Genomic DNA, 121,896 nt, shown 5'->3' with positions numbered 1-121,896 from the left:
ACGTTACCCTTCTGCAGGCCAGACTGACTAATGGACACCCAAGAGTGGAGATATCTGAGGTGACAGAAATCACACTGCAGTGCCCAGCTCTCCACTGGCACAGTGAGCCTGTGCTTGCCTCCTGCCTGGCCCAAAGCAGATCTGCCCAAGCCACTTCTCCTCCCCATGGAACAGTCTTGGCTCCAAGCAGGAGGAATAGGCTCTAGCAGATGCTGGGTCCAGCTGCTAAGATGCCAGGAAGTTCCCAGAGCTTGGCACCTCAGGATGGTTGGTCAAGGCATGAGCACTTAGGAGGAGGGACAGAGCTCCCTTGGCATGGGGGCTGGAAGCTGCCACATGAATCACTGCCAGCTCTGGGTAAATGTTGGTCTCACTTTCACAGCCCCCTCCCTGGGCTGGGCTCCACAGCAAGCAGCCATAGGCACAGACTGTGCAGGCAGGGTGGCTGAGGAAGGAGGGCACAGAGGCATCCACAGGGTCACACAGCAGGAACACTTTAATGACCTGTCCAGCGCTTGCAAGACTCTGCTGGCACAGACTCCTGTCCTGCACCTAGAGACCAGCCTGAAGATCCTCCTGTAGCTGGACAGCCCACCAGGACCCCAGCAGAGAGGGGGAGCAGTGTGGCATTGCTCCAGCAACCCTGCCAGCTCCTGAAGGGACGGTGCCCACTGAGCTGCATCAGCAGGAGGCTCCCAGGTGAGTGGCAGTGGTGGTGTTCTGGCAGGGGGCTGCACTCAGCCCTGGGGAGCTGCCTGGTGATGCAGCTGAGGTGTCCTAGAGGGCAGAGCCAGTTTTTGTATCCTGCAGTGTTTCTCTTCCCTTCAGCAGCTCCAGGGCTGCTTTCTCCATCTCATCCACTTCCAGCTGGCTGCTGGCTGCCATCTCCTCCCTGGTCACCGTGACGAAGGATGGGTCATGGGCCAGGACCGCCAGGCCCCCGGAGATCAGAGCCTGCAGCAGGGAGGAAGGGGGTCAGAGCCCAGGCTCTGCCCAGCCTGCAGAGTTGTCCCTGGCTGCAGGCAGCCCACCCCTGTCCCTGCAGCTCCCTGCACAGCACACACCTGCTGCTCACACTCATAGCTAAGCTTTGTCCTCCAGCCTCACAGCTTGACATGCACGTGGCATCTCTGCCAGCCCCTTTCACTCCCTGGCAGCCCTGCCTTTCCCTCTGCCAGGCTGTGCCCCTTCCTTACCTCCTGAATGAGGAAGGTGATGGCTGGGGTGGAAGATGTGCTCAGGTTGACGCTTTTGCCTTGCTGGTGCCCTGAGCTGGATGCTGTTCCCATCACAGTGCCATCCACTCCAGGCAGCTGGGCAAGAGGAGCAAAGGCTTGGGCAATGCTCATGGAAGATCTCTCCCATGTCACTGTGGGGGCTGCAGGTACTCTCCCCAGGCTTCCCATCTTGCTGCAGCTCCTGGGTCCAGGGCATCACCCACAACAGGACAAGCAGGACCACATGGGCAGAGAGCTGGGAACCAGCCCTTATCTCCTGCCCTGGCACTTGCCAGGTAATGAAGCACTGTGGCAAGCAAAGGGCAGCCAAGGGAGCCCTCTTGTCTGCCCTGTCTCTAGAGACAGCCAGGAAGCCAGAGAGGTGCTGCTTGAAGCTGTCCCATGCCTGCTGCAACAGAGCCAGGGCTAGGTTCTGAGCTGATCAGACAGGAGAGCTCCAGCAAAGCTATGTGCTGGGGAGCCTTGGAGGTTGCCTCCTCCTCAGCAGGGCTGTGACAGCCTTGCCCAAGAGGGAGGGATGTTCACCCCTGTCCCCTGCACTGCTGCCTGTGGACACACACTATCCCATTTACCTGCTGGGATGGAAGCTGTGGCCCTGGTGTTGGGTGCCCCCTGGGCCCTTGCCTCCTGCCCGGCCATGGCGGCAGCCTGTCCATGGACAGAGGGTCACTGTGCTCTGGGAGAGGGAGAGGTGGGGACATCAGATGGGCACAAGAGCAAAGACACCACTGCCACCCAGAGCTGGAAATGGGTTGGTTAGGCTGAGGGAAGCAGCTGCCCACTGTTCCCATACTGGCTTCTCACTCATGGCTGGGAATTGCCTGCTCATGGAAATGAACAGGATCTGGTGGCTCTGCAGCCCAGGGTTGGCCAATCCTCCCCCAGCCCAAGGCACTAGCTCTGTACTCTATCACTCTGGAGGGTAGGAAAATGGAAAGAGGGTCTCCTGGAGCTCCCCAGACAGGTCCTGCTGTGCTCAGGGCTCTCAGCTGAGCTCCAAGTTGTTACGGTCTGTGTCTCCTTCTCCTGCCTGCCCCAATATCAGTCCTTTGCCCCTACCTTACTCTGTAGGCTGGTCCAGATCTCCCGGAAGAGGAATGATACTGAGACTCACCCTGTGGTGGATGCCTGCATGCTACTGGCACTGTCTTCCTCAGCACCTCATCTTCACATTGTATCCTGGCAAGGGCAGACAAGCTGGGTCAGCCCAAGCAGGGACCACACACCAAGGCCAGCTCCACCCAGGGGTACAGCCCTCCTCACCTCTACCCTGGGGAAGCAGCTGAAGGGGGGATGAAGACCTGGAGGGGTACCTGGGATGGATGAACAGGGTGGAGACCTCAAGAAGTAGGATTAAGTAGATCCTCTTCCATTGCTAACCCTTGTCCCTTGCACCTGGTACTAGACAGCTGCTGCTGGCCCCTACCTGGGCCTTGAAACTCAGAGATTGGCAGGGAAAGGTCATCCCTGCAATCCCTGGAGCCCTGCTGTCCACCTTGATCCTCACAGCACCCAGCTGAAGGAGTGATGGGAAGGATAAGAAGGGGGGCAGGGGAGCCACAAATGCAGCTGTGTGAAGCCACAGAGTAGCCCTAGATCTGTCCTGCATGTTCTGGGGACATCTCTGTGTCTCGGTTTCAGTGAGGGGTGTCTGTCCCCTGGCCTGGGCCCTGGCTTACACCCCAGGAGCTGAATTTCTGCAGGAAGCTCCTGTGTGCATGGAGCCATTTCCACAGGCAGCGCTCAACCCTGCCCCAGGTCTGCAGGGACCTCACTGCTGCAGCTCAGCCTCCAGACCTGACCCATCCATGAAGAGTCCCTGGGCAAGAGCAAGGTGCAGCCAGTCGCCAGCACAGCCCTGCTGGGAGTTGCTAAGCATAGCCCAGCTCTGCCTTGCCAGCCCACATAGGGCTCCCCAGCCCTTACCCCTCCAGCCAGCCTCTGCTGTTGGCATTGTTGACGTTGGTGTTGCCTTCCTGGGGGAAGTCGTCAAGGAAGACAGGAGAGTCGAAGTCCTCACTGCCCACCTCTGTGAACTGCAGGGGTCTCTGGCTGGCCACTTGGGGCTGCAAGGGGCTGCCAGGCTCCAGGAAGCTGTCCACCTGGCCAAACAAGCCACCTGTCCTCTGCAACCAAGAGGGAGAACATCAGGGGAGGCCTGGGGCTCTGGGCTGCCCTGGGACTGTTCCCATGGGAACAGGGGGGCTCTCTGCTCAGGCCTGGCAGACTGCATGGCTTCAAAGCCCCACTCTCCAGATGCACTGCGGGGTGATGGTCATGCAGCAGCACTGGGATGGGAGTCAGCCCTGTGACCTCTGTGGGACTGCCTGAGCCAGTGGCACTTCTGGACACAGCAGAAGGTGCAGCCCTGCAGCACCACAGCTGCCCAGGGCATCTCAAAGGTTCCCAGGGAGTGGGACATGAATCTGCTCCTGCTCTGGTGATGAGCTGCCTTGCCTTAGCCTGGCAGAAGGTGTGATTGGAGCTCTCACTAAGCACACCCCTGCCAGGCAGCCCAGGCTCACTCCAGTGGGATGCCCTCAGGGAGAAGACAGAAATGCTGATCCAGCCTTTTGCTTTGCACTGTCCTCCATGCTCAAGCTCACCTCTGTGAACTGCCCTCCAGCTGCTGGCAGTCATGCTGCCCCACCACCACCACATCAAACTGTGGGGACTACAACCTCCTGGGTGCACTCACCCTGTATATCCCTTCCTCCATGGCTGCTTCTACCATTGCTCTTTCCAGCTCCTCCTCAGCAGTCAGGTCCCCAGAAATGGCTCGATGGATCTCAGGAGCAGCTTCTTCTTCAATGCTCCTCAGCCCAGCCTGGTGAAGAGAAGAAAGCATGTCTGGATTAGCCTGGCCCCACCACCCCTGGCTCTGGGAAGGGGAACCTGCTGAAGCATGCTGATGTGGTGAGCCCTGGTGATCTGCTGAGCCATAATGCTATGCAGGGCTCCTACCAGGCCACGGCTCCCCCTGCAGCTCTCTGCCACTATGCTGACAGCTTCTGGCTGCTGCTGCACCAAGGCTATGCTAAGGGCAGCCTGAGGAAGGGTCAGGCTGATGATGCTCAAGGAGTAGCTGTGCCTTTGTCTCAGATCTGGGCACATCCAGTCTGGGGCCTGGCTCTTTCCCTTGTCCTGCACCGTTGGTGCCTGGTCTGTTGTCTCTACAAGTGATTTCCTCCCTGCAAGGTCAGGAGAGGCTGGGGACATCCCCACTGCTCTGGCCAGGTACACAAATTCTCTCCCATCCCACTCTGATAGCATCCTTCAGAGCTGCTGTGCAGGCTTCTACTGCTCAAGATCAGCCCCACCAACCCCTCTCCACCTGATGCTGCCCTAGGCAGTGAGAGATGATGCATACAGGGACACAAAATTGTCCACAGCACTGTTGAGGAAAGGACAAAGGCCCTTGGAATGGAGAAGAGTTGGTGGATAAGGGCCTGGATGAGCAGCATTTGGCCCAGACATTGTGTGTGGTGTGGGTTTGCAGGCCTTAAAACTGCTTAGTGAGGCACCAGCCCTCTGCATGCAAAGGCAGTGAGGCAGAGAGCAAAAAATCTCTTTTGTTTTCAGTCATGTGCACCCTGGGGGGCACCTTCAGCAGCAGAGTGCTCATGGCCAGTTCAGCACTGGTCCACTTGGGGTGGACCCACTTCAAGAGCTGAGGCACAGAGCTCCTTACCTGTCCCTGCAACTCAGGCTCTCACTTTGCTGAGCTGGGGAACGCGTCTTTCCTGACCTGCAGAGCTCCTTACCACATGCTGCCTAGCCCTGGGAAGGGTGACCCTTCCAACACCACCCACATGCTACCAACCTGGATTTCCACAGGGTTCTTCTTGGGCCTGTACCCATAATACTCCTCCTGGCGCTTCATGAACTTCCTGAAGTGCTCTTGGATGAGGAAAGTTGCATAGAATTTCCCCACTGTCACCTCATCATCTAGAGGGGAGGAAACAACACAACCACACCACCTATCACAACAGCCTGAGCTGCCAGAGCAGCTGAGCCCCTGAGCAGGCATCACTGCACCTCCGGGAGGCAGCCCCAGGAGACAGACCTCCAATGGGTGGGATGACCTGGTCCAACAGCTTCATACTGGTTCGCTTCCAGATTTTTTTGATAACAGCTCTGAGCTCCTCATTGGCCTGCTCAAAGTTACCTGTGAGAAAGGGGAGCAGGACAGAAGGGCTCAGTCCCACAGAAACAGGAACACAAGTGAAGGTGAACCCTGTAAAGACCTGGCCAGGCTCCTCCAGGGTGTCACAGCTCCTCTGCAGCCTCCCCACACACCATAAGTGAGGCTTTGATTTTAGAAAGGACAAGCACAGAGTGAAGCAGACCTAGCAAAGGGGTGGAGTGTCTGTGTCTCCATCTCCACTGGTGATCAACACCAGATTTCAGCCTCCCCTTTGGTGTTCTCACAATTTCCCTTTCCTGCACACCTGCAGTCCCTCTGTCCCCATGCACTCTCTGACGTCTCCTGTGCCCCACCCCAGATGGAGGGAAGGTATCCCTGGCATGCTGCTGGAAAACACAGTGCCAGAGGCCCAGCAGTGCCCAGCCTCACCTCTAGCTCCAGCACAGCCACAGAGCTACTTGTGTGATGCTGCCAGGCCATGGGCATGGAAACCAGCTGGTGTGGCACCTTCCCAAAGCAAGGCTTTGCAAACCTTGCTGCTGGCAAGGAAGTGGATGAAAGCAGCTCCTCCCCAGTAGAGCTAAATTTAAAGAGCATCCATCCTGCTCCATTCCAGGCTGAGATCATAAATCCACAAACCAGAGCGGGCAGTGCCAGGGTGGGGGAGCTCAGGCTGCACACAACAGTGTGGGAAGGCAAGCTGGAGGCTGTGCACTGGGGCAGGGATGGGAACTGGGTCAGAGCCACTCCTGAGCTGTTCAGGGTGAAGTTACACAGCTGGAGTGGTTCACTGTCCAGGGCTGCAGCACTTAGCTGTGCCACTCACAATGCCCTCCAGGCTTGCCTGAGCAGCCGCACGCCCAGGGTTGCTGCTCTGGTGAGGGAATTAGCAGCATGCAGCCAAGGGTTGCACCAGAGGGTTTAGCCCCACAGGCAAGTGAGCTGAGGTCCCCAGACAGAGCAGGGGATGGCTGATGAGCAGCACCCTGCAGCACCAGGCAGGCAGGAGCAGCACTCACCTTCTGTCTTGATCTTGAGGGCTGTCCGGACCAGCGCAAAGAGGGTGGCGTTGAAGGTGACAGTGCCATCGCTGTTCAGGGGCATGTTCATGCACACCAGGCGCTGCACACCACACCAGAGCCTGTCAGTTCAGCTGGCACAGCAGGCTGGCAGCTCTCCACAAACACACAGCCTGGCCTGGCCACGCAGATCCTCTGCTCAGAGCACTGAGATGCCTGCTGAGGAGCCCTCTCAGCTCTACCTGCTCTGCATAGCCCCATGGGGCTCTGCACCCCTGCTTGGCAGCACATGGCCCAGGAGCAGTGGCATCACTCATCCCAATGTGCCAGCTGGACCAGACCAAGCTGCTGAGAGAGCCAGGTCAGATGTGTGGAAATAACATCTGGGGCACCATGGGAGAAAATCACAGAATCAGAGTGGTTTAGGTTGGAAAAGACCTTGAAAGTGATCGAGTCCAACCATAAACCTGCCAAGTCCACCACTCCACCATGCCCCTCAGCACCATGTCTTTTAAATTCCTCCTCCACCACTGTGTTGGGCAGCCTGTTCCAACAACCCTTTCATGGGAGATGTTTTTCTTAAGGTCCAGCCTAAGCCTTCTCCAGCACTACTTGAGGATGTTTTCTCTCACCCTTAATGTCACTTGTTACTTGGGAAAGGAGACTGAGCCCCACTCTGCTCCACCCTCTGTGTCGTGTTGCACCCCCAAAAAGTGACCCAGGCTGCTGTGACTGATCTGGGGATCAAACCCTCTGCCCAAGACACATGAGGGTTCACACAGCACCTGAGTCCCTGCCCATGTGGTTTGCCTGTGACCTTGCACAGGCTTTGTGCAGAATGAACTGAGCAGAGAGGCTGCACTCCTGCCTCCAGGGATGCTGCCTGCAGCTCCCACAGTGCCAGCAGCCCTTGGGAACAAACTGCCACAGCCCAGCTGGCATGGCAGCTACTGCAGCCCAGCATTGCCTTCCTGCACCAGACGCAGGGCATCCCAGCCTGGCCTGGGAATCCCTCTGCACTGAGGGCTCTGGGTTGGGCAGAGACCAGCCCACTGGTGCCATCCCCTCCATGTGGGGGTAGGCACAGACAAGTCCTTATCTCCAGGAGCCTGAGGCACATCAGCTCTATGCAGGTGAAGGTCTCCTCTCCCTGTACCCAGAATGCTCCTCTCTGTTAAATACCAGAGGTTTATAAACCTTGATTCTTGAAAGCTGGCTGGATTGTCACCCTCAGTGTCCCAGGGGAGGATGCAGAGACAACTTGAGGAGGTTACCCCTGTGCCCATCCCGTGCCACCCCTTTGGCTCCTACCTTACAAGCTACACGGTGTGGGCAGAACTTCCCAAAGCCCAGGGGGGGCTGAATGCGTCTCAGCAGGGTCACCACATCCAAGTGCTTGATTCTGCCCCTGCAAAGCCAACAAACTGCATCACCAAGGTGTCAGAAGATATGAGGGACAGTTGTTTGGGCAGGGTGGGCTCATCCTTGTGACCTGCCCTGTGTTCCTGTGGTGGACAAGGCCCTGCACTCTTGGGAACAGCAGCTGTTCCCTGTGGCACTGGACAGGGGTGAGCAGTGGCATGGGATAAGGACTGGCAGCATCACCAGGGCTGGCAGCATCACGAGGGCTGGATGAAGAGGGGCCTGGACACCTCATGTTCCCGAACAGCCTGATGGCTTGGATCAGACCTGGGATATGCTGGCAAATCCATATCTACCTTGATCTAACTTTTAGACAGTGCCACAGCTCACACTGCCATGTGTCTCCAGGGCAGCACCCCCAGGCTCCAAATGGACAATCCCCTCTGTACTACTCACACCCTCTCACTCACTTGGCCTCAGGGTCATACTCAGCCCAGATCCGTTTGAACTCATCGAGATGATGGGGCCCAAGGATGGACCAGTCCCGTGTCAGGTAGTCAAAGTTGTCCATGATGACAGCCACAAAGAGGTTAATGATCTGAGGGTGTGAAGAATGCAAGTTAGGACAGGGCCAAGTCCTGAGCAGGTCCCCAGGAAGAGGGACAGCAACAGCCCTTACAGCTGGCAGCACAGGGCAGGCCAGAGCAGCCCACAGCCACAGGACAATGCAGGCAGGCACGTTGGGCAGCAGGGGCTTGGGGTCCCCAGCAGGCAGGGGATGTTGCAGGTCACCCAATGCAGGGATGGGTCGCCCACCCAGAGATCATGTGAGAGGCTACAGCAGCCAGAGGTGTCTCTTCCCTTTCCCCCTTGCAAGAGCCAATGCAGCCACAGCTGGCAGCACCTGGCAGCTGTGGGAAGCTAATGGAGTACCCCAGGCCGCAAGGAGTGCAGTGCCAGCTTTACAGCATGGCTGGGTGGATGGGCTGGGGGCCAACGCTGTTGTGGGCTCAGCCCCATGAGATGCAAGGGGGACTCAGCACCAGGGGCTGCCCAGAGCCAGGACAGAGGTGCCCAGGGCAGCCTTACCAGGAAGGCACAGAGCATGTAGAAGCTGATGAAGTAGAAGTAGGCGAAGCCGGTGCCGCAGGTGTACTCCTCGCCCTCGGCGAAGTCGGACTCGGGGTCGCAGAGTTTGCCATAGCTGCAGCCCAGCAGGATCTCCTGCCAGTCCTCACCGGTGGCACACCTGGGGAGACAGGATGCTGCTGGCTCCTGCCTGTCCTGGCTATGAGCTGGGCACGCAGGAGGGCTGTGGGCAGCCCAGTGCACAGGGAAATGGGGAAGGAGTGGTCAAGGACTTGCAGTGCTGTTGTGGGGAATCTGCTATTGAAAGCTCCAAAGTGAAGTGCTTGGAGTCAAGAAAAGCCTTGGACTGAGCTCCTGCTGCCCCTTGAGTTTCCTCACATTTCACAAATTAAAATCTAGTCTGAGAAGGAAGCATTCAGAACAGAACCCCCACAGTGCCCTTCCCTCCTGCAGCCCAGCCACAGCAGGCATACAGCTCCCACTCCCCAGCAGCTTTCACTGCTGCAGGAGATCCTTCTCTAGGGCAAGAAAGATCAGCTGCAGAAATGCTGGCACCCCCCACCCCAGGCTGTGGGCTCCCACATTAACTGAGCCCAACTCCTTTCTGGAGCTGCTTGCCAAGGCAAGACTGACCTGAAGAGCAGCAGCACAGCCTGTGGGAAGGTTTGGAAGTTGTTGTTGCGGTTGATCTCAGTCCCATCCACCATGGCGATCTTCCCAAACATCTGCAAAACACAGTCAGGTCCCCAGCACCCTTCTGCAGGCACCAATCACTCTCTAGAGGAGCCCTGTCCCTGAGCCCCTCTTCTTGTTTACTTGGCTGTGGGTGTCCCCAGAAGAGACTGGGACTGGCATGTGGCTGCTCTGGAGTTCTTGAGCTGCACCTCACCTGGGCCAGGGACCCAAGGTCTGGTGGCTGTGTCTAGATTGTGCCCTTGACTCTCAAAGTGCTTTTTGCTGTGATGCCCCTGGCTGCCCTAGCTGCAGCCTGGGGATGGGAGGGGGCTGCTGGGGCTGTAAGCATCCTCGGAGACCTGGATAACACAGTCCCATCATGTGCGGAGACCCAGGGAGCACCTGGCACTGGACTCAGTCCTTCTCTGTCCTATCTCCCCAGGTGCTATCAGGCTCAGGGCAGCTGTTCAAGACCAAGTTCCACCCCTGTGCCTCTCACCTGCATCCCAATCACAGCGTAGATGAAAAAAAGCATCACAATCAGCAGGGCTACGTAGGGCAATGCCTGTTGAAGAAGGACCATGGCTCGTGTGAGACCCAGCCTAACATCAAGGCAAGTCAGGGACAGCAAGTTGGGTCTGGAGCTCCTGCCTGTGGCCAGCATTCAGCCTCCATGTGGGGAGGGCACCACTTACTCTCTGCCTGCTCCTCTGACCAGCCTCCCACCAGCCCCACTCCCCAGTTCTCATGCATGGCAGGCTTATGCCAGCCCTCAAAGCACAGCTGGGTTTCTGCAACTGGGACAAAGGCTGAGCACAACCCGGGGATGCTGAAGGAACTGCCTAGGCACAGGGGCTGTGTGCTGAGATGCTGCAGCATGCCCTTGAGCTTGGTGCTGGCAGCAGGACTGATGACCTGGGCAGGCTCTGTCTGTTCAGCTCAGCTCTGACACCTAGTGCCAGCCAGGGAGACTCCCTCGTCTCCCCACCCATACAGGCAGTGCCCTCCGGCAGAGCACAGCCCCATGGCCAGGCTGAGGCCAGCACTGGAGCTTTCCTCCCCTGCCTGGTGGAGGCTGCCTGCTCACCCAGACAGCCGCAGGGGCAGAGCTCTCTACCAGGCCAGGCCATGTGTTTGTCTGGGAGGGGAGCCCTGCTCCTCACCTACCTGGAAGGACTTGATGAAGGTCCACAGGAGGGTCCTGACCCCTTCCCCCCGGCTCAGCAGCTTCACCAGCCGCATCACACGGAAGAGGCGGAAGAAGGTGATGGAGACTCTGGAGTTGTCATCTGAGTCCTGCAGGCAGAGCACGCTTGGAGGGCAGCTGGTGCTGGTGCTGCCAGGCTGGCAAAGGCTGTTCAGGTTTGGGGAGGTGGCAGGGGTGGGGGCAAGGGTGATGACATTCTTCCCTTCCAGCTGCCAGTCATGGTCCCCACATCCCTTGTGATGACATTTTCCCTCCAGACCTCCCAAGGAGTTCTTCTCCCCAGCCACAGCATCTCACACATGTGCCCCCATGCTGCTCAGGGTGTGAGAGGAATCCCATCACTATGGGGCTGGGACACTGCAGGGGGAGGCATGCTGGAATGCAGGCTGGGGCAGCTGTGCTCTCCACCATACACGGGATGGGGCCATTCGAGGACAGGGGCAGGTCTGCCCAGGCTCCCCTCAGCAGGTACCATGTGGGATGCTCCCACCTCACAGCCCATTTGCCAGGTGCCAGGTAAGGAAGGGTTAAAGAGGCTCTTTAAGCACTGGTAGGTTGGTTTGAGAACATCCTAGCAGGGCTTTCACAACCAAAGAAGGGACAGAAGGCAGGATGACCTCGGGGCAGTGGTGCCCAGTGCCACCCTGACCTGCAGTGATGTCTAGACTCTTGAGGTGGCTGCAAGCCCCCCTGGGAAGGGTGAACAGCCATGTCCCACAGCTGGGAAACTTCTGGCTTCTGGGCAGAATGAGCAGGCAGGAGGGGAGCCAGCAGGCACAACTCATGGGTTCAAGTAGACAGATTTTGTCTGGGACATTGGCAGTTGGAGACTAAACTACTTGCTCCCTTGGTTGCTCCAGCATGGCACAGCCTTAGCCCCAGCCTGTGCCACAGGGAACCATGACCTCCTGGCCTCTGCCAGGCACTGTTCATGCTGATCCCATCACTGCTTGGGATGCCTTTCCCACTGTGCCCTTGGCCTCCCAGAGCTCTGCTGCTGCCACTGGCTCCCCCTCACTCCCATCAGTCAGCTGACCTGCTCCCAGCTATCTCAGGGCAGTAAACCCAGCTCTGCACACCCCTCCCAGCAGCTCCATCTCCCCATTCCTGACCTCCCAGGGCTGCACTGGCCAACACCATCTCCTCTCCCCACTTCTTTCCCTTGCCTTTAACTCCTCTAGTGCCTAGAATTTGCCCAGCAAGCATGGTGGTCAGGAACATCTCAGCAACTCCAGGGCACCATGTCCCACCCCTGGGACCTGGGCAATGCCTAGCAAAGGCCAGCTTGCCCTGGACCCCAGATGCTTCCCATTTTCAGGGCTTCTATGTGGCACTACCACCCCACTGCACCCCCACATGTCACTGTCACGAGCACAGAGCTTAGCCTGCTCAGCTCCCTCAGCAGCCATAGGACACAACCAGATCCCTGGGGGAAGCCACAGTTGCCCCTCTCACCAGCTAAGAGTGTCAGGCTGCTCTCGTGGATTCAAATCCCTTCAGGCCTTAAACAGAAGGCTGATGGTCAGAGAACCAAGGCCATGTCCTGCCCTTAACAGCCAGGGACACCTCTGATAGAGGCTCCATTCAGGTCAGCTATGGTGGGGTGGGATGGTGGAGGGCCAGGCCCAGTACATCTCAGGGTGGGAAGGGGTGTCTGTGGGAGGGGGTGTGCCACCCCAAGTCCCTCTCAGCTACACCCCAGAGGGAGCTGCTAGGTCTGGTGTGTCTTACTAACATGCAGGGCACATGCAGGTGCTGGCACAGCCAGGGTGAGCAGAGAGGGCACACAGCAAGCACATGCAGCTGATATTTACAAGGCCATCACAGCCCCCGCCGAGGCAGTACAGTCCACCACGGGATGCAAGAACTGTCTGTCGAGAGAACAGCAGAGTCAGAGCAGCAGGATGGAGAGGCAGGGAGCGACGAGTGGTCGCAGAAGGCAACACAGACACAGAAGAAAGAGTAAGATGGAAATGGGGGACAAGAGGAAGAGCACAAGGGAAGGACAGGGGGAGATCCATTATCACCTGGGCCCATGGAGAAGGCAAGGTGAGTTTTGAGGTGCAGGGACTTACCCACTTCTATGCCACACTGCCTGGCACCCACTGTGACAGCCACACCTGGGGCAGGGCTGCAGGGGGCAGGAAATCTGGGCCAAACATCAGGACTGTTTAGTTTTGCTTCCTCCCATGGACAAGACCAGGGAGGCAGGACCAGGGCTGTGGCAGGGATCTTGAGGCAGTGACCAGCTCAGGCCAGTCCATGGCTCTTCCACAGCAAGCCAGGCTGCTTCCAGCTCAGCTGCTTGGACACCAAGACAAAAATGGGGCAGGTTTGCTAAGAGTGAGCACTGAGACTGGTAGAGCCCTGTGCCAGTAGGGGACAAACCACTACCCAGCACCATTCACCCACTGACCGAGGGGCAGCAAGGGCTGTTCTGCAGGCACGCTGGCACACACAGGGCACACACAGAGAGCCCACTCACACACACCCTGCCAGTTGAAGACACTCTCCTTGCAGGGAGCCTAGGATGCTCTGGGGCAGAGAGACTTCTTCCCAGTGCAGATACCAACACCTGGCCCTCAGTGGGGTTAGCCCAGCGCCAGCAGTGCCTGCGCAGACCCAGGCTCGTTGCCGGGGGCCTGGGCAGCAATCACAGGAGGCTCTGGGCAGGCTGGGAAGCTTGAGGCCTCATGAAGGGACTCAGATTCCACGGCAGGCAGTGGCAGCAGCAACACAGAAGCGTGGACACTGCCAGCTCCCTGCACTTCAGAGTCTGGGATAGCACTGCCCGAGGGGACGCCACCCCTACTTCCCTCTGGGGAATGCAGTGACTGGGCAGCTAGGATGGTAGTGGCTAGCAGAGGGCTCTTGACAGCACAACTCTTCCCATCACTTCACCTTGACAGCTGCACAGAGAGACATGAGGGAGGGGAAAAGAGACAGAGTGGAAAGAGAGAGGAGGGAAGGACAGACCTTTGCAAACCCTCAGGACCAGCTTGGCTGCTGTGGAGGTGCTGCCCTGCAGCCCTGCACCGTGGTGCTGCCTTGTTTTGTGAAGACCACCCTCCAGAAAGCACTGCAGCCCCGAGGGTCTGCCTGAGCTGCCAAGAGGATCTGTGATGGTGCAGTGGTTGCAAACAGCTTCTGAGGACCAGAGGCAGCAGACCCACCTTGCACTGACCTCTCAGCAGGAAGACTTACCAGAAGGGGAGATGAGGTTGTGCCCCTGCCCCCTAATGCTAATCCCTTAGCACATCACCAGATGGCTGGGAAAAGCTTGGCAGTGCTGGAAGAAAGAGGTGGGTTGGATGGAGAGGAAAGCACATGGAGGAAGGGTGGGACAAGCCACAAGGGCATGTTCTCAGGAAGGGACATGGATGGTCACTGGGGCATGAGATCTGCCAGAGCAGGGCTGCCTGGAAGGGAGATGCCTGAGGAGCTTGGGGCAGTGGGAGGGGAGATCAGCACCCAGATCTCGGAGAGAGGCCCAGGGGGTCTCAGGCCATATAGGACCATTCTTGAAATCCTGCCTGGCCTCCTGCATGGCCTTGACACTGCCAGTGGTGTTGCAGCACACAGAGCACAGAACCTAGGTCAGTGTTTGCCAGCTAAGCCCGGGGCACTGGAGTCCTCCAGGTGCCTGTGCTCTGTGGCCCTGGCACCCCTACAGACCCATAGCCAAGCACAGTGGTACTTTGGCACCGGTGTCAGCTGACCTGGTCTCTCATGCCACAGGGACTGAAAACCTCTGTGCAGTGCAGGGCCTCCAGCACTATTTGAATGTCCTTTCTGACTGATAATGGGCAAGGAAGCAGCACACTGGCAAATGATACCCTACAGGCAATGGAAAACCAGATCACAGGTGAAGAGAGCTTGGGGGGCCAAGGATGGTTTCGTGGAGGATCTGGTGACAGATGAAAGCTGCATGGAACTGGTAGGAAATCTGGCAGCTTGTCAAGGCTGAGAAGCCTGGAAGCTAGAGGATGGCAGCATCGATGAGCAGGGATGGACAGGTGCTGTCCCAGAGGAGGAAGGGAGCTGGGTTTGCTTAGCCCAGCTCTGTGAGGCCTGGACCAGATGCCAGAGAAGAAAGTGACCACCATTAAGGCCCCCTGAATATCCTCTCCTCTGTGGCACAGAGAATGGCTGAAGGTCACTCTGTGCAGGGCAGGCAGTGGCAGAAGACCTGCCAGACACAGTCCTGCAGTGCACCAGAGCTGGCAAGCCCTGCTCCTGAGAGGAGAGAGTGTGCAAAGTCACTGAGGGTTAATCTCTAACCCACCTGACTGCAGCAGCTCCTAGAGTCATCACCAGAACTGCCACATGCAGCACACACCCCCTGTGCAGGCATTTTCAGTGCTGGACACTGGTGTCCATGTCCCAGTGCCATGAGGGACAGTGGCACACATTGAAAATGCTCCCCCAGAGTGCTGAGCACATAGACACTGCCTGCAGCCCCCAGCCCTGGGGAGCTCCTGCAGCAGGCTGCAGGGTGTGCAGCTGCACAGCCCCACTCACTGTGTCTATGCCCAAGGGGACACATGCAAAGCTTTGAGACTGGATGTGTCTGATCTTCCCTTGGCAAGGGACAGCAGTGTCCTTGGGTACAGGGAGCTGTGGCAACTCTTCTTCCCACTGCCACTGTTCTGAGGCTGACACGAGGGTGACTGCATATGGGATACAGGCAGGGTAAGTGGGGCAGGGGCTGGCATGCATGGTGCTGCTCCTGGTGCAGTCCTGGGCTGCTCTGCAGGGATCCCAGTGCCCATGGACTCAGGGGACGAGGGGGGAAGGAGCAGGGGGGACACGTTGGCCAGCTCGGACTGACCCCCTGTGTTTGCACAGTGCTTTAGGGGCCACAGAGCCACAGATGTGATCCCCACACACTTATGGTGGCTCTCAGAACCAAGCAGAGTAGGGAGAGAGGAGAGGAGAGGACACCAGCACTCTGCAGAGCTGGCCATGCCTGCCTCGGCCCAGGGCAGGTCTCCAGCACAGCCTGGGGTGGTGGCAGCAGTGCTGCTCTGAGGGGACACCCTCGGGACCCACCCCCCACACTTACATCGATCTCACTGAGGATGACATCAATGATGCTGCCAATCACTATGAGGAAGTCAAAGACATTCCAGGGGTCCCCGAAGTAGCCCTGCCAGGGACGAAACAGGGAAGAGGAGTGACCATCCAAGGGTTAGGCCAAGGAGGAAACAGGTGCTGGAGCACAGAGGAAGAAGTGCCAGAAACATCATCACAGGCAGAGCCAGAAGGGATAGTTGTCAGACTCTGGACCCTGCAGTCAATTGCTTGGTCCTTACAGTCGTGTGAAATGAGGAGGGTGGATCATGGTGGCTTAGAGCTGTGACCCTGTCAGTGACAGATGACCCTGGAGATGGGAACAATGTGCAGTTGGATGAGGTTGGATTTGCCTAGCAAACAGCAGCCCTTCCAGGAAGTCACAGGTCCTGCACGTGGAGACCCCAAGGGATTCAGAAGAAGTTCTCTGGAGTTGCAGACTTGGGACTGCTTCTCCTCAAGAGATGCCCAGTGAAGTAAATGGATCCCCCTGGCCTGGCCTGAGGCCCTCTCCCTGCTCTCTGGACCATGCTCTCCTCTCACCTTCACTTTAAAGGCCATGAGCTTGAGGATCATCTCCAGGGTGAAAAGAACAGTGAAGGCCACGTTGAGAATGTCTGAGATGTGGTTCATCTCTTCAGACTGGTTGTAATGCTGGAGAGAAGTCAGAAGGAGCCACATTAACCCAGAGCAGGTCCAGGCTCTGCTGTGAGCTCAGAGCTGTGTGGCTGGATGCAGGTCTCCCTGCTGCAGACCCATGGCTCAGCAGGGCTCAGCAAGAAAGCAAATTTATGCCCTGCAGCATCTTCCCTGGGCTCCCCACATCCAACCAGCCCCATTTTGTTCCCACCCCCGGGGTGCTACCACACATCACAAACTTTGCTGTGTAGCCAAGTCCTCCTCCCCAAGAAGCTCTCTTGGAGGTGGCAGGGCTGGGCTGGCCCACCCACTGATGTACACACCCCTCCTCCACCCACGGTGGGTACCTTGGCCCTTACCTGCATGCCCAGGCAGATGGTGTTGAGCAGGATCAGGAAGAACATGAGGTACTCGAAGTAGGAGGAGGTGACCACGTACCAGATGTGGTACTGGTAGGGGTTCTTGGGGATGTAGCGGCGCAGGGGCCGAGCCTTCAGCGCATACTGCACACACTGCCGCTGCGGAGGGCAGGGCAGCTGAGAGCCCACAGCAGGGCACAGGGCACTGCTGGGGCACAGGCACTGCCGGGGCACAGGCATTGCCAGGGGCACAGGCACTGCCAGCACCCCTGGCAACACTGTGTGTCCCCAGAGACACAAGTTGGATCCTTCCTTCTCTCCCACAATGGGACCAAGCTCCCAAAGCCACCGCTTCCCCCTTCAACCAAGATCCTCAGTCCCCAGCCTGCCTGGCTCTCAGGGCACTTTCCCAGGGTTTCTCAGGACTGGCCAAGAGCAGCCCACATGAACCAAAGGTCACAGGGACGCTGACTTTCCTCTTTGCCCCTGGGGGTGCTGAGCAGGCCCTTCTCTCCCCAGCCTGTTGGGTTCAGGTGCCCTTGCCACCTCTGCAGGCTTGCCCAGCACATGAGCACCAGCAGACATCCCTGTCTAGGCGTCCTTGGTCTCACTTCCACTGCTCTCAGGCTTGCTAGCCCCAGGTAGAATGCCAGAGTGGCAACACCACAGAAGGGCTGGCAGTGGAAGGTGCCTCTGGAGATGGTTTAGTCAAAGGTGCTGGTTCAAAGCAGTGTGTTGTCCTGCTGGGTTTTGAATAACCCCCAAAGATGGAGCCTTCACACCCTCTGAGCAATCTGGTCCAGTGTCTGACCACCCACCCCACAAAAAGGAAGCTTTGTTCACATGGAATTTATTGGTTTCTTCAGCTTGTGCCCACTGCCTTGTGTGCTGTCACTGGGCACAACTGAAGAGAGCCTGGCTCCACCCTGGGTGTTCACACACACAGGTAAGATCCCCATGAGCCTTTTCTTAATGCCAGACTTGTCCCTCAGCATCTCCTCACATGACATGCTCCAGCCCCTCAGCCATTTCAGCAGCCCCTTGCTGGACTGGCACCAGTAAATCCATGCTGCTTTTGTACTAGGAGCCCAGAACTGGACACAACCCTCTGCTCCAGCCCAGGCTGGGAACTCTACCTGCACCAGAAAGCCACTCTCTGGTTCTGGTCCACTCTGCCCTTTGGAAACTTGTGCTGTGCCAGGCATGGCTCCAGCTAACCCTGCCCCAGCAGTGCACAGATGTGGGGCAGGTTCAACTCATCTGCACCAGCAGTGCCACCACTAAGGGCTGACCCAAAGCAGCCAGCCCCAGCCATGCCAGATCTAGGGCTGGTCCACCTTGCCCTGTCCCAGCAGCCCCATTACCTGGTTCTTGTCCAGCTCACAGTTCTTGTACTCGCTCTCCCCCTGCTCCTGGAAGGTGACAATGACAAAGCCCACAAAGATATTCATCATGAAGAAGGCAATGAGGATGATGTAGATGATGAAGAACATTGCAATCTCCACCCGGTAGTTGTATATGGGGCCTGCATCTTCAGCATTGGTGTCAATGGCCATGTAGAGCAGCCTGCAGGAGAGGAGAGCAAGGCAACAGAGATCCTAATTAGGTGGGAAACAGCAGCTCTGGAGATAACCCAGATCCAATAGGGCTGCCAGATGACCTTGTCAGCTCCACAGCCACTGCCAGGGCAGCTAGTCGGCCTCCTCAGCCTGGGCATCTCTTCCTTCTGCCCCATGGCACACCAACCTGCTCCCAGCACAGACCTGTCCCTTTCCAGGCCACACACACAGCCAGACTCACTCTGGCCAGCCCTCGAAGGTGGAGACAGTGAAAAGTGACATCATGGCTGAGAAGACATTGTCAAAGTGGAAGTTGCTGTGGTACCAGAGACGCTCCTGGAGCTCTATCTGTGTAGGGTCCCCATCCACGTAGTTGATGAAGTAACCCCTGCAGGAGGGAGGCAAAGCTCAGCAGGCAGGGTGCCCTTCAAGCCCTCCTGCTGTGCTGCTGGCCTAGGGCTCTTTGGTGTCTGACAGGGGAGGACAGCCCTGTGTTGTTCCTGATTTGCCCCACACTGAGGGAGAGCCTCAGCTCTGCTTTGGATGCGGCAACTCCATGCAGGAACACAAAGTGGCCCCTGCCATACACAGCCCTGGGGCTGAGCTGGGGCTGAGCTGCAGAGAGCTCTTACCTGCACTCCTTCTCTGTCATCTTGGATGGGTCTGTGCACCTGTAGAACTTGCCCTGCATTTGACAGAGAGCAGAGGCTGTGGTTTTGCTGTGGCTTCAGAAGCCTTTGGGAGTTTTGACTTTTTCCCAACTCAGTCAGGCCCTATTCTGCCTCCCTGATGACTCTGGCCCCTGCCTCATACAGTTGCTGCCTTCCTCACTTTGCATGGAAATGCAACAGCTCACAGGGGGTTTCAGAAGCCATGGCAGACCCTGGTGGGGACAAACCAATGTTGGCTAGTAATGGGAACAAATCTTCCAGGGCCCTGATCTGAGGCCTTCCCAGCTCATCCCATCTGGAGCCAGCTATTTGAAACACAGAGAAGAGAGCAATAACCACAGCATAAGCTACAAGTGCAGCTATGCTGACAGCCCTGCTCAGCCTGCAGGCTGCCCTGGAAGATGTCCCTATGCTGGAATTTCAGCAAAGCTCAGCTCAGCCAGAGCAGCTCTGCCTTGGAGCAGCCAAGGCCCAGGGAGGGGGTGTTGTCAAAAATGGAATGTTGCATTCAAAGCACAAAGGGAGTCAGGAGCTCCTGGCCACTTGGAAAGAGGAAACTGAGGCACTAAGTGGTGCAAGGCAAAGGCAGCTGGTCCCTTTGCACAGAGCAGTGTCCTGCATGTCCCCTGCTCTCCTCCCCTCTGCTGGTCTCAGCATCAAGGGAGACCATCCCCAAGGGCTACGACTGGAAGAGCCTGCCCAGAACATCTGCACTGCCCACCCTCCTGCCCACCCCAGACACTTCTCACCTTGAAGAGCTGGACCCCAATGCAGGCAAACATGAACTGCAACAAGGTTGTGACGACCACGATGTTCCCGATGGTCTTGATGGCCACAAACACACACTGGACCACATGCTGCAGGGGCCAAGGACACAATGAGCAGGCCTGGGGCAAGCCCCTGCTGCCTGTCCCACAGCCTCTCCCTGAAGGGATGGGCCCCAGGAGGAACCAGAGCCTGATGAGAGCAGTGGGATTGGGCAGACCCCTTCCACAGACATGGAGCAGGAATTGGGTTCTTGGCCTCCCAGATCTCACAGGGCAGATGCCTGCCACATAACCTTCCATGAGGTCCACGGCACAAGGACCCCCACCCCCCTTTTTACCTTCAGCCCCTTTGCCCTGTTAATGGCTCGTAGAGGCCTCAGCACCCTCAGGACCCGGAGGATCTTCACGACTGAGATGGTGCTGGACCTGAGGAGGAAGGCAGAGCTGAGATGAGCCAGTTCTGACCAGACCAGCCTGGCACATCCACACCAAGCAGCCATGGAGGCCAAACTGGGACCAGAGGAGGTGAGGAGCAAGGGATGTCAGAGACATGCAGATGTCACTAAGCTATTACCCCACCTAAGGCTGAGGGAAACTGGCATCTGGGAATCTTCAAATTGAATTCCTATCCAGATCTTCACCTTTGGCACTCAGGGAGTGCCTTCCTTCCTCCCAGCTGTCCATGCCCTGTCCCCCTAAGCATGACTTTGTGGGCACTAACACACAGACTAAGGCCCAGCCCTTGGGCTGGCTGCTCCTTGTCCACCCAGCAGAGAGCTGCAGCAGCCCAGCTGCCCTGCCAGGCAGACCAGCCTTGTGCCCACCCCGCACAGTGCAGGTTCTTACTCAGTGCCCATGGAAGTGAGCGAGACAGCGACCACCAGCAAGTCCAAGATGTTGAAGGAGTTCCTGCAGAAGGAGCCTTTATGCAGGAAAGCTCCATAGGCTGTCATCTGGGGAGCAGAAGCAGTTAGCAGAGAGCCCAGGCAGGGTTCAGGTCCCTCCACAGCCCTGGGGTGGACAAGGCACAAAGGGCTTCTCATAGCTCCATGGCTTGTGACCCTATCCCTGCTCAGACTTCTCCCTCTGCAGCCAGGCATAAGCTGACTTCAGCTGCAGGTCCTCTGTGCTGCACTGTCTGGAGACAAAACGCTTCCCAGACATCCCACAAATTAGAGAGGAGAGCCAGGGGGCTTGGAGAGGCATCAACGTGCAGCAGCTGCTTGAGGTCCTGCTTTATTCCACAGCTCTCCACTGCTCTCTCAAAGCTTTTCTCAGGGGAACAATCAGAGCGAAAGCCCTGGGGCCATGTCCCATCTGCCCTGTGCCACAGCACTGCCCACCTGGCTGCCTGACCACAGTGGAGGGCACAGGTGGCCTCTGGGGCAGGTCACACCCCCCCCAGACTCACAGACCCTGGGGACATGAGGAGCCAGCAGCTCCTCCTTGCTGGGACCTTGAGCTTGTGCCCAACAAGCACAAGTGCCCATGGCCAGAACAGTCCAGCCCTGTGTGCTGGGCATGGGCATGGCCAGGACCATGGAGCAGGACTCACCTTCAGGACAATCTCAACGGTGAAGACAGAGGTGAAACCAATGTCAAAGTATCTGAGAATCTGCGAACAGAAGCAGCAGAACTGGATGAGACTGGGAAATGCCTCAGTGTGTCAGACATCCTGGCACGGTGGGTTTGCCCTCCCCCTGTGGACTGGGAAGCTCACAGCTCAGCAGAGCCTGCAGACATAGCACCAGGAAGACTCTTCAGTTGCCTTCAGCCTTGCTGATTTTCCCCAGTACACGATCCAGCCGGCAGCCTGGCACCAAGCTCTCAGCTTTCAAGTGAGTGAGGCTTGACTTGATTCACCTGAAGGCATCTGACCTCCAAAAGCACTGAGTGCCCTGGAGAGCTGCCCCATGTGAGACCCCCCAGTTCCTGCCAGACTGCATAGTTGTCTCTATCCCAGATAAGCCACCACAGCCTCTCACACATCCTGTCAGGTCATGCACTGAGATATGGAGCAACAGAAACCTGTGCCAGCTGCACCCTGAGTGGTCTCTGCTGCCAGTACTTATTGCCCTCCCAGAGGCAGGGATGAAATCACAGCTACTTGCCCAGGCAGGACACCTGGCAGGGAGCTCTCTTGCTGGGGATGTCCAGGAGGTCTCCCCCAGCCACCCCAGCCCTGCACAGCTGCACAGGCACCTGGTTGCGGAAGGACTCGGCCCGGATGGGATCCTCAGCTGCCAGCGAGATGCTGCTGAGCAGGATGAAGAGCAGGATGAAGTTGGTGAACCAGGTGGCATTGATGATTCTGTGGCACAGCATCCGAAACCTGCCAGGGACAGAAACAGTGCAAGGTGCTGTGAGGGGTTGGAGGGACATCAGCCTGGCAGCCTGGAAGAAGGTTAAACCTTGAGAGCAAGAAGGCCCTAAGCATGAAGGGATGCCTCTGCCAGCCCTTCCAGAGAGGCAGCTGTGCCCAGTGAGCTGCCTGCCTTCATAGTTGTTATGCATAAGCAGGACCTCACTGGGAAGGGCTGGTGCCAAAGAGTCCTAGGCTCCCACAAGGTAGGGAAAGGGGTCAGTGCCTACTTGTTGGTTGGGCTGAAGATGAAGAAAGAGCTGGCTTCAGGCATGGGCACAGCCTTCTCTTTCAGCTGCAGCTCTGCCAGGGGCCGTGGCCGAGGACTCAGGGGGATTTCAGGCTCATCCTCCTCATCATCACCTGCACGGTAGCAATACGAAGGGAAAAGAAGAGTCACCCAGAGAGGGAGAGGGGACATGACCTGATGAACAATCCTCTGATCCTGTGACTCTGATCTGGCATCTGTGCAAGCAGGTCCTCAGTACCCCGAGGCTGGTACTCCTTACACAGCTCTGGCTCTGGCACTATCCCTCAGCAGTGCCTCCTTAGCTCGTCTGCTGCCCTGCCAGGGCCAAGTTTTTACCTGGGAAGTCTGCAGAAGGGTAGGGGTCTTTGATCTCATTGACATTGGACTCAAATTCATCCACTTTCAACTGAAACAAAAGAGAGAGAGGTAGACATGCAGATGCCTGTGCCAATACTGCTGCCAGTCATGCCATGATGGCCAGACCCTGCCAGCTTGCAAGCCACATGGGGCACAGAGTGTTTCTGTCTTCGGCCTGTATGGCACCAAGAACGTGCAGTCCTGGCCCAGGGTGGAGCAGGGTGATGGAAACACCTCAGGAGTGCTGCAGTCCAGGCAAAGAGCAGTAACAGGAGGATGAGACAGGGGAGTGTGTGCTGAGCAAGAGCCTGGGGCCATGCACCTTACACCATGGGTGGAATAAGGCAGGGGGTGACTCTGGGGTGAGTTCCCATAGGGCACCTCTGCCAAGTGAATAGAGAAGTAGCTGCTGGTCAGATGCCTTTAAGAGGCAGCTCAGCACACAGTCAGCAGAACTGAACAGAAGGTTTTGCACAGAGTGGGTGCTGGTGGACATAGAGGAGGGCTGGGGTGGTGCTGACCTGCTCTGCTCCCCTCCCCACTGGCATCCAGCCCATCTCAGCCACTGACAAGTGGCTGCAGCCAAGAAAATGAACCAGAAGCAATGGATCCCCAGCAAAGGGCCTGTTCACCAGGCAACCTGTCCTGCCTGTGCTCAGGGAGCCCCCAGCTGCAGAGGATGCTAAGCTGAGCAGCACCTCTAGCCCAGAAGAGCCCAGACCCAGGCTGGCTCCAAACCTTTGCCCGTCCTGGCTGGTGGAAGGAAAAGGCTGGTCCCAGGATGGCAGGGGTTGGAGGGGACCTTTAGAGATCACCTGGTCCAACACACCTGCTAATGTAGGTTCACCTAGATCAGGTCACACAGAAATGGGTCCAGGTAGGTTTTGAAAGCCTCCAGAAGAGACTCCACAACCTGTCTGGGCAGCCTGCTCCAGGGCTCTGGCATCCTCACAAGAAAAAGTTTCTCTTCACATTCAAATGACACCTCCTGTGTTCTCCAAACAGCCCCAAGTCTCTCAGCCTCTTCTCATAAGAGAGATGCTCAAGTCCCCTCAACATCCTTGTGACCCTTGGTTAGACTCTCTCCAGTAGTTCCCTGTCTCTATGAGCTGGGGAGCCCAGAACTGGACACAATACTCCAGGTATGGCCTTGCTAGGACAGAGTAGAGGGAAAGAACCTGCCTTGACCTGCTGGCCACACTCTTCTTAATGCACCCCAGAATACTGTTGGTCTTCTTAGCCATGAGGTCACTACTAGCTCACCATGAGCTCCCGCAGGCCCAGCCCCACCAGCACTGACCTTGGCTGTTGTGGGAATCCCTTCTCCCTTCACTTTCTGCTCGAGCTTCTTTGCCAGCATCTGCTTCTCATCCTCAGACTTCTCTGGGTAACCTCTGAGCAGAGAGGAGGGGAGAGCAGAGAGGAGTGGAGAGCAGGAGCTGAGCTCTGGGCAGGAGCATGGGCAATGCCATTCTGTGCCCTCACACCAAAGCTCCTGATCTGGCTGCTCCGGTGCCAGGCAGTGCAGCACTCACCTGGACATCTTCCGGCGCTTGCGTTCCTCTGCTTTGGCCTTTTGGGCCAGGGTCAGGCTCTCAGCCTCCGCCAGGTTATCGACTGCAATGGCCAGGAAGACGTTGAGAAGGATATCTGGGGGGCAGAACTAAGGACATGACTATTTCCTGTGTGGAGGACGTGGCCAGAGCTGTCCATGGTGTCCCGGCTGCCCTGAGAAACTTTCCTGGAACTGAGCTCTTTAGAGAACTCTGGGTGGGGATCTCTAACCCTGCTCCCATTCTTGTGGGTGCTGAGCTCTGAGCTGGCTGCTCCCTCTGTTCCTTGACTGGGTCTGTCCAGTTCAGTCTTGTTCCTGCACTGACCCATGGCTGAACCTGTGTCAGTCACCCAAACCTGCCCTGGAGCTGTCTGCTCCAGACCCCAGACCCCTGAAGCCTGTGGTTTGTTCCCCTGCTGTTCAGAAATGAAACACTTAAGAAAGCCTCTCCCACATCAGAGTCCTGTGTAGCTGAAGCTGTGGGGATGGGTATAGGGAGCCTGGGCTTGGCTTCCAAGGCAGAGGATACAGTTCCCACAAACAAAGAGGATGATGAAGTAGATGCAGACCAGCATGCCAGGGAAGGAAGGGCCCCCATAGGCCATGATCCCATCATACATGATTGCATTCCAGTCTTCTCCAGTCAGAATCTGGGAGCAGAGCAGAAAGAGGGATTCAAGAGCCCTCACAGCAGAGCACAGCAGAACCCCACAGTTCAATCCTGCCCTCCTGGTTCCAGCCCCCAACCCTCACAGCCCCTTCAGCCCCACAGCCAAACTTCAGCCATGTCCTTGCACTTCTGCCCCATGCTTCCAATCGCATTTCTCTGCTTCTGCCTCCAAGTCACATCACATCCCACGAACCCACACCTCTCTGAGCCCCAGCTTTTGCCAGGAGACCCACAGCTCAGGCAAGACTCTTAGCACCCTGTCCTCCAGCCCTCTTGCCACTTCCCTCAGCCTCATACCTGGAAGACACTGATAAGGGCCTGAGGGAAGTTGTCGAATGTGCTGCGCCGCACCTCCATGTCCTCAAAGTCAAACTTGCCCCCAAAGAGCTGCATGCCCAGTAGTGCAAAGACAATGATGAAGAGGAAGAGGAGGAGGAGCAGAGAGGCAATGGAACGAACAGAGTTGAGCAGGGAGGCCACCAGGTTGCTTAGTGATGTCCAGTACCTAGGCAGAGGAGACACAGGAGCATGTGGGCAGGACCAGATGGCATAGGGAAGAGGCCATCCAGCCCAGGGAATGTGGTAGCAGCCCAGCAAGGGGGGCTCTGAACCAGCACCACGCACAGGCTGGGCACTGGAACTGCTCCAGCCAGGCCCCAGGAGGTGGAAACGAAGCTCCAGGCATGGTGTGACATGGTCCAGACATGGGGCACCAGCAGGCAAGATGGGGAAGAGGGATGGACACATATTGGGTTGGTGCCGGAAAGAGAAGCCAGGAGCCCTGGCACTCCCATTTATATCACCCCAGAACCCAGAGCAAGAGAGAGACCCCAGGAGACTTGCAGCAAGACCTGCTCTGTCCTCCCCACCACTCCTAGACCCGACTTCATCTTGTACATCCATCCAGGAGCTGCCAGCTCTGCTCACGCTGCATCCCTCCCCAGGGACAAGGCCTGGGGACCACGAACCCCTGGCACCCCCAGGCCTCCATCCCTAACCTGGTGATCTTGAAGATGCGGAGGAGCCGGATGCAGCGCAGCACGGAGATGCCCAGGGGTGACAAGGTGCCAAGCTCCACCAGGATGACCTCCAGGATCCCTGAGCACACCACAAAGCAGTCGAAGCGATTGAAGAGGGACAGGAAGTACTGGCGCAGGCCCAGGGCATACATCTTCAGCAGCATCTCAGCCACAAAGAGTGCCAGCAGCACCCGGTTGGCATTGTCTGTGACAGGACACCCAACACAACACAGCAAGAACCTCTTGATCCCAGCAGGGCACAGCAGGAGGGCAGCGCTGCCCACCTCCCTCCTCTGCACACCAAGCCCTGAGCTGCAGCTACAGCAAATGCTGCTTTCCAGGGAGCATGCAGGAGAGAAAGAGGAGGAGAAGGGCAATGTGCAGCTTTGTGCTTGTGAGAGACCAGTGGTGCTGTGCACGGGAATCCATGCAGGGTGTGCCCTGAACAGGGCTGTGTGTGCAGGTGTGTGTGTGTGCAAGCATGTCTGAGCTGTGTGCATGTATGGTTGAGCTCCATGCATGCATGCAGAACTGTGTGCAAGCATGTCAGAGCTGTGTGCATGCATGTCTGAGCTGTGTGCATGTATGGTTGAGCTCTGTGAATGCATGCAGAGCTGTGTGCATGCATGTCTGAGCTGTGTACATGCCTGCAGAACTGTGTGCATGCCTGCAGAGCTGTGTGCATGCCTGCAGAGCTGGAGAGCTGCACTTGACGAGACTGTGTGTGCCTGCAATGTGTGCTTTGCTCTGCATGCACAGGTGTTAAGTGCAAACATTCCATGTGTGCCACCATGCAAACCTGCACCTCCAGGGACACACACGCTGTGCCCCTACAGCTGCATGCCCCATGCATGTTTCATGTGCAGGGGGGTGTGCAGGCTGTTTGTGTGCACCAGCAGGTCCCCACGTGTCTGGTAGCCACTGTGACAGTGTGGCTGTGCACAGCAGGGTGTCCCCCAGGATCTTTGCTCACCTTGAATCACTGTCAGCCATTCTGGCTGGAAGTGGTGCTCAGAGGCGATGGAGAGGGTGTTGAGCGCCACCATCAGGATCACAAGCCAATAGAAGAACTTCGACTTCACCACATCCCTGCACTTCCTACGGAACATTCGGTTCCAGCGCCTCCACTGCCGGCTGTGGAGATGGCCAAAGGGTCAGCAAGGCCAGCTCCTGCCCAGCTCCTGCCCAGCCCAAAGCCATCCCTGCTGTCTTCTCCAGGGGCCTTCCCTGAAAAGGGCTGAGGAAAAATGCCCCTGGCATTTGTTGCCTTTACTCAGACCTTGCAGGTCATCCACACAAACATCTCCTGGCTCCTTTTCAGGCCACAGTCAGCTCTGGCTGGCTGCTACAGGCACAGCTGCTAAATCGCAAGACATGCTGCATGGGCTCAGGAGACTGCCTGGAGCCTGGTCCCAAAGGGAGGAGGCTGTTCAGCCTGAAACAGTTTTTTCCCAGTCCCAGAGCAGAATCCTCTGCTTGCTGCCCACAGTGTTTGCATCTCCTGAGCACCCAGCATGTGGCTCTTCCTCCCAAACTGGTGGCCAAGAAGAAAGCCTGGCCCAGGCAGGACAGAAAGGAGAGACTGTGACAGACCACCTGCAGAGATGGTCCCACCAGTGCATACTTACAAGTAGAGAATCCACTTGTTCATGCCCTCGATTTCATACAAACTCTCTGTCTCTGACCCTCCTTCATCCAACGGCATCATACCTAAGGAGGGAATGACATCCCTGGCTTTCCATGGAGCCCTTGGGAAGAACATGTGGGAGGGAAACTCTCCCAGGAGCACACCAGGAAGAGCTTCCCCATCAGAACTGAAATCAAGAAATGTCATCCCAGAGATACAGCCATGAGAGTTTGGGCAGGAGGCACCAGGACCACCTACCCTGCAGCAAGGGCGGTGCAAAGAGGCAGCCTTCAGAGGCAGCAGGGTGTGCACAGTTTGACTGGGACCAGTTCTGAGCTAAGCAAACATTGACCAGAAGGTTTGTGAGAGCACTGGTCACAAGTGTGGCATCTTTCCCACTGTTTCCCAAGGTGTTTTGTTCTCATGCACCAACCAGCCTGAGGCCTCTGAGGTTATTTCAGTTGGCAAGGTGGCACAGGAGATGCAGCAGCTCAGTGGCAGAGCTCCCCAGGCTTGCTGAGTCTCTTGCCAGGTGACTCTGTATTTACCTCCTGCCCTGAGTCTCTTCTAACGCCTTAAAGCATTAGTCAGTGTTAGGAACCCAGCTCTTGTGCCATGGGTCCTTGGCCAAGCAGAGCTGGTACCTTCACCCCTGGCCCGATCACTGTCCATGACTTCAGCATGAGTGATCCAATCCATGTAGCCCTTCAGATCCTCCTCCAGCTGCTGCTTCTCCCTCAGCTTCTGAAACGTGCCTCGGGACTTGGCCTTCTCACGCTCTTTGGTGAACTCCCTGGGACAAGACAAGTAGCAGAGACAGACTCAAGAGGTCAGGTAGCACAGCCCTGTGGAAAGTCTGGAATACCCTACTGCCTGGAGCTGCCACTGGCATGCTCTAGTGACTTTCTTCCTAGCCCTGTTACATGATTCAAGCCCATGGGGCATCATCCCCTAACACCTGATGGCAGGCAGAATTTCTTCCCACCTCCCACTGGCCACTGCTTGGGAGCTCCTTGCTGCAGGATGTTGTGTTGGACAGGACAATGAATGCTACTTGGAAGCTGTTCTCCAGCCCTGCTAAGGATTAGAGCAAGTGGGGTCTCACCTATCTGGGTGGCAGAAAGCTGCCCCATGCTCTCCATGTGGGGAAGGTGAGCTCATCACATGACAAGTGACCAGGCCACAGAGAAAAGCCACAGGGAGCCTCACTCTTCTGCTTTTTCAGTTCCTGGTTTTGCTCTCCTGGTATCTAGCAGGACTGCAGATCTGCTGCCCAGCCAGCCTGGTGTTGCTTGTGTTAGTAACAGGTCTCAGACATGGTAACAGTAATCAGGCACAAGAAGGCTCAGGACTTGCCAGGCCTTGGCTGGCTCTTCCTGGTCTCAAGCACATTTTAGCTATATTTGCAAAAACACTTCAGGAATTTCTGCTGTGCCTGCAGCTTCCTCGAGGATGACTCTTGTCAGCTTCAGGCAAGGCTCAGGTGCCTGTGAGCTGTCTTGGGGTCCTGAGCTTTTTTAAGTGGGGGCAAGCTGGAGCATAGAAGGTTCTGTGCGAACATAAGGAAAAAGTTTGTCACTGTGAGGGTGACAGAGCCTGGAGCAGGCTGCCCAGAGAGGTTGTGGAGTCTCCTCTGGAGACATTCCAAACCCACCTGGATGTATCACCTGCCCTGGTGACTCTGCTTTGGCAGGGGGTTGGACTGAGTGATCTCCTTAACCTTCACAGCCCTTAACCTTCTGTGACTGTGAGTCTATTAATGCCCAATTCATTATAACCCTGTGCACTTGTGTGGCTCTTGCCATAGCAGAGGACTAACAAACCCAAGTACAACTAACCCTGTGAACTAACAGAGATGATGAGCCTGGTCCACTGGCACACACAGGATTGAAACACATGAGAAAGACCCCCAGCCTACACAGAACCGAGAAGAAAAGCTGCCTAAACCCCCACCCTCCACCCCTCACTCCAATACACACTTCCCAGCAGCAAAACTGGGATGCTGCCTTCTTTCCACAGCAATGTGTTGCTGTTGAGCATTGCACCAGACATGTTTTGTGCACAGCAGCTTGAACTGCACTTGGCAATTAGCACTAAGTGAGCCATTGGGCACAGAGGTGTCACCATCATTGTAAGTTCTTTACCAGGAGGGTAGTGGAATACTGGAACAGGTTACCCAGAGAGGTGGTTGAGGCCCCATCCCTGGAGATATTCAAGGTGGACAGGGCTCTGGGCAACATGATCTAGTTTAGGATGTCCCTGCTGACTACAGGGGGGTTGGACTGGATGAGCTTTGGGGGGTCCCTTCCAGCCCACACCATTCTGTGATTCTGTAACCAGGCTGAGGGTAGCTCCTTGGTGGGTTTGGATGAAAGCACCGAAGCATTAATTAGACTAAAAGCTCCTCCTCCATTGGTATCAGAGGTGCTTCCCTTGGGCTGGCCATGAGGAGACTGTGTGCCCACAAGAGCAGGGCAGCACTGTGAGTACCAGTGGCAATGAGTGTCTTGACTCACAGCCATGAGGCAGGGACTACTGCCTTGGGCTACCTGCTCAGCTCCTCTTGCTGTGGGTGCTGGCAGACCACACTACAACCACCTCCATGGAGCTCCATGGCCGTGTTTGCTGCCAGCTGCCTGCACTGCAGGGGAAGCATCGCTGTGTTTGGTGTTGAGCTAAAACTTCTGGCAGTCATGGACACTGACAACAAAAGTAACCCAAGGCTCTGGGTTTCTAAGCACCCAAAAAGCAGGGAGAGGAATGGAAGAGGAAAAGGAACAGAACCTTTTACAGGCTTTCTCCTTGCATGGTTAAACCCAGCCAGTGTCAACACTGCTCACTCACTGACCTGCTGGTAAAGAGAAAGGCCAGGGTGGCACCTACCCACTGAGCACCCCCAGCACCAGGTTGAGAACGAAGAAGGAGCCAAGCAAGATAAGGCTGACAAAGTAGATCCAGGGCCATTCATTCCCAATGGCATCATTTACCTGGCAAGAAGAGAGGCAGGTGAAGCATTCTGAACAGTCTGCTGTCTGTCCCTGTCCCTGAAACAGCCTCTGGGAGCTTTGTGCCCTCTAAAGCGAATACTTGGGATGGTAGCAGATTAGCCTAACTCTGAGCCCTGCCTCCTGATGACTCTGTATCTGGTTTTATTGGAGGTAAAGTCAGAGCCAAACATCTGGGGAGCAAATTTAAACATCAGCCTCAAGCCTAAGGATCAGCAAGACAGCCTCCCAGTGACTGCAGCACATGGGGTCTGCTGGAGAGGCATCCACCAGCCAGGCACTGCTGTGTCTGGCCTGTACCCTGGCACAAAGGTGGGAGCTGGAGCATCCTCCTGTCTGTCTGGAGAGCAAACACAGCTCGGGCAGTGCCTGCAGAGATGTGGGAGAGATGCCTCATGCACTCTGGGATGTGCATCACATCAGGAAGCTTGGTCAGGTCAGGATGTTGTTCACTGGTGGAGATACCTAACCCTGCTGTGAGTCCTGTGTCCTGGAGGAACCCCCCTGCTCTGAGCAGGACCAGCCATCCCCTCTGTCAAGCTGGGAACCAAGCCCAAGCTGCTGAAGCCTACCCAGTAGAGGACTTCCGTCCAGCCCTCCATGGTGATGCACTGGTAGACAGTCAGCATGGCAAAGCCAAAGTTGTCAAAGTGAGTGATGCCATTGTTGGGTCCTGGCCAGCCGCTTCGGCACTCAGTGCCGTTGATGGTGCAGTGTCGCCCGTGGCCAGAGCTGGTGCATGGGGCTGGCTTCTCTGATGCCACTGTGGCAATCACATCTGAGGGGGAAAGCCGTGGTGTGAGCCCAAGGCCAAGCACAGAAGGTTCCAGCACCTGTCAGTCTCCTGCAGAAGCTTTCAAGAGGGTCCCCTCTCTTCACTCCATATACCATCGCCAAGCATCATTCACTCCTGCCATACTCTCAGGCCTGCCAGGGGCAAGAGCAGACTTTCTGCTACTCACAGAACCTCTGCAGACCCCACAGCAGCCACACAGAGACATCTCTGCCACATCATCCCCCTGGCACAGCCCCACCTGTCCTGAGGTAGTAGCAGGTCTTGTGCATCTTGCCCTTGAAGAGCTCTTGCCCAACAATGGCGTAGATGATAATCATGAAGAGGACCAACAGGGCGATGTGGAGCAGGGGTACCATGGCCTTGATGATGGAGTTCAGGACAACCTGAAGGCCTGCACCAAAGAGAAGGGAGGTCAACCACTTTCTAAACAGCTTTGGGTGCACCTTGCATTCCTGCCAGCCCCTCTGAGAAGCAGCCTCTGAAATGCCTCATGCCAGAGAGAGAGGGGCACAGGGAGGCTGGAACTGAAATCACTGAAGGAAATCCTTTCTCTACCTGCCAGGCAAACACTAAGCAGAGCCAGGCACCAGGCAGTGCTGAAGGCTGCTTCCCATTCTGTTGTTCTCTTCCTGGCTGTATTCACATGACCTGAGAAACTAGAGGCAGACCCTGGCCCCTTTCACCACCCAAAGGTGCTGACACTGAGCCACAGAGGGAGCTCTGTGTGTGCTGACAACTGCAAGCTGAAAGGATGAGCAAGAACCTGTGGCTCCTCCACACCCACCTTGTGTCTGGGCTTGACCCAGCAGCAAGAAACCTGCCCCACGGCTCCCCACCCAGCTGGACCCAGGGCCCAGTGCCCCCCTCAGCCCCTCACACACTCGGCACTCCAGACACCAGGCGCAGAGGTCTCAGCACACGGAATGCTCGCAGAGCCTTCACATCAAAACCGCCTTTGCCCCCTGGCGTCCCACTCTGCTTGGCATTGACCTGCTCCAGAGTCATGGTGACAAGCCTGAAAGAGTTGGGACACACAGCAAGGAAGGAGGAGGAGAAGGAGGAGGAGGAGGAGGAGAAGGAGGAGGAGGAAGAGGAGGAGGAGAAGGAGGAGGAGGAAGAGGAGGAGGAGAAGGAGGAAGGAGGAGGAGGAAGAGGAGGAGAAGGAGGAGGAGGAGGAGGAGGAAGAGGAGGAAGAGGAGGAGAAGGAGGAGAAGGAGGAAGAGGAGGAGGAGGAGGAGGAGGAAGAGGAGGAGGAGGAAGAGGAGGAGGAGGAGGAGAAGGAGGAGGAGAAGGAGAAGGAGAAGGAGGAGAAGGAGAAGGAGAAGGAGAAGGAGAAGGAGAAGGAGAAGGAGAAGGAGAAGGAGAAGGAGAAGGAGAAGGAGAAGGAGGAGGAGGAGAAGGAGGAGAAGAAGGAAGCAAAGGGCATGAGGATGGAGACCACAAAATCTGTGCTAAGAGTTTAGAGCTCTGCAGACAGGAAAGCAAGGGACAGGACTCTGCTGGGCACCCCCCTGCTGAATTCCACCTTCACCGCTGAGCAACCCAGGGCTCTCCCGTCCCCTGAGCCCAGTGCAATCTCTATGTACCAGACCCCAGAGTATCCTGTGCCATTCCCATTCTCCAGGGCAAGGAGACCAGAGAGGTGTTAAGGAATCAGAAACAGGAGTCAGAGAGGATCCCAGGGGATGTTAGGGCATATAAAAGGAGGCCCAGACAAGGCCATGAACTGAGTCTATGAGAGCTGCCCCCAGACCCCACCGCAGTCACCAGAAAAACTGATGTAGCTGTTGGGTTATGGCCCAGGCCTGGCAGAAGCTGAGCAGCAGCAGCTTTGCCCCTCTGTATTACCCTAGGGACACGATGGAGAAGTCCAGCACATTCCAGCCGTTCCGCAGGTAGGCATCTGTGTGGAACAGGAACCCATAGGCGATGATCTTCAGCATGGCCTCGATGGCAAAGAAGATGAGGAAGGCATACTCAATCTTCTCCTGGGGTGGAAAGGACACTCTGTCAGAGCAGGCTGCCAGCTCCCTTGTCACCACCGTGTGTGGATGCTCCCTGTGGATCAGCCCTGTTGACAGCGTCTGTGATCTCCCATGCACACCATTAACACTGTGCCTACCCTGAGCACCACATGCCACTCTCTGATCTGCAGTATGACCCCCTGCATCCCTCCAGTGGCACACTGGCAGGACCATGTCCCTAGCTCTTACAAACTATGCCAGCAAAGCCACCTGTGGCAGTTCAGGCTGGGTGCCTCCTGTCACTGCCACATAAGCCACACCTCCGGTGTCCTGAATGCCCACCCAATAGGGTGGACACAGGAATCAGCCTATTCCTACCCATCAATCCTGCCCCCTATCCATCCATCTGCAAAGTCCTTCTCTTCCTCTTTCTTCCTCTTTCTTCCCTCTCTGCTCCCACAGGAGATGCTCTCTCTTATCGGGTAACAGTGGGGGAGTATCTCGAGGCCTCTTAGGCCTGTCTAGGCCTAATGCCAGGAGGAGAATGGAGGGGGGCAGTCTCAGACCTGGCCAGCCTGAGACTTGCCTAGCAGTGGGGGGGGGGGGGGAAGAAAGAGCCCTGGGGGTTTGGGTAGACCCTCAGGTGGGAGAAGGGAAGAATTGGAAAGCCTTTGGGTGTTATGTAAGGGACTCTATGCTTTGGGATGTTCTTGGCACTATGCTTGTCGTGTTTTGTAGTTTCACCAATTGCTTTTCCATTTAAACTTTCCATCACTCTCCAATCCATTTGTGTAAGTGTCATTCTTTTGTCCCTCTCAGGGCAAGAGAGGATCTGTTTGGCCTCAAACCAGCACACCACCACTTCCCAACCCAAAGGTGCCAGGCCCATGGCACTGCACATCTCTCATGTCCTCCCTGCTGCCTCTCCATTCCATTCTCCCATAGCCTTCCTCCCACAGGCAGCACTGACAACTTCTCCTCATCCCCTGCACCTGAAGACTTGCTGCATCTCTCCTGGGGATACCACATAGTCACCATGGGAAAAGCTAACTGCATTGTGGCATCCCAGCGCATCCCTTCTGCCCTGGGATCCCAGGGAAGTAAAGCCTTTGGCTCAAGTCCTGCCTAATGCCAGATGTCTGGCAGAGTGAGCTGCTAGGAACTGGCTTGGGGGCTCTGCTAGACAGAGGCATTGCACTCCCTCCCAGGCAGGATCTGGCACCCCACTGCAGGGCTCGGCACAGCCCTGTGGGCACAGGGCCCACACCAGCTCATCTTTGCCCAGAGCACAGCCAAGAGCTGCTTGTGCCCACCTGGCTGTGCCTGTCACTGCAATCAGTGTCCTTACTGTGGATGGCCCCTTCCAGACTGGGCTTAGTCTCCCTGCAGCAGACAGATGGATAGGGCTATTTATACTTCTGGTTTTCCATGGCCCCTCTCCTCCATCTGCTCCCCATGAAGGGCAAGGAGCATCCCTGCAGGGGCTCTGCAGGGAACTGCAGGAAGGCAGAAATGGAGCTGGAAGTGTATGAGCACTGGGCAGGCTGCAGTGCTGTGAGCACAGCTTCCTCCCAGGGCCCCTCTGGCTTGCCAGGTGGAAATTGCTGCCCGTTTAGGAAACCAGAGCCAGGGTTCAGACAGCTTTGCTTTGTCAGTTACCACATCCAAAGGCAGTGGCTGTGCCAAGTACCCCCATATGTCACTCATACCAGTGCCAGTTTCTTGTTGGATCTGAGGGCAGGAATGGTAGGAACAGAGGCCTAAGCACTGCAGTCAGTGGTGTTAGCAGGGCTCTGTCCTCACAGCTTCAGCTGAGGCAACTCAATGCCATTTGCCTCCTCCCTTTAGCAGTGACAGATCCCTCCTGCTCTGCTTCCCAAAGCCTGTCCTTGCAATCTCTGACAAGTGAATCCAAGTGTTGTGAGGCTCAGATCAGGTACAGAGGGACTGCAGAGCCACACCAGAAGGCAGAGGTCTGCAGGGGTATCTCCTGTGCAGCAAATGCAGGAGCATGGTGGAGCTTACTGCAAGCCCCAGCAACCCTGCAGCTGCCAAGACCCAGGCTGTTAAGTGCCAGGATCCAGCCTGGAGCTCCAGCATCACAAAAGTTAATTCCTTTCCCACTTCACCCTGAAGGACAGAATCAGGCTCCAAGGTTTCTGACAGGCAGGAATCTCCCTCTGAAACCCCCTTGCCCAGGAACAAAAACTGCCTTGCCATGCCTGGAAATCCCTTTGAGAAGCCCAAATCAGATAAATGGTGCCTGGGCCAGCTCCAGTGCCCACCCTGTACAGCCAGTGAGCAGCAAGGATCAAAGTTAGGCCAAGGGACAGCCAGCAGCAGCCCCCTGTGACCTGGCTCCATTCCCTGCATCCTGGAGTTGTGAATTTCCTTGCAGTCCCAGCTGACTGCTGAGCTGGCCACAGGATCAGCCTGATCTGCCCTGCCAATGTTGCACCCCTAGGACAAAACAAAGCCTTGGCACAGCCAGCATGAAGGTTCTGTGCAGTGATCCATCAGTGTGACCAGGACCATGCTCCCCCTATCTGTCCTGCAGCTCTGGGTGCAGCAGCTACCCATCCCATGAGGCTGCAAAATGTGGGGGAGTTCTGATGTTACCAGAGCAGGAGCCCTGACTGTGGGACACTTCCCAGGGACCTTTGTCAGTGAGCCTTTTGGTGGAGCAAGTCATGGCAAAGTCTCTCTGGGCTCTCCAAGTGGTGTAGCTGCATAACACAGACTAGCAATATCCTGAGCCAGGGAAAACTGCCTGGCACATACAGACAGCAGCAGAAGGAGGCCCAAGGACATCCTGACCTGGCAGCTTCACAGCAGGGCAGGCACTGGGTGTCCTGCATGAGGTACAGACCCCACCTCATGTGCCCAAGGGGAGCCAAGCAGACATCAGTCAGGCACTCCCCCAGCTCTGGTGCTGCCCATGAGTGGAGATGCTGCACTCAGAATGCCAGCAGCCACTTTGTGTCTGTGCCATGAGGGAGCTATGCAGACCCTACAAGCAAGGCACATACTGGCCATGGGCACAGCTCCAACCCCACTGACTTTACTGAAGCCCTGGTCACTCCCTAACACCTGAGGACCCTCTCTGTTGCATCACCCCTCATCAGCCCCAGAATTCACAGCTGGCTACTCATGGTGGAAGGCTGCTCAGGGAAGGGTGGCAGAGCTGCCTGGCAGAGCTGGGAGTGGGTGTCTGAAGAGGCCAAGCTTCCAAAGGCCACTACAATAGGCTGCAGGTCCCTGTCAGCCCCTGGGCTGCCACATACCTGTGCACCACCAACACAATGACCCGGCCCCAGCCTGTTCAGCAGATCCCAGGCCCTGCAGCTCTCCAGACTGAGTCCCCACTCCATGTTCCTGGTGTCTCTTCCCAGGGCACAGGGGGAGCAAGGGCTTGGCTAAAGCCTCCCACCTGGCCAATGTGAGGCAGGCACAGCTAGTGAGGATCAGAGTGACCAGAACACAGCCAGAGCTACTCCTGCTTCCCAGCAGAAAGAACCTGCTGTGGCAGGACTCACAACACTCACCCTCCTCCCCAGATTCCTCCAAACTATTCCCAGCCTCCTGTCCCCCTCCATGCTCTTTTCCTTCTTCTGCACCATCAGCTACTGCACCTCCCCTAGAGACTCTCAGTCCCAGTCAGGCCCTGCTCCCTCTGACTGCTCCAGCAACAGCCACCTCCTGGTCTGCATCTCCAGAGCAGCTGCAGTGAGAGGAGCAAAGAGGCTTTGTGAGCAGAGATGATTTGATCTAAGCTACAGGAACCTACAGAAAAGCATCATCCTCAAAGATCTGGGGGAGAGATGCCAGGGCACCCTTGCGTTATCTGTCATAGAACCAGAGAATGGCTTGGGCTGGAACAACCCAAATGGCTTGGGCTTCAACATTATCCAGCTCCACCCCCCTGCCATGGGCAGGGACACCTCCCACTAGCCCAGGTTGCTCAAGGCCTCATCCAGCCTGGGCTTAAACATTTCCAAGGAGGAGGCATCCAGAACTTCTCCCCTGCAGCTCCAGCATCTTCACGTCTCACAGCACCCTTTGCTCTAGGCTGAGGGGTGCCCCTTTGCCATGCCTGTGGCAGTTGTCATGGGTCAGAGGAGGTTTTTGCCTGGCAGGTATCTCTGGAGATCATCTAGGCCACTGCTCACTGTTCAGAAAGTTGTCCATGTAGGTTCTGAATGTCTCCAAGGGCTCCACAGCTCAGGCTTGGCTGAGTGCTATCACCTAAGCCAGCAAAACCATGGACAGGAGAATGGTTTGGACACAGTGTGGACAAGGGCTCTGCTAGCGCCTGTCAGAACCAGGCTGTGGAGAGCACAGCTGAAGGAAGAGAATTCCAGAGGAACTGCAGCTAATTCTTCACAGAATGGTCTGGGTTGGAAGGGATCCCCAAAGCTCATCCAGTCCAACCCCCCTGCAGTCAGCAGGGACATCCTCCACTGGATCAGGTTGCCCAGAGCCCTGTCCAGCCTCACCTTGAATACCTCCAGGTCCCAACCACCAAGGCTTCTCCAGGGCAGCAAGGTGTCTTCAGGGGAAGCCTTGCTCTGCAGCTGGGGCCCATGGGACATCCTGCCTGATGGAGCAAGCTTCGCAAGCTGCTTTTTTCCTAGTGCTATATACCCCAAGCTGCTGGGTGAAAGGGTAACAACTTTCTGCAGTCCCCTGCCCTGAGCCTGCACATGAAGGGCTGCAGGCATGTGGTCTGTTCTCACAACTGTTAGAGGACTCCAGGAGACCAAGGGTGACCCCAGGCCCTAGGAAAGCCACATCTTATCAGGACTTTCTTGCAGTGAGTGACCCATGCCAGCCTCCAGGGACAGACATCTGACAGCAGGTGGTCACTCTTCAAAACCAGCACTGGACCAGCACTGCTCAAGGACTGCTGGACACAGGGAGCTGCTCTCAGCAATCCTCGAGGTGCCCTGGACTATAGGGAACAGGCCTGGGGTGGCAGAGTTACACAGGACCCCCAAGCAAGTTGCTCCTCCAGAGCAGATGAAGTCCTGGGGACACCTGAAACAGTACTGAATGCCCACAGTCGTGTCACTAAAATGTGCCTGGAGCTGTGCTCAGGCTCAAAAACCCTGGGACCAACCAAGCATTGACCACCTCCATGAAGACTTCTGAGCTTTGGCCACCGCACTGGAAGCCTCCAAGCATTGAGCACCTTGCTTCATCAAGAGGTGACTCTGGTCCATGGCATCTCCATGAATGTTGTCTCCAAAATGTTGTCTCCACTTGGTGGTCTCTAGACAGAAATGCCCCAGATGGTGGCACCTCCAGATGATGACTCCAGATGTAAACATCTCCAGTTACCGGTGTCTGGAAAATGACTCTGGGACCTCCAGAGCTTGGCACCGCCAGAGCTTGATGTCTCCAGACGTTTGCACCTCAAGATGTTGGTCCCCTGACCCCTGTGGCTGAGACACAACCCAATGCAGCCTCAAGTAGTTGCAGTTTTGGTAGAATATTCCTTGCTATTAACCACCCCCATGCATAAAGAGGTTATGTGGGGCACCAGCAAAGTGCCTGCACACAGGCCATGACCTGTGTTATGCAGAGTGTCCTCTGTGCAGCCTGAGCTCCATCTCTGTCCCCCCTCCCCAGGCCCCCTGCTATGCTTACAGAGTACATGGGACTCAGCCCAGCTGCCTCAGGGTGCTCTGAGAGGGTGGCCTTGGGATGCTCTGAGAGGGTGGCCTCCCTGTGAGCAGTCACTTTGGGTCCCATTAGTGGGCAAAAACAGGCACTTGAGCGTGTGCAGCTTGCAAACACCAAGGTACAGCAGGAGACCAACTGCCCCAGGAGACAAATCATGCTCTGAATTTGCCTTTATTTCTCTGTTGCCCATTCCCAGAGCCCAGGCACAGCTCAGCTGCAGCCATCTCCACTGCCTTGGGTAACTGCCTTGCCAAACACATGCTGCACCTCCTTGCTCCTGGGGAAAACCAAGCAGTGCCAGCTCCCTGCCAGAGCTGCAGACTCAAGGCAAAGTGAAGATGAATGCTACTAGTTTCTGACTGAAGTGAAAAGCCAAAACCATGTCTTGGGAGTCAAAGAAAATATTTTGATTTCATAAGAATTAGACAAAACAGACACACCAAGCACGAGCAGGGAAATATTCTGGATCAAAAGAAATCTAATCACAAAAGAACAATGAGGTCTGCTGAGCTGTAGTTCTTCCAGGAGAAAGTGAAACACAATCACAGGAGATTCATGGGATATTAAACAGCATTTTTTTCACCCCCTAAAATGGATTCTGGTTAACAGAGCTTTCAGGAGACCAACTCCAGACCTGGCGTAAGCCCTGTGTGCAGACCTGCCCTGGGTGGTCCTGGCAAAGCAGAGTCACAAGCATAGCTATTCTCCAGGCCTTCCAGCTGGAAGCAGAGGTCACACAGGGGATTGTCCCTTCCCAAGATTCCCCTTGCTTCAGAGCAGAGTGGCCTTCAGTGTTGAGTGAGAGCTGCCCGGGATGCAGGAGGCTTCTCAGAAGGAATTTGGGCAGGACAGGCTCCTGCACACCCATTATCAGGGAGCTCCGAGGGAAGCAGGCTTTGACCCTGCTTCCACAAACACTGTGGGGCAATGTCCATACAGCTGTGACTGGGGTCACCCTCACACCTTCTGTCTTTTCAACAAGTCCAAGGTCTTTAGGTAAGCTCAGTCCTCTGCAGAAAGAGCTGGGCAATGAAGTGAGGCCATTTCAAAGGTGACAGGGAGAGATTAAACACATGGCAGCATCTCTGCTGCAGGAAGAAATGAGCCCACCAAGCCTTTGCTGCTCCTAGCTGTGGGCCCCATGGAACCCCCATCAGAGGAGGATGATAGAGGTGTGCCAAGAACAGAATCTGGGGCTGCCAGGCTGCTGACAGAGGGCTGCAAGGCAACAGGCTGAAAATTGTCTCAGCAAGACACAGGAGAAGTGATCTAACACAGCACACAAGAACAGGGGACACTTCATTTCCACCTGCCTGCCTCCCACCCATGGCAAAGGCTGCTGAGCCTTCTTGGGCAGCATCAGCCCCTGCCCAGGAGCACTGTGAGCTGGGCTGCTGCCCCCATTCACACTGTGCCCACCTCCTGCTCTCTGCCCACCCTGCCCCAGCTTTGCTTTGCCACTCAGCTGAGCACCTGCACTTCTCACACCCTCCTGTGCCCCTTCAGCCAGGGAAGACACCAAAGGCAATGTCTTGATCTGAGCTCTGCCCTGAGCTCAGAGGGGTTTGGGGAGCTGGTCTGGCTGCTCTGGGGAGCTGGAGCACCCCAGGAAATAACTCTATGGGTTTAACTCCTCTCTTCTATGGACTTATCTTGGTTTTATTTTTAGAACACATAACATACTGCCAGCAGGAACTCATTTCCTTCTTTTTCCAAGGAAAAAGCAAACAGAACCTCGACTGCCCCTAAAAGCCTGTTTGAGAGGGAAAGGGACAAAAGTAGCTCAAGGAACTAAAAATGGCACAAGAAAGACCTTACTTTGTGTTTTACATCTCAGATTCTTTGACTACTTTCATATTTTGCCCTGCAGAGGCTCTAAGGAACAGGAGGCAAAAACTAGAGAAGAGTTTTTTTCAAGTCATGAGCTGCCAGCAATATCTGCACACAACAGCCCCCACTCCAGCACAGAGGAGCCCTGAATCAGCAGAGCAGAACATTTCATTCAGGGCATTGTTAGAGGCTTTGGTTCAGGCTCAATGGGAATTAATACAGAGTAAACCATGCTGGGCATGTGAAGAGGGGAAAGCAAGGACAAGCTAAAACCAGTGCAAACTACTGGTTTGGATCGTCAAAACATCTTATTGCAGGCAAAATGACTGGGAGAAAAAGCAAAACAAAACAAAGAACTGGTTAGGATGGAGCAACCTCTCCGCTTCACCAAGATAGTTCGTTTTTTTTTTTTTTCCTTTTAAATAAAAAGAACCAACATGAAAATCCAGTTTTGAAATGAAAGGTCAGGAAATGTGACTCCAAAACCAATGAACTAAAACCTCTTTCCTTTTGGAAGTGTGATTAAAAAAATCAGAGGATTTATTCTCTTTTTTGGTCTCTTTTCCCCTGCACCTCAGTTGCCAATCTGCTGCCTTTGATCGCCACCTAAAGGTGGTTCCAGGCCGCCTTGCAAACCTTTTTTGCAGAGGTTTCTGCCCCACTCGGCCTCCTGCATTTGCAGCGTTTGCCATCCGACAGCTCCAAGTCTGATCTCTACAGCCCAGTCACGACAGGATGCTACTGGTCAAACATCTCTAAAGTAACATCAATTATAACAAGCCTGCCTCAGGGGTGCTGGCACCCATTTATAGCTGCTGATAGTGCTCACTGCTCTTCAGCATCGACATAACTGCAGGTAGAGGCAATCTGAAATGCTGACTGATTGGAATTCACTCCTGTAGCTGGAGCACCTCTGCCATGAGGCCAGGCTGAGGGAGCTGGGGGTGTGCAGCCTGGAGAAGAGAGGACTCCAAGGGTCCTCAGAGCTGCCTGCCAGTACCTGAAGGCATCTTGCAGGAAGGCTGCAGAGGGACTTCCTGAAGTGTCTAGAGACAGACCAAGGGGGAATGGTTGGAAGCTGAGGCAGAGCAGACTGGAGCTGAGGAAGAAGTTCTCCAGTGTGAGGGTGGTGAGACTCTGACACAGGCTGCCCAGGGAGGCTGTGGATGCTTCCTCCCTAGGGGTGTTCAAGGCCAGGCTGGATGAGGCCTTGAGCAGCTGAGCCTAGCTGAGAGGTGTCCCTGTCAACACTGGGATGGGAGGGGGGTGTGTGTGCAGTAGATGATCTCTGAGGTCCCTTCCAACCTGAGCCACACTCTGATTCTGTGATTCCATGACAGGGCAGCAGGAGATGCTCCCACCACAAGCATCACCATCTTGCACCCATGCCACACTGAACAGCCAGATCCACAGAGCCCTGGAGGTGGGCAGCTGGCTGCCAGCAAACAGCAGGCAGGGCTGGGGCTTACCAGGCTGGAGTTGGCAACATTGGTGTCATCCTCAGGCATTGGCAGGTAGATGGCCAGTGCAACACAGTTGGCAAAGATGGTCAGGAGGATGATGATCTCAAAGGGTCTGAGAGGAAGTGTTAAGGAGTGGAGATAGGAATGAAACAGCAGTTACAGCCTTGCCCTGTCCTGCCTGGGTATGTGGGGAAAAACCACTTTGGCTCTCGGGAAACCCTACCAGAGAGAGCAGTCAAAATCCTCTGCACACCCTCAGCTGCTGTCCCTTTCTTGGTTCCCCACAGAGGGAGGGAATAGGTCAGGAGGAGACACAGGGCCTGGACACTCAGCACCTGGCTCCTGGAAAAGAGCAGCTTTGGCAGAGGACATATGGGGAGAGGGCACCATTCAAAAAGCTGCAGTGGAAGAGGAACAAGGGGATGGGAGAGCTGTGAGTTTCCTCATCATGATCCCTCAGAAAATTGCCCCCAGGGGTCAGCACAATGCAGGCACTTAAAGCATCACCCTCCAGAGTGCGCTGGCAGTGGCTCTGCCTCCTCATGTCCTCAGCATCCCCACTCTGCTCACTAACCATGGCAAGAAGGCATCCAGGGACAAGGCAGCGCAGCCAAGGTCTCCTCTAACAGAACATTCAGCTGCTGATCTCCCCAGCCCCAGTGCAGACAGTGCTCCTGTGACTGTCCCCAGGACTGCCATGGGCTGGGAGCCACCAGTAACCCTTCTGCTGCCTCTTCCAGGGCTGTCCCAGGCAATGGGGCAGAGCCCAGGGGTCAGAGGCATCCCTGCCTGCTTCAAGGTGAGATGAGCAGCATCCCCCCCCCCCACACCCCCCCGAGCCATCTGGCAACTGGAGCTGGGATCAGCTTGCTGCTAGCAAGCTTGAGTCTGCCACCAGTATGAGGTAGAAATGCAGTGGGCCAGAGTGAGCCAAAAAAACCCCAGCATTTAGTGTCCCCCAGCAGTGTCCCTGCCTCTTGCCACTGCACCAGAGCCTCAACATCTCATCTCCTCATCCTGAAGTCTCACTTCTTTCTTTCCAGCATCCTTTTGCCACACAGCATCCAAGGGTCCCAACCTGTGCCTTGCGGTGACACCCCCACTATCCAGCCACCTGGAAGAGACCCTGGCCCCCTTCTGTGGCCCAGCCTTGTGCTCTGACAGCAGAAGCTAAGCAGCAGAGACATGCCCAAGGAACAGGAGTGAGTGGTGCCATGTTGAAGTCAGATACCAGATATCCCTACAGAAAATGTCACAGCTAATCTCCCCTTGGCAGCTTGGTTTGCCCTGAAGACCATAAGAGCCCTTGGGAACTGGAACGACCCTGCCAAGCCTGATCTCAGAACGAGGACTGCCAGGTGCCCCTGGGTATAAATACAGCCAGGCACAAGAGAGATGCTGCAGAAACCTGATGCCATGGATCACTTGTCCTGCACAGGTCAGAGCCACCTGCACCTGCAGCCTTCCTGGTGCACATCCACCTTCCCCCTTCACACTCCCCTTTCAAGGCAGCAGTGTGGGAAAGCCCACACTGTGCTGTGCATGCCCTGGGCAGGAGAAGGAATGCGTTTGAGTGTGTTGGAAGACGTAAATCCTATTTCTAGCTCTTCCCCTGCCACCAGGCTCTATGCGCAAGTTTCTTCCATGCCCAGAGCCTATTACAGACACAGCTCCCTTCCATGTGCATGCCAGAGAATTCCCCAATTTCTGCTTTGCTCCCCCTCCTCAAAGGACAGAGCCTGTTTGCAGGGACAGAAGGTTCAAAATCCATATCCAGCACAGCACCACCAGAGGTGTGAGCATGCCCTGAGTGCCTACAAATGGGCACCCTGGGCTTTGAACTCGATGGCATCTCCAGCAGTGCAGGGGCATGGCTGTGCTAGCCCTGTGGCACTAAGTGTACAGCAGCACAGCCAGCCTAAGGCAGCCAAGCCACCTCTAAGAAAAGCAAAGTCTGGGCAGGGCTGGGGTGATCCAAGACCAGAAAAGTGCAGATAGGTTCAGTGACTGAAATGAGAAATGTTGGGAGCAGAAAAAATGGATTTGCTGGAAACATCCCTAAATTCCATCCCTTTTGTTTGAGCCCAAATGTTTTGCTGAAGCCCATGTGAAATGTTTCATCTCCTGTTCCTTTCCCTTCCATAAAGCAGAAGTGAACAAAGCCTAGAACAGCTCCTGGCTGGGTGGCAGAAGCAGGATGTGTTGCTATTTCTGAGCTGTAAGGCCCCAGTGAAAAGAAGACAAATAAAAGAGCAATCTCCCAACACTGATCCCTATATTGAGTCAGAGGCAGAAGAGAATCTGTCCCTTTGAACAGCAGCACAAGTCTTCACTTGTGTCAGCAGCCCTGGGGAGGGGTGGGAAGGAGAAGCTGAGAGGACAACCGTGTCAACAAGGTTTCAGGGGATACTGACCAGATTCAGGGAATACTAACCAGACTCAGGGGATACTAACCAGCCTCCATTACCAGGGCAGGGGGCAGCTGAGGGATCAGGCAAGTGGTGACACACACAGAGCCATCCCAAGCAGCTCACCATGCCCTTGCTACCCACCCCCAAACCTCTCTCCTGGTGCAGCCTGTTGTTCCCAGCTCCATCCTCAGCTCCCACTCCTGCCCTTCCTCCTCTGCCTGGCCCCCAGCCCACCCCAGACTGTTCCTCACCCAACAGTCTGTCCTGGTTTTCCCCAAGTCCCTTGAAATCCAGCCTCCTCGCTGCCTGTCCCACACCACCCTACCCAAGGTCCTCACAAGCGTGTCCCTGTTTCAGTTTGACCAGCCACTGTCTTTGCCATGCATCCTACCAGGGCTCCCTGAGCTTGGGGTGTGCTGACAGTTCTCCTTCCTGCCACCCAGGGGTCCTGCTCCCCAGCCCCCCTGCTCACAGGCACTCACAGGGCTGCTCCTGCACCCCTGCAGACAGAAGGATACTTCCACTCCACGATGCTGATGCAAGCCTTGCGCAGCGGGTTCTGAAGGGTTAAACAGAACAGAGCCCTGGCTGGCCGGGGGGCTGCTGGTGGCACCGGCTTCTTGGACTTCTCCTTCTGTTGCCTCCTCCTCATGTCATCCTGGGTAGAAGCAGGCTCCATGATGTTTCCCTCCTAGTAGTTTCTCCTTCTACAGCCCCCTGTGTCCCCGTCAGCTGGAGCTCCTCCGGCTCTCCCTGTGCATGGAGCCTGGCTGCTCAGCACACCAGAGCGAGGAGTGGGGGCTGGAGCCTATACTAACACACAGCATGAAGTTAAATTTAGATCCTGGCCTGGCTCCTGGATGCTGTCACAGCTCCTGAGGCAGCAAAAGGGCCCCTGCAGCTGTTGCTTCTTTCCAGACACATTGAGAGGCAGGCGAGTGCCTCACATGCCAGTGGGGGTGGAAGAGGCTGCCCAGCAAGGGGCACACTGCTCCCAGCTCAGCTCTTTCCCTGGCTACAGAGGGCTCCTTGGCCCAGACTGGAAAGCCAGGCTGACTGAGGCCATGAATGCAGCCCCACCCACTGAATCACAACATCCAGGGCAAGATGGAGAACCCAGCCCTGACCTGCTCCCAAAGCAGTTTACCACCCAGACTGATCAGTGTCCTGTGCAGGATTTAGTCTTCATCTGGTGAAAACTGCTCAGCTGAGCCCTGGATGCTGTGATCCTGGAGCTGCAGGCCTCTGGGACTGCATCCAGCTCACTGACAGGGACTTTGACACCAACCTTAGAGCTCCTGGGAATCTTGTCAAGTCCAAAAAGTGCTCTGGCATGCTCTTCTGGAGGAGCAGAGGAAACCCAGGCTGGTGCCAGGCAATATCCTGCTCAGCTTCACCTCCCCAGTCCTGCTTGCAGGGTATGGAAAATGCCTGGGGGTGCAGGAACCAAACAAGCCTAGTGAGAAAGCCCAGTGGATGAATGGGATGAGCAGTTCCACTAGCTCCTGAGCTGGAAGGCAGGCAGGGAGAGAGGCATCTCCCCACAACAGGGGAAACTCAGGCATGAGAAGGGGCTGCTCCTGGGTTTTCCTGCGCTGAGTCAGCAAAATAACTGCAGCAATCACATTAGTTACAGCTGTGATCCACAGTAAATGGCATCCCTGTCCTACAGCGATGTTGGATGTTACAGTCTAATGCCAACCAACCAGCTGTGCACCATGCATCCCAGGGAGCTGCTCTACACACTGCACCACACTGCCTTATTCCAAGCTTGCTCTCCTCTGCTTTGCAGGGCTTTCCCATGGAGGGAAAGGACTTTGCAACTGTGCAGCAGGCTGCATGAAGGCCAGGAGGGCCACAGTACTGAAGGGACCAATCACTCCCTGCCCATGGCACAGAGAAGGATGTGGGAGCAACTCCTGCAGATGCTCCAGCCAGCACTGACTCACTCTGGGGGCCCTCAATGGGGAGGAGGTTAATTTAGTAACCTGCCCTTCCTACCGCACTCTGCTGCATTTCATGCAAGCCAGAGTCAAACCCAGCCCAGTTTCCATGTCAGGCAGGTTCAAGTATGTTCCCTTTTCTCATTCAGTCCTCATTTTCCCTCTGTTTAACCCTGGTGGAAGCCAGGAGCCATACTTCTGCTGCTGCCTGCACAGGAGAGCCTGTGGCGGGAAAAGCCAGGACCTGGGGCCCATCTCGTGGGAAATCCAAGGAGAAACATCTGCACTGTGCCAAGCTGGAGAAGTCCCAGAGGCTCAGGGCAGCGTGAGTGAGCTGGGGCTGTGCAGCCTGCTACAGGCAGGGGCCTGTAGAAAGGATGCTCAAAGCCTTTCTGACTCCGTGTCCAGCTGCTGGCCACTGCTCACCACCTTGCTGTGCTCTGTTTTACACATGGCTTGCTGGCAGCCACCAACCTGGCACACTGCAGTGCTCTGCGTGTTCCTCCCTGGCAGAGAGACTCCTTCCTCAAGAGACTTCTTCAGATCCATCCTCATCTTCTTACACTTCCTGAACCTCCCATGTCATCTACTCCATTGTTGCTCTCAGGAGCGGCCCCAAACACAGTGACCCCATGGTGGAGTCCTGCTACACCAGGTGGGCTTCTGCTGCTGTGAACAGCAGGGATGGAAATGCCTCCAGCACTGTCCAGCAGTACCCACACCAACGAACGCCCTCACACCTCCTGGCACCCACATGTGCGTGTTCATGCAGCTCCCGGATGCCTCCCAGCCCAGGCACCTCCCTGCTTCGCAGCGCAGCTCCCGCAGGACCTATTGGGGTTGCTGAGCTGAATGGCTCCAGGCCCACCACTGTGTCTGTGTCCCGAACACGCCAGCCGAAGACTGCGACGGCCCACGGGAACCTCCAGCAGGACCGAGTCCCTGCAGCCGCTCCTCCCGTGTCCGGACTAGGGTGAGGCACCCTGGAAACCTCCTGGCCTAGGCTCTTCCTTCAGCGGCCCTGCGGAGCCGAGCCCAGCCGAGCCGAGGATGAACTGAACCATGTCGGAGCAGAGCCGAACCGAGCTGAACTGAGCCGAGCCGGAGCAGGACCGAACGGAGCAGAACCGAATCGAGCAGAGCCAAGCACGAGCTGAGCCGCAGCTGAGCCAGGCAGCAGCGGGAAGGAGAACCTATCCACAGCTCGGCTCCGCTTCTCGCCCAGCTTCCCGCCCGGTTCCCGCCCCGCTTCCGGCATCGCGGCCTCGCTGGGCACTGCTGCGGCCGTGGGCGGACCCATCCCCGGAGAGCTCCCTGCCCACGCCGGCCGCGGGAGCGGCTCCGAGCCCCGAGCGAGGTGAGGTCAGCGCCGCCGCACGGCCGGAGGGCGCGGCAGTTCGTGCGGGTAGCCGAGGCCCGGGCACACGCAGGGCTGTGTGAGTGGGGTCTCTGCCAGCCTGCAGCAGAGATGTGGTGTTGAGGCGCCAAACCGGGTAGGATCCAGGGGCAGCCGCACTGCCTGTGGGTCCCTTGTTTGCTTGTGTGTGCCTGTAGGGTTTCCACTCAAGACTAACGGCTCCTTGATTCTTCTCAGTCGGGAGAGGAACAGTGATGCTGCTGTGTTTTTGAGTGCTGGGTGTCTCTCAGGCTGTGTGGCCACTCCTGTGCGCACACAGACGTGCTGGCGTCCTGCCTGTGTGTACCGCTGCTCAGCCTCCAGCCCTGCTTGGCTCTGGGGTCACTGAGCTGCGTCAGGATTCAGCAGGGCTGCATCCTGTCCTGTTTCTTCCACAGCCTCTGATCTTTTCTTGTTTAGCATGGCCCTTGGACATGGTCTTAATTCATAGGCAGGCAAAGCCGGCTTTTTAGCAGGACTGAAGCCACAAGCTAGGACTCCAATTGGAAGATTCATTCAAATCTCCAAATAGCTGGGAAGTGCCTGCACTGAAGATGATGACAGCTGAGGCTTTGGCCCAAGTTGTTTTCTTTTCAAAACCTTTATGGATGCTGTCTGGAAAATAGCTCTGCCCTGAGCTGCTGAACAACAGATTGAAGTCGTCTTGTCCTATTGCAGAGTGCGGCAGGTTTCCCCAGGGCACAGAAGCCAATAACGGCTGTTCGGGGGCTCACAGGCGGTACTCTGGATCACCCTGCCGCTGGAGGCTGTCAGGGCTATGGAGCACTGCAGTCTACGGGTGGCAGCTCCTTTCCTGGCTTGGGTTTCTCCCAGCTCAGATCGCTCCCAGGTCTCCATGGACCAGGCTGGCCGAGGACAGCGGTGACTCTGCTTTCAAGCGAGTGGGTCTCGAACAGTTTCTGCACTCAGTGCTACAGGATCACAGCGGTCATGCTTAGAGCTGCTGAAAAGGGGTTTGGGCAAGTTCTCTTGCAGCTCAGGCGAGGTCCTGGTTCTCTCGGGTGCTTGGCTTCCCCAGTCTCAGCCTCCCAGGTCTCTGTCCCTTCTGCACGGCTAGGCAGCTTCTTTCTACCGGCGGGATTGGTACGACGTGCTGGGCTGGCCGGGGTTCATGGTCAGCTTTCAGCAGACTTCTCGCCTACTGCACAAAGGGCTCTTTGCTGATTATGGTAAACTGAGGCACGGCTTGGTTCTGGATTGCAGGCAGGCATGAGGATTTTCTCGGGTAGCAAACAAGTTTGATGAGGCTTTTTTCCAGACAGCAAGCAAGGGGCAAGAACCCCTTGAGTATTTGTCCTTCATTCAAGGCTTGCATTTGGCCAATGGCAAAACTTGGTAAACACAGCCATTAACCTATAGCAGAGCATATAGGCAGAATTTGCCCATATATGGAAGAAGCATAAGCACAAACATGAGCACAACACAAGCATCTGAGGAGCTGGACGTGTGAACCTTGTTTACCCCAACAAGGCAGAGAGGGGAGTAAGCCTAGGCAAGTAGTCTGTTTACCCAGACTAGGTGACACCTGGCCTTTTGTTTTCAGCTCTGGGCTGACATACCCACTCTGGAAAAGAGGGGAAAGAAGAGGGGGTTTGAGCAAAACATGTAGGGACATGTTTTAGACCTATATTGGGCATAATTCTGGGCATATGCACCCTTCCATGGAGCTGCTTAGATCCATGAGGCTCTGCTGTGAGGGGGCACTGACATGCAGCCTGGACTTGTCACCTCTTGGATCGTGAAAGCTTCCCTGCTTGCTGGTGAGGATGACCTCATTTTGATCCTGGATCATCATCCCAGGAAGCAACCTGTCAGAATGGACACTTCTCTCTTCTGCCAGGCTGCCTCTTGCCAGATGCCAAGGACAGAAAAGATGCTGAGGTATTGTGAGAAACCACCCAGAGCAGAACAAGAGCTGAGTTCTGCCATTAGTAGGCAAAGTCCCTTTGCTGGTGTGTCGGTGTGAGCTGAAATTTCCCCCCCCCCCCCCCAACAATAACCAGGCTAGCCCAGTCTGGAAGCAAATGAAGGCTGTATTTACAAGCGGAGTCTAAAATCTACGATGAAATGCAATGAATATGTACAAATATACAAAATTCACAACACTTACAAATATATACAAGCAACAGAAAAGCACAACCGATCTCCCTTTGCTTCCCCCCCAAGGGGACCCTCCCAAAGGGGCCTCTCTCTCTCCCAGGAGCTTCCCCCCAGACCCCCCTGGACAGAGAAGCAGAGTTAGTTAAGCAGAAAGTTGTTAACTTAGCTGCCAAGGTCAGTATGTGTTGTCTTCCGCCAGAAGAGAAGAAGAAACAGCAGCCAGACAGCCCAGCAACTGCCCCCACTGCAGAACACAGAATGTGCCGAGTGCCTACTTTGTTTTGGGTAATTGTTCTTAAACATTTCTCTCTATCCAATGGAAGTGTTTAGAACAATCGTTATTTTGCTTTCTTACACCCAATAGTGACTTATTTATATTCTTTCACTTTCTCTGTTCTGAACTTTGCAAGGAAAAATTAAAAAGACAGTTTCAAACCATCACAGCTGGCTGCACAGCTGAGTGCTGGGGAGCTGGCTGAGCTCACAGCTCAACGCCCACCAAGCTGCTCTCTGCTCTCCTCAGCAGGACTGGGGGAGAAAATGGGATGGAAATGGGTCAAGATGAAACTAGGGAGGTTGTTTTTTTTTTTCTGGAGATGTTTAAAAGACATCTGGATGAGGAGCTCAGGGCCATGGTCTAGCAGCTGTGTGCAGGGAGATGTCAGTTTGTGGTTAAGGCCTTTTCCAACCAGATTTGATGGCTTGGCTCCAACTAATTTATTCCCAGTTAAGGTAGGTTTGGGCAGTGAGAAACAAAGATGAATTCAAACCCTTTTCTAACCTGCCCTGTTTCTCCAGGCTCAACTTCCCTCTGTAAGATCTCAGAGGCACCACCAACTTTGCAGGTTGGTGCAGAGACTCCATAAATCCCCTGATGTGTCCTGTGGTTGGTCTATTCCAGATACCAGCAGGCTCCAGCACAGGGCATCTCCTGGTTTCTTCTCACAGAGATCCCCACTGCTACCAAACCTTGATGTTTATACCCAACTCATGCTCCAGTAGGAATTGCATCTCTGATAGCTTCACCAAGGGCAGGTCCTGCTTGAGCAATCTGGTGGCTTTCTGTGATGGACTGACTCCCTCAGTGGACTAGGGAAGAGCTGTGGATGTTGTCTGTCTGGATATCTATGAAGCCTTTGATTTAGTGCCCCGCAACATCCTTCTCTCCAGACTGGAGAGAGATGGATTTGATGGGTGAGCTGTTGGGATGTTCTGATGGAGATGGGTGACAGTGACCCTCAGGGGTATGTGCTGGGACCAGTGCTGTTCAGTGTCCTCACCAATGACACAGAGTGGGATCGAGTCCCCTTCCACAAGTGAGCAGGTGGCACCCAGCTAAGTGGTGCAGGTGACACACCTGAGCCATGGGATCCGTTCAGAGGGCCCTGGACAGGCTGGAGAAGTGGGAGCACATGAACCTCATCTTTCACTCCATCAAGACCCTGGCAGTTTTCCAGATCTAAAATCATCCAGGAATCCAGGATGTGGGAGCTGCCTGTCCCTCCACAGGGTACCGCTCCGTGTGAGATGAAGTGAAGCTGCCAAAGCAATTCTGGGGTCAGATTTTCTTTTTTTAGCTCCACATGAAGATGGAGTGTCTGTGGAAGTTTGCCCTGCAGCTCTACCTTTTACCTTGCTGTCCAAACTCAGCCCAGCCAATGAAAACTTCCCCTACCACCCTCTGCCTCCTTCCCTGGAAGATTCAGATTGTGGCATTGAAGATGGAGATCATGGAGAAAACCTCTGAAAGATGCCTCTTTGCACTTGTTAAAGTTTCACAGTGGCAAGTAAGTGGATAAAGAGCCCCAAATCTGCCCAGACAAGTCCTGATCCATCAATGCCATGTTGAGTTCCCAACCCAGGGCTGTGGAACCACCTTCAGTGGTCACTGAACCTGCTAAAGTAGCTAAAAGATCTTCTCTGGACATAAGTGTGGTGACACTGTCACTGCTGGAGATGGTGGAGATGCTGACATGTCTGGAGCACAGGGATGGATTTCTCTTGCAGATTGCCTATGTCTGAAGAGTGCAATGTTCTCACCTGCACCAGAGCTGCCTTTTCTGAGGGCATGGAGGAATCTCCAGGGGTTCAAAATAGGAAGGAAAGGGCATCACAGGCTTGATGCAGGCTCAGGAGGAGAGCAAAAGGATTTTAGGAGCTGCTTCTATCTTGGCTTTACTTAAAGACACCAAAAGCCCACCTCATAAATCCTATCTATGGAATAACAAACAGAAAGGAACAAAGCAGCCCAAATTTCTGGTGTGATTCGGGCACAGTTAGTCACAAATGGTCATGCAGAAGGACCTGAACAAGCTGGAGAAGTAGAAATGTGTGAATCTTCTGGGGGTTAACAAGGCCAAGTGCAAAGCCCTGTAGCTGGGTCAGAGCAATTCCAGTATCAGTCCAGGCTGGGGGATGAAGAGCTGGAGAACAGCACTGCTCAAACCTCTCCTGAGCTCTGGAGTCCTCAGCACAGCACAGACAGGCACCTGTTTGAGCAGGGCCAGAGGAGGCCACCGCAATGCTGGCAGGGCTGGAAGCTCTCTGCTGTAAGGTCAGGCTGAGAGAGTTGGGATTGCTCAGTCTGAAGAAGGCTCCAGGGAGACCTTCTGGTGGCCTTCCAGTACTTCAGGGGGCCAGGAAGAAATATGGAGGCAGAATTTTAGCAGGGCCTGTTGTGACAGCACAAGGGGTGAAACTAAAAGAGGGAGATTCAGACTGCAGAGAAGGGAGAAGTTCTTGAAGACTCTTGAGGGGAAGAAATTGTTCCTCATGGCAATTGTTCCTTTATGTCAGTCAGTCTGACCTCCATGCCTGGCAAGGCCACAGAGCAGATCCTCCTGAAGGCCTTGCTGAGGCCTACGGAAAATGAAGCAGAGGTGATTGGTGGTAACCAGCAGGGCTTCAGCAAGGGGAAACCCTGCCTGGTGAACTTGGTGCCCTTTTATGATGGAGTTACAGCATCAGTGGGTAGGGAAGGGCAACTGATGGCATTGGAACAGGTTTCCCATGGAGACTGTGGATGTTCCCTCCCTGGAGGTGTTCAATGCCAGGTTGGATGAGCATCCTGGATTAGAATCTAAAATCAAAGTGGTGCCCCCAGAGTGCCTGGGGCTACGCAATGGCTGCCAAGGGGTCTCAAGGATGGACACCAACAATCAGTGCTGGCACCTTCCCTGGTGGAGCAGGAGCTGGACATGTTCAGTTTTGACCCTGAGCTCATTCCCCTGACTCCCACAGCCTCTCCCAGGGCAGGAGGATGCAGAGGACATTGGGGGGCCCTGGCTGCTCACAGCCCTGTCACTCCCCATGTCCCCATTTTCACCCATTTTTACTCCATCTCCCCCATGTCTCTCTCATGTTCCCTGTTTGTCCCCACACTCCTCTATGTCCCCCCCATCCTTCCTATGTCCCTTTGTGTCACCCTAACCCTGTAGCATTGCTACAGTGCCCTACTCCAGCACCCCTAGGTCTGAGGTGACTCCAGGGGTTCCCCTGTCCAGTGAACGAGGAAACTGTCACTCACCTGATGACAACACCCATGGGACTTCCCCCCACCCCTGAGACTTCCCAGCACCCATTGGACCCCCTGCCCAGCACCCACTGAACCCCCCCCAAGCACCCACAACCTCTTTTCTAATGGGTGCTGGGGATCCCATGGGTGAGGGGTGTCCCATGGCAGGGTAACTGGGTGCTGGCTGCTGCTGTCTCAGCATGCACAGAGGGAGAGGCAACCTCTGACCCTGCCCCAGAGCCTCCAGCAGGGAAATGGGGGAGGAGAGCCCATAGCACCCCTGTCAGACCTGGGAGGGCACCAGTAACACCAGTAACCACCAGAGAAGAACAGATGCCACAAACCCATTACTCCCAATGCTCTCCAGTCACTCCAGTAACACCCAGTAAACCCCTGTCATGCCACTGTGGGCTAGTCAAAACTGGGAGCACTCCAGTAAGACCAGTAACCGCCAACGACAACCAGGGATACCAGGAAACTGTGACCCATGGTGTTTTCCAGTCATTCCAGTAACACCCAGTGCCCCTCCAGTCATCCCACAACAGCCCAGCCAGAACTGGGAACACACCAGTAACACCAGTAACTACCACCAACCACCAGTGACAGCCAGGGATACCCGTAATCTCCAGTGACCCCCAGTCACACCTAGTGCCTGCCCCAGTCACCCCACAGCAGCCCAGTTGAAACTGGGAGCACATCAGTAACCAACCAGTAACTGCCAGTGACACCCTGAAGCAGCTCTGGCTGTGGTGACCAGGGGGAAGGTTTCTTTCTGTCCCCTGCTCTCCTTCCTGACCTCTGCAGCTGCCCTGCAGGGCTTAGCTGGGCCCCTCCACAGCACTCCCAGTCTCTGCAGCTGTGTACAACTTTCTGCAGCAGCCATTGGGGGTTTTGCTGGGGCCTTTCCAGTACTGCTGGGGCTTGTTTCTGTCACTGAAACTTTTGCTCAGGCTCAACTCTTTGCCTTCTTTCCCCTCCAATTAGAAGACAAAAAAATGCCTGCTTCCTGGCCTGAAGCCCATTGTTGGTGCCAAGCTGTTAGTGGGTGGGCAGGCAATGATTTGGGGGCTGAGCTGAGGGTCCACATCATGAGCCTTTGCATTTGGACAGACAACAAGGTGTCTCTGCTGGGGACAAAGATCTGGTGAGTAACCTGGTTACGATGTCCTAGGGCATGGCTTTCAAGTAAGGAAGCATTGGTGCTCTTCTCCTGACTCACTGCAGACTTTCAGGCTTCCTCATGATCTCAGAAAAGAAGTCCCTGGCCAAGGAAACACCTGCACATGCCTTGCACCAACCAGTCTCTGAGCAGGATCCATCAGGGCTGCCTTTCCTCTTGACCAAGGAACATGGACAGGGCAGGCCCATCCAGGGGGAAGGAATCCAAGACCCCCACCTAACCCTAACCCTAACCCTAACCCTAACCCTAACCCTAACCCTAACCCTAACCCTAACCCTAACCCTAACCCTAACCCCCACCTTCCCCTGCAATAGTGGCAGAGCTGCTTTGAAACTAAGCTAGTGGGATTCAGACCAGAGAGAAGGGAGAAGTTCTTCACCATGAGGGTGGTGAGACCCTGGCCCAGGATGCCCAGAGAGGTGGTAGAAGCCCCGTCCCTGGAACCATTCTGTGTGAGGTTGGTTAGGGCTCTGAGCACCCTGCTCCAGTTGCAATGTCCCTGCTGGCTGCAGGGTGGGGCTGGATGGCCTTGCAAATTTCCTTCCCACTCAAACCTTTCCATGATTCTATGATTGGACGTGTTCCAGGCCAGGTTAGATGAGGCTTGGAGCAATCTGGACTAGTGGAAGATGTCCTTGCCCATGGCTGGGGGGATGTGAGGGTGGAACTAGATGCTCTTTAAAGTCCCTTCCAACCCATTCTACGACTCTGTGAAAGATCTATGGGCTGTGGACCACTGGGTCAAACGGACTTGAAACAAGAAGTCCAATGTGTGCCAGGTAAGGGTTGGCATTGGTGCTGTCTCCGGTTTGAGGACCATGCAAAGGTTTATGGAGCTCAATCAGCATGGGAGGACATAAACTGGCCACCGGCCATGGATGAAGGAGCCAGTGGCAGCCCCATCACAGAGGACAACGAGTCAGTGGTTTCTATGTCACAGTGGGCAGCATTGTCAGTGGTGGCTGTGTCACCACGAAGCCACAGTGGGTGTGGGTGTAGAAGGGGCTGATGCTCTTTTGAGGAGCATCCAGTGGAGGGATGAGCTCCTGCATGGCTGTTGCCACAATGGAGCAATCCACTGTTGTGAGACAGACCGAGATAGACTTCTGGGATGGGATGGAGCCCATCTTCATGATGCCCAACATCACCACTGAAGGTACAGACACCCATGTCAACTGCAAGAGCGTTGTGGTGACCAAGGGTTGTTGCAGTGCATGGGCAATACAGCCCTGTGGCCATCTCAGGGGTGTCTCCATTTGGGGATGGGGAAGGTGGTGACAGTTTGCATCTGCCACACACCATGGCTTAGTGGGTGCTGGAAGGTTGGGAGCCAGCAGACATGGAGTGTGACCTGGCTTTGCTCTGCTCTCCAGAGCGAATAGTCATCTGGGAGGCGGTGGCCAGCTGTGTTCAACAGCAGCTCCTGCTGCACAAGGTAGTTCAACCCCTGCATCCTCCTCCTGCACCCAGAGGGGTGGGAAGTTCCCATAGCTGTGGGGAATGGCCTGCAGTTCCTCTTCCCCTTCTCAGAAAGTAGAAACCCCACCCCAGAATTCTCCACCAAGGGACAAACAGGGCTGGAGGTAGGGTGGTACCACCTGTGGTAGGTGGGGCTGTACCACAGGGCTAAATTCCAGTTGCTGTCAACCCCCTGGGTGCCCTTGGGCTGCTCCTGCCCTCATGCCCTGGCTGCTCAAAGCACCATCTCTGGTCAGGGCCACTTCCAGCTTTCCTCTCCAGGCCAGTCCTCACCCTTCAACCCTTCCCTTCTCTTCTGCTTCAGGGGGTCCGAATTCCTACCCTTGGCTCCTTCGAGGCTGTCCCCAGACGGATCCTGGTGGGAGGCAAGGTTGTGACTCTCCAGAGGCCCACGTTCCACCTGGCCAGGAACCTTGTGTGTGCCCACAACCTGATGGACAACAAGGCCCTGCTGCCTGGTAAGGTGGCAGCATGAAGCCTGCCTGGCTACACTGCCACTGTGACCCTTCCCTGGGCCTGAGATGCTTCTCTACAGCAGCTTGCCCAAAATGGAACAGGTTCAAACCTGTGGGGTTTTTCTGGGCACTGGCTGAGTGTCTCCATCCCTCTTGTGTGGTTTTCCAGGCAACAAGGAACTGGAACCCCTCAAATACTCCAAGGTGGCTGCAACTGCCTCGGTGTCCCGGCAGAAAGTGGAGGGTTGCATCGAAGGCACCATGTCCCTCCTCTCTCACTGCCTGGGCAAGGGGGAGAACGTTGCCCTCATCCTGAGAGATGTTGGGGTGCTGGTCATTGAAGGCACTAAAGTGCAGATGAAGTTCTACTTTGACTTCTTGGGCAGGATTAGTGGGAAGGAGAACTTGGAGAAAGCTTTTTTCAAGGTGAGTGTTTTGTGTTGTCTATGGCTCAGACAGTCCCATGCTGGTTGCCTGTTGTTTTTCTTCCCCATTTGGGTGCCATTGGATGACAAAGGAAGTCACGAACCCCATTGCCATATAGCAATGAGATTCTGGAAATGCAGAGAGTAGAGAATCTCAGAATTCCTCCCAGAAGTCCTTTACTGCTGTATTATAGAATCCCCAGCATTGCAGAATCTCAGAGTCCCACTTACAGCAGAAGTCCCAGAAGCCCTTAACAGAGGAAGCAGATAACAGAATTCCTGAGGTATCCCTCGCAGCATTCCCACACCGAAACCCTGACCAGAACTGGCTAACAGATGCAGAAGTCCCTAACAGCCCTAACCCCCTAGTCTCCCTTATAGCTCAGAGTGGCTGTTTTTATACTCTTTGTTATCAATCCCTTAACCAGTAAATTACAACCACAGATGTAAGCTAAAATCTTTTCCCAATGAGAGGTGCCAGCATGTCAAGGGGGTGACTTCTGCAGCATGTTCCAATCCAAGGGTGCCAACGCGAGGATGTTGTTCTTGGCACTCATGGAATGTTACTGTTTTGCTCTACGAAGCATGCTAAGGAACTGGTCAGCTAAGGAATCCTGAACTCTGCACAGTGCACAGCAGCTGCCTTCAGAACAGTGGCTGCAACAGTGGCCCAACCACTGCTTGTGTGTGGCCCCTCAGGACATGGCCAGGCGAGAGCCAGTCCTGCCAACTCTCACTGCTGAGAGAGCTCCTTTGAGGACAAATGCTATCTGTCATCTTTGTGCTCCACTGCAGGTCCCACAGCTGCTAGACATGGTGGTGTCCCCAGGGGTGCCTCTGGCCACACTGAGTTCCTCTGGCCGTGTCATCATTTTTCCTGAGTAAGTAACTCTGCAGATGCCTCCTCCAGTTGCTTAGCTCTGGTGCTATCCTGCCATGGGGACACCAGGCAGCAACATGTCCCTGGCCCATAGTCAATCTGATAGGAAAGATGGTGATGCCTTCTTCTCATGGTGGTCAGGACTTCTTTGCTGGATAACTCCATTTCACAGGATGGTGCTTGGGGATGGGGAAACATGATTGGGATATGGGAAAAACATGGTGGGACTTGGGGAAAACTTGGTGGGACATGGGAAAAACAAGGGCCTTTAAGGCAAGACCAAAATCTGCCTGTGTGCAGGTAGTCATGCCAAGGTCTTGAGGTGCTCTGGCTCATGTCAGTGTCTTCACCTTTCTTCCAGGTTTGAAATGGAGTTTGTGCCCGAGGCCCTTCTCAAGACCTGGAGACAAGTCCCTGGTGAGGCCAAGCTGAAAAGAGAGGGTTTATTTCATGCCTTTTGTCCTAACAACTCGTTAGCAGGGCCCTGGGGTGGGATGAGCCCAAGGGTAGGGAAGCTCTGTCCTCCTACCTGAAGAAATGACCCCTTAAGAGTCCCTGTCACCTCCCCGGAACCACCCAGCTCCTTGTTCCCAAACCTGGATCTGATGATGGAGTTGGAAAACCACAATGGCAATGAGCACCTGGAGCAAAAACCAATGTCAGGAGAGAGTGAGAGGAGCAGACCTTCACTGAAGGAGCCTGAGCACCCCTGCCTGTCGCTGAGACCAGTAGAATCTCTGATGACTTCTTCTCTTCCTGGCTCCAGGGAGATGTTCTGTTTCTTTCCTGGCTGATCCAAGCTCAGCTGATGATGAAAATCCCCTGTTACAGACATTCACAGGGCCAAAGAAGAGGAAAAGTTCTTGTGTCAGGTGAGATGGAGGCTTAGGGCTTGTGTCTGCACAGGGCCATTTTGCCCAGGCTGTTACGGGGCTGGACCTTCTCCAGCACTTCAGGCGAGCCCCAGCCTTGGCTGGGGACACAGGGACAGCCCATCTGTCAGACTAGGGTCCCAGGTCAAGGGGTTTCGTTGGCCACATGAAGAAGTCTGTGGCTCACAGGGGCAGGATGCAGCCCTAAACCCATTGTGCCCTCAGGTAGACCTCTCCTGGTGTGTCCTTTCAGGCAGTGGTTGGTTACCCCAGAAGATTCCTCTGCCATGAAGCATGCTGAGACTGGCCAACTTGATGACAAATCTGTGGCTGAAAGCCAAGCACAGGTAAAATTTCAGAGCCAAAGAGGAGGAGAAGGAAAGAGAGGAGGAGAAGAAGGAAAGAGAGGGGGAGAAGAAGGAAAGAGTGTGGGAGAAGAAGGAAAGAGAGGGGGAGAAGAAGGAAAGAGAGGGGGAGAAGAAGGAAAGAGAGGAGGAGAAGAAGGAAAGAGGGGAGGAGAAGAAGGAAAGAGGGGAAGGGAAGAAGGAAAGAGGGGAAGGGAAGAAGGAAGGAGAGGAGGAGAAGAAGGAAGGAGAGGAGGAGAGGGAGCAAGGAGAAGAGGAGAGGGAGCAAGGAGAAGAGGAGAAGGAGCAAGGAGAAGAGAAGGAGCAAAGAGAGTAGGACAAGGCAGAAGAAGAGAAGAAGGAAGGATAGGAGGAGAAGAAGGAAGGAGAAGAGGAGAGGGAGCAAGGAAAAGAGAAGAGGGAGCAAGGAAAAGAGGAGAGGGAGCAAGGAAAAGAGGAGAGGGAGCAAGGAAAAGAGGAGAAGGAGCAAGGAGAGTAGGACAAGGCAGAAGAAGAGGAGAAGAAGGAAGAAGAGGAGGAGAAGCAGTAGCAGAAGAAGGAGAAACACTAATGGAGAAGGTCTTGGCTGAAATGGCTGCAATGCAGATGGTGGAAGCCAAGCCTTCCCATGCTCAGGAGGCCTTGATGGCCTTTGTGACACCAGTGGTAGCTGTATTATCAGCAGCAAGCTCTGAGGCCAGCCTGCTCCACAAGCCCACTGACAAGCAGCTCAGGTGGCCACCACCAAGACCCAGCTGGCAAAGTCTGTAACTCACCAGCCTGAGTGACAGATATGAAGCTCTGAGGGCAGCCTGCTCCAGGAGCCCCTCGATGGACACCTCTGGTTTGATCCAACCAAACACCCTGGTGGCACCCTGTGTGAGGACCTTTCAAAACCAGCAAGAAGCAGGACTCAGTAAGCTACAGACCACTCAACCTCACCTCCACTCTGGGCTCCCCAGTTCCAGACAGACAGGTCCCTTCCAACCCCCACAGGATGCTGGCATCCTGTGATCAGTGCTGTCTTGGTCAGAGAGGCCCAAGATGGAGCCTCCCATCAGGGAAAAGAATAAACCCACAGAGGAGATGTTGCAGAAGAGCTCAGCACATCCAGTTTGTGATTCTTAGGGCCAAAAGCCTCCTTTTTATGGCTCCATCTTGTTCTGAGGAGCCAAATACTGCTCTGTAGGATCTAAACTCTCTTTACGTGGAGCAAAGGCCTGGGTTGGTTCCAAAGTCTTATCCAGAAGACCCAGAACCTTCTTCTAGAGTAGAACTTCTCATTTTATTGTCCAAATTCTTGTTTCTAATTTCCAATTTTGAGGGTCCAAAGGGTCCCTTGGAAACATTTTGGAACCTTGAGGCCCATTTCTGGGCACCTGCGGGCTATTTTGGGGTGCTGCAGGCCATTTTGGCATCCTGGGTGACCATTTTGCAGTTCCAGGGGTAGGTTTTGGGGTCTTGGAGGGGCTATTTTTCCATCCTGCTGGCCATTTTGTAGTCCTGGTGAGGCATTTTTGGGTTCTGAGAGGCTATTTTGGGGTCTTGAGGAGCATTTTTGGGCCATGGGTCTTGTGGAGCATTCTGAGGCCCCAGAAGAGATATTTTAGGGGCCTAGGAGGCACTTTGGGGCCCCCTGGGGTATGTTGGGCCCCTCCAAATTTTGGAGGATACCCTCAGTCCCCCGTCCTCCTCAATTTCACCCCATCCCATTTCCACCCCTTTCCACCCCATTGCTTCCCCTTGGCTTTTTTGCTCCTCTTTGATTCAGCAATCCCCTAGGGATTTGGGGCCCCCTCCCCAGTTTTGGGGTGTGCTGGTTTGGGGCCAGACAGATCGTCTCTTGCCCCCGAAAGGGACAAAAGAATGAGACTCACACAAACGGATTGGAGAGTGATGGAAAGTTTAAATGGAAAAGCAATTGGTGAAGCTACAGAGAACTACAAGCTACAAAGCATAGTGACAAAGAGTATCCCAAAGCGTACAGAACCCCTCACAGAATTCCCAAAGGCTTCCCAATCCTTCCCTTCTTCCCACCTGAGGGTAAACCCAAACCCCCCAGGGCTCTTTCTTCCCCCTTCCGCTGCTAGGCAAGTCTCAGGCTGGCCAGGTCTGAGACTGCCCCCCCCTCCATTCTCCTCCTGGCATTAGGCCTAGACAGGCCTAAGAGGCCTTGAGGATACTCCCCCGGCATTACCCGATAAGAGAGGACATCTCCCAGGGGAGCAGAGAGGGAAGAAAGAGGAAGAGAATGACTTTGCAGATGGCCTTATAGGGTGCAGGATTTATGGGTAGAAATACGTCGTTTCCTGTGTCCACCCCTGTGGGTGGGCACCCAGGACACCAGAGGTGTATCTCATGCGGCAGTGGCAGGGGGCACCCAGCCTAAACTGCCACATGGGGACCTCATGAGATTTTGGGACAGGGATGGGGCTAAAGCTGAGGAGCCCTGGCCAACCTGGAGCCACCTCCTCCTTATCAGGCTCCCTTCCAGATGCTCTGTTTTGGGATATCACCCTCCTGTGGCAGGGGGTCCTGCTCACCCCCAGCCATGATGTGTCACACCTGCCAGGGGCCAAGGCCTCATGTCAGAGCTCTGGAGGCAGCAGCCATTTCTCTTCAGCAGGGGGTACAGCACAACTGGGGGGCTCAGGGGGGAGCCTCAGGAGGGAGCCTGCTGTTTGCTTAACTGAGGTGTTCTGTAAACATGCCTGGTTTTTCATTGAACAGGATCACAGAACTGTTTGGGTTGCCAAAGCCCTCTAAGATCACCCATTCCAGCCATCAACCCAACACCACCATGGCCACCAAAACATGGCCCCAAGTGCCATGGCCACACCTTTCTGGAACACCTCCAGGCATGGGGAGTCCACCACCTCCCTGGGCAGCCTATTCCAATCCCTGACCACTCTTGCAGCAAAGAAATTCCTCATCTCCAACCTAACCCTCCCCTGACACAATTTCAGGCCATTTCCTCTCCTATCATCTGAGACTGGGGAACAGAGCCCAACCCCCACCTCACTCCAACCTCCTCTCAGAGAACTGTAGAGAGCAAAGAGGTCTCCCCTTAGCCTCCTCTTCTCCAGGCTGAACACCCCCAGATCCCTCAGCCAGTCCTGACTGGCTGTTCTCCAGACCCTACCCCAGCTGTGGCGCACTTTTCTGTCAGCAGGCAAATTTCTGGTTTTCCATGAACAGATTTATTTGTGGTTTGCAGAGCCAGGGTCTCCTCTGACTTTGCTTTGGGTGTTTGCCAGGCTGTGCTTTCCACTTGCTCTGGTTCCCAGTGCTGGTGGCACTGGCATAGTCACACTGGGGGTTGTGTGACAGGTAAGATCCTTGCATCTGCCTGTGTCAGCCCAGGGCTCTTGCTGCAGCAAAGCCTGGCAATGACAGAGGCTCACAAAGTGAAAAGCTGAACCAAAGCAGAGCACAAAAGCCAAGGAGAAGCAAGGGGTGGAAATGGGGTGGGGGGTGAAATCGAGGAGGAAGGGGGACTGAGGGTATCCTCCAAAATTTGGAGGGGCCCAACATACCCCAGGGGACCCCAGAGTGCCTCCTAGGTCCCTAAAATATCTCTCCTGGGGACTCAGAATGCTCCACAAGACCCAAAAGTAGGCTCCCATGGCCCCAAGACCTCAAGACCCCAAAATAGCCCCTCAGGACCTGAAATGACCACCAGGATAGAAAAATAGCTCCCTGAGACCCCAAACCACTTAGTAAAGTGACAGGCACAATAGACTGGGAAATGCCCTGACTGCAGGGGATGGAGCTCGAGTTCATAAATCCAGGGTCACATCCAGCAGATTCGGGGATGCCAATCTCTGCAGCAACTCCAGGATGGAATCACAGCCAGTGTCCAACCCTGCATGAGCTGAGCACTGCTTACCAAGCTGTCCTTGCCAGACAAGAGTTTGACCCCAGCCTCTTGCCCACCAACCTTCAGCTCTTCCTGAGCATTGATCAAATCCCCTCTGGGGCTGCTCTTCTCCAGGCTCAACAGCCCCAGGGCTCTCAGCCTTTGCTCGTCACAGAGATGCTCCAGGTCTCTCAGCACCTTCAAAGCCTCCCCTGGACTCTCTCCATCAGTTTCCTGTCCCTTTTGACCTGGGGAACCTAAAGCTGGAACCAGGACGAGAGTCTCCCTTGAACTGCTGCTGGCCACCCTCTCATGCTCCCAAGAAGCATCTTTGGTTCCCAAGCCTCATTTCAGGGCCCACAGCCTCCCGCTGAAGGTCCCAGCCTGGCCATTGTACCCCAGCCCTGCCCTCACGCCCAGCTGCGTGCTCCAAGGCTTAATGCTAGGGCTCGGCCCAGCAGTGTCCAGCCCTGCTGGGAGTCACAGGGCCCAGGCAGCTGATCGCAGTTGGGAGGTAGGGCAAGGTAGATTGACGCGTACCCAGCCAGACCAGGAACTGTGGCCTCCCTAAGCACAGCAGAGGAGGAGGAGAGTTTCCTTTAAACTGCTGCTGGCTGCCCTCTCTTCAGAGAGTCTGACTGCTGCTTCACTCAACCTTCTGAACCAGGGAGGACCAGCAAGGAGAAAGGCATCAGCAGCACCCAGATGTTTCCTCCTGCAGCAGCAGGACAGCTCACCTCACAATTCCAACAGCCACCCTCCCTCACCACTCCAGCCTCAGCAGCCAGTTGTGTGAGATGTGCAGGATGATTGGGAAGTCCTTCAACCCCCACTTTTTGTTAGCCAGTGACCCAGCAGCCAATCAGACAGCCTCAGCCATGGCAGAGTGATAGCACCAAGAGCCAATCAGAGGCCAGTGCCCAGGCAAGGGGCAGGCCCTGCAGCACAGCAGGAGGGAGTCCCTGGGCTTGGCCAGGAGGCCCCCCCTAGCTCCCTGAGGGGGGCTTTGGGGAACGAGGGGAGTGGGGAGGGTCTGTGCCCCCTACCCCAGCCTGGGCTGTCACCCTGCAGAGCCAGGGCTGCCCCGGGCAGGGGGCAGGAAGTGGAGATGGGGATAGGAGGATCAGGGACAGGCTGGGCTGGAGAGGATAGGGCTGGGGGACAGGCGGGCAAGAGGCTGGACATGGGGCTGGACGGGGCACAGGTGGGGAATGGGCTGGAGACAGGGACTGGGATGAAAGGAGGGGAACGTGATGGATGTGAGGGAAGGGGAGCCCCAGTGCTGCCAATGAGGGCTGAAATCATGGCCCAGTACTGCCAGTGGTGGCTGGAAACATGACCCAGTGCCGCCAATGAGGGCTGAAAGCATGGCCTAGTGCTGCCAGGAAGCATGGCCCAGTGCTGCCAGTGCTGCCTGAAAGCATGACCCAGTGCTGCCAGTGCTGGTTGGAAACATGACCCAGTGCTGCCAGTGCTGGTTGGAAACATGACCCAGTGCTGCCAACGAGGGCTGAAAGCATGGCCCAGTGCTGCCAGGAAGCATGGCCCAGTGCTGCCAGTGCTGGCTGAAAGCATGACTCAATGCTCCCAGTACTGGCTGGAAACGTTGCCCAGTGCTGCCAGTGCTGGCTGGAAACATGACCCAATGCTCCCAGTACTGGCTGGAAACATGGCCCAGTGCTGCCAGTGCTGGCTGGAGACATGACCCAGTGCTCCCAGTACTGGCTGGAAACATGGCCCAGTGCTGCCAGTGCTGGCTGGAAACATGGCCCAGTGCTGCCAGTGCTGGAGACATGTGGAAACATGTCCACTGAGGGATTCTTGGGCAGATCCTTTGATCCCCAGAGCACAGAGATGGGAGCAAACCCCTGGTAGAGGCTGGAGCTTTTCTTTGTTCACAGGGACCCTGCTACCATCTCTGATGCTGCTCTGTGGTGGTTTGTAACTGTCTTTTTAATTTTTCCTTGCAAAGTTCAGAACAGAGAAAGTGAAAGAATGTAAATAAGTCACTATTGGGTGTAAGAAAGCAAAATAACGATTGTTCTAAACACTTCCATTGGATAGAGAGAAATGTTTAAGAACTATTACCCAAAACAAAGTAGGCACTCTGCACATTCTGCGTTCGGCAGTGGGGGCAGTTGCTGGGCTGTCTGGCTGCTGTTTCTTCTTCTCTTCTGGCTGAAGATAACACACTGACCTTGGCAGCTAAGTTAACAACTTTCTGCTTAACTAACTCTGCTTCTCTGTCCAGGGGGGTCTGGGGGGGAAGCTCCTGGGAGAGGGAGGCCCCTTTGGGAGGGTCCCCTTGGGGGGGAAGCAAAGGGAGATCGGTTGTGCTTTTTCTGTTGATTGTATATATTTGTGAATGTTGTGAATTTTGTATATTTGTACATATTCATTGCATTTCATTGTAGATTTTAGACTCTGCTTGTAAATACAGCTTTTCATTTGCTTCCAGACTGGGATAGCCTGGTTATTGTTGGTGGGGGGGGAATTTCAGCTCACACCAACACACTTTTTATTTTTGGCGCTCCAACTCGGGGCTCGATTGCTTGTGATTTATTTCTGCTCAGATTAGGAAGCAAAATGAAGCTGTTTTGGATTTTGAGTAATTTTATTTCCTCTGTTATCAGTGTGATTGTCTACAGATGGGCTGTTTCCTGCATGATAGACAAGATTGTGAGATATGTGGCATATAAATCGTTTCTTTGCGTTAAGAACAAGTTACTGAATGTTGGTGAATTCTGTTGTGGTCTTATTGGGCTAAGAAGCTATGGTAACTCAACTATGGATCTGCTAGCAGACACATTTGAGTTTGTTACTCCTCTTATAACTACAGAGGGTCTTTGTAACCAGTGGTACCCTAGATATCTTGTACTAGCCTTAATTTTAATTTTGTTGCTTCTTGGAATAATCATATGGCTACTGATAGCACTGTATCAAGAAAGACATAAGGCTACTTGCTCTTCCAACTCTGCTGTGAATGTGAAAACCAAGCCAGTAAATTTGGTGGCCACTGTAACCAGAAAGCGTAAAGGAGATGCAGATGCTGCAGGAGATGGTGCAGATGGAGATGAGGGTCCTTCTACTCAGGGTCCCTCTGTTAAGAAAGATCCTTCTGATGAGGAAGAGAGGGTTAGCCTTAAAACTCTGGTAGACCTCTTGAGACCCCACATGGATGATGGAGATGTAGGTCAGGATGTAGACCCTAGTAGATTAGCAGCTGCTGGTAGTGCCTCTGAACTCAAAGAAATTCAACGGAGGATTAAAATAGGATTATGGGGACAGCAACCTCAGAATGATGATGATGATGAGGATGATGAGGATGACATACAGTCAGCTAATGCACCCAGACAGGAAATTAGACATGTGAGGAAGGATTATATCAGAGGAGATAATGAGCCAGTCCTGTCTTGGCTAGCCAGGTGTTTTGATATGGGAGCCCCAGCATTGGTGGTAGGCGACAAGTCGGCCTCTCAGTTGGGGATGCTCTCAAAGGATACAGGCATAGACAGGCACCTAGGCAAGTGCATTGGTAAAGTTTCTCTGTGGGCACGCCTCCTACTGGCAGTCTCGCTGAGGTACCCCAGCAGAGATGATTTACCATGGAACCCTAAGCCTTGGACCACAATAGCTGAGGGAATCAAGCGTCTGAGAGAGTTTGCTGTGAGAGAAGTAATGTATGGAGATCATAAGACTCTGAATCCTGATGAAATTCCTGTTGGAACAGGCCTTGCCAAAAAGCTCATTAAGCTTGCTCCTCCTAATTATGCTACTATTCTGGCAAGCAGGATTGTGGCAAGAAATTATGGTGGAGTGCCTCCCACTGTTGGCCATTTCACTGACCAAATGAGGCAGTTGGAGGATAGTCTTGCACGTACTTCTTTGGTTTCAGCCATTGAAACTCTGTCTGGAAAGATGGAGAATTGCATGAAAGAGCTGAAGGAGGAACTTAAAACCTCCATATCCAACTTGATGAAGGGGGATGATTCTAATTCCTCTTCCTCCAGATGGATACAAGTTTCAGCTGTTAGGAACAGACGTGCTCCAAGAAGGCCATTCCAGAATAGGTCAAACCAAAACAGACAGCAGAGGCAATCACATGGCAGTATCTGGATAACTCTGCGTGATCAGTTTGGTGAGAACATGAACAGATGGGATGGTCAACCAACTTCTGATCTTTTCAAGAGGTTACGGGAGCTGCAGAGAGGCAGATCCCGAGGTAGCAATACCAGGAGGGTAGCTGTTGCTTCCTCAGTTTCCCAGAACAACTCTGATAGCTCCAACAGTGATCCTAATTCTGGTGCTGGACATTGTGCTAGCTGTACATGTGGAGGTAATCCCCACCATTAGGGGTGCCCTGCCTTCTGCCAGGGGGAGGTAAGGGATAATGGAGATAACAGAATCTATTGGGATGTGTACATCCAGTGGCCTGGCACTTCAAAATTTCAGAAGTACAGGGCCTTGGTTGACACAGGAGCTCAGTGCACCATAATACCATCAAATTATCAAGGGGGAGAATCTATAACTATTCAGGGAGTCACTGGTGGATCTCAAGAGTTGTTTAAGATAGAGGTTGATATAAGTTTAACTGGGAAGCAGTGGAAGAAACATACTATTGTAACAAGTCCTAATGCACCTTGTATTTTGGGAATTGACTTTCTGAGAGAAGGGTGTTTTAAAGACCCTAAGGGTTACAAATGGGCTTTTGGAATAGCAACTGTAGAAACTGATGGAGGAAAATTGAAGTTGTCCATTAGACCTGAGCTTTCAGATGAATCTGCAGTTGTGGGACAACATGAGATAGAGGATGTAAAGCTGCCGGTTGCTTCTCAAACTGTGCATCACAGACAATACAGAACCAACCGTGACTCTTTGGTGCCCATCCAAAACTTGATTCATCAGTTGGAGAGTCAGAAGGTCATCAGCAAAACTCATTCACCTTTCAACAGTCCAATCTGGCCTGTGAGAAAGCAGAATGGAGAGTGGCGTCTGACAGTTGATTTCCGTGCCTTGAATGAAGTAACTCCACCCATGAGTGCAGCTGTACCAGACATGATGGAACTCCAATATGAGCTGGAATCCAAGCAGGCCAAATGGTATGCTACCATAGACATTGCTAATGCTTTCTTCTCTATTCCCATAGCAGAGGAATGCAGGCCTCAGTTTGCTTTCACCTGGAGAGGCATTCAGTATACATTCAATCGTTTGCCCCAGGGGTGGATTCACAGTTCAACCATCTGCCATGCAGTGATCCATGATGCTTTGGAGAAAGGTGGAGCTCCAGAACACATTCAGTTCATCGATGACATCATTGTCTGGGGTGAGACTGCTGAAGAAGTCTTCGAGAAAGGTAACAAAATCATTGACATTCTCTTGCAAGCTGGTTTCGCTATCAAGCGAGACAAGGTGAAAGGACCTGCCAGAGAAATCCAGTTTCTGGGAGTGCGGTGGCAAGACGGTCGCCATCACATCCCAATGGATGTGATAAACAGAGTCTCCACCATGGCAAATCCCATCCACAAGAAAGAAACTCTGCCATGGGTCTGGGACCTGTCCGAACTGGTCCAGACATTAAGAACATTCTGTACACGGCCGCGAGTGACAATGGTCCAACCTGGTGCTTATGGCAAAGAGCTCCAGGGGAGACACGAGGACGTCCTCTTGGTTTCTGGGGTCGTGGCTACAGAGGCTCAGAGGCAAACTACACTCCAACAGAGAAAGAGATTTTAGCTGCTTATGAAGGAGTGAAAGCTGCTTCTGAAGTGATTGGAACTGAGTCACAACTTCTTCTAGCTCCTAGATTGCCAGTTCTGAATTGGATGTTCAAAGGCAAAGGTTCTTCACCACATCATGCAACAGATGCTACCTGGTCTAAGTGGATGGCTCTGATAACACAGAGAGCTCGAATGGGAAATCTCAAAAGACCTGGTTTGGTGGAGGTGATCGCAAACTGGCCAGAAGGCACAAGCTGTGCTAAACCTCCAGAGGAGAGAGTAACTCGTGCTGAGGAAGCTCCTCCTTACAGTGATCTGTCTGATGATGAAAAGAGATATGCTTTGTTCACAGACGGTTCCTGTCGTCTTGTTGGGAACAAGCGGAGATGGAAATCTGCAGTGTGGAGCCCAACGCGCAGAGTTGCAGAAGCGAGAGATGGAGAAGGAGAATCCAGTCAATTCACAGAGGTAAAAGCTGTCCAGCTAGCTCTTAACATAGCTGAACGTGAGAGATGGCCAAAGCTTTATCTCTACACCGACTCGTGGATGGTAGCCAATGCCTTGTGGGGTTGGCTGAAAAACTGGAAAAAGAATGGCTGGCAGAGGAAAGGAAAGCCAATCTGGGCTGCAGATCTGTGGCAAGACATTGCTGCTCGCATTGAGAGAATCCCAGTGAAAGTGAGACACATCGATGCTCACATTCCTAAGAGCAAAGCTACAGAGGAACAACAACACAACCATCAGGCAGATCTAGCTGCAAGAGTTTCCCAGGTGGACACAAACTCTGATCCTGATCCTGATCTTGACTGGAAACACTGAGGTGAGCTGTTCTTAGCCCGGTGGGCCCATGACTCGTCAGGACATCAAGGCAGAGATGCAACCTACCGATGGGCTCGTGACAGATCCATTGACATTTCCATGGATGCTATCACACAAGTCATCCATGACTGTGACATTTGTGCTGCTATTAAGCAGGCAAAGCGGATCAAGCCCTTGTGGTACGGTGACCGATGGTCCAAGTACAAGTATGGTGAAGCCTGGCAGATTGACTACATCACTCTACCTCGTTCTCCATCTGGTAAGCAGTATGTGCTGACTATGGTAGAGGCGAGCACTGGATGGCTGGAAACTTATCCAGTTCCTCATGCAACTGCACGTAACACCATTCTTGGCCTGGAGAGACAAATCCTGTGGAGACACGGAACTCCAGAGAGGATTGAGTCAGACAACGGAACTCATTTCAAGAACAATCTTGTAAAAAACTGGGCCAAAGAGCACGGCATCGAGTGTATATTCCACATTCCCTACTATGCACCAGCTGCAGGGAAGATCGAACGCTACAATGGTTTGCTGAAAACCACTCTCAAAGCCATGGGGGGTGGATCTTTGAAAAACTGGGAGAAACATTTAGCACAAGCAACCTGGTTGGTGAATAGTAGAGGTTCAGTGAATCGAGCTGGACCTGCCCAATCAGATTTGTTGCGAAAGGAAGAAGGTGATAGAGTTCCTGTTATCAGAGAAAAGAATCTGTTAGGCAAAACTGTTTGGGTATTTTCTCCTTCAGGAGAGGCCAAACCTGTCCGAGGGGTGGTTTCTGCTGAAGGTCCTGGTCACACCTATTGGGTGATGCAAGAAAATGGTGAATTTCAGTGCATTCCACAAAGAAATCTAACTTTGGCTGAGAGAGGTTAAATTCAGAGTGTTGCGCAGATACAGCATCGCGCCCAAGAGGAGAGTTCATGAGATCTACGGTGCACGAACCCTGAGAGCCCTGAGTCACCTGAGAGTCCCTGTTCCTTTCTTCGTTCCATCTGCAAGGAAACAAGCTGTTTGCTGTTTTTCCTGTGATTTGACTCTTTTGAATCATCTACATCTGAGATAGCCGGAATGGACTATGGTCTTTATTCACCTGTTGTTGTAGATATTATTTTAGATTAGATAAATGATAGTAGCAGCCAATGGAATTGTTTAGAAGGGGTGGACTGTGGTGGTTTGTAACTGTCTTTTTAATTTTTCCTTGCAAAGTTCAGAACAGAGAAAGTGAAAGAATGTAAATAAGTCACTATTGGGTGTAAGAAAGCAAAATAACGATTGTTCTAAACACTTCCATTGGATAGAGAGAAATGTTTAAGAACTATTACCCAAAACAAAGTAGGCATTCGGCACATTCTGCGTTCGGCAGTGGGGGCAGTTGCTGGGCTGTCTGGCTGCTGTTTCTTCTTCTCTTCTGGCTGAAGATAACACACTGACCTTGGCAGCTAAGTTAACAACTTTCTGCTTAACTAACTCTGCTTCTCTGTCCAGGGGGGTCTGGGGGGGAAGCTCCTGGGAGAGGGAGGCCTCTTTGTGAGGGTCCCCTTGGGGGGGAAGCAAAGGGAGATCGGTTGTGCTTTTTCTGTTGATTGTATATATTTGTGAATGTTGTGAATTTTGTATATTTGTACATATTCATTGCATTTCATTGTAGATTTTAGACTCTGCTTGTAAATACAGCTTTTCATTTGCTTCCAGACTGGGCTAGCCTGGTTATTGTTGGTGGGGGGGGAATTTCAGCTCACACCGACACATGCTCTCCAACCCCTGCTGTACCTGGCAGCAGGATCTGCATTCTTCTGGCCCTGGCCCAGCTGTGGGTGCTGAGCAGCAAGAAGGAGGTGACAAGCAAGGAAGAAGAGGAGGATGGGGATGGCAGCAGTGAGGGCAGCAGCTGCCTCATCCTCGCCTGGCCCAGCAGCCCACCAGCTCCTGCATTGCCAGTTTTGAGTCAGTGATGGGGCAATGTCCCTTGGGTGGTTGGGAGGTCCCCTCTGGGGCCCTGAAGCTGTGATCCATAGTGGCAAGGGGAAGGAAGGTGCCTCAGTTCCGCCCCGCCCCGGGCATGGCCTCTGGGGTCCAAGCAGGCAGCAGCTGGCAGGGCAGGATGGGGCCGTGTCCCCATTCTGCAGCCCCAGGTGCCCTTTTTGTCCCCAGCAGGGAGGGCCAAAGGCAGCTGCTCTGGCAGGACACAGGGGGACAGGGCTTGGGCAGTGCCTCTGTCCTGCCTCACAGGCCTTGATTCTGCATCCCCTGTGTCCTTCACCACGGGGCAGGGCCATGCACATGCCCACCTCTGCCCACAGGCTGGGGGACAGGGGCCTGACACTGGCTCTCCTCTCTCTCTGAAGCTCCCCATGGCTGCAAGAGCTGTGGGTGGTCAACCTGCTGGGGTAAGGCTGGGGAATGCTCCAGGAGCAGCCCAGCAGGGAATACAGCTCCTAGATGGGCAGAGGTGTCCCCAAGCTGTGGGCAGCTCTTGGGCAGAGCCACCTGCCAAGAGAGAAGAGGCAGCTCGGAGCTCACCCAGCTCTCTCCCTGCCCCTTCCTACTGCTCAGGACACCAGAAGGAGCCACACGGCTGGGCTGTGTCCCATCACTCAAAGCCCTGCGGAAGAAGCTGAGCCGCAGCCATTCAGTGGGTGTCCCTGATCTGGGCTTTGTGCCCCAGCACTGCAACAGAGGCAGTGCTGCTCACCTGCTTGCACTGCTTCTCTCCTGCCCAGTGGAGGACATTCAACAGCAGAAGCCTGAAGAGGCTGCTGGAGGGCCAGGCCAAGGCGACAATGGTGCCTTCACCTGCCTCTGGCTGTCCCAGGGATGCGCAGCAAGGGGGGTGAGCTTGTACAGGAGGGGGAGAGGGAAGGAGGGAGGCTGCTGCTATAAAGGGTTGGGCATCTACCAGGAACCAGGAGCACCTCCTTGCTGGCAGTGCTGGCAAACACAGGGCAAAGAGCCAGGAGGGCAGAGAGTGCCAGCTCTGCCATGCTCAGGCCACTGGTGCCAGGCGACCACTCACTGGTGGCCCTTTCTGATGGAGGGCTGCTCTCTAAGCACAGCCTGGTTCTTGCAGGCTGATCCCAACAAGGAGCTTCGATGCACCATCAGGTGATGAAGGGGGACATCAGCACTCAACAGGTGAGTTTGGGAACGAAAGGCCACCTCCTACACCCAGATGAGCTGTGCTCACCTGTCCCTTGAGTGTCTCTGTGCCCCAAGGGCAGATGTCACCTGCAGGAGGAAGGACACCCACTGGACAGCACCTCGTAGACCTGGTTCTGCGGGGACATGGAGGCTCTGCTGCTGCTGCCCATAGTTTGGAGGAGGCAAGGGCAAGAGCTGGGCCAGGCTGTCCCTGTGGCACGCTGGTTCTTAGCAGCCTGCAAGACAGAGCTGTGGTGCCAGCTCTGGTTCCCTGCCTGTCTGCTGCCCTGCTCAGCACCATACCGCGGGCAGGGCAGGGCAGGCCAGACTCTGGCAGCCCTTGCCTGGTGCTCTCCACTGCTGGGCTCTCACTCTCTCTGCCTTGGCAGCAGGAGGCAGCAGCAGGAGCAGGTGAAGGCTGCCCTACCCCGTTGCTCTGCGGCACAGCCCAGCCACTGCTCAGGTGCCAGAGCATGGAGCTCCAGCTACAGCAGGGCACTCTTTGGGCAGCCCCTGGCAGCCCTCTGCAGGGAGGAGGACACAGTGTCCCAGACCATGGAGGTAGGCCATCCTGGACAGGAGGTCCCCAGCCTTCCCTCCGGATGGTTCACAGGGGCTGTGGGGACAAAGGACTTGGGCTGTTCACCCCCAGCAAGGAGCCAGGTCTGGGGCAGTGCTGTGACCACTGCTGTTAGAAGGCATCTCCTCAGGACTGCAACTGCACTGCTGCCTCTCCTGCAGGAGCTGCTGGACATCTTTGGACAGAGGAGATCTTCTGCAGAACAGGCAGCATGATGGAGCTGTGGGAAGCCCTGGATGGAGGCATGGATTTTGACCTGGGAAGGCAGCCTGGGCTGTCCTCTGGAACAGGAGCACTGCTGGGCTGCAGCTGGAGAGCTCCTGGCTGGCCTGCAGGCACCGGAGGCTGACCTGCAGCCCTTGGAATTGCAGTATTTCCTTCAGAACATCCTGAGAAGCTCCTGGTCACGAGCTCTATGAGGACTGGCTGGCAGCCATGGAGAGGAGTAGCCATCAGGAGAAGATCTGGGAGCTGGAAGATCTGGGAGCTGGAAGCGTGACTGTGGCCAGCAGCCTTCTGACCAGCCCTGGTGGGGCTGTGCCTTGCCTGCTTTCAGAAGCTGTTTCTGGCACCCTGTTGGTGCTGGGCTGGGGGTGGACTTTAGCGACAGGGTTGTCATGGTAGGGCCATGACATGGCCCAGTACAAACTCAGACAGGCCTTAAGATGTCTAGACAGGGTCCCTTTCTCTCCCCTCCTTCCTGCAGGAAAACAGGACAACGTGGGAAAAGCAACAAAGGGGACAGGACTCCTGCCTGTCTGGTAAACAAGATGTTTATCTAGGGTGAGAGCATGTAAGCTGACCACTGCTCCCCCGTATACAAGGTCTTGCTTCTGCCTTTTATGGCTGTAGCCTGGCAGAACGCCTTGCATTGGGCAGCTACACGTTAGCTTTAGTGCCCCATTGGACCAATCGATCTGTGGCATTTTGTATATATAAAAGTGACTTGGTAGTCAGCCTTGCCTTGCCTTGCTTCAAGCCTTGCTTCAAGCCTACACTGGACCTGTCTCATAGAAGCTGCCTCGAGTTGCCTTGCCCTGCCTTGAATGCCTGGTCCAGAACCTGGGATTTAGCCACGAGCCATACACAACAAGCTGGAGAAGCCATGAGCCTAGAAGCCGGATCTGCCTAGCCTGCTTCCCCTTGCCACCAGATTTGTGCCGTACCTCAGTTTACCCAGGAACCTGTCATGAAGAGCATCATTAACTGCCCGCCGTCCGCTGCAGCCAGATCAGCCTGGGACCATGCGGTAAACCTTTCTTGCCAGCAAGATGCTGGCACAGTATGAGAGAACCCAAAGCTAACACAGCAGCTAACAGTGGGTAAACCAGCTGTGAGTAATTAATTCATTGCCCTTTGGGTTTAAAGGTTCTTAATTGAGCCTCCTCCCACTGTAATCGAGCGCTATCTGCTCTTGGGGACCTTCTCTTTCCAAGTTGTTGCCTCCTAATTTGCATAGAATAGTTTGTATTTGACCTGAGACTGCGTAATTCCGATTGTAAATATATCTCCCGACCATACGACAATCCTTTTAACAAGTTTGGGCATATTTCATTAATAAAGAGTTTTTATTAATACTTTCCACTAGGCATCAGGGCTGAGCTCAGAGGCTTTGGGTGTGAAACCAAAGCAGAGAATCAGACAGAGGGTTTGAGGCTGGGAGCTCTTCTGGTCCAAGCCCTCTGCTCAAGCAGGCTCACCTTAGAACAGGTTGCCCAGCATGATGTCCCCTTGGGTTTTGAGTATCTGCAAGGACAGAGACTCCACAACCTCTCTGGACAACTTGTACGAGCATCTGTCCCTCCAACAGGGTAAAAGTTTTCCCAACTGCAGGTGGAATATCCTGGGCTTTAGTCTGTGCCTCTGAATTCTAATCCTCTCAGGGTGCACTCTGGAGAAGAGCCTGGCTCCCTCAGCTTCATCCCCTGCCATGGACAATGTACCTCCCACACAAACATCTCCCCAGTCTTCCCCTCTCCCAGCTGAAGAGTTCCAGATCTCTCAGCCTATTGCCACACAACAAGGGAAGGAAATTTCCACAGGTTCTCTTTTGAACACTCCTGGGAGATCTCCATCTCTAGTAAGAAATCTGAGCCATGAGTTTTCCCCCAGGTATGGTGGTGACTAGGGATGGAGGATGATGGTTATTAATTATGAATTATGAAATATGAATTATGGACATGATATTTTATTAATTATTAAAAATATGAAAAATTATTAATCACCTTATATATATTGTGTCTGATGCACGGTTGTAGAAATGTAGCCCATAACTGGTTTAGTATATACAATTTTACCCAATTATAGTATTTACAGATTCGATTTCTAATTAAGGGAACAAAAGGTGCAGTTCTGCTGCTTGTCCACTAGATGGAGACTCGACAAGACGCTTGGCGGCTGTTAACCATGTACAGAGATATTTATGCTATCATGAGGCAAGTCAAGCTAGAAATATCACGCGGCTAAGCGCAGGTGCTTTGAATAGAATGTTACTGCATGTTGCACACATGTAAAGATACATAATCCAATAATCTGTGCTGGTTTGAGGCCAGACAGATCCTCTCTTGCCCTGAGAGGGACAAAAGAATGACACTCACACAAACGGATTGGAGAGTGATGGAAAGTTTAAATGGAAAAGCAATTGGTGAAGCTACAAAAGACTACAAAGCATAGTGGCAAAGAACATCCCGAAGCGTACAGAGCCACTCACATAATACCCAAAGCTTCCCAATCCTTTCCTTCTCCCACCTGAGGATATGCCCCAAAACTCCCAGGGCTCATTCTTCCCCCCTCTTCCCACTGCTAGGCAAGTCTCAGGCTGGCCAGGTCTGAGACCACCCCCCCACCTTCTCCTCTGGGCATTAGGCCTAGACAGGCCTAAGAGGCCTGGAGATACTCCCCCACCGTTACCCGATAAGAGAGCATCTCTTACGGGAGCAGAGAGGGAAGAAAGAGGAAGAGAATGCCTCTGCAGATGGATTTATAGGGTGTAGGATTTATGGGTAGAAATATGCTGTTTCCTGTGTCCACCTGATTGGGTGCACACTCAGGACACCAGGGGTGTAATTTATGTGGCAGCAACAGGAGGCACCCAGCCTAAACTGCCACATATTTCACCCCTTATTTCATACCCATAATTTCTGCACCCGAAACATATCATCAAATCAGAAACAATCCTTAGATGACATGTCTGGCAAAGTCCAAGTCTTCATCTGGGCATCCTTCCAAATGGTCTCTCCCTCAGGCTCAGGTAACAGTTCATTCCAGTTCTTCTCCCTCATCCTGTGGAACCTCCCAGTGACGCAGAGTTCCTTCTTCTGCACGGTGAACTCTTCATGGATCCGATGGGCATCCTGGCCACCTGGAAACAACCTCATAACTTCTCAATCAAACATCTATCTCCATCCACTCAAGCTGCATGTTTCCACCCCTCGGGGCAATCGAGTCAGAACAATCAGTCTCATTGACTCGACTCCTTCCACCCCCTGCAGGCAACAGCATGCTGAGACTTTCAAAAGCTGCACGGACCTTTCCCAAGCCCAGTGCTGACCGCTTCCAGCCGTGGCCCAGGCTACACGAATGCACACCACGCGCAGGCACGCTGCTCCCCCTGAGCGATAAGCGTACCGAGGCATGGAGGCATCTGGCTACACAGCCCTCCCCCGGGAGAGGGAGTGGTTGTACTGCAACCCGCCAAGAAAGGCAGAGCCAGGTGCTAGGCACCATTTTCAGAACGTGTCCGAAAATCAGGGGAGAGATAACAGGGGCCATTGCCCGATATACGGAACGACAGAGCCACTGTCGCCTCTGCAGCCGCGGTACAGATCAAAACCGCCGACACCCCTATGGGCCACAAAAGCGGCTTTTCCAGCCAAAGCCATACTTGCTCCCTGGGCCTCAGAAGCAGCTTTGGAACTGAGTCCACCGCTGGCCTTCTTGGATTACAGGAGCCACCGCTCACCTCCCCGCTGCGGCTAGCCCCCACTGCCGAGGGACAAGCCAACCCTGGTCTGCTTCCGACTGTCCCTCCCCCTTCCTCGGCTCTGCGCTGCTCTGCTCGCCACTGGCGCCGTGCGGAACAAAAGGGAAAGGGACAGGCACCGCATTCTTAGGCTTTCCCCAGTGCCTGTAGCTACAGAGTCGCCACTGCCGCCTTGGAACAACAGGCGGGATTCTACGCCACGGCTACGCACCAGGGTGTCCCCTTGGAACCCATAAAATGCCCACATAGTTATGCCAGCATAAAGCCTTGAGCCCAGCCACCCAAAACCAACAACGCTCAGATACCCATTTTAACTTTTCCATCTCTGCACTTCTCCAATCCAATTTGCAGAGCTCCTGCAGTAACCATTCTCTGCTACCAATAATCTGTGCTGGTTTGAGGCCAGACAGATCCTCTCTTGCCCCGAGAGGGACAAAAGAATGACACTCACACAAATGGATTGGAGAGTGATGGAAAGTTTAAATGGAAAAGCAATTGGTGAAGCTACAGAAAACTACAAAGCATAGTGGCAAAGAACATCCCAAAGCATAGAGAGTCCCTCACATAATCCCAAAAGCTTCCCAATCCTTCCCTTCTCCCACTTGAGGATATACCCCAAAACCCCCAGGGCTCTTTCTTCCCCTTTCCCGCTGCTAGGCAAGTCTCACGCTGGCCAGGTCTGAGACTCCCCCCCCCCCCCCCCATTCTCCTCCTGGCATTAGGCCTAGACAGGCCTAAGAGACCTGGAGATACTCCCCCACCGTTACCCGATAAGAGAGCATCTCCTACGGGAGCAGAGAGGGAAGAAAGAGGAAGACAATGACTTTGCAGATGGATTTATAGGGTGCAGGATTATGGGTAGAAATATGCTGTTTCCTGTGTCCACCCTGTTGGGTGGACACTCAGGACACCAGAGGTGTGACCTATGTGGCAGTAACAGGAGGCACCCAGCCTAAAGTGCCACATTTTGTTTGTAGCATGGCAAGTTGCTGGGTGATGCTGGCTACTCGCTGCTGTCAGCTGTCTGCCAGCTGCCAGTCTGGCTGGGGCTCGTCTGATCTGGGTGGTGACTTTCTTTCTCCTCCCACCTAAGCAGGTTGGGGCAAGGCTTTCTTTCTCCTCACGTGGCCACGGAGGGGCAAGGCTTTACGCCGATAGGCGGTTTCCCTTAGCAGGGTTGGAGCAGCTCCCTGAATGGAGGGTCAGCCCGGCAGGGCCAGTCTGGAGGAGCGGTTCTACGTGTGGCGGGGCCGGGTTCTTTTGGGTGTCGGCCCTTGTGATCGAGGTGGGGTTGACTGTCTCCAATCTCAGAGATGGGTTTCAGGGAAGGGATGTGGTGAAGCGGTGCTTCCCCCTTGGCTCGGCTCAAAGCGAGCTGACAATGCCGAATCTCAGCGACTGCTCCCATTTAAGGTGACACTGCAGTCTGACTTGATCTCAAAGGAGAGGATATCTTTTGCTCTCTCTTTCTCTCAGGAAATCCCATATGCTTTACCCTGATGGCACAGGGCTGTGGAGCGGCGACAGTATGCGGCTCCTTTTCTCTCTCTCCTGCAAACGGCAAGGGTCATGCAGAATGAATTGCTGCTTATGGTTGCAGCAGATCTGGACTGCCAGGCTTCAGCTAGTCCCTCCCCGTCTGGGCTAGAGCTTACCCTCAGGGCTGTTTTCCTCAGTCCTCTCGACTGGGCTTACGACACCGGCTTCCTGTAGCTCAGGCGAAGGGTTCTCCTGATTGCTGATTCCTCGAGCAGCTCGGTGAGCTGGCTTCTTTCTGTGTTGCAGAGGCTTCTAGTACGCTTGCATATGGAGTGAGAAGACTTAGGGGTTATGAGCTTCCATAGCTCGACCAAAGCAAGAGAAAACAAAAGGAGAGAGCAAAGTAGTAAACAAATGGAGTAGATTTCTCGAGGCTGGATCTGGCCAATGGGCACGCTTGTCAACAACCTGCTTTGACCTATAGAAAGGGTGAAGCTAGAATTATGCCCTTAGATGGAAAGAGCATGAGCATGCCATGCAATGGATGCATGTAGTTGTTTACCCCTTAGGGGATAGGTTGGCACCTGGGCCTTTGTCCTCCTCTCCTGAAAGGAGGGTGGAAAGGAGGACTTACCAAAACATGTTGGGACAAGTTTGCTGGTATCTGGGGGCGTAATTCTAGGCATGTGGTGCCTTCACCACACATGGGAAGAGTTCTGTTATAAAATCGCCCAGTGGGGGAAGAAAGCTGTACATGCAGGAAGCGTACATACACCCAGCACTGTAAATAAACCTTCTTTAACAGACTTTGTCCCTCAACAAATTTTTAGGAGTGAACTTGTTTCTTCTCACAATTGGGAGCTCGTCTGGGATCTCAAAGCCTCACCATCCATGCAGAGAGGAACTACACAAGGAAAGGTGCCCCGCCCTTTTTGGCAGTTCCCTGAGATTTTCTCTTCAACCAGAAAAAGGTAGATGGCAGCGGTGCTGGGAAAAGGGACTCTGGACTAAAGAAGGGAGGGGTTCCACATTTCTCCACAGCAGTCAGTAATTTCTGTGCACAAGACCTGGGTAAGAAAATGGTTGTAAAGTATTGAGGCGGCTGGAGAGGGGGGGATTGAAAGGTGTGTGTGAGAGACACAAAATCATAGAATCAGTCAGGTTTGGAAGGGACCACAAGTATCATCTAGTTCCAACCCCCCTGCCATGGGCAGGGATACCCCACACTAGATCAGGTTGGCTAGAGCCTCATCCAGCCTGGCCTTAAACACCTCCAGGGATGGGGCCTCAACCACCTCCCTGGTTAACCCATTCCAGGCTCTCACCACTCTCGTGGTGAAGAATTTCTTCCTCACGTCCAGTGTGAATCTTCCCATTTCCAGCTTTATTTCATTCCCCCTAGTCCTGCCACTACCTGATATCCTAAAAAGTCCCTCCCCAGCTTTCTTGTAGTCCCCCCTTCAGATCCTGGAAGGCCACAAGAAGGTCTCCTCAGAGCCTTCTCTTCTCCAGACTGAACAGCCCCAACTCTTTCAGTCTGTCCTCATAGGAGAGGTGCTCCAGCCCTCTGCTCATCCTGGTGGCTCTTCTCTGGACCTTCCAGCATGTCCATATCCCTCTTCTAATAGGGGCTCCAGAACTGGATGCAGTACTCCAGGTGGGCTCTCACCAGAGCACAGTAGAGAGAGAATCACCTCCCTTGACCTGCTGTCCACACTTCTGATGAAGCCCAGGATCTGGTTGGCTTTCTGGGCTGCAAGTGCACACCGCTGGCTCATGTTGAGCTTCTCATCCACCAGCACCCCCCAGTTCCTCTCCTCAGGCTGCTCTCCAGCCAGCCACTGCCCAGCCTGTATTTGTGCTTGGGATTGCCTCAACCCAGACACAGGACTTTGCACTTGGTCTTGTTGAACCTCCTGAGGTTGGCTTGTGCCCACCTCTCCAGCCTGTCAAGGTCCCTCTGGATGGATCCTTTCCCTCCAGTGTCTGCTGCACCACACAGCTTGATGTCATCAAAAACCTGCTGAGGGTGCGCTCAATGCAACTGTCCATGGCACTGACAAGGGTGTTGAACAAGACTGGTCCCAGGACTGATGCCTGAGGAACTCTGTCACTGGCTTTCACTGGGCCATAGAGCCATTGACAGCCACTCTTTGGGTGCAGCCATCAAGCCAGTTCTTTATCTATCTAGTGGTCCACTCATCAAACTCACATTTCACCAGTTTGGAGACCAGAATGTGGTGTGGGACAATGTCAAAGGCTTTGCTCAGGTCCAGGTAAATTACATCAGTTGCTCACCCCTCATCTATTAATGTTGTGACCTGTTCATAGAAGGCCACCAGGTTTGTCAGGCAGGATTTGGCCTTGGTGAAGCTATGCTGACTGTACCTAATCACCTCTTCACTATTCTTCTGTCTCAGTAATGCCTCCAGGAGGATCTTACTAGGCACAGAGGTGAGATTGACTGGCCTGTAGTTCCCTGGTTCTTTCTTCTTACCCTTTTTGAAAATGGGAGTTATGTTTCTCCTTTCCCAGTCAGTCCACCAGACTGCCAGGACTTTTGGAATGTAATAGAGAGGGGTTTAGCAACCTCATCTGCCAGTTCTCTCAGTACCCATGGGTGTATCTCATTGGGTCCCATGGACTTAAACAGTTTCAGGTTCTTCAGGTGATCATGAACCTGATCTTCACTTATGATGGGCAGTTCTTCCTCCTGGTCCCTACCATTATCTTCCAAGACTCCAGGAGCGTGACTGGAGGACTTTGCAGTGAAGACTGAGGTGAAGAAGTCATTGAGAACCTCAGCCTCTTCCTCAGCTTCTGTGAAGTGAGTGTGGAGTTCTTCTAACTGTGGTTCTGTTGCCCCATGAAGGGTGCAGCCAGCAAAGGAACAAAACGAGTGTAAACTGTGACTGCAATCCCCCCTGGGAAAATGGGACAGGGTGGGAATTACCCATGTCCCAGGAACCGGAACCCAAAGTGGGAATAAAAACATACTCCTGGACCTTCTGCCAAAAACAGCCTATTAGGTAGGATGTTGTTCAAATGGGGCAGGAGAGACTTTCCCGCACCTGGGAAAAAGGGCTCAGCTGTACAGAGGTGAGGGAATTATAAAAGGAAGGTAAAAAGGCTGTGATCTCAGTCTCTGGACCTGCTCTGTCCCCGTGGCAACTTGGGGACCTAGCCTGGTGCAGTGTGGTGGCTTCTGAGGAACAGAGGCCAGGCAGCAAGTGCACAGGAGCAGTGTTCCCTCCTGCAATGGACATGCAGCGGTTGGGCAGATTCGCTGTGTTCGCTGTGCCCACTTTCAGGTGGGAAGGGTTGTTTTCTTCCTCAGACTGTTGGTTTTGTTTCTGCTTTTATGCATTTCCACAGGCGGGAGACTTTTCCTGGAGGGGGGTCTTTCCCTTGGTGCTGGGGGTGCTGCTACAAAGAGGCATTGTGGGCTATTGGCTGGATGGACAAACTGGGGAGAGACTAGGCATGGCCAGAAGTGGAGGTGCAGGAATGCAGCCATGTGGGCGGAGATGGTGCGTCCACTGCCGTTGCCTGGTTCTGACCTAGAAACACAGGTTCTCCTCATCCCCACTCTTCAGATGGCATGTGGGGGTAGGAGTGTCAGTCCTGCGGGGCAGGGCCAGGCCATGATGTTCCACAGGGTTTGACTGGGGGGTTCCTGTGCTTGTTCTTGTCTGCTGCTATATGCTGTGATGGGCCCTTGAATTTGAGCACAGCGGGCCGGTGGTTGCCATGAGAAGGAGGGGGAACCGGAGGCAGAGGCTGCAGCAGAGGGTCTGTCTGACTGACCTCCAGGTAAGCCTCAATGCCCTACACTGGGCCCCCAGCCTCCTCTAGGGTATAGTGAAGGTTGGGTTTTCTTGTAGTTGGGCTGCATCCCTCTTGGGCCGCTCTGCCTGCTGCCATGTGGCAGGGAATCCTTCCTTGCATGGGAGAAGTAGGGAAGGCCTGGGGTCCTGGACTGTGGGAGTTCAGGGAGCACTGGGTTAGAAGGGCAGATCTGTCTGCCTGCTTCTTTAAGTCCCAGTATTCTGATACAAGCTGGCTTGTATTCTCTGGGAGGTAGTTTTGGTAGTAAAATGATAAACAAGGTAAAGGGGAAACACCAACAGAGCGGCTGCAGAGGCTGAGGTAAAATATTCAGCTGGCCAGCAGCTCCTAAAGGCAAATTTTGTTATGCATGTATGGACAGACATATGAAAGAAATTTAAAAAGATGGGGGACTGGAATGGCCATGGAATGACTAAATTATGATTGTGGACAGAAGGCAGGTCATTCTAAGAGGGATATCCCAGACAAGTATTCAAGGTAGTGCAGGAGGAAGACAGTTACACTGAATAGGAGCCTCCTGGGGTCAGAACAGAAAAATACTACGGTAACAGGGGCAAAAGGGGAAGGGTTGAACATCCCTCCTGTGAATGCTGAGTTAAGCCAGACAATGTTAGATCCCCTGAATAAAACTGGGAGGGAACAGAGTATTTAGTTAAGGCACTTTAATAGAAGAAGAGAAAGTTATGGAAAAGACTGGGGGAACCAAGACAGCTGAGGGGAAGCAGGTATTGCCAGATGGGAGACAACGGTTAAATCAAGCAGTTTCTCAAGAAGTGCTTTTGCAACTCCACCAGAGCACACACTGGGGAACACACACCTTATGTGATCAGTCTTTGAAAAGTTATGGGTGTATTGGAATATAGACTTTGGCAAAGCAATTGATGGATTGCTGCCTGATATGCCAGAATAATAGAAAGGTTTATGGGAAAAATGGTTCCTGGAGGAAGACCTCTGGCTTTTCAGGCCATTTAGGTGGATTTTACCTAGTTACCACCAGTACAGAGATGAAACAAATAATCCAACTATATGGACTGTATGAAGGAATTGATCTGGAACAGGGGAACTCATTTTACTTCCAGGGTAGTGCCTGGGCTCATGTATAATTCGTGATACCTAACATTCAGTTTGGGCCCATAGGGCAGCTGAAGCAAGCGAACAATTAACCAGTGAAATGGGATTCTGCCCTTCCAACCCTAACTGATTCTACGATTCTATACCACCCACCATCCGCTGAAGCCAGATCAGCCAGACCAGTGTGGCACCTTCTTGCTGGCAACCTGCTGAGCCCAGCGCTGCACAAGAGCACTCCAAAAGCCTCCTAGCTAACACAGCAGCAGCACTCCCTGCGTGTGTAGAATCAGCTGTGAGTAATTAATTCATTGCCTCTTGGGCTTAAGGGTTCTTGCTGAGTCTCCCCCACTAAATGTGGTCAAGCTCCATTTCTCTCCCGGGGATTTTCTCTTTCTATGTTATTTCCTCCCGGTTTGCATAGAATTATTGTTTTATTTGCCTAAAAACGGTACATTCCCGTTGTAAACAGATATTCCATTTATTTAATGAGTTTTTGCCAATTTTCCATATTAATAAAAGTTACTGATATTTTATTAATATCTACTTGCAAATATTGTTTGTTGGTTAAGTACAATCCCTTAACACTGGCCAATCCCATGTGCAGGCTCAGAGGTTGCTGCCTTCTCTGGTCCCACGTTCAGGCTGGGGGGGTTGCATGGCACATGCAGTGTCACCTGGCACAGGGACTGGCTGAGATAGAGCTGAGCTTGCTCAGAGCTCTCTGGGCAATGGCAGCACTTGTCTCCCACAGCACCTGCTCTGCTGCAGAAGTCCCAATGGGTTTCAGGAAGGTGAGAACTGTGGATGGGGTGTCCTGAGGAGACCCCCCCCACCATGTCCTTCATATGTGTGGCATCCTAACTCTCCAACAAATCAGAGCATCTTCTGCTTGGGGAAGGGGTTTCTGTTTGCAGGTGACAAGCACTTCCATGGACTACAGCCACCTCTCCCAGCAGCCAGGAGTGTGTACAGCATGCAGGGTTAGGAACCAAAACCATCTCCCCACACAACATCAGAGCAGCTCACGAATTGAGGGAGGGAGGGACATGGATCCAGGTTCCCTCTCCTACCCTTCAAGGTCAGGTAACAGAATGTGAGATTTGGATGTTCTCCTGAAACACCTCATTCAAAAAAAAAAAAAAATTCAAGAAATCGTGATAGCAAAAGCAGACTACTTTCCTGGAAGTAAAACTAACAATTAACACACACAAGGCACACCTTAGAAGTTTCTGAGATGGCCTCTGGACAGACACCCACACCACTGGCACTGCAGGACTCCTGGGGAGGTCTTTGTTTTCTTTTCATCTAACTAAGGAGGGCCACAGAAAAGAAAGATGGTGTCTACAGGGGCAGCTTGGAGAGCTCCAGTACGAGATAGATTATCACCAGACACCAACTGAACCAGATGATCACAACACACAAATCACCAGGCCTCAGCAAGAATTAACCCTGCTGACTCATCTCCACAGCCCCACACAGAACAAATGGTGGCAATGACAGATTCGGCAGGGAAGCAGGAGCCGAATTAAAGGATGTCCCTCTGTCTTTCCTATTGAATTCCAGGGATGATTACCATATCTCAGCCCAAGACAGGGACTTGAGATAACATTTGTAGTTGTGAATTCAGCATGGAGGAGAGAAACAGTGAAATGTCAGACAAGTGACACTCCTTGTCCAGCCACAGCTGTTGAGAAATTGGGTACTTGTTCTCTGGGCTTCTTCTGCTGTCACAGCAGCAGAGGAAAGGCTTCCATCTTCAGAAGAGGTGAATCACCATCCTCAGAGAGGTGTCTCACCCTTTGCTGAGTGTATTCTGGATTAGCTCAGAACTATGCTGTTATTCCACAAGCAGATTTAAGCCATTTAAATTGGTTCCCCCAGGGGGCCCCAAGAGGTGCTCTTGAAGCAGCAAGGAGAGCTACGTGGCTGGGCAGCAGCAATTGTGTGCTGACAGGGTGACAAGACACAATCATGTGAATGGCAGGAGGCCAGTTACCCAACCACTCAGCCTGATACCACCAGCCCACTGAGAACCCCTGCCTCACATGCAGCAAACCCCAGAGTGTCAGGACAAGAACCAAACCCACCTAATTTGAAACATGATGGTGTCTCTGGGTTTAGAGAAGGTGCCAAGCACACAGACTCACAGAAGTCTGCAAAGGGATCAGAGGACAAGCAGCTGGGAATGGTCCACATGTGGTGGCTTTCAGATTGTAGTTCTGCTTGGTTTTCATAAAAGCAAAAAGCCAACTCCACAAGAAGCCTGTCTAGGACTGAAACAAATCTATGGCTACTGATCCCTGGAGCAGATGTCATGGAATGGCTGCTGCAGCACATCCTAAGTCCCACCTGAACTTTTGAGACTGCTGTTTCACTCTGCATCCAGAGATTCCTTCAGTCCACTGGGCTGAACGTACAAGGCCAAAGGGTTCAGTTCTAGAAATCCCTAGGAACAACTAGAAAAGCCAGCAGTCAAGGCGGCTGTGCTAGAGCTACCACAGAGAATAGAAAGGATCCAGCAAATGTCTAACAGGGTTTACAAAGAAGCACAGCAGCCACAAGTCAGCTCCAAAGTCCTGCTGCAAACTGTCTTGCTATGAAAACCAGTTCCTCTCCCTCTAGCAACAAAATGACTGAGCAATACCTTCCTCACCCCAAAACTGGACATACTCATGCAAAAATGCAGCAACAACCCTGCCACAACCTGTGCTCTGCTCCTGCTCACTAACCCAGCAGACACCAGCACCCTGAGCTGTGCAGCCTGACTGTGCCAGGTGCTGGGGGTGGAAACTTTCGAGAAGTTTTCACCCTTACACAGCTCTTTACTGAAACAGAACTGATACCTCCAGAGAACCACACAGATGGGCCCAAGTCACAACTGCTCTGTGCTGGCTCACAGCTTCAATGTCTGTTCAAGGCACTATGACTAAGCTACCATGTTTGTGCTGCCCAGTGCTGGACATTTCACTGATAAAGGAGGAGACTTTTCCAGCCAGGCCCACCCCACAGTTCAGTTTGTTCATGGCACAACCAGTCTTCAGCGCCTTGAGCAGAGAAGGCAAAAACATTTATTGATCTGTCCTGGTCCTCCCTCAGCTGGCTCGGCCTCTGCTTTAAGTGAAACACTAACATTTAAACATGTGACTTTCTCTCTTTAGTTGTCTGGATGACTCAGGGGCCTCTTTAATTTTAAAAGTAAAACTTGCTGGGATTGCCTATGCCTAATCAAGTAACCAACTCATCCCCTAACAACCTCTCTCCATTCCACCTGTCTGGCCTTATGCTGACAACATCCACAGCTCCTTTACTTTTCTGTTTTCCTTACACAAGATGTGCATCAGCTTTAGACAAAGCTGCAACTGTAACAAGGCAATCAGCTTCAAAAATAACAATCAAAGCCTTCTAATCCACTCTCAGAAGACAGGACAAAAGTTGTTCTAGTAAACACCTCTGCTGTACCATTCAGTTCCATCCTCACTAGAATTAGAGAGTCAGATGCCACTGGACAGTCACAAAGTGCTCAGGGCACACCAGTTTTGCTCTTTACACACCAAGTGCTCCCAGCTGAAGATCTGCCCACTACAGGCACCAATGGAGCCTTTCCTTGCCTGCCCTCTCAGCAGCACGTTTTCCTCCTGACCTGGGAAGGAACATTCTCTTTGCAGATGGCTCAGGACCTGGTGGAAGTAGACATCCTCCTTGGTGGATGTGTCACACAGGAGAACGTGCAGAACAGCGTTCACATATTCATTGATAAGGCCCATGAGGATGTTGGAACCACACAGCTCCTTGAACTGCAGAGCTGCTGCACTGGACCATGTGCCTTGAAGGAAAAAAAAAAAAAACAATATAAAGATTCTAGAAGAGCCACAACCTGGGACCTGCCCTCCTGGGCTTGTCAAAAAGGCAATGAAGCCAGGTCAGGCAAGAAACAAAACCAGGAGACTCAGGCAGAGCAGTCTGACCTTAGTCACACTGCCCCAGTTATACTGGCAGTGCCCTAAATACCAACTGCCCAGCACAGGCCAAAAGCAGCACCAGGGATTGTGTCACAACTGCCTAAAATATGGGTGACTGTTGTTTCTTTTCTGAGTTTTCTGTTTTTTAATTCCTGGAATCAGGAAATATTTAAAACAAAGGGATGGAGCTACCAAAGCTTCACAAGGTCCCCGAAGAGCTACTGGCAGGGAAAGAAACACAACTTTGCTCATTTGCTTAACAGAAGCTGTTTCTGCAGTAATATCAGCAAGAAGACTCTAATCAAACAGGCAGCAGAAGGGTGACCACTACCAGGGAGAGGCAGAGGCACTCACAGCAGCAGCTCTGCTGGAAACATCAGCAGCTCTGCTGGAAACATCAGCACAGCCTGAATGAATCCCAATGTTTACCTTAGCAGAAGGAAATGTCAGCCTCTGCTTGACAACTCTCAGCCCTGCGCCAGCAAACAGCCCTGCACACCAAGACCTATCTGCATGGGTTGTACCCCTGCCAGCCTCCCCCTCCCTGAGCAGGGAGCTTCGAGTAGCACCACCTGCAGTACAAACCAAAGCCATCACCAGCACATCCAGGACAGAACAGAACCAGACACAAGAGCACAGCTTGGATTTTGCAGTTAGGACTCAAACCCAACAGCAGCCTTGGGAAACTCCACAGCCAGAACACAGGCCTAGGAGAAACAGCAACAGCAACTGGGGCCTGAGGCCCTCCCTTGCCATTTTCCCCCCACAGCCCCTTATGGTCACAGTTATGGACAGCATCCAGTGACTTTTGAGCCAAAAAAATGCCAATGGCCTGGCACCAACAGAGAGGAAGACGCAATCATGGAAAAGGTACTGAAATGCAGTGGAGAATGAGCACCCCTGACATTTCAGGAGTTTCCCACTTGGGGTAATATTCATCCAGGAGGATATGTGCATCCAGCCACAGAAATCCAGGAAGGAGGATTAGGGAACTTGCCCCAAAGTGACCACAGGTGACAAGAGGAAGGTCTGAGGAATAAACCCAAAAACAGGAAAGGACTTAGCCCAAAATCACTGTGAGGGAGTAGTGGACAGGGCGGATGGACAAGGTGCCCAACAGTGGTCAGCAAGACAGGTCTGGAACAAAGTCACTCTGTGGTAGTTTCAGGCTGTACCCTGAAGATTTTCCACAGATCTTGAGCAAAAGTGGTAGAATGTGAAGAAATTACCATAGGATGTAAAAAGGAAAATAATGGTAAGGTCTAACTAATCCCGTTGGACAGATATCTAACATAAGGTTAGTAACAAACTTTCTTTTTGCTTCCTCCACTCTGGCAGATACTTCTGGCTCCTGCTGGCTTTGCTGACCTTGGCTGCATTGCTTTGCTGTGGCTAAGTATTAACAGCTCTCTCTGCTTTTCTCCTTTCATCTTGTCATGTATACGGGGTGGGGGAAGGAAGGGAGCAAGGAGGGGGAAGCTGTTGGTAGCCCCTAGTTTTGTCCAGGGGGGGGTTCTTGTGCTGTTTATGAATTGCATATATATGTAAATATGGTATATTTTGTAAATATTCATTACATTTCGTATTTAGATTCTAGTCATGCTTGTAAATACAGCTTCATTTGCTTTCTAACTGAGCTGGTCTGGCAATTTTATATTGGGGGTAATTTTCACATTTCACATACCCACCACAAACCCCAAGCATCAGCAGGTCAGCAAGGAATGCCTGAATGAAGTCTGGAATAAAATCCCAGACCCCTTCTAGGAAATCCACATGCTGGGATGTCTTTCTGAAGACAGTCTCAGCACCATTTCTGACAAGGTGCTAGAGCAAGTCCTGGGAACCATTTCATAGAGTCATAGAATGGTTTGGGCTGGGACCTCGAAGATCAGGTAGTTCCACCCCACATGCCATGGGCAGGGACACCTTCCACTAGACTAGGTTGCTCAAAGACCCATCCAGCTCTCTGTTCAACTTGTTCCAGTACTTCACCACCTTCACAGTGAACAATCTCTCCCTGGTATCTAACCGTCTTCCCTCTTTCAGTTTAAAGACATTCCTCCTTGTTCTAGCACTACAGGCACATGTATCCAGTCCCTCCTCAGCGCTCTGTTAGTCCTTTTTAATTACTGCAAAGCTGCTTTAAGGTCTTTCCAAAGCAATGAAAAATTAAAAAGACAGTTTCACACCATCACACCTTCTCTTCTCCAGGCTGAACAGCCCCAACTCACAGATTTACAGATTGCATTAGCTTGGAAGAGACCATCAAACGTCAGCTGGTCCAAACCCCCTGCAATCAGCAGGGACACCTCAAACTAGACACATCAATTCTGATCTTCACTGTCTCCAGGAACCACATCCCTGTGTGACCTGCTCCAGTGTCTCACCACCCTCACTGTGCAGAACTTCCTCCTGATGTCCAACATAAATCTCCCCTGCTCCAGTTTCAAACCATTGCTCCATGTCCTATCCCCACAGGGCCTTCTGAACAGTTCCTCCCCAGCCTGCCTGTAGGTCCCCTTCAGATATTGAAATGCAGCTCTAAGGTCCCCCTGGAGCCTTCTCTTCTCCAAGCTGGACAGCCCCAACTCTCCCAGCCTGTTCTACAGCCCTCTAATCATCTTTGTGTCCTCCTCTGCACCCTCTCCAACAGGTCCATGTCTCTCTTGTGTTGAGGGCCCCAGAGCTGGGCACAACACTGCACAGGTGAGGTCTCCCCAGGGCAGATCAAACAGGCAGAATCCCCACTCTTGTCCTGCTGGTCACACTGCTGTGGGTGCAACCAAGGCTTTCCATTGGTCTTCTGGGATGCCAGTGCGCATTGCTGGCTCACTGCCTCAGCTTGTCTTCATAGGGACTGTTCCACTCTTGTGAACATCATTGTGGCCCTCCTCCAGACATCTCTGTTAGTGGTCTGGATGCTGGGGAAGTGTCTACCCCCAGCAAGTTTGCTGATGATGCAGAACTGTGATTGGACGTGGCACTTGGTGCCATGGTTTAGATAGTCATGAGGTTTAGGGTGACAGGTTGGACTCAATCTTTGAGGTCTCTTCCAGCTTTCTTGATTCTATTCTATTCTATTCTATTCTATTCTATTCTATTCTATTCTATTCTATTCTATTCTATTCTATTCTATTCTATTCTATTCTATTCTATTCTATTCTATTCTATTCTATTCACCACAGGGTCATGTTGCCACTCAGAGGGACCTCAACATCATATAAAAATGGGTGACAGGAGCCTCAGGAAGGCACAAGAAGTCCAGCCCTGGGGAGGACATCACCAGGCACCAGCTCACTGGAAAGCTGCACTTTAACATGAAGGTGATAAAGCACTGCAACAGGATACCCAGAGAGGCTGTGGAGTCTTCATTCTTGGAGACATTCAAGCACCGTCTTGACATGGTCCTGGGCAGCCTGCTCTAGTCAGCCCTGCTTGAGCAGGGAGGCTGGACAGGACAACCTCTAGAGGTCTCTTCCATCCTCAATCACTCTGCAATTCTGTCCTCATGTAGTTAATTTACTTACTTCAGGAATCTCAGGCTAGACTTCTGGACATTTTTGAGGCTTCCATACAAGAACCCCTCTACCTCTTGGTAGTTGAGCACACAGTGGAGGGCAACTCGGTACCACCAGTCAGTGTCCAGCACACAGCAAAGCTGTCCAGGCTGCACTGAAGACTCAGGCAGGATGTATTGATCAGAAACAGTTTTATGTGAATAAAGGAATCTGCAAAAGATCAGAATGAGAAGCTGGCCTGGGCAGGATGCAGCAGATGAACAAACAGAAACCCAGAGGGCTTCAGAAGAATCCTGAGTTCTCCAAGTCCCCAATGCCATGGATTTTCAGAGTTGCTTTAATAGATCCTTTGCATCTCTGTTCTGCCACACTTCAACAGCAAGTTCACTAACAGTCACTACTCAGAGGCCAAACGCTGCCATGCTGGCCATTCATTTTTGTCATTATCCTAATAAGCCAAATGTTCCTTACAGAGCCATGGCTCACATGGACAGTGTCTGCAGAGTACCATCACACCTGAGATGTGCCCCATGGACACCAAGCAGCAGCTCTGGCACACAATGGACAGCCCTGGTAGTGCTGTCGAGGTGAAAGAGAAATCCCCAGTGCATGATGCAGGTGACAAGAAGCCACTGATGTGCTTTTGCTTTCAAATAGAGATGTCAAAGGTCTATTACCTCTTGCTTTTTGGCAAGTGCTGGAGATGGAAGTGATTAATAGAACACAGCAGCAGCACAGACAAGAGGTGCAAAGCAAGGCCCAAGCTCCTTCTCATGACATTTCCAGGAATTGACAGGTCAGCAGTGTCTGGGACATAGCCGAATTCACCATCGGTTGCTGTTCACACACTTTTCCCTGGTTAAAGCAGCAGGTGATGTGCAGATGAGTTCATGTTCCAGCATAACATCAGCACCTCTGCACCAGCAGGGTGCCAGCAGTGACCATGCCCAACAGCTGGGTGCCCTCTGTCTTCAGCCCAAACACACTCACACACCAGGCAGTGGTGCTGGACCAGCACAGTATCTTCTCACCTCATCTCATACATCATCTCCTGCAGTTTACCAAATGTTTCCCTACTATAGAGCTGGACGTAGAATTGGCTTGGAGAGATGATGAATGACACAAAGACTGCCACCATGCACCTCCTCTCCAGTGGAGGTAAACTGCAAAGGCTTTTGTCCTGAACAGCATCTGGGGGCATTTCTGGAGTCAGCATCAACTTGTCTAGCAGGGACTGCTCCACATCCTGAGGCTACAAAGGGATAAGAGAAAGGTGTCACTCAGATGTCTTACACATAGGGTTGCCCTTTCCATTAGGGTAAGAAAGCTGCTCTGCCGTCCTGGGGGCCTGGGAATTAGTGAAGGGCAGAGAATTCCAACACGTTTTGCAAACTTGGATTAAAACTTTCCCACATTTCCACACCATTTCTTCCTTCCTTCTTCCCTCCAGCTAAAGAGAGGCGTGAGGAAAGCACCTTGCTTATTCCTGCAAGGAAGAAAGGGGAGGAAATGTTGTTTTATCATCTATTTGGATTAAAGTATTGTATGGCTATTACTAGAAAACTAAACCAAACACCCCCAACAAAAAAAAAAAAAAAAAAAAAAAAAAAAAAAAAAAAACAAAAAAAAAAAAACCAACCAGACCAAACACAATCTACATGGTTGCTGGATTTTACCCAAAAGATGCTCTATCGTGTGTTCTGTGACCATACCAAAGAGTCTGTGACTGACCCAGCAAAACTCTACTGCAAATGATTCAAGTGACAGGAGACATAAATATGCAGCCCCCAGAACTATTCCCAAAGAGAAAACCAAACAGAATCTAAACATTCTTTTCTCACTCTAGACAAACCTGGATGTGAGCTGCTCACAGCATCACAGAAAACATCTGCTTGGAAGAGACCTCCAAGCTCATCCAGTTCAGCCCTTAACCCAGCACTGAAGGATCAACACCAAACTATGGCCCCAAACACCAGGTCCACAGCTCCTTGAACACCTCCAGGGATGGCGACTCCAGCACTACCCTGGACAGCCTCTTCCAATGTTTGAGAGCCCTCTCTGGGAAGAAATATTTCCTAGTATCCAGCCTGAACCTCCCCTGGTGGAGCTTGGAACCATTTCCTCTGCTCCTGTCACTTGCCACCAAGGAGAAGAAGGCTGACCCCTTCTCACACCAATCTTCCTTCACGATGTTGTAGAGAGCAATGAGGTCTCCCCTCTTACCATGGCTTACAATTTTGTATTATGCTTTAACTGCCAGGCTTCTCCAGGCTCAGTTCTCATTCCCCGAGAATTGCAAAGCTTTGCAAGCGTTCACTCTAAACTCAACCAGAAACAAAGGTAACTCCTAGCCAGCCTCTCTGCCAGCCACCTCTCCACCTCTCTGTTTTGTTTGGACAGACACCTTTGCTGTCACCCCATGTGTATCTGTGTATTCCACTGGATACAAACAGCTGTGTCTGTGTGCTCTGTATCTCTGCATGTACACAGATCCATCAAAGATCCCCTGTAGCATGTTAAGTGTAAATATTATCACTACCAAAAGTGTAACTAAATTGCTGATTTCCCTGTAACATATTCTACGAAAATCACCTTGTCATTTTCAATTGGGTAATGATTAAATACTGTTAAAAAACAACCTCTTGATCCACCTCTCACTATCAATACGTCTTAAATTGCTGCTGAATCAGAGTCTTTTCAGTATTTTCACCTGCAACAGTTGTTGCTGGCAACATGCAAGCCCTGCCCCTCTGGGGATTGCGAGAGGGAGAAGCAGCACCTGCCTCTGCAGCGCAACTCCTCCGGGTTCGGGAATTTCTCTGGTTGCAACCAGTTTGGCAATCCCCTTGGTGCCCTCATCTGTAATGGCTACAATAGGGAAAAATAAACTATTAGACGACATTGAGCCATCAAAAGCTCTACACCAGAAATGTCCTCTCCTTTCCTTCTCTCCTCTTCCCTCCAGCCTTCCCTTCAGGCCTCCCACCCAGATCAGAAAATTACACCTCAGGACCATCAAAATCTCCAAAAGCCCTGCAAATTTCCCCACAGGGCTTCTACTTCCCCCTCACAACCCCCAAAACCCCCCGTGAAGAACCATACACATACCCCTCCAGGACCTCCCAAGCTCCCCTAGGATCACCACATCACTCCTCAGAAATCCAAAAACCAGCCCCAAAACCCCCCCAAAAATCAGAACGCTCCCAAAACCCCAGAATTATCTCAAAAAATTCTCAAATCACCCTCAAAACACCCTGAAAAAACATCAACTGCCTCCCAAACCACCGCTGAAACATCCAAAAAAGCCCAATCCCCTTACCCAGAAAAGCCTAAATCTCTCACAAAACCTCTCAAAAACCCAACAGCACCCCCCCAAAAAACATCAAGCTACTCTCCAGGCCCGAAATAGAGGCCCCAAACCTCACCAAACCACCCCTAAAGTCCACACCCAAAACTCACAGGGACTTCCTCTGAAGGGCATCCCCAGGACGCCCACAGCAGAGCCCAAACAGCAGTTCAGCACTAGGGGTATGCAGACCTTTATAACCTCACCTAGGACAGCCCAGAAGTTTCTCTCACCCAGAGCACTCCATTGGTCAGGAGCCTTGGCCGTCATCCAAAGACCCCACCTCTCTGGCCCCTAGTCCAACGAGCTGTGCCACTGCAGTCACACCAGAGGGGTAGAAAAGAGCCGGGCAAAGCTGTCTCAGTCTCGCCCTGCTGCTGCATGCGATGAAGGCAGCCCTGAGCCCACGGGGACCGCCTATGGATGAAGGATTGTTAGTGCACTCCGCAGCAGGCACCATCGGCAGGTCAGGAAGCACCATCCCTAACAGAAACCAGGACCCTTTAGGGCAGCATCCTAGAGACAGAGCCACCAGGGCAATTAAAAAGCTATCGGCCAGAGTAGGAAACACCTGAAATGTCAGGGGTGCTCATTCTCCACTGCACTTCAGTATCTTTTCCATGATTGCGTCTTCCTCTCTGTTGGTGCCAGGCCATTGGCATTTTTTTTGGCTCAAAAGTCACTGGATGCTGTCCATAACTGTGACCATAAGGGGCTGTGGGGGGAAAATGGCAAGGGAGGGCCTCAGGCCCCAGTTGCTGTTGCTGTTTCTCCTAGGCCTGTGTTCTGGCTGTGGAGTTTCCCAAGGCTGCTGTCGGGTTTGAGTCCTAACTGCAAAATCCAAGCTGTGCTCTTGTGTCTGGTTCTGTTCTGTCCTGGATGTGCTGGTGATGGCTTTGGTTTGTACTGCAGGTGGTGCTACTCGAAGCTCCCTGCTCAGGGAGGGGGAGGCTGGCAGGGGTACAACCCATGCAGATAGGTCTTGGTGTGCAGGGCTGTTTGCTGGCACAGGGCTGAGAGTTGTCAAGCAGAGGCTGACATTTCCTTCTGCTAAGGTAAACATTGGGATTCATTCAGGCTGTGCTGATGTTTCCAGCAGAGCTGCTGCTGTGAGTGCCTCTGCCTGTCTCTGGCCCTGGTAGTGGTCACAACAAAGCTCCTGAATTCTCCCTCTCCCCATTAAACACACAACCCCTTCTCTCCTGCCCCCACTGTCCCCATCTTATCCCACCCTCTGCTCCTGTGCCAGCTGCCAGGGCTGTGTGATTTTTGGGTGGCTTTGGCAAGTTCTTCCCCCATTTTTGCCCCCACATTTCTGACAGGGCAGGTGGGGATGGGGGCAGGTCCAGCCCCACCCCCACCATGGCTCCTGGGGCTCCATCCCCATGCTCTTGGCTTCCAGGCTAAGGCTGATGTCACTGCTCTTGGGGACATGGAACAGGCTGGCAGGCACCACGAGTGAGGTGAAGTCACAGGGGGGTGTGGCTGTACTGGTGTCCCCAGGGTCCTCAGTTAGGGAATCACTGCTCAGACAGTCCTGGCTGACCCCCACCATATCCAGGGAGCAAGTAAAGAGCCTTAGGACTTCATCAAGAGTCATCTATTTGGGCAGTGCAAGGTTTTGCAGTTGTCCTTGGGGGTTCTCTGTGGCTGCTGAGGTCATGAGGGTCCTGTGGCCTCCAGAGTCCCATAGGACAGCACCTGGCAGAGAAGTGCTGTGGCCAGGCACGGTGGTGGCTGGTGGAGGTAGGGTGGTGCTTGTCCACTGGATGTGGAAGACCCAGGGATCAAAGAAGCATCTGCATGGAGCCCTCTGCAGCCCTGCCTGGGGGAGAAGCTGTGCGGGTGTCAAGGGGGACTCTCCAGGCCCAATCTCCAGCATTCCCCAGGCAGGTTGGGAACTCATGGCCATGGTGGTCTGTGCAGGGTTTGCTGCTCTGCCATTGGGATGGGAGGTGCCCACTGGGGAGGAGACACACTTAGATGAAACAGGAGGGATGGCTCCAAGGATCTGGGAAATTCTCTGGAAATTGGGTTGACTGGGCAGGCATCACACAGGCATGCTGCACCCCCTTACCAAAACTTTCATGGGACAGGTGAGATGGGCATGCTGGGAGTGCCAGAGAGGTCAGGATGTTGTAGGTGCCAGAACAGACAGGGGTATCATGCCTGTTGGTTGGGCCTGGGAACCCTGGGGTTCCACCTCTGCTGGGAGAACCCAGGCTGCAGGGAAGGGATGCTCCTTCCCAGGCAGTTGGCACAGGTTGGTTGTGTGTGATAGAGAGACAGGAGCTATGGGCAGAGGTGACCTCTGCTCTTGTCCCCAAGAGCTGCCTCCACCTGAAATGGTCAGGGTCTGTCCCCGTACCTTCAGGGTAGAATGTTTTGAGAATGACAGAAATCTGAAGCAGGCCTGGCACTGTGGGGACCTGGGGTCTGCACAGTGAGGGCTGCAGTGGTGGCAGTGCCATGGTTCATTCAGGCTGCTAAGGACACTCTGGTGTCTCCCAGGAAGGAATGTGGGGACTCCTCATGTTCCAGCCCTCCCCAACAGCCTCCCCAGTTCCTGATGGGCAGGGAAAACATTGAGAGGGGCTGGGGTGTCCCTGGTCCCTACAGGTGGCTATCACCGGCTGTGGGTGTGAGTGCCTTTAGCTGGTCAGTTCCCAGAGCTAGAATATCCTTGGGACTGGTGTGATTTGGTGCAAGGAGCCCCATGCCTGTAGTGTTGCTCAGGAGGGGTAGGCAGGACAAAAGAGGTGGAGGTGCAGATACTTGGAGAGGTTTGAGGGTGGGGCTGAGAGCCTCTGGGTGAGGGAAACAAAGCAGATGTTGTCATGGGTGTCTGCCACCCATTGCCCAGCTCTGAGGAGTTGTTCTCTAGGCCAAGAGAAGCTCTTGTCCTTATGGTGGAGTTCAACTTCTGGGCATACCTCCTGGGAATACCAGAGTGATGTCACCAGGAGGTCTAGAACACTCCTGAAGTCTGTGGGAGAGAATTCTTGTCATGAGCACTGAGGGAGCCAGCTAGGAGAGATGCCATCCTAGGGCATGAGAAGGACTCGTGGCAGATGGGATGATCTTGGCCAAAAAGATCATGGAAGGGCTGAGTGTAGAATTGTCACTGTCACAAGACAAGAGGACAGCAGAGTTGCTATCCTGGACTCCGAGACAGCAAATGTGCAGCTCAGGGAGGTACTTGGCAGAACCCCCTGAGAATCTGCTGTTGAGGTCTCAGGAGTTGGTGATATTCACTGCAAAAGGACCTCCCTGTCCCTTCCTACCAGGACACAGAGCTTCAGGGGGAAGCTGGTAGGAGCCTACATGAAAGCAGACCCTTAACAGCAAGTGCTACTGGCAGGAGAGCTCTTCAGTTCTAAACTCTTCTTGTTTCCTTCATAGATCTCAAGGGGTCTTAGCTCCAGAATTCACAAACATCATTTTGACCACTCAGCAGTAAAGAAATTTCTCCTAATCTCCAACCTAACCCTCCCCTGGCAGAACTTGAGGCCATTTTCCCTCATTCTATCACTTGGTACAAATGAGAAGAGCCTAACTCCCACCTGGCTCCAGCCTCCTCTCAGGGAGGTGTAGAGAGCAATGAGGTCTCTCTTCAGCCTCCTCTTCTCCACATAAAACACCCCCAGGTCCCTCAGCTGCTCCTCCCCAGCCCTGTTGTGCTGGTTTGAGCTCTGGCTGGAGTTTAGGAGCTCAAAAGATAACAGATCGAGATGCCTCCCCCCTTTCTTTTTTCCTGGCAAGGTAGAGAGGGAGGGAAGAAAAAAAAAGGGGGGGGGGGGGTAGGAAAGAAATAGTCTGGAATCAGTTTGGAAGTAGAAGAGGTAAATTCTTTTACCAAAAAAAAAAAAACCCAAAAAAACAAACAACAAAACCCAAAACATATATATCTATATCTATATATATATCTATATATATATCAGTAACAGGGAGGGTTCACAAAGGTAAGGAATGAGGGTAAACAGCAAAATATACAAAACCAAGCCTGGATGGCCTTGTGTTCCCCTGGATGCGAGTGGATTCAGTTGGAAGAAGTAGGCCCCAGCCACGTGGTCAGTGCAGGAGGCAGCGGCAGCAGCGATGTTCTTTCAAGCAGACGAGGCAGGAAAGAGAGCAAGCAGCAAGATGTCCACCCTTTGATAGGCTTGCTAGACAGGACGAGGGAGTGTAATAGACCACCTTTGAGCCAGGGGACCCCTTCTCCCGGTGGGGAAGGAACTAAGTCCCACCTAGATTAAGTTTATTTTGTCCACTTGGGGGATTGCGCTCTTTCAGCCCCATCCAAGATGGGTGTAACCCAGCACAGTCCACCCCTCTATTCCACTTTTCTGTCACAGTCTCTATACCCAGTCATGAATTGTGGTGAGTATTAGAGTTCACGTTGCGAGTCCCTCTTTATCCCAGCTGTCTCTCTCTCTCAGGGCAGTCTCTCTCACCAGTGCCAGTTGACACAGGTGGTGTTTGAGCTGGGCAGGAATGTGTAGAAGAATAAGAAAAAAAAGGAAACAGTCTTTGTTTCTGTCTCTTTGTCTCTGTCGCCTATTGCTGTAGGGGAAACAGGAACACTGTTTTGCTGTGGGAAAGCAGGAACAGGTGTAGGTGAGATGATGCAGAAGTCCTCTGGGCTGGTGTCTGTGTGCGGTGGGTTCATGTTGGATCCTGGGTGCCAGGTTGTTATCAAACTAGGAAAGAAAACTTTTAACAACTTATAACTATTATACAGTGATTATATTACTTGATCGGTGTTATCTTCTGAGGCTACACCTTTTCAGCCAAAGTCATATTTCATTGTGGGACACATTGAATATCCCCAGTCTCTAGCATGATCCAGTATGTGTGACCAGGCCCCTCAGCAGAGTCCACCTCTCGGGTTGATTTGCCCCCACCAGCAGCAGGGAAGACCCATACTGATTTTCCCAGTAGGTTTTTCTCATAGATTACAGGAACTCCATCTCCATCTACTGTTTGCAGCAGGTAGGACTGGGCAGGACCAGCTCTGTTTACAGACCCTCTGCTATTTACTAACCAAGTGGCCTGAGCTAGGTGTTTTTCCCAGTTCCTAAAGGTTCCACCCCCCATGGCTTTTAGGGTGGTCTCCAGCAAGTCATTGTAGCGTTCAACCTTCCCTGCAGCTGGTGCATGGTGTAGGATATGGTAAATCCATTCAATCCCATGTTCCTTTGCCCAGTCCCTTGTGAGATGGTTCTTGAAATGGGTTCCATTGTCTGATTCGATCCTCTCTGGTGTGCCGTGTCTCCATAGGACGTGTCTCTCCAGGTCCAGAATGGTGTATGGCATGAGGTACTGGGTAGGTTTCCAGCCACCCTGTACTTGCCTCTGCCATAGTCAGTACGTACTGCTTGCCACTGTGAGATCGAGGAAGGGTGATGTAGTCGATCTGCCAGGCCTCTCCGTACTTATACTTTGGCCATCTCCCCCCCATACCACAAAGGCTTCATGTGCTTAGCCTGCTTTACGGCAGCACAGATGTCACACTCATGAATAACCTGGAAGATGGCTTCCATGGATATGTCCACTGATCTCTCCCGAGCCCACCAGTATGTGGCATCTCTCCTTTGGTGGCCTGAAGTGTCATGGGCTCAGTGAGCTAAGAATAGCTCATCCTTGTGTTCCCAGTCCAAATCTATCCGGGAGATTTTAGCAGCCAGATCTGCTTGGTGGCTGTGCTGGTGTTCCTCAGTGGCTCTGCTTTTGGGGATGTGTGCATCCGTGTGCCCTACCTTTATTGGCAGTTTGTCCATATGGGCAGCAATGTCTTGCCACAGGTCTGTGGCCCAGATAGCCTTTCTTTTCCTCTGCCATCCGTTCTTCTTCCTTTCCCTCAGCCATCCCCACAAGGTGTTTGCTACCATCCAGGAGTCAGTGTAGAGGTAAAGCACTGGCCAGTTCTCCCATTCTGCTATATCCAGGGCCAGCTGGACAGCTTTTACCTTTGCATACTGACTGGATTCGCCTTCTCCGTTCCTTGCTTCTGCCGCTTGCCTTCTTGGGCTCCAAATAGTTGCCTTCCATCTCCACTTGCTTACTACAAGACAGCAAGGTCCATCTGTGAATAGAGCATAGCCCTTTTCATTATCAGGGAGGTCATATATGGGAGAACCTCCTCAGCATGGGTCACTGTCTTCTCTGGTGGCATCCCAAAGTCAGCACCCTCTGGCCAGTTGGTGATTACTTCCACTATGCCAGGGCATTCGAAGTTCCCCATTTGAGCTCGCTGAGTTATCAGGGCCATCCATTTACTCCAGGTGGCATCTGTGGCGTGATGTGGAGTTGAGCCCCTCCCTTTAAACATCCAACTCAGGACTGGAAGCCTTGGAGCTAAAAGGAGTGGTGAATCGGTCCCAATGACCTCAGAAGCAGCTTGGACTCCCTCATAGGCAGATAGCATTTCCTTTTCTGTTGCAGTGTAGTTGGCCTCAGAGCATTTGTACCCTTTACTCCAGAAACCTAGAGGCCTGCCCCTTGTTTCACCAGGAGTTTTCTAGCACAAGCTCCACGTATGACCACTCTCATTAGCCACAGTATACAGCACGTTCTTGATCTCCGGCCCAGTGAGAACAGGTCCCAGAGCCATAGCATGGACCACTTCTCGTTTTATCTGGTCAAATGCTACCTGTTGCTCAGGTCCCCACACAAAATTATTTTTCTTCTGTGTTACATGGAAGAGGGATTTCACTATTTGACTGTATCTGGGAATGTGCATTTTCCAGAAGCCCACAAGCCCCAAGAAGGATTGTATTTTTACTAGTGGGTGCTGCAGTCGAGGGGAGGAATATTTATTAATTACCCTCACAACAACAATTAATAAACAACATGGCAAACAGGTATTAATAAAAATAGTAACCCATTTATTAATGCAATATGCCAAAACTTGTTAAAAGGATTGTCGTATGGTCGGGAGATATATTTACAATGGGAATTATGCAGTCACAGGTCAAATACAAACTATTCTATGCAAATTAGGAGGCAACAACTTGGAAAGAGAAGGTCCCTGAGAGCAGGTAGCGCTCAGTTACAGCAGGGGAGGGAGGCTCGATAAGAACCGTTAAACCCAAAGGGCAGTGAATTAGTTACTCACAGCTAGTTTCACCCACACAGGGCTGCTGCTGTTGCTGCATTAGCTTTGGGGCGCTCTCGTAAGGCGCTGTATGGCGGATTGCCGCAAGAAGAGTTTACTGCCTGGTCCCAGGCTGATCTGGCTTCAGCGGACGGCAGGCAGTTAAACGACGCTCTTGGCGACGGGCGCTTGCTTGGTTCCTGGGTAAACTGAGGCACGGCACGATTCTGGTGGCAAGGGGAAGCAGGCTAAGGCGGCTCTGGCTTCTAGGTTCGTGGCTTCTTCAGCTTGCTGTGTATGGCTCGTGGCTTTATTCCAGGCTCTGGACCAGACACTCGAGGCAGGACAGGGCAACTCGAGACGGCAAGGCTTGAGCAAGGCAAGGCTTCAGAAAGCTTGAGCAAGGCAAGGCAAAGCTACCTAGCCACTTGTATATATACAAATAGCCAGAGATCGGTTTGTCCAATGGGGCACTGAAGCTAACGTGCAGCTGCCCAACGGAAACTGTTCTGCCAGTCTATAACCATAAAAGGCAAAAGTAAGGACCTTGTATCTGGGGAGGAGTTGTCAGCTTATGTGCTCTCACCCCAGATAAACATCTTGTTTATCAGACAGGTGGGAATCCTGTCCCCTTTGTTCCTTTTCCCACGTTGCCCTGTTTTTCTGCAGGAAGGAGGGGAGAGAAAGGACTCTGTCTAGACATCATAAGGCCTGTCTGGATTTTTACTGGGCCATGTCATGGCCCTATTGCACCATAGTGGCTACCTTATTCACCACATCCTGAGGGATGTGGTGACGACCATCTTGCCATCGAACTCCCAGAAACAGGATCTCTCTGGCAGGCCCTTTTACCTTGCTTTTCTTTATGGCAAAGCCAGCCTCCAACAGGATATCAATTATCCTCTTACCCTTCTGATAGATCTCCTCTGCTGTCTCACTCCATACAATGATGTCATCGATGAACTCCAGGTGCTCAGGAGCTTCACCCTTCTTCAGTGCAGTTTGGATCACCTCATGGCAGATGGTAGAACTGTGTTTCCACCCCTGGGGGAGATGTTTCCACTGGTATTGTGCACCTCTCTAGGTGAAAGCAAATTGTGGCCTACATTCTTCTGCAATGGGAATGGAGAAGAACGCGTTAGCAATGTCTGTTGTGGCATACCACTTGGCCACCTTCTATTCCAGTTCGTACTGGAGCTCCAACATGTCTGGCACAGCAGCCCTCATCGGAGGAGTCACTTAATTCAGGCCACAGTAGTCCACAGTCAATCTCCATTCCCCGTTTGCCTTCTGCACTGGCCGTATTGGACTGTGAATGAGCTTTGCTGATTACCTTCTGGCTCTCCAGTCATCGAATCAGTTGATGTATGGGGTGCAGAGTCTCGGTTGGTCCTGTGTTGCCTGCCATGCACTATGAGAGAAGCAATTGGTAACTTCAAATCCTGTACCTTAAGGCTGTCAACTACGGAGGAGTCATCTGACAGCTCAGGCATGGTAGACAGCTGTTCCTTGTCTGCACTCTCTACTGAGGAAGTTATTCCCATTGGGGCCACCTTGCAGTTCCTGTACTCTGGCCCAGAGGGCAGAGGTGGGTTGGCCATGCCAGCTGTCTGTGTTTTCTCCATGGTCACAGAGAATTCTCCATAGAGATCCCCTCAACATCCCCTGATTAGCTTGGGGTGATCTCCTAGGAGGAGGATGTTTATTCCTGATGGCTGAAACATGGATCCATTTTGAAGGAGAAGGGGGAAAAGAGGTGTCATCCCCCTTCTTCAATTCGGACATAGAGGCCTTAATCTCTTTGACGATGTCTTTAGTCATAGTCTCTATGGCTGAGATTATGGGTCTCTGATTGACACTGTCCTCATATTCCTTCAAGTCACTAGCTTACACACACAGTTTTTAGGACTTCCATCCTGCCCAGTCAGGAGCATCCCTCCCAGTGTGTGTGCATATCTTTGAGGGGGACCCTGGGTGAGTTTCTTTACAAAGGACCGTTTCATGGGCACCTCATCTGGGTCCAAGGGGAGCTGGTCATTTCCATAAATTATCTCTAGCACAGCTATCTGTCTGATGGGATTAAGAGCAGGCAGTGTCTTTACAAAGGAAGAATTGTCTAAGAGGGAGTTGGAAGAGAAAAGGAGGAACCAGACAGTTTACTCTATGTGTATATAAACAACAAAGGGGGCCCTGCTAGGTACCTTATCTTGAACCTTGCTGTAAATCAGTAGGGAGTCTGTTAGAAGACGACAGACACTGAACACAGCCTGAACTTCTGAACTTTTAGGACATAGTGCAGGCTTAATAGACTCCTGAATACGAACTTCTCCACCCAGAGAAATGAAGAACCTAATTTAAATGAACATAGGATGTATGAAGCAGGGGGGTTGCATGTGAAGGGGGACATGTAGTAGGCATTCCGAGTACCTTAGTGTGGCAGTTTAGGCTGGGTGCCCCCTGCCACTGCTACATGAGATACACCTCTGGTGTCCTGGGTGCTCATCCAATAGGGGTGGACACAGGAAACGGCGTATTTCTACCTATAAGTCCTGCGCCCTATAAGGCCATCTGCAGAGTCATTCTCTTCCTCTTTCTTCCCTCTCTGCTCCCCTGGGAGATGTCCTCTCTTATCGGGTAATGCCGGGGGAGTATCCTCAAGGCCTCTTAGGCCTGTCTAGGCCTAATGCCAGGAGGAGAATGGAGGAGGGGGCAGTCTAAGACCTGGCCAGCCTGAGACTTGCCTAGCAGCGGGAGGGGGAAGAAAGAGCCCTGGGGTGTTTGGGTTTACCCTCAGTTGGGAAGAAGGGAAGGATTGGGAAGCCTCTGGGAATTCTGTGAGGGGTTCTGTACGCTTTGGGATACTCTTTGTCACTATGCTTTGTGGTTTGTAGTTCTCTGTAGCTTCACCAATTGCTTTTCCATTTAAACTTTCCATCACTCTCCAATCCGTTTGTGTGAGTCTCATTCTGTTGTCCCTTTCGGGACAAGAGAGGATCTGTCTGGCCCCAAACCAGCACACTTAGCCAATGGGGAAAGAGGAGGGAAATTCGCATCCGGGAATTTAGGATAGAAGGGGAGCTGCATCTCCCAGCAATTTGAGAGACCCCACAGGGAACTGTCCCATGGACATTCCCGTCCGGGAATCTTCCATACCTTTCAGTGCCAGCAGTCAGAGAATGGGATTGATGGTGGCCTCACCAAAATTCAGTGATCAATTCCCTTCAGTGGCTGCCGGCACTGAAAGATTGATTGGAGACCCGAGACTGTTCAGGCGACAGACGAGTAACAGACCAGAGGGGTCTGCAGGGTGGCCGTAGGATAGACCAAGGGGGTCTGTTAAGAGGTCCAGAGGGAAAGAACCTCAGGAAATCTCACCGGTGAGTACTATGGGAACTTTGGGGTGATACAAATGGAAAAGATGCCCAGGGAAGGCTTAGGAAAGGGTGAGGCGACGACACTGGATATACCTGAAAAGTTCCTAGGGGAGGATGTCGAGATCTTGGGATAGTCTGCATATTCCCCCAGAAGTAACTAAGGAAACAACAGTTTGCAGGAGCTGGGGCCTCCAGCTCTCCTTGCTGGTGGCAGGGAGTGCAGGGCTTGCCTGAGAGCACAGAAAAACACAAGCGGGGGCAGGGTTGGAGGATCTGTGTTTGTAATTTTCTTACCATCCAGGACATAAGGTTGAGTGGGGAACACACAACAGGATCAGTGACGCAAATATTTGTGAAGGTGCTAATTTGTTGCAGTAATAACAGTGTTACTTGTGTTAAACACCACAGTTCTTAACAGGAGGGTAAGAGCTGTCTTGTGACGAAGGGGATGTAAACTTTGCAGGTAATTAGGCGAAGGTTTTTGCTCAGGCACTTTAGCCTGAGAAGTCTGAAGTTGTGTGGCTTTGTTGTTTTAGACTTGTTCAGTAGTTTTGGCAAAATAGGCTGCAGCATCTCCCCTTGTTGGGGGAGGGAGCTAAAAACTGAAGTTGCTGGGAAAAGAATAATTTGGGAAAATTAGCATATATGCATATATAGTGCTGTTAGAGTTGTAATGAGGATTTACAATCCTAGCTGAGAAAATACACAGGCTCTGCTGGAATTTGTTTTTGGAATAAGGCAGCAGAGAAAGTAGCATTAAGTTATATCTCCCCAGAAAGGATATGAAATGAAATTCTGATAAAGCTGATAAATTGGAGAGTCTAAAGGAGTATCAAAATTTAATTTGGTATGAAATGTAAATTGATATGGAAAAATAAAATTTTGCTTAAGTTGTATGAAGAAAGACATTGTTTTGGTTCTGGGGTTGGAGGCCCCTTTTGGTTCTGAGAATCTGGATCTTCGATATCTTGCATGTTGTTTATTGGAAAATGATTATTGTCTGAGCATATTAATTTAATGTTGAAGTTAAAGTTATAACTATATGGAATTGGACATCACTCGGAATCTAAGCCCAGCCTCTCTGATATCTGAGTGTAAACACAAGGTGGTTTATTTTCTGCCAAATTGCTTAATGATTGGATTTGATTCAAATGGGGGCAGGTCAATCTTGAGGAGAAATCTTGAAAAAGTGCCCCTTAGGCTGTATTTTAGAACACTGGAAACAGCTAGGGTAAAGGGTTGGTGAAAGTTTGAGAGGCAGAGTTCATGTGGAAATGTTGGTTGTATTCACTGTAGAAAAGGTGGAGGGAGAGCATTGGAAAAGAGAATGCTGGTGATGTGTTTGGTGACAAGGAAAGGGAATGAAGGAAGCAGTTGGAATGAAATTGTGTTACACTGAAAGGGACTAGAGGAATTTAACAGTCTCCCAGTTAAGACTCTGGCTGTAGCTAAGCTGGGGAAGGAAACGTTAATTGATAGAGCTAATAATAAATAGCTTTAAGAGACCTATAGGAGGGTACAAGATTTCAGAATAAATAAGTGAGGTTGTTACACCAAGGCACATCATGGCCCCATATTCTTATACCATTGTAAAGCCAATTCCCTCCTCACACCATTATTATTCGTACCTGATTTAAAGCATGCCTTCTGGACGTGCCTGCTTACAGAGGGGAGCACACAACAGTTTGCCTTTGAGTGGGAGCAGGAGGAAAAAGGAAAAACAGTGAAGCAACAGCTGGTGTGATCTGGAACCTTTTAGCATGTATGTCGTAAGTTTTCTTGCTGAGGAGGTTCCTGGGCTTTCTGTTTGCCTTAGAGCTGTCCCAGGCACTTCATGGTGCAAGACAATACCTGCTCCAGCCTAGAAAGCTTTCTGAGGTGGCTTTGCTGAGGTTTCATGGACGAGTAGCAAACACTTCCTGCTGAAGGCTAATGTTAGATGAAGCCCTTGAGCTAGGGAAGGTTATTAAGACCTGCCTGGAGTTGTTTGTGGTTCTAGGTGAGCTCCTGGTGGTCTTGAGCTGATGGTTGGATCTTAGAGGCCCTTTCCAACCAAAACAATTCTGTGATTCTGTGAAAGCCTTGCAAGGGATACTGGGAGAATTCCTTCAACCCCAGGGATCAGGTTAATGCAGTATTGGGACAATTTACTACCACACAGGAATGGGAGGAGGTGGTAGAAGAAGCCATGGTGGAATTGTTTAATTTTCTTGCAAAAAAGGGACTTAGGGTATTGGAGGGAAAAAAAAAAGCACAAATGGTGGAAAGGAAGGTTAAATATCTGGGACATATTCTGGCTGAAGGTTTGCATCCAGAAAGAGCCCAAGGAGTTTTAGAAACACCATTACCTACGAAAAAAAAAAAAGAATTGTGACAATTTTTAGGGCTAGTAGGGTATTGCAGGACCTGGATTGAGGATTTTTCAGTTCTAGCCAGACCCCTGTACACCCTTTTGACACAAGATAACCCCAAGATTATAGTGTGGACACCACAGAAGGGAGGTAGAGCTTTAAAAGGTTTAAAGCAGGTTAACTGAAGATCCGGCCCTAGCCCTTCCACACCAGGAGAAAGAATTTGAATTAGACATCGATGTTAAACAAGGCCATGATAAAGGAATTCTAATGCAAGAACATGGTGGGAGTTTGAGACTGATGGCTTACTTTTCCAAACTATTGGATCCGGTGGCTAGAGGATGGCCTCACTGTCTGCAAAATTGTGCAGCTACAGCTTCAATGGTAACTGAGGCCCGAAGGCTGCCAGCAGGGGGATCTCTCATTGTTAAGGTCTCACATCAAATTAAGGCGCGGTTAACTGAAAGGGCTTCTAAATGGATGACCAGCACTAGGTTGTTACAGTATGAAGCTTGTTTAATGGAACAGGAGGATTTAGAATTAAGAAGTGGAGAAGGGGTTTAACCCGGCCTCCTGTTTAACTGGTCCTGAGAGGAGGGGTCTGGGGGAAATCCATGACTGTATTCAAGTAACAGACCTTCAAACCTGAGCTAGGGAGGGCCTTGGCCAGGTGGGGAAAATGTGTTTGTCGATGGATCTTCTAGAGTGATAGGAGGAAAAAGAGTTATAGGGTATGCTATAATAAAGGGAAGGGAATTGCAAGAGGGAGGAAAGTTACTCTCCACATGGTCAGCACAGACTGCAGAATTATATGCATTAATTAGAGCCTGTGAATTACATGAATATATGCATATGGGGTGGTTCATGCATTTGGGAAACTGTGGGAGAAAAGAGGATTGTTGACCTGTAGGGGAAAAACTTTAGTTCATGAGGATTTAATTGTTTGCCTATTGGAGGTGATAAATTTGCCAGAGGCAGTGGCAATAATACATGTTCGGGGGCACCAGGCAGGGTGGCAGAGGAGGCAGTAGGGAATCGATTGGAAGATAAAGAAGTTCGAAGAGCAGCACTTCTGCCAGAAGTATCTAAGATGCTTCCTTTGCTCCCAGTGACTCAACTGCTGCCAGAGGAAATGTCTTTTCCACCAGAGGAATTAGAGATAGTTAAAAACAGTAGAGCAGAAGAAAGAGGGAATAATTGGTTTACAGAGGATGGAAAACAATGGGTGCCAAAGGCTTTGGCACTGCAAATATTGAAACAACTCCATGAAGGGAGCCACTGGGGCTCTCGAGGACTGGCTGAAGCCTTCCTCAAGATATATGCTGCTTTGAGTCTTTTTGAGCTAGCCAAAAGAGCTGTTGAAGACTGCTTGATTTGCGCCAAAATTAATAACCGAGTTACTAGGGAAGTGGCCAGGAGAGGTTGACCCTGGGCTGTACACCCATTCCAACGGTGTCAGTGGACTCAACAAATAATTCCAAGGTATGGAATAGTGCAAGCAATAGACTCAGATAGAGGAACTAATTTTACAGGGAAAATTCTTCAAGGGGTTATGGCAGCCTTAGGAATACAATGGGACCTGCACACCCCATATGTTCAGAGTTCAGGCCGGGTAGAGGAAATGAATGGGGAAATCAAGAAACATCTTTTGAAGCTAGTTTTAGAAACCAAAATGCCATGGACACAGCTTTTACCATTAGCTTTGGCTAGGATACAAGCCAGACCCAGAGGGGATATACAGCTATCCCCCTTTGAATTAATGTTTGGATTTCCTTATCCTGCAAACTCTCAGCCCAGTGGGGAAGTAGAAATCAGTGATGTGTATTTAAAACATTATGTGTCCAGGATACTGTCTCTTGTGAAATCTCTCTGACAGAAAGCTCAGCTGGCACTGACCCTGCCTTTGGATTTTGCTATTCATAACATCCAACCAGGAGACTGGATCTTAATTAAAGAGTGGAAGGAAGGACCATTGGTAGCAAAGTGGCATGGACCAGACCAAGTGTTGCTAACCACAGAAACAGCAGTCAAAACAACTGAGCATGGGTGGACTCATCACACACAAGTCAAGACCTCCAAGGCCCCGGACAACTGGACTTCAAACTGGAGGAAAAAGATGGGAAATTGCGGTTAACCCTCCGCAGAAGTGGATCAGAGCAGTGATGATGGGAGGATTGCCAGGTACTTAAATCAGTCTGGGAAAAAACCTTGATTCTATGATTCTATGATTCTATTCTATGATTAAGAGTAGGCAGTGTCTTTACAAAAGAAGAATTGTCTACGAGGGAGTTGGAAGAGAGTTGGAGGCCCTGCTAGGTACCTTATCTTGAACCTTGCTGTAAATCAGTAGGGCTCTGTCAGAAGATGACAGACACTGAACACAGCCTGAACTTCTGAACTTTTCAGACAGAGTGCAGGCTTAATAGACTCCTGAATATGAACTTCTCCACCCAGAGAAGTGAAGAACCTAATTTAAATGAACATCCGATGTATGATGCAGGGGGGTTGCATGTGAAGGGGGACATGTAGGAGGTGTTTCAGGAAAGACTGTAAATCCTGAGTACCTTAGCCAGTGGGGAAAGAGAGAGGGAAATTCGCATCCGGGAATTTAGGATAGAAGGGGAGCTGCGTCTCCCAGCAATTTGAGAGACCCCACAGGGGACTGTCCCATGGACTCTCCCTTTTATTCAAATAAAGTTTTTAAAAGACTCCTCTGTCTCTGTTGTGAACAAGAACTTCTAAATCAGATTAATTTTTCCCTACATGTCTCAGCTACCAAATGCCCTGTTCCATAACCGTCCATTTAATTGGGGCCCAGGGCAAATCCTCTTTGGTAGGGTACCTGCGCTTTATAGCATCAATAATCCGGGCCCAGAGAGCATGTGTTCCATTGAGTTTTGCTAACTCTTTGTCCAGACCAGCATCACAAGACAGGGAGCCTAGAAGCTTCGCCTCCCTCTTATCTAGATCTACAATTTCTGCACCCTCATCCTGACATTTTAGAGTCCAGTTTAGTATTGTCTCACCCTCTTTCCATGCGTAGTCCAGATGAGTTTGTCTTAATTCTTTTCTGGGCAGAGATGTGATGGTTATTATCTCCTGATCTGAGTCCTCCTCATCTGCCGGTGGGTTCTGAGATGTGCTGGGTCGGGCTGAAGTGCCGCCTTCACCATCCGTGTTTGGAACTGATTTTTGCACCTTTTCCTGCGTGTGGTGACCGGTGCTAGAGAAACTATGTGTGTAGAAGCATCGGAGGTTAGGTGTGAAGCTGTTGGTGGGGGCTCAAACCCTCGGGGCTGGACAGCAGTCACTGCACCCAGATCCCTCCCCTCTATTTTTGTAAACATTATCACAGTGTCTACAGTGTTTGCAGCTCTCCATCCCCTGGCCATCAAGGCTTACAAAAGACTTCCTTGAGCCTATTGTCCATCTGCAGAGAGCTCTTACTGGGTTAGCACATCCCCTCCCCATGCAGCCAGAGCTGAATTGATTATCAAGATTACATTTAAGCCTATAGAACATATCGTTATATAGTGCCATTTTCCTTCAAAAACATTTTTATCTACACGGTTAATTTCATAATAAGCTTCAGAAAAATTCTTTATGTCAGAGAAGTTAGAGAAGTTCCCATTGCCAGTAAAGTTGATGGAATTCAAGACGTACATGCCAAACTGCATGGATAAGGTTTTTACCCAGTCAAATATCATCTCTGTCATAACCAAATCACATGGCAAGTTCTTAGTTTATACACATGGGTCCAAAAGATCCAGCCAACAGCCCATCCAAAAATGTGAACTATAAGACTTTGTAAAATTAACGTCTCTACGTCCAAACCCTTCTTTCCCAATCAAGTATTACTTTTCAAACAAAATACTATTTCCCAAGCCCCATGTTGGAAGCACAAAAAATATTGTGCTCATTTGAGCTCTGGCTGGAGTTTAGGAACTCAAATGATAACAGATGCCTCCCCTTTCCCTTTTTCCTGGCAAGGTGGAGTAGGAGGAAAGGAAAAAAAAAGGGGTAAGGGAGAGGAGAAGTAAATTCAGGAAAGAAATAGTCTGGAATCGGTTTGGAAGTAGAAGAGGTAAATTCTTTTAGAAAAACAAAACAAAACATATATATATATACACATATATAGCAGTAACAGGGAGGGTTCACAAAGGTAAGGAATGAGGGTAAACAGCAAAATATACAAAACCAAGCCTGGATGGCCTTGTGTTCTCCTGGATGCGAGTGGATTCAGTTGGAAGAAGTAGGCCCCAGCCACGTGGTCAGTGCAGGAGGCAGCAGCAGTGATGTTCTTTCAAGCAGACGAGGCAGGAAAGAGAGCAAGCAGTGAGACGTCCACCCTTTTATAGGCTTGCTAGACAGAAAGAGGGAGCGGAATAGACCACCTTTGAGCCAGGGGACCCCTTCTCCCGGTGGGGAAGGAACTAAGTCCCACCTAGATTAAGTTTATTTTGTCCACTTGGGGGCTGGGTTCTTTCAGCCCCATCCAGGATGGGTGTAACCCAGCACACCTCTTCTCCAGACAATTCCCCAGCTTTGTTGTCCTATGGGCCTGCTCCAGCCCCTCACTGTCCTTCTTAGAGTGAGGGTCCCAAAACTGAACCCAGAATTTGAGGTATGGCCTGACCAGTGCCCAGAAAAGGGGGACAATCACTTCCCTACTCCTGCTGGCCACACTATTGCTGATCCAGGCCAGGATGCTGGTGGCCTTCTTGGACACCTGGGCACATCCTGGCTCATCTTCAGCCAGCTGTAGATCAGCACTCCCAGATCTCTCTCTACTGGGCAGTTTTGAGCCACTGCCCCAAGCCTGCAGCCTTCATGGCCTGGTTGTGACCCAAGAGCAGCACCTGGCGCTTGGCTTTGTTAACTCTCATCCCGTTGACCTCAGCCCATGGATTCAGCCTGGCCAGGTGCCTCTGCAGAGCCTTCCTGCTCTCCAGCAGAGAATATTTCCTCCCAGCATTGTCATCTGCAACATTACTGCAAGTGCCTTGATCTCCTTGTCCACAACATTGATGAAGATGTTGAACAGAACTGGCCCTAAAACTGAGCTCTGGAGCACACCACTTCTGAGCAGCCACCAGCTGGAGTTAACTCCGTCCCCCCCACTCTTTGGGCCCACCCACCAGCCAGTTTTTTTGCCCAGCAAAGCATCCACCCCCCCAAACCATGAGCAGCCAGGTTCTCCAGGAGGATGCTGTGGGAGACAGTGCCAAAAGCTTTGCTGAAGCCCAGATGAACACCACCCACAGCCTGTCCCTCCTCCATTCAGCAGTTACCTTGCTGTAGAAGGAGATCAGGTTGGTCAAGCAGGACCTGCCCTTCATGAAGCCCTGCTGGCTGGCCCTGGTTGTCCTGGATGTATTGCAGAATGGCACTCAAGATGATCTGATCCATGACTTTCCCTGGCACCAAGGTCTGTAGTTCCCCAGGTCCTCCTTCCAGCACGTGAGCCAGGACTGGTGGGAGATGATGGAAAATGGCTTGGTGAGCACTTTCAGCAGCTCCCTCGGGTGTTTGCCATCTGGCCCCATAGCCTTGTTTGTGTGTGTCTGAGTGGTGCAGCAGATCACCAACATCTCCTCTTGGACTATGGGGACTTCATTATGCTCCCCATCCCTATCTTCCAGCTCTGTGTGCTGGGTACCCAGTGAAGAACTGACTGCTAAAGACTGAGGCAGAGAAGATACTGAGAACCTCAGCCTTTTCCTCCTCTACTGTGATCTTCCCTGCATCCAGTAAAGACAGAGATTGTCCCTGGACCTCCTTTTGTCAGTGATGGATCTGCATCAGCATTTCTTGTCTTGAGCAGCTGAAGCCAGGTGAGTTGTACCTAGGCCTGGGCCTGTCCCTGTCCTCCATTGCCCACTGCTCCCAGCCTGTTTTTCTCCCGTCTCATCGCAGATGACACCAAATTGGGTGAGTCCTGATCTGCTGAAAGGTAGAAGATGTCACAGATGGACCTGCCCAGGCTGGATTGATGGTCCAAGGGCATTGTATGAGGTTGGAAGGGACTTCTGGAGATCATCCCCCTGCCAGAGCAGGTTCCTAAAGCAGGCTGCACAGGATGGTATCCAGGTGGGTTTGGAATGACTCCAGAGATAGAGACTCCACCACCTCTCTGGGCAGCCTGCTCCAGGGCTCTACCAAACTCAAAGAAGTTCGTTCTCACATTTAGATGGAACTTCTGGTTAGTGCCAGTTACCTTCTGTCTGGTCACTGAGCACCACTGGTAAAAGCCTGACCCCAGCCTCCTGCCAGCCACCCTTTGAGTATTTATAAGCTTTACTAAGATACCACTCAGTCTCCAAGTCCTTTAGCCATTCTTCACAGCCCAAGTCATCCACACAGGCTTTTGCTGTGTCTTCTCCAGCAGTTTCCTGTCCTTCTTGAAATGAGTAGCCCAGAACTGGACACAGTAGTCCAGTTGAGGCCTCACCAGGACAGAATAGAGTGGGAAGAGAACCTTTCTGGACCTGCTTGCCCTGCTCTTCAGGATGTGCCTCATTTGCCTTCTTAGCCAGCACTCTGAGGTCTTTCCCCACAGGGCTGCTCTCCAGCAGGGGGTTCCTCCTCCCCAGAGGTGGGACTCTACACCTGCCCTTGTTGAATTTCATGAGGTTCCAGCCTGTCCAGGTCAGGCTGGATGGCAGCACAGCCTGACAGGGTATCAGCCACCTCTCCCAGCTTTGTGTCCTCTGCAAACTGGCTGAGGCTCCACTCTGTCCCTTTATCCAGGTCATTGATGGAAAATACTGAACAGGACAGGACCCAGTGGTGAGCCCCAGGGAACACCACTTGTTCTAACCCTTCAGCCAGGCTCTGTGCCACTGCCCACAACTCTCTGAGCTTTGTCTCTATCTTTCAGGCAGTTCTCAACCCACCCCACTGCCCACTAGCTCTCATTTCCTAAGCTTGGCTGAGGATGCTGTGGGCATCAGGGCTGAGGGAAGCCCCTGGCACTCTGTAAAGCCCTGAAAGGAGCTTGGAGCCAAGGGAGAGGTTGGGCTCCTCTCCTAGTAACAAGTGTAAAACAAGAGGAAAGGGTCTCAAGTCACAGAAGGGGAGGTTTAGGTTGGGTATCAGAAGAAACTTTTTCACTGGAAGAGTCTCAGATACTAACCAGGCTGCCCAGGGAGTGGGTTGCATCCTCACCCCAGAGCTTCATGGGCAGCCTAGCCTTGGCAGAGCTGGAGAATGGTCGGACTTGATGCTCTCAAAAAGACCTTCTCCAACTCATGCGCCTCGGTGGTTCCCTGTGGGCGAGCATGGTGGGGCAACAGCAGGCACAAGCAACGGTGGCCGCACAGACGCAGAACAGCGGCGGCCCCGGCACTGCAACAGTGTGAGAGCTGAAATCCCTGTCCCACACCTACAATAACCAGGCTAGCTCAGACTGGAAGCAAATGAAAGCTGTATTTACAAGCAAAACTACAATCTATGATGAAATGCAATGAATATGTACAAATAGACACTAGGCACAACATTTACAAATATATACAATCAGCAGAAAAAGCCCCTTTGCTTCCCCCAAGGGGCCTTCCCCAAAGGGCCTCCCCCCCAGCCAGAAGGAATTCCCCCAGCCCCCCCTGGCAGAAGGCAGAGAGTTAAGAAGCAGAGAGGCTGTTAGACTTAGCTTGTCAAGGTCAGTATGTTATCTTCAGCCAGAAAAGAAGAAGCCAAGCAAGCCAAGAACTGCCCAACTCCCCAACCTTGTTTTGAGTAGAGATTCTTAAACATTTCTATCTCTCCAATGGAAGTGTTTAGAATAATTATTATTTTGCTTTCTTACACCCAATAGTGATTTATTTACATTCTTTCACTTTCTCTGCTCGAACTTTGTGAAGAAAAATTAAAAAGACAGTCTTAAAACCACCACACAGTGCAGCCAGATCCGCAGTGAGGCAGGTGAGGGATCATGGGGTGCACCTGTACTGGGGCGCTGACCATGGCGGGTCCTGGCTGTGGGACCAGGTGGCTGCAGCCTCTGTGGGGGTTGCAGTGGTGCTTGCAGGTGGCAGGAACCGCCAAGCACCCTTGGCTGCTGCCACCACAGAGCCTGGGCAGTGCATGTGCATGGAGCCGGAGGGCAGCGCTGGGCGCCTGGCAGCAAGGGTGGAAGTGGCGCTCCGAGGGCACACAGGACAGCGACATGTTTGTTCTGGGCTGCTCTCAACAGCTGTTCTCAACAGAAAGGCAGACAAACGGCTGGGTTTGGTGTACAGGGGCTTCTCCAGCACAAAATTGCACATCAGCAGCACCTGTGCCACAAGGAGGCAGCCTGGCGGGGAGGGAAACCTCACTCCTAGTATCCCTCAGTAGCGCCTGGTTCAACCAGTACCCCTTCTAGAGCCCCGCCGTTTGCAGGGCCCCCCTTGATGGTGAGTGCCTTGCTTCCCTCCTGCAACAGGTACCTGAACACTTGCCCTGCTCAGGGCCACGCAACTGTGAGGACACAAGGGAGGGTCAGAGACCACTCCCATAAGGACCCTCCCCGGGCACTCCCCCACCTTGGTCTAGCTAGTGAGGTGCTAGAAATGCCACAGGAGCCCTAGCTGGGGCTGCTGCGCGTAGGTGGCCAGGGGCAGCCATGGTCTCCGGCTGTGACACCGCAGCTTTATGTTCTACTGAGTTGGGAGGAGAAAAGGCAGGGAATTGGCATCAAGATGAAGAAAAATGAGGGAAAATTAGGATGAAGTGGGGAGAAAGAGGTGGAGAAATGAGGACAAAACGGGGAAAAAAGGATAGAAGGCAGGAAAAGGGTAAAGTCGGGATAAAATGGGGCTAGAAGTGATAGGTAAAGGGGATAAGATAGGGAGAAAACGGTGATATGGGGAGAAAATGAGGCTAAAAATGGTCAAATGGTGAGAAATGGGATTGAAATGGGGAATGGGATGAAAAGGAGTAAAATAGGGGAAATGGGAACAAAACAGAAAAAAAAGCAAACTGGGGTGAAAGGTGGGGGATGGGTATAAAAGGAGGGATAATAGGGATAAAAAGGGGGTAAATGGGGATAAAGGATGGCAGCAAAGTTTTTTGTGTTCATCTGTGTGGTGCAGTCAGTCAAGAGCTGGGAATGAGGAGAATCTGTTTCAAGGCCATCTGTGTGGATTCTTTGAACCTGACAAGAGGCCACGGCAGACGGTGGAGTCACAGCATGTGGCTTCTGGAGCTAGACAAAATATGTTCAGAAGCTGAAAACAACAACTGCTGGTACTGGCTGAAGGGCTGAGTGGCACAGGGCTGTAATAGTCTGTGGGCAACACCTTCTGGATCACTAAGGCTGACAGCAAATAACTTGTCAAAGATGCAACTGCTTTGCTTATCTGTCAGTGGGTTAAAATAGCAGAGCAAAGGCATTCTTAGCTATCTTTAACTATATTTTATTTGGGTAAATTACTTGTAAAGCCTCTTAAAGCAGGAGAGAGAGCTCAAACTGTGTCATGAACTTGGGCCAGAGCTCCAGGTGATGTATTTGGTGATTCGGTGTGGAAGAAGGAAGGTGGAAAAGGAAAATGCCACAGATCACGATTTTCAGAGGCAGTGCAAGGACTCAGCATTGGCTCTGCCATGACCACAGGACCGTTAGGGCTTTTCTGTGGCACTTCAGGATTTCAGATCCAGTAGTCCCTTTTCCCAGGGTGTGACGAGATTGCTCTCTCTGCTGTGCTCTTTAAAGGCAGAGAAGAAAGCTGCTCGTTTTCTGGGATGTTTCGTTGTGTGATTAAAACTTAGAATCTGTTTCCAGGAGAGAATGCCTGATTACAAAAAACTGTTGGTGTTCACATGCTGGAGTAACTCTTCCTTGTGACTGCAATAAATGGAGGCACTCAGGAAGATAAATACAGAAAATGGAGAATAAAATGCAGAACAAAATATTTTCCCACGAGCTCTAAGTGTTTAATTGCTGTGATGTCTGAACAAACCAAGAGATCTCTGGAAACATCCTAGAATTTTATTTTTTTTCTGGATTGTCCAAAGCCACAAATGCAGTGCTGGGAGATGTCCCCATTAGCTACTACCATGGGTTGGGTTGAATCGGCTGCTGCTCTTCAATCCCATGATGCTGTCCTGCCAGCTTCAAGATAAAAGTGCTGGTTGCAGTAAAGTGTCCTAGGGCTTGAAGTTCAGATTGGAACCTGAAAGGTTTTCTGTTCTGATTGCTGCTTGCAGTTTCCATGTTTGGGGGATTGGTCTTTTCCACTGGGCTGTCTGCTGTGTGCTTGGGTCAGGGGAGCCTTTTATGGCTTGCTCCTGCAGCTGTGTCTTCAGGTATGGTGATGAGCTCAGTAAGCTCTCATCTCAGCCCAGAGGGTTTTTCGTTTTTTCTGACTGTCTCTCCCATCTGTGTGGGAGCAGGGGGCTTGTGAGAGCAGGCTGTGTTAAGCCAGCACAGCCATGCACACAGCTGATAGCATTTTGGGCCCTTCCCTGGAAGGCAGGGAAGACACTTTGTGTAGCTTCAAACACACAGAAAGTAGCCTGAACTGCTCCTGCTTTTGTAGCTGGTGGGCTCTGGGAATGGTCAGGACTCAGATTTCATAGTTGGTTTAGGAATCTGCCAAAAGATTTTGCAGACTTGATTCCACCCTGGAATGTGTGAACAGTTCTGCCCCTCTTACACATCCCAGCGCACCTGAGGTCTCTATTGTAGGTCACTTTTTCATAGCAAGTTGCATTTCTAAAGTGCTTCTGAAGGACTGAAAGGCTTGGTTGAGTGAATTCTGTCTATAAATGGTTTGTGCTGCCAGCAAAATTGTGTGACTTCTGTTCTTCTGATTTCTGTCAGACTTCTGGAAGCTCTGATTTAAAAAAGAGATCACTTGAAAGATTTTTCAGTATACCAAAGTGTTCACCTCTCCTGGAATGCCAAAATTTTATAATTCTAATGACACAAAAAATCCTGAAAACGTTAAAAAGTTTGAACTGGAAGGTTTTTTCTGAGATGTGTCCTGGACATGCTCAGTGTTGCTGTGTCTTTGCTTTTCATATCATTTCCTGCTTACAAAGATCTTTGAGTGTCTGCAGGAATGCAGTTAGCAGCTTCTTGTTGGAAGTTAAAGACATAATGGAGAAAATTAATTCACTTTCAGTGCTACAGATTCAGCCTGTGCTAAATACAGATAATCGTGCTGGTTAGTAGGTCAGAGAGGTTCTTCTGCACCTGGTAAGGCCACATCTGGAATATAGTGCCCAGTTCCTCAGGTCAAGAAGGACCTCAGGGAACTTCTTGAGAGAGTCCAGCCCAGAGCCACAGAGTTGCTGCAGGCAGTGGAACATCTCCCTGTGAGGACAGCTGAGGGAGCTGGGGCTTGGAGCTTGGAGCAGAGAAGCCTGAGGGCTGCCCTCATTGCTGGGGATAAAGATGTGCAGGGCTGGAGCCAGGCTCTGCTCAGGGATGGCCAAGGGGCACTGGGGGCAAGCTGGAGCAGAGGAGGTGCCACAGGAACAGAAGGGAAAACTTCGTCCCTGTGAGGGTGGCAGAGCCTGGAGCAGGCTGCCCAGAGAGGTTGTGGAGTCTCCTTCCCTGAAGACTTTCCAACCCCACCTGGATGTACTCCTGGGTGCCCTGCCCTGGGTGACCCTGCTCTGGCAGGGGGTTGGGCTGGATGATCTCCAGAGGTCCCTTCCAACCCCTAACATTCTGTGGTTCTGTGCTTGTTTTAATTACAAGGCTTTAGTACTGGTGTGACTTTGCTTTGCTAGGACAGCAGCATGGTCAGAACCCTGGGTGGGTTGGGTCTTTACATGCAAGGTTGCATCTCTGCCTATTCCCAGCAGTGCACTTTTAATGCAGCTTTACAGTGGCCTTCGGTTCAATGCTGCTGTTTTATGCAGTTGGTTTTTACTGAGCCCTGGGACTGCTGTGAGGAACGTAGTGCACAGAACTGTAATGGGAGCAGCAGAGCAGGTGCCTCTCTAGTTTGTCTTTCTTTTCCTCTTTTTAAAATTAACAACCTTGCCATTTTTGGCATCTCCTTTCAGTATAATCTTTTGCTTGCTTTGATGGACAGCAGTGCCAGCAGGCTCTGGTTACTTCACAGCAGCTTTTAAACATTTGCTTTTGGACCTTTGTTTCAAGCTCTGAATGTGAAATCCAAATCAGGTGTTTGGTCTAAATTGATGTGCACGTTGTGTGTGACCCTAGCAGGCTGCTGGTATGGTTATGTTATTAATAAGTGGCAAAAATATTAATAAATTATTATTTATTAATACTAAAAATTGCCAATAACTTATTTACAGTATATGTACAGATACAGCTGCAGAGTTGTGGTTGGTGATCTGCACAAAAGGATACAGGCAGCAATTTAAACAATATTATGCAAAAATCAGAAAATGCAAACAGTCAAATTATGAAAGAGAACGTGCGGCGCAATATGCCGCTTGCCCACTAGGGGGAGACTCGACAGGCTCCTCACTGCCTGAACAGCAGGGGTCAAGGCACAGAAAACCTTTTACAAAGAGAACTAAACCCATTTACTCACAAGTTATGAACTCCAGAGGTCACCGAGGCTGCTGCGTTTATAATCCACAAGTTAGGGTACCAGGCAGCTGGTGCGGGATTTGAACAAAACCAAAAAGATGTTAAACAGGTGAAGGCTGAAAGAGTGCAGAAAGTGAATTTCTGTTGGCTTTTTCAGCTTCTTTCTGTAGAGTGGACTCAGGGAAGGCTTTATCTCTGAGGGATTTGTAGCTAAAAGTAGCTAAAGAGAAAACTGGTTGTTGCCGAGGCTTGCAGAGCTCGGTGCTGCCGCTGCTGGACTCCGGGATGGTCCTTCCTTGGGGCGCCTGCAGGCACCTCTCTTTGGCAGTTCGTGGGATGCGGCAGGTTCCGGGGTACGCTGAATGCTGCTGAAGGGCAGGTTCACCTGTGGCAGGCTGCTCAGGAACGGTTTTCCCGATGCTGGTGGTGTTGCGGAGTTTGCAGAGCCCTGGGGGGCAAAGCAGTCCCTCCTGGAGTGGCTTGGCTGCGGATTGCAGCAGTCATGCTTGGAACTGCCAAAAGGAGTTTCGAGCAAGTTCTCTGCCGGATGGCTGGCGTAGATTCTCTCTTGCAGCTCGGGCGAGGTCCTGGTTCTCCCCAGGGCTTGGCAGTCAGCTCTCCCACAGCTCTGTCCCTTTCTTCACGGCACTGGTACTATGCACGTCGAAGGGCTCTCTGCTGGGTCCGGTAGCAGGCAGGCTTGAGGCTTGTCCTGGGTAGAAAGGCAAGGTTGGACAAGACTCCTTTTCCGGACAGCAAGCGAGGATTGTTTACAGCTTTGCTTGTATTTATCGTTCGCTCGAGACATGAATTGCCCAATGGTACAGCTTGTAACTAGGCAATTAACCTCTATCAGGGCATAAAGGTAGGATTTGCCCATGCTTGGAAGAAGCGTAAGCACAAACATAAGCACAACACAAGCAACTCAGGAGCTGGACGTGTGCGCCTTGTTCACCCCAACCAGGCCAAGAGGGGAACAGGCCTAGGCAAGTAGTCTGTTTACCCAGACCTTTGTCTTCAGCTTTGGACTGAAGTACCCCACTGCAGAAGGCAAGGGGAAGAGGGGTTGAACCTGGACATGTTGGAACGTGTTTGGGCTTGGTTTAGGGCATAATTCTGGGCGTATGTGTCCTTCCACCACAGCTGCTCTGTGCTGCCCATAAGCTCTGGTCTCCATCAAAGTGGCTGGGACAGGTTCTGTACATTCTCCAGCTGACATTTATTTTTCTTATCTTTGCAAACAAGCTGAAAACCTAAGAGACTCTGTGGAAACCCAGATAGCTCTGCGTGTGTTGATGTGCATAGAGGAAAAATGCACTAAACCCCTGAAGCTTCATACCTGTATAGGAGTCAATGTTGTTGCTGTGAAGTTTTGTTGTTTAGGATGCCACAGAGGGATTTAAAGTCATCCCTGTGGGGTGGTTGGAGAGTGCAGGTGAGCAGACAGGTGATGAACAGAATAACTTGGTTCTGTGCCTGCTTGAAGCTGAAGATAAATGAAATTTTAATTTTCCTTGTGTATGCAAGTACAAATATTTTGCAAACCATAGAATCCTAGAATGGTTTGGGTTGGAAGGAACGTTCAAGATCATAGAATTCTAGAAGGATCTAGGTTGGAAGGGACCCCCAAAGGTCATCCAGTCCAACCCCCTCTGCAGTCAGCCCCAACCCTGCCATGGGTAGGGACGCCTCCTTCTAGACCAGGTTCCTCAAGACCTCATCCAGCATGGCCTGGAACACTTTCAGGGTTGGAGCCTGCACAACTTCTCTGAGCAACCTGTTCCAGTGCCTCATGTGCTGAAGAATTTCTTCCTAATATCCAATCTAAATGCAGTTGGAAGCCATTGCCTCTCA

General features: G+C 52.5%; 2 protein-coding genes across 2 annotated transcripts; one reads left to right on the top strand and one right to left on the bottom strand.

Moving 5' to 3' along the window:
- Positions 1-494: 494 nt before the first annotated feature.
- CACNA1S (calcium voltage-gated channel subunit alpha1 S) lies at positions 495-45,478 on the bottom strand. The gene is made up of 44 exons (XM_054395925.1): positions 45,318-45,478; positions 42,395-42,500; positions 33,295-33,434; positions 32,328-32,461; positions 31,685-31,837; positions 31,223-31,428; positions 30,529-30,632; positions 28,290-28,438; positions 27,647-27,728; positions 26,992-27,152; positions 25,998-26,223; positions 25,297-25,504; positions 24,859-24,979; positions 24,310-24,424; positions 24,075-24,168; positions 22,754-22,823; positions 22,398-22,530; positions 22,008-22,137; positions 21,361-21,420; positions 20,652-20,758; positions 20,144-20,231; positions 19,788-19,895; positions 19,000-19,052; positions 18,609-18,755; positions 18,173-18,374; positions 16,809-16,967; positions 16,354-16,464; positions 15,803-15,886; positions 12,552-12,608; positions 10,698-10,826; positions 10,030-10,095; positions 9,489-9,580; positions 8,856-9,015; positions 8,237-8,364; positions 7,716-7,812; positions 6,405-6,507; positions 5,305-5,406; positions 5,062-5,186; positions 3,937-4,065; positions 3,165-3,364; positions 2,353-2,417; positions 1,811-1,914; positions 1,197-1,313; positions 495-954 (listed from the first exon to the last, which is right to left on the bottom strand). Exons 1-44 carry the CDS (start codon positions 45,476-45,478, stop codon positions 778-780), a joined length of 5,463 nt encoding a protein of 1,820 aa, XP_054251900.1. The 3' UTR covers positions 495-777.
- Positions 45,479-56,018: 10,540 nt separating this feature from the next.
- On the top strand, positions 56,019-77,142 carry CCDC81 (coiled-coil domain containing 81). Its single transcript, XM_054395788.1, has 7 exons — positions 56,019-56,144; positions 56,263-56,388; positions 56,737-56,890; positions 57,057-57,313; positions 58,108-58,193; positions 58,554-58,609; positions 77,081-77,142. Exons 1-7 carry the CDS (start codon positions 56,019-56,021, stop codon positions 77,140-77,142), a joined length of 867 nt encoding a protein of 288 aa, XP_054251763.1.
- Positions 77,143-121,896: the final 44,754 nt, after the last annotated feature.

This window comes from Indicator indicator, chromosome 35 (assembly GCF_027791375.1).
Source record: "Indicator indicator isolate 239-I01 chromosome 35, UM_Iind_1.1, whole genome shotgun sequence".
In the NCBI taxonomy this organism is placed as follows: domain Eukaryota; kingdom Metazoa; phylum Chordata; class Aves; order Piciformes; family Indicatoridae; genus Indicator; species Indicator indicator.
This window is presented reverse-complemented; position numbering and strand designations above follow the sequence as displayed.

Excerpts from the sequence above, each read along its gene's own strand:
- CCDC81 (XM_054395788.1), top strand. The coding sequence starts at position 56,019 with ATGGAGCAATCCACTGTTGTGAGACAGACCGAGATAGACTTCTGGGAT. Across the intron at positions 56,891-57,056 it reads CAACAAGGCCCTGCTGCCTG|GCAACAAGGAACTGGAACCC; the intron begins GTAAGGTGGCAG and ends GTGGTTTTCCAG. Across the intron at positions 57,314-58,107 it reads TGGAGAAAGCTTTTTTCAAG|GTCCCACAGCTGCTAGACAT; the intron begins GTGAGTGTTTTG and ends GCTCCACTGCAG.
- CACNA1S (XM_054395925.1), bottom strand. The coding sequence starts at position 45,478 with ATGGAGCCTGCTTCTACCCAGGATGACATGAGGAGGAGGCAACAGAAG. Across the intron at positions 9,581-10,029 it reads ACGCTGTGATTGGGATGCAG|ATGTTTGGGAAGATCGCCAT; the intron begins GTGAGAGGCACA and ends TGTGTTTTGCAG. Across the intron at positions 7,813-8,236 it reads GAGTATGACCCTGAGGCCAA|GGGCAGAATCAAGCACTTGG; the intron begins GTGAGTGAGAGG and ends TTGGCTTTGCAG.